The sequence below is a fragment of the Pipistrellus hanaki genome (assembly GCF_964339955.1).
Source record: "Pipistrellus hanaki genome assembly, chromosome: 4".
NCBI classification, from domain to species: domain Eukaryota; kingdom Metazoa; phylum Chordata; class Mammalia; order Chiroptera; family Vespertilionidae; genus Pipistrellus; species Pipistrellus hanaki.
Window position 1 is genome coordinate 2,573,522 of NC_140506.1, and position 122,122 is coordinate 2,695,643.

General features: G+C 51.0%; 1 protein-coding gene across 1 annotated transcript; it reads right to left on the minus strand.

Moving 5' to 3' along the window:
• Window positions 1–16,610: 16,610 nt before the first annotated feature.
• PARP8 (poly(ADP-ribose) polymerase family member 8) lies at window positions 16,611–108,442 on the minus strand. Its single transcript, XM_084881005.1, has 26 exons — window positions 108,219–108,442; window positions 107,533–107,587; window positions 65,121–65,158; window positions 59,897–59,986; window positions 59,190–59,260; window positions 57,552–57,629; window positions 56,044–56,138; window positions 48,709–48,769; window positions 48,164–48,254; window positions 44,706–44,772; window positions 43,793–43,918; window positions 42,811–43,342; window positions 41,224–41,274; window positions 41,033–41,128; window positions 38,933–39,025; window positions 37,423–37,548; window positions 35,680–35,745; window positions 32,515–32,582; window positions 30,628–30,676; window positions 29,274–29,386; window positions 28,940–29,012; window positions 28,535–28,604; window positions 25,681–25,754; window positions 23,943–24,012; window positions 23,106–23,190; window positions 16,611–21,095 (listed from the first exon to the last, which is right to left on the minus strand). Exons 1-26 carry the CDS (start codon window positions 108,307–108,309, stop codon window positions 20,993–20,995), a joined length of 2,532 nt encoding a protein of 843 aa, XP_084737131.1. The 5' UTR covers window positions 108,310–108,442; the 3' UTR covers window positions 16,611–20,992.
• Between the last annotated feature and the right edge of the window lie 13,680 nt (window positions 108,443–122,122).

The following is a 122,122-nucleotide window of genomic DNA, read 5'->3' on the forward strand; positions in this document are numbered from 1 at the left end:
TAGTTCACAACTACCTTTTGGTTCCCAACCCAACAGTCACTGAAGGGCAGTAACTCTTCAGAATAATCCGTGTTAGTGCTATCTTGAGCTCCATTGTGCTGAACTCCCAAATGTTCCTACTTACTTTTCTGCTGAGGGAGGTTTCTTGCAACTTAACAATTGGAAATTCATTACAGCAGTAATTCCTGCTAGCATTTAAAATGTCCTCATACAGCCAACACTTATAAATAGCTACCTTGTGGGCACATAAAAAGATATAAATTATTCTAGGCAATTGAAATTTAAAATTAAACCATTCTAACCTTGATTTGTTTAAAAAGTAAAGACACTCCTATAATGACAGCATAGCAAAATAAAATTAAGTTGATGCTGCAGCCCTCGGCTAAATTTATCTAATTGATTGACATGACAAAGTCACTAAAAGATAAAGAGACAAGAATGATTTTTAAGGTAATTGGGTCTGGCCACCTCACCTCCTCTTGGAGAAGCCAAACCCACAATGCCTTGCATTATTTGTTTGTTTCTTCACTGATCAAGAGATTAAAAAGGAACTGATATGATTTCTATTGACAAGATTTCTAGAAACTCACATCTCTGTGTTCCCTAGAGCGCTGAGGATAATAGCTGGAAGAACTCCTCAAAGGACGGAAATTTAAGTGGTAATGCCGATCGGCCTTGTTGGGGAGAGAAGGAGGCAGGAGAGAGGAGCCTGGTTCTCTTCAGAGACGTGGAGTGGCTAGTCAGAGGCATTCAGAGGCTCTTCCTGGGTTATAGTTGCAGAGGCAGGCGTCAGCAGAGAAGTCAGTGGACATGAGTGACAGGGGCAGGAGCGTCGGAGAAAGGGCCTCGGTGGAGGGACAGTGCGGGTGCCAAAGGCTCACAGGGACGTGGCACAGCACTAATTCTGGCGTACAGCTGTGGATGGGCGCATGGGCAATGGGTTAAGGCCGTGGTCAGCAAACTGCAGCTCTCAAGCCACATGCGGCTCTTTGGCCCCTTGAGTGTGGCTCTTCCACAAAATACCACAGCCTGGGCGAGTCTATTTTGAAGAAGTGGCATTAGAAGAAGTTTACGTTTAAAAAATGTGGCTCTCCAAAGAAATGTCAATCCCAACCACAGGGTTAAGGGAAACAACAAATAACTTTCGTTGAATTAAGAGACACAACCTGCATTTGTAGAACAAGAGCGGGAACAGGGGGCGGAGCTTCACCAGCCTATTGGTTTTGCGCTGCGTTGAGGGCTGGCCAGGTCACGCTTACCTGCAGCTGTGGTAGTGAGTGAGCAGCAGCCGCCATAGCAGCACCCAGACGTGGAGGCCGGAGGGAGCCAGTAGCAGCTCTGATTTGGAGCGAACTGATGTGATTGGACAGGGAGGCAGGAGCCCCAGGAAGTGCCTCTTCCAGGTGAGGGTGGTAAGAGCAATAGTGAGACCGAAAACTCCCAAATGAAATGGCGATGCCAGATGAGAGAATAACATTGGGGAAGCGAGCAGGAACCCCAGAATCTAAGGTGATGTGTTAGCTTCTGTAAGGCCCCTTTATTTATTTTTAATATATTTCCATTGATTTCAAAGAGGAAGGGAGAGGCAGAGAGAGGGAGAGAGGAACATCCATGATGAGAGAGAATCCTTGATAGGCTGCCTCCTGCATGCCCCACACTGGGGATCAAGCCCAAAATCTGGGTATGTGCCCTTGACTGGAATAGAACCCTGGATCCTTCGGTCCGCAGGCTGATGCTCTGTCCACTGAGCCAAACCGGCTAGGGCTGTGAGGGACCTTTAAAAGAAAGAATGATATTAAGATTCATCAATGTCCTCAAGAGAAATAGAGCATTATTAGACTGTCCAAATATGTCTGAGAGAGACAGAATGATAAGAGCATGTTGATAAGGCTTATGGGAAAGGCCACGGAAGAGAGACTCCGTGGCTGCTTTGGAAGAGAAAACCTTCCGTGTGCAGACAGAGCCCCCACAGAAGTTCCCACACCCCGCAGAGCAGCGGCTCTGGAACAATCGCACTGGAGAAGGAGGTGGACTGCACAAAGCTGCTTCTTACAATGCTTCCGGCAGAAGAAGATGGATGGCTGGTCCAGTTTCGGACAGAGGGCCATTATTCAGAAATGCATATTTGATGAAATGAAGATTAAATTGGTAATAATTAGAGACCTGCACTGGTTTTATAACAAAGAAACAGATTTGAGGTTAGGCATATTCAAAAAGAAAAAAAAATGGGGACCCATTACAGGGAGTTGTTTTTCTTGGGTTTTGGGCCTTTGGAGATGTTCAGCCAAACGCCCTAATTCAGGAGTAAACTCGTGCTTTTCTTAAAATACACTTTGCTCCAGAGTCTAGCGTCTAGCCGAACGGAAGTTTTTCTCCGGGGATTACAATGGCAAGGATAGTGGAAACAGTCCAGCGATTCCCTCTCCAGGGCAAATGCCCTGTTTTTTAAAGGTCCCTTACAGCCCTAGCTGGTTTGGCTCAGTGGACAGAATGTCAGCCTGCGGACGGAAGGGTCCCGGGTTCGATTCCAGTCAAGGGCACATGCCTGGGTTCCAGGCTCGATCCCCAGTGTGAGGCATGCGGGAGGCAGCTAATCAAGGATTTTCTCTCATCATGGATGTTTCTTTCTCTCTCTCTGCCTCTCCCTTCCTCTTTGAAATCAATGAAGATATATTACAATAAAAATAAATAACGGGACCTTACAGGAAACAGGGTGATGCCTAACACATCACACTTATTCTGGACTCCGTGAGTCTTCCCACCTCCCAGGAGAGTGCCTTGACCCATGTGTAAGTGTCTATGTTTCTATATATATGTTTGTGTGTGTGTGTGTGTGTGTGTGTGTGTGTGTGGTGTGTGTGTGTGTGTGTGTGTTGTGTGTGTGTTGTGTGTGTGTGTTGTGTGTGTATGTGTGTGTTGTGTGTTGTGTGGTGTGTGTGTGTGTGTGCATGTGTGTGTATGTGGTGTATCACCACACTGTTTGTTAAGTCAGTTCAGGTCAACCAACTCTGATTTCAACCAGAAAGCAGAGCTCATGCTAGCTGTATTCTGAGGATGCAAAGCTTGGGAATTTTCAAGAACTTTCCAATTTCTTTTAATCACTGTGATGGCCTGAGACGCAGGGGGGCGGTAGCCCTGTGGTCATTGTCATAGGTTCGTGTGTGGTGGGCGTCCCTCCTGAAGTCTGCCGTGGAGACAGCACGCCTTCGGGATAGGTTCGCGGGCGACTCCAATGGAGCTGGAAGAGGAAGCGTCACTCCAGGGCCACCCCCAGGGGACATCCTGATGTCATACGTGTAGGTCCTGGAGGATCCATGCTCCTTAGAAGGGATGTGGAGAGGGAGACACAGCGGGGGCGGGCTGTTTTCACCCTTCCAGCTTCGGCTCTGGGGTCTCTGGTCAAAACTGCAGGGCAGTCCAAGCGCTGTAGGCTCCGCGCCATAAACCTGGGCTCGCCGCCCTGGCCCGGTGACCTGGGCGAGGTGAGCAGCAGGCGCCTCCCACGTACACGGGCAGAGCCATCAGATGACGGGTGAGAAGGCGGACTCCGGGGCAGTGCACCAAAGCTCAGACACTGGGATTCTCTGGGGTCCTCCGAGGGGCCGTCCTGGTGGAGATGAGGGCATTGACACTCGGAACAAACACCAAGTTCAACCCTCAGATGCAAACCCCCATCATTCGGACTCCAACATCCACACCCTGGCCCCCGGGGCAATCCCGCCTCCTCCCCGCTCCATACGCTGTTTAAAATCTCCATTCTTCTCCCGCAGGAAGAACATTTATGTCCCAGGACACTCAGCATTCCAGGGAGTCTCAGTGATAGAAATTCAGTCACGTGTGTGAATATTCCCAGGAGAGTGCCTGGTACCGTGTTGGCATTCTACATTTTTCTTCCTTCTTCTCCTCCTTTCTCTAGCGCCCTCCCTCCTCTATCTCAGTGTTTCCCAACCTTCTCTCATGATGAGAATCACCTGGTGGAGTTGTTAAAACACAGATTCCTGAATCCCAACTAAGAAGTGCTAAACTAGAATTTTTGGGAACATATAGGTAAAATTGTATACTTAACTAGTGCTCTAAGACAGATTTTATATACAGAGCACTAAGTTAAGTATGCAATTTTACCTATATGTTCTCAAAAATTCTAGTTTAGCACTTCTTAGTTGGGATTCAGGAATCTGTGTTTTAACAACTCCACCAGGTGATTCTCATCATGAGAGAAGGTTGGGAAACACTGCATCTCCTACCTAACGCACCGGGTTCTTAAACTGCCATCACGTGTGTTTCTGTAAAACACATGAGGCTGTGGCTCCAGCCCAAAGAGTAACTCGGAACAGGCGGAGGCCCTCATCCTGCAGCCCAGGGTGCGACCGCTCAGTCATTGCTGAGCCCCATCCCTCCCCCCGGTGCTGGGGTAACGCACACACTTACACCTGGGAAAGGAGGCCTCTAGGCCCCTGGTCGGCAAACTGCAGCTCTGGAGCCACATGCGGCTCTTTGGCCCCTTGAGTGTGGCTCTTCCACAGAATACCATGGCCTGGGTGAGTCTGTGTTAAAGAAGTGGCGTTAGAAGAAATTTAAGTTTGAAAAATGTGGCTCTCCAAAGAAATGTCAATCGTTGTGCTGTTGGTACTTGGCTCTGTGGACTGAGGAGTTTGCCGACCATGGACCGAGGCTTCAGAGCACGTGGAGCTGTTCCCAAGCACACTGGGCTCTCCCAGGTCTCCCCGAGGCTGGCGCTAACACGGCCCTCACTCCACGAAGGACAGCCTTCACACCACGGCCCACTCACTTCGTTTCTCCTGGGAAATGTTTGTTCTGCATCCTTGTGTCTCCACTTGTGTGTTGTTTTTTCCTCCTGACTCCCCCGCCGAGCTCGGGTTTATGATCCCATAACCTTGCAGACAGAGCCCATTGGAGACGCAGCTGAATTCCTCCTCCCGCCTTTGTCCCGGCGCCCCACACACACCCCCTCCGGGGGCGGGGGGGGCCTCTCCCACCACGGGCAGAGCCGGAAGGCCTCCATCCTGGGCCTGGAAGTCCTCAGCAAACACACGCCGGTGCCGGCAGCCGCTGAGCCCGTCTCCCCGCGCTCGCTCCGCCGTCCCCCGGAGGCGGGTCTGACAGCCCCCGGTCCGCCGGGAGAGGGACGGAATGGGCTCCAGACGAAGACCTGCCGCCCTGAGGCTCGGCCCAACAAAGGCCCCATTGCAGGTCAGCCTGGAAGGGCGATGGGAACAAACGCTGGTTTCTAACGAGATGCACACAGACAATACATTCTGAGCTCAGGGGGAAACACAGTAAGTGCATCAGCTGCCACAAGACATTCTTCTGCCAACGCCACCGAGGAACAAGGGACAGACACTCCTGGCATCAGAAATGCGGCCGCCGGCCCGGAAGCAGCTCACGGACCGGTGTGCTCAGACAAACAGTCTTTTATTAAACAGTAAAGCAAAACTGCAACACAATTTTAAACACTTGTAAGTTAGGTAACAAAAGGGATGCAAATTTTTTTGCAGAATGATTATATACCAGTATAATCATATAGCTAAAGTCATTCATTGAATCGTACACAAATACAAACATAAGATTATTCCATGATTAAAAGTAACCCAAATCTAGTAACTATAATTTATATTAATGAATCTCTTTTCCTATATTTTAATATTTTATATTAATTTCCTTAGCAAATGGAATCTACAAACTAAATTTTAAAAAACTGTTAAGGAATGATTGAAACTCTGCATACTAAGTAGCTGGGCTTACAGAAAACTCTGGGAGAAATAGTGAGGTAAAATACTGAGAATATTATCGATTAGTTTACATGAAAACTCCCATTTTATTCATGATTCTGATACTAATACACTCAAAAGATTTGGCAAAAATTGATCTGCTAGATACTATAAATATACTTTGAGACCAAACTCTTTGTAACTATTGTAGATGCGGTTTACATAGGTGAGTCAAACTTAATCCACTTTCATATATATTCCCCAAAAGATCAAATCTGTGCCAGAGATAACATGTGGAGTTGATTACTACTATTTACTAAGTACTTTTTTCCATCCTATTTCTATTTTTTCTCAAAATTTTTGTATTTCAAACATCCGTACAACCAAAGCTCATCTTTTCAGATTCCAAATTATTTTGTGTAAAAGGAAGTTTTCAATCACAAAATTTTCCAACTTGCCAATTCAGCTTCAAGGAAAAAACCCCACTTCATTTTTATAGCTTCTGTTTTCAAATGATTAAAGAAAACCAACAATCCTACCTAAATCCCAGTATTAAATACAGTCATGCACTGCTTAATCACAGGGATACATTCTGAGAAAAGCATCACTGGGGAATTTTGTCGTGCAAGTGCCACAGGGTGCACTTACACAAAGGAGCGGGTCCCGGGTCCCTGGCATCGCCCATGCCTCCCCGGCCAGGGGCAGCGAGCACCTGTGAGGGGCACCTGCGCCTCCGCCTCTGTTCACGGGGACCATCATGAACACCGTGCTGATGTTCTCATCGCAGCTTCTATGCCATCTATGGGATCTCCCGCTGCACACGGGAGGATGTGAACGCCGGGCAGGAGCTGTCCTTTATTGGCCAGAGAGTCCACTGCAGATTTCAAATGATCTTCACAAAATACTAACCCTCCAGCTTTCTACTGACCCTAAAGCAGTGTCGGTAAAACAGAAGGCGAAGGCAGACTCAGTCAGGTGAGCTTTGCCTTTGCATTCTTCAGACTGCTTCCTGAGACCAGCGAGGAGGAAGCGGGGTGCAGGAATAAGGGGGTGGCAATACATGGAGTTTGGAGGTCACGGACAGGAAGGTCTACATTCCAGGGCAGCCGATGGGCTGTGGGGAGGAGCAGATGGGGTGGAAGGGGAGGAGAGATGAAAAGAGAACCCAGAAGTAAGACGTGAAGACAAAGCTAGAACAACTAGGCAGTAACTCGTCTCCATTCTAAGTCCAGATGCTTATTCGCGTGGGAAAGTCTTGCAGGAATTTTATTTTGTGTCAGACCAGCAGTTGAGGCCATGTTTCTTTCTTCCAAAACACAACCTTCGGTTCATTTACGGATCCTCCAACCATGCGGGCACGTGGCCGGGCGGGTTTCATTTAGTCGCGTAGGCTGTGTGCTGCAGCTTCCTGCAGGCGGATAAGTCAGAGGCACCGGGACTTCGGTCAGTGACTTACGATGAATTCCTCCTCATGGTTTCCAGGAAGGACCTTGCAAAGTGGGTTGCGCATTTGAGAACTAAAATGAATGGAACGTGTCTCTCAGTGGGGCCTGAGTTTGGTGATGAAGATCAGTCCATTATGGCGACTCCACACTGACTCAAGAATGGATGGCTGCCAGATAAGTTCCCAGAAATGGATGAATGCACCTCAGCACTGAGATAGCAGAGAGCTGCTGTTTTACTAACAAGCTGGTCCCGGGGAACCAAGGAGCTCCCCAAAGACCCCAAAACTAACAGAGCAGGCGCGTGGCTTTCACCGATGGATGCCGTTAGGGTCATTAATAATCGCAGGAAATGACTAACGGTCCCGTCTCTATGAAATAGCAGACACGGTAGAGTAGGACCTGAACTGCATGGTGTATGTCTCTTTCAAGGGTTCTTATGCTCCAAGTGAGAAATGGAGCCCTCACCACGCGAGAGGAACATACACTCGGAAATGTCACCCATTCATGGAGAACGGCAGTGGGAAACACATCTTGAAAGTGACACGGCTATGATTGATGAGAAAAGTCTCAAATTCATTGCAGGCAGTTTTTCCTTAAAGATGTTTAAGCCTCGTGGTTTTGTTTTTACAGAAGTGCTGCTGTTTTTAAAAGGTCTCAGAGAGGAGGTGTTTAAACAGCAACTTTCCAAATTCCAGAGAAGTTGGATTCAAACACCATTTTATCTGAAACTGAAGTCAGCATACAAATGTCTCATTTTTGCCTCATTCCATGGGGAACCTGAGATAGTAGCGGGATCCTGTGTTTCTTGATGTTTTAAATTATAAACATTTGCAAATACTAAAGTTTTTCAAAGTATAATAAAAACTATATAATGGAAATGAGAAAGAAAAACCTTCTTCTCCTGAAAATGGCAGCTTTAGCTTATTTGAAACGATTTTTTTAACACACATATGATGTTTATTGACAGGAAAATTGGGGAGCGGGGGATTCTTGGGGTGGGAGACAAACCAGAGCAAAAAAACAGAGGCTCTCTCTCTCTGCCTATGAGAATCGTTTCTTCAGAACACATTTCATATTGTAAATACATATTTCCAGCCCATTTCCTGGTATTGGTATAGTCATAATACAGAAGAAACCCATTCTCCAGATTGCAAAACAAAGCACGCAGGCAATGAGTCAAAATCCTGCACTACAACTCTGTCCTTATGGAGTAAACTCCCACCTCCCCGTCCTCCTCCTCCTGTGCCACATTAAGTAAGTTCTCAGTGGAGAAAATAACCGTCTCAGGATTTACTGAGCTGCGGAAAGGAAATCTGAGAGCCCCAGGCGGTGGCTTGGTTGGTTGGAGCACTGTCCAGTACACCGAAAGGTTGCGGGTTGGACCCAAGGTCAGGGCTCGTACTGGAAGGCAACAGATCCATGTTTCTCTCTCCTCTCCTCTCCTCTTTTCTCCCTCTCTCTCTCTCTCTCTCTCTCTCTCTCTCTCTCTCTCTCTCTCTCTCTCTCCCTCCCTCCCTCCCTCCCTCCCTCCCTCCCTCCCTTCCACTTTCTCTAAAAATCAATGGGAAAAAATAGCCTGTAATGAGAATTAACAACAGAAATAAAATCTCCAATGGAGATAAGAAAGTTTCCTGACAGGTTCCTGGATTTTGTCACGCTCTAGCAGAGGAAGGTAGAATTGCTCCTCTGGAGCCCTGGCCCCATTAAAGAGAGTCCCCACGGCCTGGGGAGATCTGGTTGGAGAGTGTGTTCCATGTCAAGCAGCACGGGCCCAGGAGAACAGGGGACAATGCCCACTGCAGCTACTCCGTCAGGCCTGTGCGCAGCGCCCAGCTCCAGTTCCTCCCAGTCCTCGCGCTCGGAAAGCAGAGAACAAACCACAGCCACGCCCTCTCGGTGGCGGCGGGCACACTGTCCAGTGCGGGACGCACTGCTCTTCCCCAAGTCCGGGGCCAAGGGCTCGAGGGCGCATCTAGTCCCGTGGATTCCAAGCATTTTGAGTGCAAAATCTCTTTTTCACCAAGTGACGTCTTTCCCCAGACTCTCTCTGACAGACGGTCTGGAATGGCTCTGTCTTGGTTGAGAAGGGAAGAAGTCTACCCGCCAGTCTCCCCGTTTCCCTGGGACCCTGGTCACAGGTCACACCAGGCAGGGAGCGCTGAGGGAGGGCTCGCAGAGAGCGTCGCCCCTTTCCTCCTACAGGAAGGAGTGTCCGCCTTCCTCCCCTTCTCAGAGTCCTTGCTGTTTCCTAGGACGGGCAAGCTTTCCGCAATCCCAGCAGGCAGTGCTGTGCGCACGCCATTTCACCCGGAGAAGCCGGACGCTCAGAGGCGCGGTGGTTTGTTGCAGCTTGTGATCATTTTATGGGCTCCCCGCCGAGCATGTGACATCCAATCATCAGCCTCAGCGTGATGCAGGAGGCTGTCAGAGAGGCCAGTGAACTCTGAATGCTAACCCTGCTGCCATCCGCTCTCTTTGCAAAAATGGGTGCATCCTGAGCCACTTGTCATCATCCTCTCAATGGTTCCTTTGCCTGCTCCTCCATCCCAACTGTCAAAGCCGTGCACTGACACGTGCCCATGGCAGTCTGGGGAGATATGTGCATGGCAACGGGTCATGAACAACTCAGGCCAGGAATGCCAGATTCATTCCTACACACACACACACACACACACACACAAGCACATTCATCACATACAGATATACATATATACACACAAACACACATGCACATATACACACACACAAGCACATTCATACACAGATATACATATATATACACACAAACACACACACACACACACACACACCAGACTTAGCCTCGAGAAGCTTTTGTTTTGTGTGAGTGATGCTTTCCAAAGGTTCCCTGGGTTCAAAAGTACTATCATAATGCATTTTTAAATCAGAAATATATATGTGTGTGTGTGTGTGTGTATACATTTATATTTGTATATGTATGTGTATATACAGTATATATATTGAGTGGCCAGATTATTATGATCTCTGAACGCATAATAATCTGGCCACTTAGTACATGAATTTGTGCATGGTTAGGGTCTGGCCAGCCTGGCCAGGGGGAGGGGACATGGGCAGTTGGCCGGCCCTCCTGCTGGTCAAACTCCTGGTGGAGGGGACACTTTGCATATTAGCCTTTTATTATATAGGATAGACACTGAGTGGCCAGATTATTATGCATTTAGAGATCATAATAGTCTGGCCACTCAGTGTGTGTGTGTATGTGTGTATGACATGCCACTGTATTAGAAATGCAACTTATTCATTTCTAGGAAAGAAAAAAATTAACTGTATATAAAACCAAACACATTTTTAACCTTTCTTCTTAAATGCATTGTAAATAATACATTTTAAATATACTACAAAGAATATCTTGTTATGGGAATTAAAAGAAAGACAGAAGGAAAGAAGAAGCCACGAAATAAAAGTGGGAGTGGGGAAATTGCATGGCTAAAGACTTCTCTGAATGCAAGCATTTCCTTCGCGCCTACCCTCTGTCTTGATAAGACCTGCCCCAGCCCTCAGAAAGTGAGTGCTCCAGCCGCTGGAGGTTTATGAGCTCCATCTCCATCACAGCCTTTGAGGCCGCGAGCCTTCGGTGTCTGTCTTCACGATGTGAAAGTTCCTGTGACAGGTACAGCCTCGGCATCTGCAGGCCTGACAGAAACGCCAGCCGTGGAAGGGGGCACTGCGTGCAGAACAGAAAGTCCCATTATGAGGACAGGGCCAGGCGAGCGGTGACACACACCAGGATCCCGCTGGCATTCGGGATTAGCGTAATGTGGAAAAACAGTGAGGCAAGCAGGGAAAAACAGGTTTTATCCAGCCTACATCCTCGAGAAACACGCGCCTGGGAAATGTACAGTACCTGTTTCACGTTCCCAAACCGAAAACGCCTCGTGCGGTTTTACTGCAAACGCCGTGCGCGTGTTAATGGGGCACCGGTCTGCCCGGGGGGGGCCCGTCGGGACGGAGGAAGAGCAGCAGCCACGGAGCCGGCGGCCTCGTGGAGCTGCCACAGCCCCGAGGGGAGGACACGCTGCTCCATCGCGGCCTCACTGAGCCCGGCCCCTGGACCACCTCCCGGAGCCCGCAGCAAGGTCACAGGGAGGCCTCTGAGCTCAGAGCCCGGCCTCCCATCCCAGCTCCGTGGTCCCAGCCCCAGGGCCTGGAGCCAGCCCGGGAGCCGCCTCGTCGCCTCTGGGAGCTGTGATGCTGGCCCAGGAGCAGAGGGGAGGCCCAGGATGTGTCTGTTCTGAGATGCCCGGTGCCATCTGCACCTGCTGATCATCAGTTCAGCGACGCGCTGGCTTGCACACACGATCCCAGATTCCCACAGAATCCATCAGGGTCGCAGCCCAGGCATCGCACATGGAGGGGTTTGATGACGAAAACGCTGGCTTTCCCCTTCCAGCTGCAGAGAGGACCGGCCACGTCCTCTGAGGACACGGAGGCCGGAGGAGACCTGCCCCCGTTTGCTTCCCGTAGACAAGGCTGGCCCTCCTGGCTCCCAGGGCTCTGTCTTTGCTGAATGCTTCCCACCACCTCTCCGCCCCGAGGTCTGTGTGTGGGGGTGTCTGGGCCAGCGCCTGCCATCTTCTTTATTCTCCAGGCATCCCGCATGAGGCTGCCATTTTGTCAGGAAACTCTCTACATGCATTTTTGCTCCCAGCTTGCTAACAGCGCCTGGGCTTTGCCACCCATTTCTCTCTCGTGAACACGCCCGTCAGCGCCCTGAGCTCCTCGCACAGACATGGTCCTCCGTCCGCACAGCATCACCGTCTGAGGCAATCCTGCCGGCTTCCTGGCAGCAGCAGCCTCGGGGAAAGCAGCCCAGGAAACGGGCCTGCGGTGCCAGTGTCCCTCCCAGCTCCGAGGGACCAGCCCCGTCTTTCCATCTCGCACTCCCCCTCCTGGGCCTGCGGGTAAAACAACGCTGCCATGCACCAACGGCTGTAACATTTGAGCTATTTGTAATCCACCGCTGGGCTGTGTCACCATAAAAACACAGGCAGCGATGAGGCAACGCTCCACACACGGCATTTCCCTGCCCTGGCCCAGCAATGTGAGCCTGGGTCTGAGAGGACTGACTGACTCTGCCTGCAGCTCCCGGGACCAACGCACACACTGAGGTCCCCCCTCGGACACAGCCCCCCTTTCTTACCGAGCAAAACAGTAAAAACACGACGTAGGGCCTCGCACCATGTGCCCGTGGCTTAAGGCAGAGACCAACCTCAGACCTGTGGCAGGGGAGGCACTTCTTATGTCTTGGAACGGTGGTCGGCAAACTCATTAGTCAACAGAGCGGCAAACCATGGCTCGAGAGCTGCCTGTGGCTTGCGAGCCGCAGTTTGCTGACCGCTGGCTTAAGGTGTGGAAGAAGGAGGGAGAGCTGCCACCCCCATTGTGTGTGTGTTCTCTAACACTCAGACAACGAGCACTCCATTCCTCCCGGCACCACAGGAAAACAGACCGAACCAGCGGCAGCTCCACTGTCCCATGCTCCCAGCCCCACTGTCACGTCACTGCCTGCCAGAGAAGCCCTCCCCCCACCCCCACCCCCACCCCGGTCCCTGCGGGGGGTCAGAGGGGCTCAGAGGCATCACACAGCAGCAGTTGCCAGAGCGCCTGCCTCTGCTCCCATCCCTCCTTCCCCCATTCCTCCCACTCCCACCCCTGGCACCCCTCCCACCCCTCCCGCCCCCATCCCAGCCACTCAGGAATCCCACCTGCAGCAGCAGGAGGCCGATGGCAGCAGACCCCCACCTCCCTCCCCTCCATCCGGGTGAGCGGAAACCCCCTGCCCAGGTGCCGCAGAAGCTGCGAGGGGAACTGGCCTGGAGCCCGCGGGAGAGGACAGGCCGGTGTGCTCTGAGGATCCTGCAGCCACTTACGGCCCAGCACATCTTCCAGGACAAGGTGGCCGCTGTCGCTCCCTGAAGCTGGCACAGCTCCTGAGACGCTTCTCCCCGCTGGGGTTGAGGCGGCCCGGGGAGAAGTGAGGAGTGGCCGGAACCACCACCAGGTGCAGGTCTCATCCTGTGGTGCCTGTGAAGGGTGAGATGCTGGGCGTGGGCAGCTGAGGAGCCGCTGAGCGGACCCCCGGGAAAGGGCGGCTGAAAGGACCAATTTATAATTTAACGTCAGTAACATGCATAACCAAAGGGTCATTGCTTTGCTAAATAATTACCTTAAATAATGAGCTTCCTCGGCATAGTTAAGAGTTCCTTTGCATTAACTACTTGACATACATGGCAGACGATACTTCAAGCTAAAGTACTAATATTCATTACCAATAAAAATAAATTAGTGATGGAACTAGATACACCTATAATTACAGGTCAATAGGGAAACAGATTGCCTCTGGAGAGCCTGCATCCTTCCAGCAATGCACACATTGTAACGGACCCGAATTCCCTGCACACAGTAACTCGTCTGTGACGTCTGACTTACTTTTCGCGGCTGTGTAGTTGGGAACGGTTCTATTCTTTATGCATTTCCTGGCTAACTTCTGGGCTCCGTATTTCTTCACAGTAGTAGGCTTTCAGCATAGTCAACGTTGTGGTTCTGATATATAGCAGAGGAGCAGCAGAGCTTTCTTCAATTTATGACTCGGAATCTTTCTCCTTGAGTGCCTGCCTTTCGCAAATCTATCCATACTTCAAGGCTAAGCCCATGGACCCTCAAGTACATGAATATGTTCTGGAGCACCTGGCCAGAAACGATGTTTTTTTGCTCCAGATTCCTGGTGTGCTTTGTCCTTCTCCTGCAGCACTGACTTAGTCACCACTTTTTTGGACACTCTTTTGTGTAAAAAATGACCTTCCAACCCAGGGATTGCTTGATCCAAAGCCAAGATGAATAATGGGAAGATGAAAATATGAACTTCAAGGGTGACAGGGTAGATGATACCGAGATCTAAGGGTCCCGTTCTTTCTGCAGGTGATGGAGTGGAGCTGCAGCTCACTGTGGTGATGATGACGATGATGACGATGATGATGATGATGGCTTTAGCTTGTTATATACCCCTTGCTGGACACTAGTTTAGATTGATTGTCACTTTATTTCAAGACCACCTTCATCGGGCAGACATTTATGGTTTACTTATTTGTGTATCTACTAAGCACCCAACATTTATCAGGTACCAGAAGTCGCCTGTGTCTGGTGGCATGGAGGAGGGGTGATCAGGGAAAGCAGGCAGGTCCATCAGCCTTCTCATTGTCTGCACCTCGCGGGAATGTTGCCAGCCACTGCCTTCAGTCAGTCCTCACGCCCCTGCAAACCAACTGGAACAGAGGAACCGGGACTGATCTCCAGGAAAAGCCCAGAGGGAAGTCACTCTCAATGTGCCACCTTCCCCTCTCACACACCCTGGGTCCGCTTTCCTCATTCACTGCTTCATCCTAAACCCTGTCCCTTCCACCTGCTCCTTTTCCTCAGGTCCCCATTCAGTCCCGTGTACCCTCGTCAGAATGACAAAAATCAGTCTCTGCCATTTCCTGCTTCTGCCAGCCTTGGAAATCCTCCTGAGCACAGCTGCCCCGTGCTCCCAGCCCCACTGTCACGTCACTCCCTGAAGGCTGACAATCCCCATTGGCCAGCACAGAGTGCGGACTTAGCTCCTCGCCGGCTCTGAAATAAAGCCAGGCCAGCTGTGCAATGGTAGCTACCCGTCCCCATCAGACTGTCTCCTCATTGCCTCTCCCACCAGCCTGCTGTCATGCTTGTATTCGCTGTGTGTGCTGCCACGCCGGGATGTCAGCGATAATAAACCCGGCTTATTCCACAGGACAGAGATGAGACTCAGTGTCCCTGACCCTAGTGACCCTGACCCCCTTGGCAAGCCACTGGAAGAGACAAAGACATCTGCTGACACATGTCACAGAGCTATTTTGTCGGGGAAATGAGACAATCTACAGAAAGAACCTTCTGAATTATGAAGTGCTACATAAAGCAAATCCCATCTAATCAAAATCTTGTCTTACCTGGCATTCAAGAAGACATCGTTTTTAAACTATGCACTCAGCATCTTTGACATTTCCGTCCTTCTTGGATGAAGTTACAGGTCTCTACTATGTGAGATCATTAAACAGAGGGTCCTGGGATTGGAGAGCAGACACAGACGCCAAGTGAATATCCTACAGATTCTCAGGGGCTCTCGGCGTGGGCTCCACAAAACCCGGCTCTGCAGCTGTGGGTGAGCCCAGGGCCTGGGCCCACACTCCCACCAGCACAGCCCCTGAGGAGGAGCGGAGCCGTGGCCCAGGAGTGACCGGTGTAGACGGCAGTCAGTGAGGCTGAGCCACCAAGTCAAAAAGCTGTCATCGGAAATGTGGTCGAGGAATCAAAAACTAAAACTTAAAAAAAAAAAATGAAGTGCATCATGTACAGGGCGAAGGCAGATGGACAAGTGGATTATTGAGAATTTGTTGCAAACAGATCATGCAAAGTGGTGTCAATAGAAATGCATTTGTCTTCTTTCCCCAAATACATGGACAGCTCCTTAAGGCCAAGGCGAAAGATGAATAATCTCTATGTAAGGAACAGGGTCCTTAGACTGACTAGCCCTGTGGTCGGCAAACTGCGGCTCTCGAGCCACATGCGGCTCTTTGGCCCATTGAGTGTGACTCTTCCACAAAATACCACGGCCTGGGCGAGTCTATTTTGAAGAAGTGGCATTAGAAGAAGTTTAAGTTTAAAAAATGTGGCTCTCCAAAGAAATTTCAATTGTTGTGCTGTTGATATTTGGCTCTGTGGACTGAGGAGTTTGCCGACCACTGGGCCAGACCTTTTACAAGCGTTTGTGGAGTAACCGGAATCAAGTCTTCCAAACGGCATTGGCTACCTCTGGTTTCCTAGCTGGAAATGTAACAGAAGTAAGACATTATTTGATTTATGAGAATAAACTTAGCTCCCCATAAACATTCACTATTAATGTGTTCAGAGAGTTGTGCTTATTTATAGACCAATGTCTTATTCAGTCAGTGAGATCTATGAAAAAAATCATTCCCGATTATTAACCAAGTCAGAAACGCTTAGGAGATGCAGGAGGGTTCCTTGGAAATGCTCCTTTTGGTGTCGTGCCAAGGCGTTCGTACACAGAGCACACGGACACAATACAAAAACCTTTCTTTTCCATTCTGCATTTCTGGACATAATCTAAAATTAAAGTGGTACTCACACGATCCATAAATCTATAGCAATGATTTGGAGAAAACTGGCAAAAAAAAAAAAAAAAAAAAAAAAAGATACTTTTCTTTTATTCCCTCTTATTTTAAAGGTATTTTATAAGTGAACAGGGCAACCTGGTTTTTAGAGTTTGTCGAAAACATCAAGTATCTGGTCCCCAGAAGCAAGATTCATCCTGAGGAGGCTCCGAGCCTGCGCGACTTTCCAAAGCAGTGCCCACATATACCGTGCGTGTTAGACAAATTCAGATTTATTGAAAGAAAACATTTACATCGGCTACAACGTTCGGACTATTACAAAGCTGGATAAAAGAGGCTTCGTAGCAATAGAAAGCAAGTGCAATAAAAAGTGAATAGAGAAAATATTTGGCCTTGGTGATCTCTTGGCAGTATTTACATTATGTACATATTGTTAAATATTTATAATAACTCTAAGGCACCGAAGGCTACAGAGCAGGTTGCAATACTATCTTGTGCACAAAAAAGTCAAGAAGTTTATTGTAAAGAAAGGCTATATAGTTAAAGAAACACAGGCATATCTTCGTGTTTACAGAAAGGAGTGGCTGCATATTTTAAAATCTCAAGTGATACATTAAGTATTGGGCAGATGGAAGAAATTATTTTTAGAACATTAAATTATGTGGACTATGTAAATAAGAGCTGTTTTTTTTTTACTGACCCGCTGGTAAATGTGTAATGGAATCTATTCTTCAACACAGCTTCTTCACACTCGTGGGTCTGTTTTGTCTAAAAACTACTTGAAATTTTTCTGACCTAGAAAAAATGTATCCTAATATACCATGGTGTTTACAAAATCCCCAAGAAAAATTAACTGGGTCATAATGTACATCAAATTGACATATAATGGACAAAAATTTAGCAGGCATTCAATGCCAAAAATACTTGAATGTTTCACCTGCCATTCTGGCATAGGAATTGGGTATTTTAATCCTCTCGCTATTTAGGGTGGGCACATTTGTGGCTTTGGGTGACGGATGTAAAATTGGCCCATGTAAAAAACCAATCTTAAAGAGAACTAATTATTTTCAAATGTTGCAGCTTTAAATCCCTTCTCATAACTCATTGGGTGTTAACTATATCATTCATCACCAGTGATTGAAATATCTGTATTACTGTGCTGTCATGGGGCAATCAACAATATCTTTGTCTAGTACGGTCTTGACTATTGAATAATTTGATGGCTTCTATTTGTAAAACTCCTTTTCTTTCTTATACTGGAAACTCAATTTACCTTACAGACAGTCTATCATTTGTCTTGAGGTAGTGTTATGATGAAGAATTCAGTGAGACAATAGAATAACATCATAATATTTTAAAAATGTGCTTCAGTGCCACCATGAGAGCCATCCCATTCGGACGGTAGACAGTCCTCGGTCGAGTGGCCTCTTAGACAAAATCACTGCCTGCTGACGTCACCCAGACTTAACAAGGATGACAGATTTTTGCCTTAAAACTTTTCGAAACCCCACATCCTAATTAAGGTGTGGTATTGTGGTAACAAGTCCTGCTGAAACTCTTTCAATGACAATAGACTTGCGTAGAAAGGTTTCCTGTCTTTTAAGCAAAGGGGAGCCCCACTGAGAATTTCCTTTCTAAACTCTTCCATGAGAAATATTCCGAGCTTTAACAACAGCTTGGGTTGGTTTCTTACATCACATAGTATTTGGCAGTAAGCCCTTAAGCTTACTATCTTATATTGAAAATTCGTACTCCTATTCAAAATTTTAAATTTAAAAACCACCTTCAAGGCCAACAACTGAGATTTGCTGAGCAACATAAACACAAACCATTTCAATGTCATGCAGTCTAAGGCACCACTAAAGTACCTTACCATAGTGCGTTCTATAGTAATAATATATTATTGCTTTTTCTCTTCCCCAATGTCCAACTATTTTATTTTTAACACATTGAATGATAAAAGAGGACAAATTATTCATAGTGAAATGCTTACAAAATCAGTAATGGCAGATAGAAATAGAACGAATAAATGAGGTTCTTCTTCCCTTACTCCAAGAATGAAATGACTGCGTTTGCTCAGAGGGTTTATATTAAGAAGTAATGGCTACACAATTAATAAACTATTACAAAGCAGCGGTGAACAGACTTCAAATAATCATAAACATACAATACAGTATCACGTTTGGAATCATCGAGTCAATGGATAGTATCTTAATGGGGTGGCTGAATCAAGGCAAGACAACAATAATGTTTAGACATCTACATTGTAAGGACCTGCTTCGATCTTAGAAGCATGGTATTCATTTACTCATGGTATTTATTAAAATTAAATTCTTCAGAAATTAAGGTAGGCATCAGTATCCTGTAGCATACAGATGAAAAGACAGGCTCCACTTAGAATATTTGCTTACAAAGGATCTGACAATTTTTTTGGGGGGGGAAAACTTAAAAGGTGTCATTCTGCCTGGCAATAGCATTTCATTCCATTATAATTAGAAGTCACCTCATTTTGTCATCATAAAAGGTGCCTATTGCCTATCATGGCATTAGGCATTAAAAGGATCTAATACTTTCCTTGCTCTAGAGGTGAACCTACTTTCATTCTTAACTTGGCACAAGTGTCTCTGATGCTAGCTTCTCCTCCCCTCTCTAGTCTTCCAGTCCTGAAGCTACGCTGGCAGGTCAGATTCTAAGGCTACACACCTTCCAGGCCGCCCCGCTGTGCAGTGAGCCCTGACTGGGTTAGGCCAGTGGCTTGCAACCATGCGTGGAGGCTCTGTAGAGTTTGGGGAGGTGCCTCAGTGGTCCCAGGATCTCGATTTCCAAATCCTGCTATTGCATCTTCATATTTGTGTCAGATATAAATCGTCCCATCAAAATAATTTGGGGGGAAATACTCTTGTTGCTTAAAAACCCTTTTTTAAAACACAGTCCGAGGGGCTCGGGAGGCATAAGCCAGGACTCCTCTGGCCTCCCCCAGCCCTCAGCATCGCTCAGAGGACCGCCTCTGGGCCCTCAAAGGCCAACGTTATCCCTCAGGCTCACTGTGGGTTCAGCACAGATCAAGGTCTTAAGCGGATGGTGCCACAAGGATTAATATCCCAGCCATGTCAAGTCTCTGTTGGCAGAAATCAATGAGTTACAGTAGAAGAAAACAAAAGATCCCTCCACACTTCGACAGCACCCCTGCACCCTGTGGAGGGCCTCTGCTTTCTCACCGTCTACGCCCCAGGAAATAAACACAGAAGTGGCAAACGCCGACACGCGATTATTTTTTTTCAAAGTCAATTGGAATCAGATCTGAGCCTTGATTCAGGGTTTGAATAGAGTGGCAGACATGATCGTTAAACTGCTCCCGTGAGCGGCCTGTTCCCAAGACATCGCGTGGGAAAATGAGACACAGGCAGTGACAACTTGTAACGACCAAGGACAATGTCAGGACCCAAAGGAACAAGACATGCGGTTGGCAATCACGTGACCAGTACAGGAGGACGGGTTCTCCATAACTTCCCCATAAACCTATTTTGTGTTCTTTTAATATAAAAGAAATTTCAAAGGTTATCTTCTTTCTCAATATGAAAAAAATATATATGCAGAGGTATTAGATGAAAAACTATAAAAATGCTGGTGTGGTCTAAATAAATTTTAAAAAATGTTCTGCTGTAAGAAATAAAAAATAGATGCTGTTGTAATTCTGAGACCTTTTGTTGAATACGTGTGATCATTTCTGTGGAGATTTAGTCCACCAGGGGTGGCTATGTTTCCAAATTAAGACTTTTCCATAATATCATTAAACGAGTTGAATTTTAACTGAAGGAAACACTCTTTAAACAAATAGAGAAATTGTTAGCAAATACTGCCAGTGAGTGAATAGTGGTAAATTTGGCTCAGATCTCGGTTTCTGTCCAGATTTACTGCTTATGAAATATTATTTCTCCTCACTGAACAAGAGTAGAATTGTGGAGCCACGCCACCTGTTGTCACAACACACATGTGCATACATACATACACATGTGCACAGTTATACATTCTGATGCATGGGTCTATAGATATGTATATTACAAACTTTTGGGCAAAGCATTGCATCTAAGACTAATTGTTTTCATATAAGGAAAAATTAACAGGAGAATAAAAAACATCCCTCCTCAAAATAGTCAAATGTTCATACCACTAAGTATATATACATATATATAGATAGATATAGATATAGCACGTCAGAATGTGCAAACATCATTTTACTTATTGCAAAGTATCTTAGAGATTTAGACATCATTATAAAAACGTTCTCAATGCGATTTTGATGACCTCAAGTGTCGGTATATAATACCAAACTTCCAATTGAAGAGTTTAATATAAAAATATCAGCACAAAACTGCTTTTTCAATCTGTTTATTGTGTGAGCAACCCAAACTTCAGTTTAAGTGCTGCTGTAAGTTTATTACTAGATTCCATAACCCTACAATTGGTAAATTTCATACCGTTTTAGGTATTGAATGAGATACTTAGAAATACTAAGAAAAAAATCAGTATTCAAAGGATTAATTTTGTTTATAATAACAATAAATTATTTCTTCTTCTTCTTCAGTTCAAAACCCAGCTTTGAACCCGAGGAAGGCTTGAGCGAGCCCGCGGTCCTTCAGCCGGTGGCGGTCTGGTTGCCGATGACGCGCAGGATCTCCTTGTGGATGCCTCCCTCCTGCGTGTTGATGTTGGCATCGCCCACCTGGCCGTCCTCATAGCTGCACACAAAGCAGAGACAACAAAGGGGCGCATGAACAAGGGGCAGCGGCCGGGCCTCGGCGAGCGTCTCCAGCGGCTGGAAAGGCTGTCTGCTCCGGGAAGGCAGCCCGGGAAGGACAGCGCAGACAGTGCCTCTGGGCTGTTCCCATTGCGCCTGTGCACCGGCACAGAGGAGCTGGCACCACTCCACACTCGGCTGGGCCTCACACTCGCCCTCCCCTTCCTTCCTGGGAAAGTTTAACTTCTCATCCCCACCACGTCCGCCTGAGCTGCAGGGAGCGCGCTGAGCAGGCAGGCCCATGGCGGCTCATGAAGTTCGGGTCGAGTTCACGCTCCTTAGACCCTGGCTGCTCTGCTGCGCCCACTTCTTGCAGCCACGCCTGTCCACGCCCACCTCTACTCACTGCCCGGGGACCAGCGAGCCCTCCCCTGATGCCGGCGGCTCTGCGAGTCTGAGATGACGTCTCCCTGATGCGGGTCTGAGGTAACACTCTCGTAGATGCGGGTCTAAGACAACGTTCTCATAGATGCGGGTCTGAGATAACATTATTGATGCATGTCTGAGACAACATCTCATTGATGCGCTCCTCCCGGTAAGAAGGCCTGTGTGTGTGTGTGTGTGTGTGTGTGTGTGTTTGGGGGGGGGGGGTGAGGGAGGGTGTATAGGAACACACACACCCATGCTAAGTTTAGCCAAGCCACCGCAATGACAAGGCAAGCTGAAAGACAGCAATTATTGAATCCAAAGACATAATTACATCTCAGAGGATAGTTCATCTCTTCACATAAACTTACTTAGGCAACAAAAATTTCCCAAGAATGAATTTTTAAACTTCCATGATAACATTCAGAGCAGAACAGGCAACGGATTAATTTTAGTTCCTGGGAATGACTTCAAGAAGGAAGCTTTAGAGAAGCAGTAAGTGCTTCCAAACAGATATAAGCAGGTGAGCCCGGGCTCGGAGAGTCACGTCTCTCCCTCACTGTACACACACCCTCCCGAGAGAGCCAACCAGGGAGACGAAGCAGATGGCACAGCAACAGCAACCCGGGGCCCCTAGCCCACTACTCCGCGCCCGGGGTAACCACCGGCGTCAGCTCAAACCCCACGCACTGACCAAGGGTGCCTGTCAGCACTGCTATTCTTATCCTACAAGTGGGTGCACACACGTATACACAGAGGACTGTATACATACATGTAAACACAGGACCCTCCATGCTGGAATACCACTGCAAGGGAAACAGTGGCGCACGTGGTACACAGCCAGTTACAAATACGTCCTCAGATCAAGCAGTACGCCCCCCGGGAAGAACCAGAGACCCTAAAGTGAGAAGCTTTCGCGGGGTCGGGATCCAGTCAGGTGCTTTGTGGGAGAACAGGTAAAGATGCATGTTTTACTGGCCAGAACGTTTGTCATCCTGGTTTTCTAGTAAATCCTGGCTCCCCATCGGCTGTGGGTCAGCGAAGCAGCGTACACCTGAGCCGAGGATGGGAGGTGACTTGTCAGCAGCTCAGCTTCGCTCACTGTCTAGTGGGGGAGGCGTGCGAGGGGCGGGGAATGCCTCTGTGTGCCCGCCGGGCCCTCAGGAAAAACAACAACACCGTGCCCACGTGCCAACCTGTATTCCACGGAAGGTAAGCAGCTTTCTATGGTTTCCATTCCACCTTCGAATATTTGTCAATACATAAAAACAAAGAATGCATATGTCAGTGTACGTGCCTGTATATATCTACACGTGGCACCTGTGCATATGTATATATGCCCACATATACAGACACACATGTATATACACGTACACATACATAAACACAGACAGATGGTTCAAAAGATGATATTTTCCTTCCATTCTCCCAAGTGAATAGCATTTAAATATCCGTTTTCTCGCAGTGTGTTACATGAACAGGAAAACCCGGAGTCGACAGAATGGCGTGTGTCTCACACCGGCGGAGCCGTCGGGCGGCCTCCCTCCCGGCGGAGGAAGGGACACGGTGGGGGCGGGGCACTTACACGAAGAAGAACCGGGTGCAGACGTGCTCGGTGTTGGGCACCACCCAGATCTCCCCGTGCCTGTGCAGGTCCGGCGAGGTGATCACTGCGGGCGGAAGGGCCCGTTAGCAGAGGGTTTAACCGAAGGCACCGCCTCCCGCCCTAAGGACCCCAAACGCAACAGCACACGCAGTTAACCCTGGAACCGTTCACATGGGCGGGGACGGAGACCGGTAAACAAGGGCTCCGAGGAGCCGATCAGCACTCGGGCGTGGCGCGGGGCACGTGGCCGGGCGCCTTCCGCAGGGCGCAGGGCGGGCCCTCGGGTGCGGGCAGCGGCCAGGCTCCCGGGGAACCAGCACGTGGCCCGAACCCACCGAACCGCTCCCGGCGGCCTCCAAGGCTCCCGGCACAGGAGTGCATTCTCACCCAATGCCAGACTTTCACCAAGAACAAGGAAAAGTGTATGAGCTTGCACACTGCCTGCAGTCTCTCTCCTGTCCCAAGTGCAGGACAGAAAGGCAAGTTCAGCTCAGGAACCGCAAGGCCCAGTGGGTTAGCTTCTCCGCGCTCGCTCCACCTGTACCATGTTCTATAACATCCCTCATCCTAAGGCCAACTAGAGGAGACAGGGACCTCACAGGAGCAGAGAGTCCTGGCCCAGGCGGCTGGAACCGCCATGCGGAGAGGCCTGCCGGGAGTAAAACAGCTCTGACCGGATTCCGGCCAGCCCTGCTCCTGAGCTGTGCTCCTTAGCTTTCACTGCTCAGTTACGAGCATCCTGTTAACGCACTCCAGTTCCTAAATGCAGACAACGTCAGAGGGAATGCCAGGAGGCTTGCAAGGACTACAACTTACCTTCACATAAGGCTATGCATTTCAGGTTCCGGCTTTGCAGGAACTGGGACTGCTGTCCTTTTTTCTGTGCCTACACCCCAAAAGAATGTAAAAATCAGAGTGAAAATGGGGCAGTCACTACACTTGGTCATAATTAAAAAACAAGAGTCACTAAGAAAGCTCCCATTTGTTTAAAAGGCCTCTCTAGACTAGCAGCGATGTCCTAGAACACTTCCGAACGGCAGGTACATTTGCTGTATCATCTAATACTGTACATGATCACTGGTAAAGCACTCTCCAAGCCAGTGAACAAAAAAATGCTAAATTACACTTCAACAGCCTCACAGCAGAGAATTCAAACCTGTTTCTACCAGAAGCTGGAATCTCCACTCCCCGGGAATAAAATTAAGGAAGCATCAAACATTAAACTCAGTTTTTCCCGGTCAGCTAACTATGCAGAACCCATGTTTATAGCATCTCAGCCACAGAGGTGTCAGATTTGCCTCATGTGGACAATCATGGGGGTTGTTTTTAGATATTACATCAGCTATATTCTTTCAAAAAAAAATTAGAGTCACATCATTCATCAGATGGACTTCAATTTGTCCAGAATGCTCCTTTTCTTTGAAAAAAGGAATTTGGCCTGATTGGCACAGCTCAATGGTTGAGTGTCAACCTATGAACCGAAAGATCATGGGTTCAATTCCTAGTCAGGGCACATGCTCAGATTGAGGGCTTGACCCCCAGTGGGGGTGCACAGGAGGCAGCCAGTCAATGATTCTTCCTTGTCATCGATGTTTCTATCTCCCTCTCCCTTTCTCTCTGAAATCTATAAAAGCCTAAGTGACTGGCCAGTAGCTATGATGCTAAATGACCACCAGGGGGCAGATGCTCAATGCACAGGCATGGAAACATGGAACAGACTAATGGATCTCAGAGGGAAAAGAGGAAGCAGGGAGGGCAGGAAGAGATTAACCAAAGATCTTATATGCATTCTAGAGGCCTGGGGCATGGATTCCTGCACCCATGGGGCCCCTCAGCCTGGCCTGCAGGGACTGGACCAAAACCAGCTTTCCAACACCCCCCAAGGGGTCCCGGATTGCGAGAGGGTGCAGGCCAGGCTGAGGGACTCCATGGGTGCACCAATCCATGCATCAGGCCTCTAGTAAAATTCAATTTTAAATAAAAGAAACAAGGGCTCTGTGTTTGCTCTCCTCTCTGCCTGAATGTTTCCTCCCACGGCCGAAAGCACATGCACACACTCCCCTCCCCTCCCCCCCTACCCCCCTCCCCCGCCTACAGGCCTTTAGTCAAATAGACCTCAGCACATCCCCGTGACCACCACTGGCCATGCATCCTAGCTCCATCTCCCACACCAGCACATTCGACAGCCCCTCCCCCGACTTTCTCTGCCGTATTTACCACCTGCAGGCTGCCCACCTCAGGATATAGCTAGCTTATATCTCCCCACTCCACAGAGCAGAGGCCGTGTCTATTTTTAACCCTCGCTGCAGCCTCATGCCTTGGAGAGCCTCCAGCTCGCTGGAGGAGCTGAGACACACTTGCTGAGTATTTATTGCACAAAAGGCATTTTGGTTATTGCATTGCAGGGTGAGTTTCGTTCCCTTGTGAGGAATGGCCACTTAAAATAATTCTGCAGACGTAGAGGGCCAAGCATTTCTGGGAACCCTGCCGGCTAACGGGCTGGGCGGGGGGGAGGGGCGGGGCTCATCGCGCGGCCACGCAGGGTGCTAGACACCTGTGACGCGTTGCTGCTTTTGCTGCTGGAGGCCGGCTCCTCCTTGGCTGACACCTTCTGCTTCTTGTTCATCCCTGGAAACAGCAGCAAGACCATCGTTAGGAGCAGCGCTGCCCCCGCAGCTCAGATGCACTCCGTCCACACGGCCCAGTTCCACCGCAGCAAAGGTCCGGTGGCGTGAGGCCGCTGTCCCTCAACCCCGGGGTCAGGGGGTCAGGGGGTTCAGAGGTCCCGGTGGAGGTAGGAAGCAGACAGGCACATGTTTTTCTTTGCATTGAAACAGGAATGGGAAATTCTCTTGCAGACATTGGAGACAATAAGAAAATTCTCAAATTTTTGTTTTAAAGGCATTTAGACCGTTCTTTCATTCTTACCATTTGGTTAGTAGAATGAGACGAAATGGGAACAATATAAAGAAATAGGTACCGCCCTGGATGGTTTGGCTCAGTGGATAGAGCGTCAGGCTGGGGACTGAAGGGCCCCGGGTTTGATCCCTGGTCAGGGCACATGCCCGGGTTGTGGGCTCGATCCCCAGGAGGGGGTGTGCAGGAGGGAGCCTATCAGTGATTCTCTCCCATCATTGGTATTTCTAGCTCTCTCTTCCTCTCCCTTCCTCTCTGAAATCAATTTTTTTTTAAAAAAAAAAAAAATGTGTTTCAAAAGGAAAAGGTGCCCTAACCAGTTTAGCTTGGTAGATAGAGCATCGGCCTGCGGACTGAAGGGTCCCAGGTTTGATTCCAGTCAAGGGCATGTACCTTGGTTACATCCCCAGTAGGGGGGTGTGCAGGCAGCTGAGCAATGTTTTTCTCCCATCAGTGTTTCTAACTCTCTATCCCTCTCCCTTCCTCTCTGTGAAAAATCAATAAGATATATTTTTAAAAAAGGAAAAGGCGACCCAAAGAAAAGATATATATATAACACACGTCCCAGCCCATGAAGAATTTACCGCTTCTCCCGACAAAGAAGAACTACAGGAGCCCTTTTGTCTACGATGCCCAAAGTCTCAGCTTTGACTGGACTGGGAAACACCTCGGACAAAATGGAAGCGGACTCCTGTCTGTGGGAGACGAGGAGAGAGAGCGGGAGCTCATCTGAAAGGCTCATCTGCTGCTCTACTCAAGGAGGCTGGTCGCAGCTGGTGGCTGCTCTTCCAGAAGCTTCGGGAGGAGGGCAGAGCCATGGACCAACTCCCATGGGGCACCTGCACCCCTCCCAGGAGACTGTCTGCTTCCTACCCACCCCCGACCCCCTGACGCCCAGCCTTCAAACCATCTCACCGTGGTGGTTCTGACATTTTCTTGATCAAAGACCAAGACTTTGCTGACAGCTCCGGCCCCCTGCCCGGACAAAGGAGCATCCTCACAGATTTTACCCCATTTCTACCCCCGGCCCTTCCTCTGAGCCCTCAGGGCCACACACAGTGTGAGAAGCAGGAAATGCACGTCTTGGGTGCTCTGCTGTGCCGCTCTCCTCTGTAATGAGGCGGTTTTGTGTAAAGCGGCCTCGCACGCGCTTTGATGGTGCCCTGCTTCCAGAGACAGGTTTCTGCTGATTTTAATTACTTCCTCCCCCGCGGAACTAGGTCATGGATTGCCCGTGCTGCCTTAGCCTTCCGAATGTGACATTTTCGCAACTATTTTGGCACGTTGTGCTTTCAAAACTGCTGCAACAATATTTCTCAGCCCAGGTCTCCCCCGCCCTGTGGCTCCGCCTGCCTGTCCCGGGGGGTGGGGCTGATCCCAGCCCGGAGCGGAGCGCAGAGGCCGGTGCTCTGACCAGCAGTGCCGCGGGGGGCCTGCCCGCTGCTCCCGGACACGGGCTCTGCCCACGGTGAGCGCCAGTCCCGGAGCACAGCCTCTGCCACCGACAAGGCAGGAGGCCTGGCCCGCACCCACCTGGTGACCACACCCTCCACACAGCCTTCCTCGAAGGATATCACTGTCCAGGCCCCAAGACGCACTCCTGGGGTTAATGTCATCACATAAACACACGCATGAACACACATGCACACAGACATGAATGCACACAACACACATGCACACACACGAACACAGAAGCAAAACCAACTGTATGTGCAGGTATATGAACATAAGATGAAAAACTCATGGAACACAGGTTGTAGAACAGGAGAAAATTTCATTTGTTCCTAATGACTTTATATTTAAACAAAATAAAACTTTGTTTTTGAAAATGGCACTGATCATTTAGAAATATTCCTAAATAAATAAATTAATTAATTAAAAGAAGAAGAAATTACCCCAAATGCCACCGTGGGAGGGGAGTCGTTGTTAACCATCTGCTGGCCCTCCCTCCGGTATTCTGAACTGACCACACTCCTCACAGCACGTGCTTCCCATTGGTTCTAATTGTAGTTTTCCCCCCACCATTTCATCAAAACATTACCAACAAGTTGCCAACGAGTAGGAAGATTTTAAGGGTGTTTTATTCTAACCCTACAATTTCCATACTGCTTAAAACTTCTCTACGGGATATGTAATAATCCAAAGAAGTTGGCATGCTATGGAATTACACTCAGGGATTGTGAAGTGATATGTATGACTACTTCCCAGTATTTAATTGTGGGCAGAATACATACAGAAACCACTGATCCAAAATTAAAATTGATCATGAGATTGACAAAACGTATATAGCTTCTCGGACACGTAAAGGGATTCTTATGCATTCATCTTGAAATGTGTGCTTTGCTTTGCTTCTGACGTTAATTTTTTTAAAAAGGAATACAAATACGTCAAATCAGCTCCAGTCGCCTGTTGGAAAATCACACCTGGCATGTACAGCAATGAAGACACACAGCCCAATCCGTGCTGAGGGCAGACGTGGCATACGCGCTCACCTGAGTAACCAAACGATATGCTTGACATCGGACTTAGGTAGATTCCGCTGCCGTACATGGCGCCGTGGAGCTGCCGGGAGGGGGGAGAGAAAGCTGGGTTTCCCGGGTTAATATTTCACAAAAGGAGGCCATGGGTCTGGGGGATGGGAGTGGGGAGGGAGAGGGCCGCTGGCTGTGAGGAAGTGACCAAGGGCTTGCTGCCAGGTCTAATGTGAAAACAGCCACACTGAGACCCTTGTCCTTACCATCCAAGGTAAGTGACAGGTGGAAGGGCCAGCAGCCAGAGGAAAACCCCTTCCCCCGCAGACCGAGCCGCTTCCTCTTCCCAAGTAACACCAAGCCCAGGGCCGCTCCCCAAGCGCCAGCCCTGAGGAAAGGAGGGCGCACTCGGGGGTTCAGACTCACCTGCAGCCTCGTGTTCGATGCCACGACCAGGCCGTTCCTCAGGATCGAGTGCCAGTTCTCAATGTGGGAGCCGCTGGAATGGGGGAGGGGGCGCATAACCAGAAATCAATGACCTTTTAAAAACTATAAAAAGCACAGGTCGTGGCGCCTCCTGAAAGTGTTGAGTTTCCAGGCCAGTGTGATGTGGCTGAGGGCTCAGCGCTCAGAGTGAGTGCAGCCGGCTCCCCAGAGGCGCCCTCCCCACCCGGGGGTCAGGACCCCTCTCTTCCCCCACCCATCCCCCCATCACCACCACCCCCCACCCCCCCTCCACCCCCGCTCGCCCAGCACTCACTGGAACGCGAAGGTGCTGCCGAAGAGCTTCTTGGCGGCCCTGAAGTTGGCCTCTTTGGCGGGCGGGCTGCTGAGCAGCAGGAACTGGTGGGGCGTGTGCATGAACTTCAGTTGCTGCCGGGAAAGGAGGACAAACGAACAGGCTCAGTTCAGCACTGATCAGGCTGCTGACGATTTCTAAGTTCACCGGATTCAGAACTAGCTCGCTTCAAGCCGTCGTGAATTCAGATTAATCGCATTAACAAAACCACTCATTAAGAAAATCACAGCTGAAACCAGTTTGGCTCAGTGCCTGCAGACTGAAAGGTCCCAGGTTCAATTCCGGTCAAGGGCACATATCTTGGTTGTGGGCACATCCCCAGCTGGGGGTGTGCAGGAGGCAGCTGATGGATGTTTCACTCTCTCGTCCAAGTTTCTAACTCTATCCCTCTCCTTCTCTGTAAAAAATCAATAAAGTGTGTATATATATATGAAGAAGAAAATCACAAACCCTACCCCGTATACCCAGAGAGTCATGGAACTGCCGGTTTGAAGGACAATTCTTTAGGCGAATAGAAAATGGACCAGAGACCAACACTTTACCTATATTTAGATCTGCCTTCCTAAACACATTCCTTCTTAGGAATTTCAGTATTGGATCCCCTAAGGGTCACTATTCAACTGGGGGAACGGTCCTGAGAGTTTGCGAGGCAAACAAGAAAAGTTAGCTCAAGAGGCTTAAACAGCAAAAATGACCACCATCACGCTGTGTCTGCATATTCTCATAGAACTGGAAATGGCCTCCGTTCCAATGCCGCTTCCTGCCTTGTTCAAAGAAAAGGCCAGGCAGAGCCTTCGGGGCACGCTGCCTGAGCACACCGGCTAGTGGCCGCCTCGCACCGAGGGAGAAGAGCGAGGCTCTGGCAGGTTAGGCCGAGGGCGGAGAGCCAGAGCCCGGAACCGCTGCTCTCGGGGGTGACAGGAGCCGAAAGCGGAGTCTATTAGCTCGTTCGCTCCTTTGTAAGCGGACCGGGCAGATCAGACAGGCGCCCGGAGGCATGATCTGTCCGATTCAGAGAAGCGGGGCTGTGCCAGCGGAGACCGGCAGTGAGAAGAGACACATGGCCTCTCTCCGGCCAGGCCTCGACGGCAGTCCCCCACCGCCTCTGGGATAGCGACCTCACGCTCACTCTGCTCCGTTTACAGGCCCACGTCAGCCTGCCCCGGAACGTGGCATCGGGAAAAGCTGGGAGGGGGTGCAGACACGCAGCTCCGCCAGAAGCGCTGGCCTCGGCCTGAGTCCGGTTAATTCCCTGGCGAGGCAGCCACCCACCCAGGCCGCCCCCTGCGAGGGCACGTGAGAAAAGGCAGCTTACCCTGTTGACTGGCAGCTTCACTATGTGGGACCTGTTGCTGGAGATAACCCTGAAAGCAATGAGAAGCCCATCAGCCAATAGCATTCGCGAACACACTGGACGTTTTATTCCTGCGAGGGCACGGGGCTGAAGGTGCTTTCACTGTGACGTAAAGTAAACGGGGTCATAATTTCATTGAATCGCACATTTCGCTTTGCTTCCTGAAACAATTTAAAGAGTGTATATAACACAATGGTATTTTAATCTGGGAAATAATACTCTAGTCACTTCTGCTATAAAGGGTAAGAAATCATTTTTAACAATCACAATCTCAATGGACAAAATGAACACCCCTGAATATACTTTCAAATAAAGATAATCTGAATATTACAAAGATCAGAAGTTGATCCATCATCTGCTTCCTTTGCACCTCCCAACATTACCTAACTAAAAATGCATTTTAATGAAGACCTTTTTCTTTAAGTACCTGAGAATTTCTTTAGGCTGGCATATACAATGATTTACATACACTGTTATTCAGCTAGACACTGAAGCTGAGAAAGTTAAATTCAGGTATCTGAAAGAACTGTTTCATGTTCACAAAATAATAATCAGGGGAAATGGCAAAAACATTTTGGTAATATTTTTAACCTTGAAAGAGGATTGACAAGCTGTAGGGAAGGGTCATAAATAATCAGGCTGACTTCAGAGGGAAAAGAGATGAGGCAGCTGAGATCTATCATATATGTGACTATGACCAACATGAGAATTTTAAAAATGAAAATGAAAACTATGTGTTATTTTGCTGAACTCAGGACTTTAATAACAGATCATAAAACATTCAAGGAAGGGAGATTTCTAAACCTAATCTTTGTCCCCATCTTATCAGACTAAGCTCAATGTGTCCTGTAAAATCCCGGCTAAGGGAAAGTGAAGCTATCAGAACACTAAGGTATCCAGGGTCCTTTGCCTTCTCCCATTTTCCCTTATTCTGTGAAAACTTTCTGGCTGGCTGCCAAAGCCAGTTTGGCTCAGTGGATAGGGCGTCGGCCTGTGGATTGAAAGGTCTCAGGTTCGATTCCTGTCAAGGGCATGAACCTTGGTTGCGGGTTTCTCTCTCATCGATGTTTCTAACTATCTCTCTCCCTTCCTCTCTGTAAAAAATAAATAAAATATATATATATTTTAAAACCCTTTCTGGCTGGAGCATGGAGTAAACACCATTCGCACCCACCTCTTGGAGTCTTTCCGTTTGCCTTACTGCATGATAACTGTGGGGAACCCGCAGTCTGAGTTTTCCGAGATCTCAAAGAGACACGTACGTACATACCCCTCTCCTCCCCGAGGCGGAGAGGAGATACTATGGTTCTCACTGTGACCGTGAGAAGCCGGCGGGCAAACGGTATGAATGGCGTTGTGCAAGGTGGTGCCCACCCGCCTCCCCTTGTAGCCGGGCCTCCTTCCAGGGCTCCTGACCAGGCTCCTGCCCTGCTGCCCTCCAAGGAGGCGCTGGTCACAGGTGTGCGGTCCTTGTGGGGGAGCACATTGAACCCGCACACACTCAGACGCGTGGTCCCCGTGAGGGGGTTTCCTCACGCAGCCCCCAGTTAGCTGGAAAGCTAAGTGAACCGAACACCACATCATCCAGTTCACTGCGCTTTCTCACACTGTGGACAGACTGCTGTCAACCTGGCTGTGCGTGCACTGGGCACTGGGCCCCGGCAGCCTGCTCCCCTCAGTGATGTGCGAGGTCTAATGGCAGCGAGTCAGGGAGACGCGTGGGGGCAGCCACAGCCCCAAAGGCCTGGAGAACAGAGCCCTGCAGGCTCTGGAATTCAATCTCCGTGCCCCCCGCCCCCAGCAGGTGGAGAAAGGGCGGTTTTCGGGAAGAGGATGAACATGCGGTACCATTGCAGCAGGGGGTGAGCCAGGGGGTCCTGCTTGTCCATCTGCTTCTTGATCTCCAGGTACGGGGCCTGAAAAAGTCATTGCACGTCTTGATCGTCCTTCAACACTCTCCCTCCTTCCCTCTCCGCAAAAGGAGACTCAGGGTGAACAGGCAGGGATGCTTCAATCTAGCGACGCGCGGAAGGTTGCAGGTGACATGGCCACAGCAACCATCACCCACGCCGCTCCCCTCCCCCCCGCACTTACCCGCACATCCTGCTGAGACCTGGGCCTGGCTTCCCTGCCCCCAGCCAGGCCCCTGAGCCTTCGCTCAAGGACACCCGAGGCTGCCACACCACAAGCGCTGTGTTGTACCAGCCCACCCGGCCTGACTTTTCGGTAATTCTCACTTACCCTTCCCAAACCTCCTGCCCCGCAGTCCTCTCTCTGTCTCCCCATAGCCCTGGGCCCGCCTGGCCTCTGGTAAGTGCCAGCCCTCTGTCCCCTGGAGGTGAGCTGGCTCCTGCCACAGGCCTCCAGTGACATCTGTCCTGCTCCCTGAAGTCCCTCCCAGGCCGACTCTCTGGACAGTGTCAGGGTTTTGCTAACATGGAAGCAGAACCTGCAATAGCCACAACTCTAGCTCAGATGTGAAGTGGCGACTTAGATGTAGATGTTTGCGTGGAAAAATAAAAAAGCAAAGTGTACCTCAGAAAAGCCCTTCTCTTACGAGCATTTAAGGATTTGCCTGGCCCAGAACGAAGGGCGCTCTGTCGGTGACACTGCAGGTCTATATGGAGGACGGTCCATGCTAGGAAACAGGCCAGTGTAGCGGGATGTTTGTGTGGAAAGGTTTGAAGACTGTGACCATGAAAGCTGACAGTGCCCCAATGAGTGCCCATGGGGAAGGTGCAGTTATGTTCACCGTCTTAACGGTGCAGGAGGGGAGGCATCAGACAGTGGAGCGAATGCCCAAGGTCACGGGCCACATCTCTGCAAAGCGGGCCTCGGACTGGACCTCCTGAGCTGACTCAGCCATCTCCACTACCTCCACTGACCCAGAATAAAGGATCCGCTCCTGCCAGAACTGACCTACAGCTGACCCACAGCTGACCTACAGCTGACCCACAGCTGACCCTCAGCTGACCTACAGCTGATCCTCAGCTAACCCACAGCTGACCTACCACTGACCCACAGCTGACCTACAACTGACCTACAGCTGACCTACCGCTGACCCACAGCTGACCCTCAGCTGACATACAGCTGACCCAGAGCTGACCTACAGCTGACCTACAGCTGACCTACCGCTGACCCACAGCTGACCGAGAGCTGACCCACAGCTGACCCAGAGCTGACCTACAGCTGACCTACCGCTGACCCACAGCTGACCCACAGCTGACCCTCAGCTGACATACAGCTGACCCACAGCTGACCTACAGCTGACCCTCAGCTGACATACAGTTGACCCACAGCTGACCTACCGCTGACCCACAGCTGACCCACAGCTGACCCAGAGCTGACATACAGCTGACCCATAGCTGACATACAGCTGACCGAGAGCTGACCCACAGCTGACATACAGCTGACCCACAGCTGACCTACAGCTGACCCTCAGCTGACCCACAGCTGACCTACCGCTGACCCACAGCTGACCCACAGCTGACCCAGAGCTGACATACAGCTGACCCATAGCTGACATACAGCTGACCGAGAGCTGACCCACAGCTGACCCACAGCTGACCCATAGCTGATGCACAGCTGGCCCACAGCTGGCCCACAGCTGGCCCAGAGCCGGGGGCACGGATATTTTATATCCAAGAATGACCTGGGTCCGGGTGGAGTATAAATATCCCGCACAGAGTCCCCGGTGACCAGAACTGCTCCTTAGCTGAGTGACATGCTGCAGTGGGTCCTCTTCCCCGGGGGGACATGCATTTGTTTGATTTCCTTCCACAGGTAGGTTTGTTAGGAGAGAGTCCACAGAACGGAAAGGCGGGGCAGGAGGAGCAGTGCCAAGGCACCCACTGAGCAGGCAGCGCCATGAGAGCTCAAGGCTCCGGTTTGCGGACGCCGGCCCGGACTGTGACTGAGTGGAGGCATGTTGGGCTTCATGAATAAATAAATAACTACCCAGAGAATCCACAACCAACGTTGGGAACGTAAAGGCGCACTTTGAAGCACGTGTTCGGAGAGTAGAGGCCGTGGCGGGGTGGGGGGCGGGGTGGAGCAAAGCCTGCCTGCCCCCACCACCACCCCCCCAGCCCTGGACCCCCTCCTGGAGGCAGTGACCCAGGTAACAACGCTCAGCAGCCACGGGCGTCTCTGAGTGTGCCAGCCTTCACCCTGAACCCGTCACGTGCATGGCTGCCCCCTGAGATGGTTCCTCCTATTTACAACGCTGAGTTTGAAGCCTCTCTCCTCATCGTGGTCCGGGCCCAGGTGCAGTCAGTCGCGGGCATGCGCTTCCCCAGTGCCCGGCCGCACACAGCCCTGTGAGTGACGTGTCAGCCTCTCATCTCGAACCCCGGTCCCTGCTCACCACCTTCCCCACCAAAGCCTCTCTCCTGAAGGCCAAAGTCAGAACTCAGACCCGCAGGATTCTGCTGTCTCCCAGAGACTCCGTATCACGTCTAAAACACTTACCTGCAGTTTAAGTTTGGTAAGATATTTGTTTTTAACATCAATATGATGTTTTGAAAGCATTCCCACTCGTTAAAATTGACTGTCTAGGACAGTGGACGGCAAACTGCAGCTCCTGAGCCACATGCGGCTCCTTGAGTGTGGCTATTCCACAAAATACCACGGCCTGGGTGAGTCTGCTTTGAAGAAGTGGCGTTAGAAAAAGTTTAAGTTTTAAAAAATGTGGCTCTCCAAAGAAATGTCTATCGTTGTCCTGTTGATATTTGGCTCTGTGGACTAATGAGTTTGCTGACCACTGGTCTAGGGAGAGGGTGCCAGACTTAACCCCTGATATCCCGCCACGCCTCCACTCACTCCAACAGAGGCAGCACACACCACACCGATGTGACTGAACTAAAACACCGCTCCAATGCTTTTATGGTTTTAGTCATATTCCCACGGAGCAGAAGAGTCTGCGTTGCACCGCGTGGCCAGCGCGCAGTCCTTTTTCAAATAAGATTTCACCCTGCAGAGCGGGGCTGCCCCAGCCTGAGGCGGCACACTGACCTGTGTCATTTCTCTGATGGACGTGATGCTGTCCAGCGCTTTCATCACTCGATCATAATTCTTCTTCTGTGGGATTGGAAAAAACAGTATATTTGCAATCTGCACGTTACCGGAGAAACAGAGGATTTCTGAGCGTGAATTCGCCATAAGGACCGTGCTGTGCGCGTAAAGGGAAGGCTGAGAAGCTGGTCCAAGGACGCAGGATTGATAACCGGGTTGAGAGGGAAGGAAAGAAGAAAGCAACGCCAGGCCCCATGAAGCACTTGGAACCGTGCCCAGCCTAGAGGAGAGGAGCTGTAACTACCAAAAAGATACAGGTTCTTGATTCTGCCTTTCAACTCTAAAATAATAAGGCCGGATGAATACATTAAGCATCAAATCCTCCTAAAATACAAAAACCCACTTGGAGTTTCACAATTTCATTTTGCTTTTATTCCCATTTGATCAAAGATTGTTACCCAAAGGGGATGACGGACAGGTGTGTAAACACCTCCATCCATCCATCCACTCATCATCCACCTGTGAGCACAATGCCAGTGTGTAATATACGAAGCTGATGAGGACAGAAAGCTTCCCCCAGAAATTTTATCTGGCCCGTGCTTCTAGAAAAATGCTTTTGATATAAATAGTAAGAGAAATTAAGGCAATTTTAACTGTCATGCAATTTGAAATTTTTATTTCAGGAGAGTTCTGCCTCATATCTGTTAATATGTATAAGAGTTTTCTCAAGAAATGCCAGCAATCAACAATATGAAATGAATTACCACTAACCTTCAGATAACTGAGAGGAGGGGAGGGCAAGGGGCTATACCAAAAATATAATAGGAAAAGGGACATTTGTCCTTTTTATACATGATTCTCAGAAAGAGTCATATAAGTTAGAATCTCAAAAACTCTGTGATGACATTAAAACAATCATACTGACCATTATCAATACTGACTATTAAGCATTGTTTGAGCAATATTTATTACAGCTCCTCATTGACCTTCCACGCACATTTGGATGTGTAAGGTCGAAATGTGGGAGAATTCAATGGGTTTCGTTTCATGAAGCTCTGGAAGTGATGGGAAGGGTGGAGGACAGGAAGTGATGGTGTGTGAAGGGTGGAGGACAGGAAGTGATGGTGTGTGAAGGGTGGAGGACAGGAAGTGATGGTGTGTAAAGGGTGGGAGGACAGGAAGTGATGGTGTGTAAAGGGTGGGAGGACAGGAAGTAATAATATGTGAAGGGTGAAGGACAGGAAGTGATGGTGTGTGAAGGGTGGAGGACAGGAAGTGATGGTGTGTGAAGGGTGGAGGACAGGAAGTGATGGTGTGTGAAGGGTAGAGGACAGGAAGTGATGGTATGTGAAGGGTGGAGGACAGGGAAATGATGGTGTGTGAAGGGTGGAGGACAGGAAGTGATGGTGTGTGAAGGGTGGGAGGACAGGAAGTAATAATATGTGAAGGGTGGGAGGACAGGAAGTGATGGTGTGTGAAGGGTGGAGGACAGGAAGTGATGGTGTGTGAAGGGTGGGAGGACAGGAAGTAATAATATGTGAAGGGTGGAAGGACAGGGAAGCAGCAGGACCTGGGAAAGATGGCAGCAAATCCCATCAGCAGGAAAGGGTGGGAGTTCCGAGACGGATAGAGCCCAGGCGCTCACTGCCTGCTCAGAGAGGTGGTGGTTCGACAGGAGAGGAAAGCAAGGAGCCTACGTCCTCAGCCGCTGAAGGAAGCTTGTGAGCGGCGGGGACTACTCACCCGGGGGTTGAAGGCCAGCATCTGAGGGTCGTTGGGGTCAACCACGGAGGGGTATGGCTCGAAGATGACCACTTTCCTGGGAGACTCCAGAGCAGACCGGCACATGGACACCAGCAGGTCCACCACCTGCAAACACACAGAGACGGTCACCACCCGCCAGCCTGACCCAGCACCCGGCCTGCTGCTCCCCTCACGGCGGTCGGTCAGGGAAGATGCAGGATTGCTATCGGCCCCTCAGATCCGCCTGTGAGACTAGACCAGTGGTCGGCAAACTGCAGCTCCCGAGCCACATGCGGCTCTTTGGCCCTTGAGTTTTTAGCAAAGGCCAGCTTAGAAATACCCTAATTAAAAACAATGTACCTACCTATATAGTTTAAGTTTTTAAAATGTGGCTCTCAAAAGAAATTTCAATCGTTGTACTGTTGAAATTTGGCTCTGTTGACTAATGAGTTTGCCAGCCACTGGGCTAGACCGAATTCAACCACAGCTGACCATTCATTTAAAGGGATACCTGTGGCTCCCAATTACTCACGTCCTAATACCCGCTCCAACAAGGGTTAAGTATATGTGTATAACTTTAAGATGAGGATAATCTGCCACTCTGTTCCTTGCCACTAGTGTATGCTGTTAGAATATCATAGGACCGCACAGTATGTTTTTGTATAGGGATGGTCTAGCCTTCCTTAACTAATTTTTCTTTTTCTATGACTTTCCTTTCTAGGTTTATTAGTAATTTAGCTATACTCCATAAATGAATAAAAATAAGAAGCCAATTGAAATTCCGATGGAATTGTGGGAAGTAATACATTTACCGTATTTTCAGGCGTATAAGACGACCCCCTAATTTTACAGTTAAAACATAGGTTTAGGCCTATATTCACTGTATAAGACTATCCCCCACTTCCGAGGCAACACCAGTTCTTTTTTTAATTAAATTTTTAATGAATGACATTTTTCGAACATACCGTAATATACCGTACATTGATACCATACATCGTTTCAAAAGTCGTCTTATACACCAGAAAATACGGTAGGCATCTTCATAATTCATTTTTCCTCCCAGAAACAGGGACGGCTTCTCTACCTCCGAACGACTTTCTGTCTGTTTTTCCATTTTCTTCCTCCGCCACACACCCTGGGACTGTGAAACCAAACGCTCTCTCTTGCTGACATGCTCTGCCCATTCTCTTCTCGTCTGGTTTGAGAAATCAGTAGCACCCACTTTACGGCGCTGCCAGCCCACAGGTCAGTCTCAGTAAGGCCTGTGCCGGCTCCCAGGTCAGCACCACCCGAGGGAAAGAGCCACAGGGCGGCCCAGACCCCGGGAGCGGGGCCGCGCCTCCTGGGCAGCTGCAGAACCACAGCCACGCTCGGACAGACGGCGGCGTCTGTCGTGCCTCACTGTGTCGGCGGCCGTGTGCTTTCACAGCCAGCCATCAGAAAGGTGCCCCGGAAGAGCAGAGGGCAGTGACTGGTGAGTGAGAACCAAGTTCTCAAGTCCCGGCGGTACCTGAGCCCCCGTGGCGATCTCGTCGGCCGCCTCGTTCATCACGCCCAGCGTCTGGAAGGCGAACACGCACAGCTCGCGCTCGCACACGGTGGGCTGCAAGGGAAGGAGGAGCGGTCACACCTCCCGGCCCACCTCCGACGCCTAGAGGGGTGGTGTCCCGTTGAACACGTGGGGAAGGGAAAGGCTCAGGATGCCGGAGAGAAAGGAGGCGCATCGCTTTACTTCATAAAAACGCCTGTAGGGGAGTCACAAGTGGCAAGTCACCATGCACTGATCTAGGCACGGACGGGATTCGGAAATCCGTGTCAGCGAGGCGTGGGCGCCTGCAGCGGGAAGGCTTGAGCAATAGACGAAAATATCCTTCAACTGAAAAGCCCACCTCTCCTGCTTCTTACGCCCTCACACATCCTATCTAATAAAATAGTAATATGCAAACTGACCATCACTCCAACACACAAGATGGCCGGCAGGGGAGGGCAGTTGGGGTGGGGCCTGCAGTAGGGGCAATTGGGGTGGGGAGGATCAGGCCTGCAGGGGAGGGCAGTTGGTGACGACCAGGCTGGCAAAGGAGGGCAGTTAGGGGCAATCGGGCCACCAGGGGAACAGTTAGGTGTCAATCAGGCTAGCAGGGGAGTGGTTAGGGGGTGATCAGGCTGGCAGGCAGAAGCAATTAGGGGCAATCAGGCAGGCAGGCAAGTGAGTGGTTGGAAGCCAGCAGTCCTGGATTGTGAGAGGGATGTCCGACTGCCGTTTACCAGTATTGGATCTAAATGGTTGAACATCCCTCAAGGGGTCCCAGATTGGAAAGTGTGCAGGCTGGGCTGAGGGACACCCCTCCCCCAGGCATGAATTTCGTGCACCAGGCCTCTAATAAGTTATAAAGAGAAGTAGATCCCTAAGCTGGTGGTATACTAACAAGCATGGTGCAACCCCACATCTGTGTAAAAGGAATAAGAAGGAGAAAGCTGCCTTCTCCTAAGTCACTGTCTTTGGAAGCAGCATGACTCTGCTCACTTGCTCCCCAGCTCTTGAAAGTTTGGTTTTGTCGCAACGATTTTCCACTTCCATGACCTCCCGAAGTCACAGCCCTGAGACACGCACTGGAGAGAAAGGAGTCGTGTTTCCTGTGCCATCGCTCTGAGGAGCTCTCATCTCTCAGATCGAACGCAGCGTCGCAGTGGATTTATCTTTCCTCCCGGGTCACAGCGCATTAGGCAGCCGATGAGGCCACGCGAGGCCATCTCCGGCCGCCACTCGCTCGGCAGAAGCGTGTCTGTGAGTGCCGCCGCCTCTGCCGCTCACCTCAGGGGCCCCTGGCCTCTGCTCACGGCGGGAAGCCGCCCCGCTCAGAGCATCCTTTCTGCTCGGAACGGGCTCCGGTGGTGGCTTTGTGGGCAGGGAGCGTGACCAGTCACTAAGGTTCCTGGCTCATGTTCCCCTCCGAGAATTTTTTTTAATGATGTATTTCCTTTGTCAGTCTTAAATGTGCAGTTTGATTCCATTTCAGAAACATTGATTTTAGAGAGAATAAGTATAGGAGCGGGTGGGGGAGAGAGAGAGGGAGAGAAGGAGAGAAGGAGAGAAGAAGAGAGGGAGAGAGGGAGAGACAGATTTGTTGTCCCATTTATTTATATATCCATTGGCTGATCCTTGTCTGTGCCCTGACCTGGAATCAAACCCACAAACCTTGGCATATCAGGACGAGGCTCCAACCAGCGGAGCTTCCAGCCAGGGCTTCATATTACTCCTTAGCGTTACATTGTTACAGTGCCTTCATACAATAAGGTCCCATAACCTAACCTAGGGGTGTCGAACTCAATCAGAGAAGGGGCCAAAATCTAAAATCCAGCCTAAATCGCGGGCCGAATGGTTTACTGAACAGTCATAAACTGACAATGTCATAAACTGACAGCGGAGTGCAGTGATGACAGCGCGGTGCGGGCCACATTGCAAGGCCTGGCGGGCTGGATTTGGCCCGCGGGCCTTGTGTTTGACATATGTGACCTAAACTGTCAACCACTCGACACCGTATTTGTGGTTTTCACCATGAGTTTCCCGCCCCCCCACCCCGCCAGCCCCTCCACCCGGCCGGACACTGACCCTGAGCATGGGGCCGTTGAGGAAGACGTGGCGCTCGTCACACACCACGCAGTGCTCGTTCAGCACGGGGATCCGCTGCTCCGCGAACTCGATGGTCTGCGGGGCCACGGAGAGGGCATGAGGGGGCTGCGGGGCGCGGCCCAGGGACAGCCCCGCCGAAGCCGCTCTCCCGCGGGGGTGCTCGGCCCTACCTGCACGAGGAAGCCGCGGTCTCGGACGGGGATGCATTTGGCACCATTTGGCTGTGAAGGCAAAGGAGGGGGACAGGTCAGTGTTTTAGAAGCGGGAGATGGGCCAGTCCTAGCCTCTCACTCCGTGCGGCCGCGAACGGAAGCAGCTGTGAGCTTTCTAAGAGCACCTGTCGCAGGAGCCGGCCGCTGGTCCCACACGGAGGTGGGGGGTCCCTGGGTGACAGAACACGTCCTGCCATGAACCTGGTCTGCACTGAGTGATATGCCTCCTTCCTGGTAAAAAAGACTGGCATCTTTACATCGACACACACACTGATTTCCTCCGTTCCTCAGGGCCAATGCCCCGCCTCCTCACTGAGATCATCTCCATCTCACTTTTCAGCCAGCCTGTGAGAGCTTCATACACCTGTCCCAGCGCAGACACCCATCGCCCGTTCAGACAGGCACCGAGAGGCCGGCGGCACTGACCTATCCTGTTACAGCCTCCCGCACAGGACGGCCGAGCTGCCCTCTCCTAGCGGCGGCTGACAGGCCAGTCCGGCTTCTATGGAACTGACATTACGTCCCAAACGCCCTCGTCAGTGTTGGTGAGAAATGGGCTTTAAGGGATGTCTACATAACATTACCAGTTCGCTCCAGCACATTTTCCTAACACGAATATCATCTCGTGGTAAAATGTACAGTTTAATTTCAGAAATTAATCTGTACAAGAAACGCAACCTTCTAAAAGCAAACCTTTTCTCGCTGCCATTGCATCCATGGCTAGGTGTTCCCATGTGTGTAGTTAAGAGCTACATACACCTGTCCCAATGCAGACACACTCACCAACAGCAATCCAAGCACGGACTTGGCTGCCATTCTAAGTAAATGACATACATACGGCAGGTCTGCTTCTTCACCTGACACTGACTAGAAGGCAGGTCCCTCCGGAGGTACATTCTGTGTCAGACTGGCTCCCAGTAACCACCCCCCAAAGTTAACTTTTAATACATCCGTCTCCCCCCACTCCTGCACCCCATCCCCTATCCCCTTGTCCCCCCACAATAAAGCAGCTTCAGGATTAGTGACCTCGGTTTACAGACACAAGAGCAGCTTCCGGTGAGGCACGAGCTACAGCCGTGAATGCCGCGATGGTGCTGGCGGCCCGCTGTCCTCCGGGACAGGACAGAGAGGACATCGCGCTGGAGGTCATCACTAGACGGGCCTTGTCCTCCACCACTTGGGTGAGCCAACTAGAGGTCAGCCCCGCCCTCTTCACCAAGCATCCGACTTCCAGCCTGGGTGGGGAGATGCCCTGGGTGCCCCACGGACAGGACCCCGCAGGCCCTCCCCAGTCCGGGCAAGAAGTGGGCGTGCAGGGACGTCTCCCTCAGATCACTGGCGGGTGCCAATGCATTTGCTCAGACACAGAGAGCCAACATCAGCATCCCAGCACCGGTGCCAACGCCCGTGTGCCCAGCAGTACTCACACACCTGGGGGTTTCATGAAAAGCAGCACCATCCTGCCCTCTCCTCTCCCAGCTCCCCACTAAGGCCCAGAGCCCCCCGCCGCCCCATGAACCGTGACGGAGGCCGAGCGGTACGCACAGCGGGCTGGGCGGCGGGCGCCAGGATGCCCATGAGCCCTGAGGTGAGGGACAGCCGGCGGCCCTCGGGGGGCTCCGGGCAGGGCTCGGCGCGGGCGGCCCGGGGGGCGGCGGGGGCCTTGCCGAGCAGCCGGGGCGCCTTGAGGCCGTAGAGCTCGTCCACGCGGAGGCTGCCGGCGTGGGGCCTGCCCAGCAGCCGCTGCGCCTTGGGGTGCTCGCAGCGCGGGTCCCCCGAGCAGGAGCGCGTCAAGAGCTTGTGGGGCTTGAGGGGGGCGCAGTCCTCGGGCGTGGGGGCGCCGGGGCAGGCCCGGGCCAGCAGTCTGTGCGGCTTGAGGGCGCCCACGGCCTGCTCGGCCCGGGGGTCGCTGGACAGGGAGCGGCCGAAGGGCCGGGGGGCCTTGGGGGCGCCGTCCTCGGCCTTGGCGCCGCCGCACGACCTCCGCAGCAGCTTGTGCGTCTTGGAGAGCCCGTCCTGCTCGGCCTTCAGCTTGGCCTTGCTCTTCCCGCAGCCCGGGGGAGGGTAGCTGGGCGACCTGCAAGAGGGAAGCGCGGTGAGTGCGGGGCCCGCGGGGAGATCGGATCCCGGGGGACCCTGGCCGGCCCCGTCCGCTCCCTGCGTGACACACCCCACCCTCTGTGCACACCACACAGCCCCCCACCACACAGCCCCCCAAACCCCGCCCCAGCCCCAGCTGAAACCAGGAGCGTGCGGAAGGACCGCAGGAACTGGAATGCATTTTCCCTGAAAAGCAAACACGGTTACCCGGACTTCCCTCTCCTCCTCCTCCCCACCGAGTCCCGCACGGAGCTGACGCAGGCAGAGGGAACTCAGTCTGAGTCCCTGTAAGAAGACACACTCGGACGGGTGTCTGTCTATGTGTCTGTCCATTCTCGGAAGTGTCAAGGGAGAGAACAGAAAGGGTGCCGGGAGCTGAGAGCCAGGGAGCCAGCCGGCCCCTCGCCCGGGCAGGGGCGGTACCCACCTGCGCAGGGTGGAAAACAAATGCAGGGGGGACTTCACCTTCCTCTCCAACAGCTTCTTGCCATGCAGGCAGCTGGGCCTGTCTTTGCTCTGCTTCCACTGCTGCGTGACGAAGGTCTGCATGATCCTGTCAACAAAGGGAGTCTGTTACCGCGGGCCGAGGCCCCGGCGGTGAGGCCTGGGCATTCGCTCTGCAGAGAACCATTTACCAAAGGGAAAGAGATGTGCAGTGGTGACTGGGGAGAGGCCACTTAGAATCACACAGGCTGTTTCTGTGTGCAGAAAGCAGCAGCATCCAGAAATATTTACGACTTTATGAATTATTATTAACTAGAGGCCCGGTGCCTGGGGGAGGGTCCCTCTGCCCGGCCTGCCCCTCTCACAGTCCGGGAGCCCTCAGGGGCAGGAGGCCACCTGGCGATCAGGGGAAGGCGACACCCCCATCACAGCTCTGCTGCTGCCACTGCCTGCAGCGCAAGCCTCGGCAGGCCCTGGTTACCCGAGCCTCGAGCTGGCTCTGGGTGGCTGGGGAGGTGGGGGGGGAACTTATATACTGATATGTATTGCCCATGGACACAGAAAATAGTGTGGTGACAGCCTGGGTGAGGGGGAGTCAGGGGTGGGCGGAGGAGGGCCAAAGAAAGGAATAGGGGGCATCTGTAATACCGTAAAAATAATACATTAAAAAATAAATCAATGCAATAGCATTATTAGTCATCTGGGGAGCAGCGGGGGAGCTGGCGGTACTAGCAACGCGCTCTGCCAACCTGATGCCCACTCAGCCCGGGCATCGCGGGAGCTCCTCCCCAGCTGCCACGTGGAAGAGCGCCTACTGCACACAAGGGGGCAGCGATGAGCAGAGGATAACTCGGCCCCTGAAAGCACACGGAGTTCTCATTCCACGGAAAACTCACTTTTTCAGCTGGTGTCCCAGGCCGAATCGCTCTTTGGTGGAAATCTGAAAGACATCGACAGTGGGCACTGAAAAGAAAAAAACAGTCACCAGGTGAAGGGGGAAGTCCCCAGCCAGGAAACGGGAAGTAATAGGTGTAAATCTGCATGTGCATGTACACGTACATGTAAGAAATGCTAGATACAGACATGTGTACACATTACATAACATGTAATAGACACACATTTAGAAATAGGGTACACAGTGCTATCCATTTCTTTGATGCTTTCTATACAGACATCTTGAAGATCTTTTTTGATCATTATGCTATATACTAAGGCATAATATGTGTATACATAAAATGTGCAATGTGTATAGTAATGAAGAATGATCTTTAAAAAAAACCACATTAATTGTAAATAGCAATGTGTAGGACAGTGAGCACTATTCTCCCAGTGGAAGAGAGATGTACATACATCTTTTTATTATATCCTCACCCAAGAATGTTTTTATTAATTTTTAGAGAGAGGAAGGGAGATAGAGATAAGTAGAAAGAGATCAATGTGAACGAGAAACATCAGTTCATTTCCTCTTGTAGGCACCCCTACCAGGGATTGAACCTACACGTGAGGCATGCGCCCTGACCAGGAATTGAAGGGCCACCCTTTTTGGTGTATGGATGATTGCCAACCCACAGAGCCACCTGCCAGGGCTATCAGCACACCTTTTCCTGGAATAAAATAATGGAGTGTGAGAGTAAGGCTCAGGTGACTTCTGGAGGCCCTGTCATGGGCTTCATATTTCTACCAGATACACTTACTCTGTCCGTTCATCACTGTGTGTGTGAGATTAAAAACCTTTCAGAAAGGTCACCCACCACCTGCCATTCAATGGTTTTAAGGCGTATTCCACAGAGAACACCATAAAGCATTTTCACATTTCAAAAAGGTGAAGGTATTCCATTTTTCCTTGTCTCTTATAATTTGGGTTGGGGAGGGCTGCTTACCATGCGTGGAAATTATCTTAATGGAAGAAATCAGGCCCAAATCACACTAATTTCTGAAAGAAGTGCATTTCAACACCTGCTTCCACACTGAGCACAGCCAAACCCCATCTCCGGGATAAAGTAAACAATCTTGGGGGATTCTTGATTTATGTTCCCAACAAAATTCAGAATAACGTCGCATAGATAAAATGAATGCGACTGATGGGAGAGAGGAAACAGGATCGGTGAAGATGGGAGTCAAATTAAAAACAGAAGGGGACATTCAGTCAAAGGCTGAATCCTGAGAACATTCGCTTAATGAAATAAAGTTACACGTTCTCGGAGAGAAGGATGAGGCACTAAGACAGAGGGCGAAAGCGTGGAAGGCAGAGGCGTCAGACACCATCGACGCTCATCAGGGCGAGGGATACCAGAGGAACAACTGTAACGTTTGGGTGACTTAAGACTTAAGTCGATCAATTTGAAAGCCATAAAAATAGCCCTAACCGGTGTCGCTCAGTGGATAGAGCATCGGCCTGCAGACTGAAGGGTCCCAGGTCCGATTCCGGTCAAGGGCATGTACCTTAGTTGCAGGCACATCCCCAGTAGGAGGTGTGCAGAAGGCAGCTGATCAATGTTTCTAACTCTCCATCCCTCGCCCTCTCTGTAAAAAATCAATAAAAATATACTTTGAAAATAAAAGAGAGAAAATAGTCCAGTAAGTACATATAACAAATACGAACAGAACCAAAATAGTTTTCTTACAAAGAAACAAAACTAAAGCACTTTCGGATATAAACTAGCATGGTTTTTTCTAGGGCATTTTTGCTTCTTGGGGGGAACTGTTAGGGCCCATAAGTTTACACGTGGTCAAGCTGGTCAAAGGGTTGTTCTCAGATGTGAGAAGACAAAAGACAGAAGACAAAACCCTCATGTAAGCCAACTAACAGAGATGGAAACATTGAATGATGGAGGAGTTCTAGTCCTAAGTGCGTGACACTGAGCGGTAAAACCACCTAAACATGACCTGACACATAACCGTTAAAGTATTTCTAAAACCATGCAATCGTGACAAGTCTTTGAAGAGATAACGTGAAGGGGAATCTCTGCCTAGAGTCGAAGATCATATTTAAAAATGAGCAGCGGCGGTCAGCTCCCATAAAGGCATGCCACCTTCTCGTCTCAGCGTGGAGTTGGGGAACAGGTGAACTGGCCCAGTTTTGTTTCTGACCCCGCTAACCCAGACACAAACACGCTCAGACCCCGCTAACCCAGACACAAACACGCTTAGATCCCACTAATCCAGACACAAACATGCTCTGACCCGCTAACTCAGACACAAACACGCTCTGACCCGCTAACTCAGACACAAACACGCTCTGCCAAGGGCTTCTTCTCCTCTCGCCGCCATGAGAGGGAAATTAGGGATGCACGTCCATGTTACAGAGGGCAGAGCACACAGCGGCAGCGGGAATACCGCGCAGATGCTACAGATCATCCCATTTCAGGAGATTCGGTGACTGCGGAGAGGCCCAGGACAACATACGATGTGTTACCAGCTCAATGCAGCCTGTATGAAGTCATCCACGCATGTACAGGAAACAAACTATTCACTGTTCTCTCGGTTAGTGGGATTGTGAGTAATTATTTTTCTTCTTTATTACATTTATATAAATTTGAAATAAACAAAATTTTTTTAAAAATCTATTTGTCTATGCCTACCATTCAGTCATATAACTTACTCTGTGACTCATATTGAGGATTGATTATTTAAATAGAACATGTCAGACAAATATGGAAAGGAGGTGACCAGCCCGGCCGGTGTGGCTCTGATGGAATGGAAGCCTATGAAACAAAAGGTCACGGTTCGATTCCTGGTCAGGGCACAGGCCCGGGTTGCAGGCTCGATGCCCACATGGGGGGTGTGCAGGAGGTAGCCGATCCATGATTCTCTCTCATCGCTGGTGTTTCTATCTCTCTCTTTTCCTTTCCTCTCTGAAATCAATGAAGATATATTTTCTTAAAGCAAAGAGGGGGGCAGGGGAGCACGTTCAGAATGAGAGCCGCTCCGGTGCGCTTGCTGGGCTGGGAGGACAGCTGACTTTCTTACGTGAAAAGAGTATGCTGAGGTCCTGGCCATGCCTGAGGGACATGGTGCAGAGGCCACAGCGCAGCCTGCGTGGCAGGTGAGGGATGGCAGCAACCTGGACAGGTGCCACCTCCGCCCCGGATTTGAGCTTCTACCATACGCCAAGTTCTCTGTTAGGTGTTAATGTGCTTATTTCCCAGACACTTGTCAACTTCTGAAATCTATACAACTAAATGGTACATGCTTCTCTTCCTAGTAGTCATACCGGCAGTAAACCATATATGTGTGCTTAAATATCATTATCAAGACAGCCGCAGTTACTCTCGAAATTACCAAATGCACAGTCATCTTGCTTAATGCACAATGCACAACTGAATGCTCAAAATGACAGAGAAATAAAGCCAACCTGGGCCGTTTAAATACTGTGTGAGGGAGCAGTGCAGTCGCACAATTATAGGCTCTGTTCGAATCACTTCCCAAGCCACAGCGATCTCCTCCTGCAAACAAATATATTGTAAAGATGAATTAGTCATCTTGTAGAGCCGTGATGTATTTTCCCAATTAAAAAATATTTAAATTATTTTGAAGAAATGCATAAATCATTAAGGCCTACAAATTATCGCAAAACCTACGGTTTATGAAAAGAAAACCAAAGTACTTTTAATTTTTGCCTTTTTGCGTGAAAATAAAAATGAAAACTTAAGAAATACTGAAGCACTGAATTAAGAGTATATTTAAAAATCAACACAAATATATATGTATTATATACATATATTTATATATATGTATATATATAAAATCTGTTTCTTCAGCCAATCGTAGCATTTTTTCATAAATCATTCTGAAAAAGTCAATGCATTACTAATAGCATTATAACAAAAATTAGATTTCCTCCAATAAAAATATGCGTTTTTTAAAGGTAGCCATCACATGGCATGAATTGATACTTACATCAAGAAAGCTGACATCGACATGCAGATCAATATCTACATCATCAATGGCTCCGTACTCCCTGGAAGCAGAGGTTAACGTCAATATTTTCAATTTCCTTAAAAGTCGGGGTGTCCTGGGTTACCTTAAATTAGAAATTTAATCATGATCCCTCGTCCCTGATGACCAGAGAGCTCGGAAACGCCTGTGGACCTGATTCACCGGACTCCATGTGGCTGGATGCCTCTCCTAGGACCTACTGCAATCATCTAGCCCACTGTTCGGCAAACTCATCAGTCCACAGAGCCAAATATCAACAGGACAACGATTGACATTTCTTCTGAGAGCCACATTTTTTAAACTTAAACTTCTTCTAATGCCACTTCTTCAACATAGACTCGCCCAGGCCGTGGTGTTTTGTGGAAGAGCCACACTCAAGGGGCCAGAGAGCCGCAGGTGGCTCGCGAGCCGCAGTTTGCCGACCACGGATCTAGACACCTTCCCGCCTTTGGCCTCCGGCACGTGCACATGTCAACCCCAGAGCTGTTTGGTCCCAGGTTCGAAGGCCCCTGCTCTCTGGAGCACGTCACCGTCCTCTCGCCAGCCTGTCTGGCTCACTGCGCGCCTACAGGTGCAGCGCTGCCTCCAGAGGCTGGAGGAGGTTCTGAGGGGAGGAGGGCGGGGAGAGTTTACGGCCCCAATAACCTGTCTGGGAATTTTCCTTCCATGTGAGACACCAGTGTCTGCCGCGTAGCAGGCCCTGTTTTCACAGGCAGCTCTGAAAGTCTGACACATCAAAACTAAAATAGGAATGTTCCACACTAAGACGTTACAAAGACCAACTTTCTCCAGCCGGGGAGAGACACAAACCAGAGTATTTTTTTAAGTTAACAGTGAGTATACCATTGTGGACGAAAAGAGCCACATGTAACCTGACAGCTCAGGGGAGGCCTGCGTGGCAGTCTTGCAAACTCAGACCTAAAGTAACCACAAAGGATGGTTTGGAAATTAAATATCTAACTACAAACAGGTTATAGTGGGTAGTCATGTCCTAGGCCTATATTTCCCCTGACAAAGATCAACTCAGATCTTCTTTCCTGAGCCCATTTGCCTTCCTGCCTCTAAGATAACATATCTGTGAGATGTCTGGGTAACTTGTAATTTCCTTTCCCCCTCTCCCCCCGCCCCAGACCCCTCAGGGCACAACAAATGGCACCTGGACATCCCCTCATTGTTATCAAGTTAATTGTCAACTGTTAATTAGTTAAACTTTAACTGTTAAAGTATCCTGTATCCATCTCTGTGAAAGGAGCTCATGTCCATCATTTCACCTTTTACCCTATCCCAGAGGTTTCCCCGCTTTGCTCTGTCCCCCATCCCTAATTTATCACCAATGAATTTCATGTAACCCACCTCTGTCCCTCCTTTGATTTCAGTGTATAAATAGAAATGTAACCCGCCATTCTCCAGAGCATTATCTCAATCCGTTGAGGTTCTACTTCCCGGCATATGTCGACAGTTTTGGCTCAAATAAACTCACAAAAATTCTTTACAAGTTTCAATAGTTTGGGGATTTTTTGTTTGTTTGTTTGTTTGTTTGTTTTTTGGTTAACAGCATGAAAACAATGGTGTTTAGATTCTCCATATGCTATTATCCAGATCTCTATTTTTTATATTTCTATAAAAGTCTGGTTTCAGATGCTATACCCAGCCCACTGCAGAGAGAGCAGACGTGACGGACGTTAATGGCCAATTCTTAGGGAGCCCTTGGGGCCAGAGCTGCTCTCAGGAGTTCACACACCTGATCACGTGATCACATGCGCTAATTCACAGATGCACGGACCGAGGCCCCAGGCGATAAAGTCAGCCAGCCCCCCTCACTCGGGAGGGAGCTGGGATTCGAATACATTTGTCCTATTTATTTATTTATGCGGGTGCTTCATCAGTTCAGTTTCGGAGGAACTGCCTGTTGTGTGGAAACCAGGTCGGACATTAAGGGAGGACCTCATCAGGGCCTCCCCACACCTTCCCACGAGCACACCACTGCCGCCCTCGTTCCCACATGAGACCACAGAGGTTCAGGGAGGTACCAGCTGCCCGAGGCAGGTACAAAGTCAGTGGAGACCTTGGGTGCCTCTGTGCCTAACCCATGGGCACAGACAGTGGTGTGGTAAAGGCCTAGGAGGGGCGGGAGCGAGGTGGAGGGGGCCAATGGGGAAAGGGGGGACACCTCTAATGCTTTCAACAATAAACTTTTTGAAAAGTCAGTGGGAACGCCAGGCACTGAGTTCATGCCCACCCTCAACTCTGCTGAGCACAGCAGGTGGCACACAGTTCAGTAGTTGATGAAAATGCCGGAGAAAGCACCAGGGAGGCACATGGGCATTCTTCCTTAATGGCTGCCAGCTGGACCCAAGGCGACAGGCAAAGCCAAGTCTTGGTTACCCATAGTACCAAAAAGGCAGACCTGTTCTCAGCACTGAGTCTTATCTTTGCCCAGATGTGGGGAGTGGGTTTTGATATGTAAATCCAGTCAAGCACCAGGAATGCTGGGGCCTACTCAAGAATGCAAATAATCTCCTTTGTCCTGATTTTGGTAAAACTTAGTATTTGGGATGGGAAATAAACTCACTGCATCCCCTCTGGGTCACTGTCTCTCTATAGGGGTGTCGAACTCAATCAGAGAAGGGGCCAAAATCTAAAATCCAGCCTAAATCGCGGGCCGAATGGTTTACTGAACAGTCATAAACTGACAATGTCATAAACTGACAGCGGAGTGCAGTGATGACAGCGCGGTGCGGGCCACATTGCAAGGCCTGGCGGGCTGGATTTGGCCCGCGGGCCTTGTGTTTGACACATGTGCAAAGAGGGCAGCGGTCCAACCAGTTCCAGCTTTTTCCTTCTATCTCTGTCTCTTTCTCTCTCTCTCTCTCTCTCTTTCTTTTTCAATCCCCGGCCGCCTCTACTCCAAGAACCGGATCATCTCTCTTTCCGTGCTGGACACGGAAAAGAGGGACCACCCCCCCAGACCCTCCCTACCTTGCCACAAATGCCAACGTATCTCACGTATATTCGAGTGATGCTAACACAGTACAAACTGCGGCACTTCTGCAGGATTCAGAGAAAGCGTGTTTAATGACTAAGTGGTTCATGTAATTCAATGAACAAAGGAATCCAGGCGGTCTTTTTGATGCCTAGGACAAATTGCAGCATTTCAAATACAATAACTCAGCCTCTCCGCTTCCTGCATTCTCCCCTCAAAAATATATGCAAACACTGAGCACGTTTTCATTATTAAAAAGAAAATCGTTCTTTTCATTCTTTCCTAGTAATACTTTTAAAGGTTAAAAGGCTAAAAATTATTCAGGCAGCAATTTTTTTTTAATAGCATGGGTCACAACATCTGTGTTTTTCAGAGTAAGAACCTTTATAACCTTATGCAAATTCAGATGTGAAAATATGCCAATCGAGTTATGCAATTATCCGGAGGCGAGGACAAGAATAAGGTGCAAGTGCATGAATCACGCTCCTGCGCCTTGTGTTCTGAGTCAGGAAAGGCCAGGTAGTACCTATGCTAGGCTCTCAGGCGCACAGACCGGCTGTCACGTATTCCGCCTGCTGTCTGGTGGTTTCCCCCCACAGCCCTTTAAAAAAGGGCGCACCATGTGCAGCTCAGGGGCCCTTAGGCAGGGCCAGCAGCCAGTGGCCACCATGTTCTGACCCTGACCTCTGGCACGCTATTCGTAAACACGAGAAGTGAATGTGCTGACTGTGCACAGTGAGGCGGGAGAGAGGAGGCGCCAGGCAGTGTGATGAGGGACACAGCCTGCTGACGACATTTGTGACACTCCTACGGGTGAGAGAGCCGGGACTAAACCACCCCCAGAGGACAGCATGTGCAAACTTTCACCTGGAAACCGTATGTGACAGCAGAAATTCGGGGGGGGGGGGGGGGGGGGAGAGATGAATCAAGTCTTTTTATAAGTACACTAGAGACCCAGTGCACAAAACTGGTGCATGGGTGGGGTCCCTAAGCCTGGCTAGGGATCCCCGCCTCACCATCTCTTCCCCTCTCCATCTCTTCCTCTCACCTTTCCTCGCTGCCCTCACCACCCTGGTTTCATGTCCCAGCCTGGAACCGGCTCTGACTGGGTGATTGGGACCTGCCAGCCCAGGGAGAGACTGGGAGGTTGGCCAGCAAGCCCCATCAGCAATCGGGGCCTGCGAGCTGGGGGCAGCTCCTGCATTGAGCATCTGCCCCCTGGTGGTCAGTGTGCATCATTCTGGTCATTCCGGTCATTCGGTTGTAATGGCTGCTTAGGCTTTTATATGTATAGATGGCTATGCAGTAAATTCACAGTGGAAAACACGAAACGTCCTCATTTTGTAGCACGGCTCCAGGTGAGACCTATGCAGGCTGGTCCCGGGTTAATCACGTCCGCACGGAACTACGCCCGTCCCACAGGAGGCCGAGTCAGACCGCCACCCATGCTCACGAGGGTGATTCTGCACAACCAGCTCTGCTCCGGGACACGGCTGGGTGGAACGGAAAGAACCGGCTCTCACAAATGCATCCTCAGCCGCTTTCCCTGTCTCCCCCTCACCCTTTCCCGCCGGGTCTGCCTCTGTGGAGGCGGCTGTCCCTCACAGACGACTCAGATTGGTTGGCTGCCCACCTCATCAGATGTCGCATTAAAAAAACAGACACCAAATAGCCTCGTATGCATATTGAGTTGCTTCTGCTCTTCAAACCCCATTAAGTTCTTATAAACCTCAATTAGTGAGAGAACAGCTCATTAGAACAGCCTGTGCTCGACAGAGTTAGAGCCTCGCAAGGAAGATGAGGCCCAGACCTGGTGCTTAACCCTCCCCCTCTCCCACGTCCAGCCCTCAGTGTCTGAGCCTAGTCCAGTGGTCAGCAAACTCATTAGTCCACGGAGCCAAATATCAACCAGGACAACGACTGGAATTTCTTTGGAGAGCCAAATTTAAAAAAAAAAAAACTTCTTCTAACGCCACTTCTTCAAAATAGACTCGCCCAGGCCGTGGTATTTTGTGGCAGAGCCACCCTCAAGGGGCCAAAGAGCTGCATGTGGCTCGAGAGCTGCAGTTGGCCGACCATGGACCTTCCTTCTCATTGGAGAAAATCACTCTCGTCCTGCTGAGAGTCACCTTCACGTCACCAGGCTCTGGGAGGCTGTTTATTCTGGAGACGTCCTCCGGACAGAGCTGGAGAGAATGGAGAGGAAATCTAGAGCAGGCGAGAACATAGCCTGCGTTCGTGGAGATTTGAATTGGATCAAAACGGGTAAGTGATTTAAGCAAGGGAGGGAAATGAGCACAGCCATTTGTGACGTCATTTAAACAAAGTTCCAAATACCTGTCTAATTTCCACAGTTGCTAAAGGGTCCATAATTTCACCAATAATGGGAAATAGTAGAGATTATCAGAGGTGTTTCATCAATGCCTGCTGAAGGAAAACACGAGCAATGCCATCTGTGTGTGGCAGTGTGAGAGAGGCCTCGGCAGCGTGGGAACAAGGTGTTTTTAAACGTCTGACCTCAAAGAGCAGTCAACACGGGCGCAGGCCGCCCTCCAGCCGGCCCACGTGCCTCACAGGAAGAAGCTGAGTCGGTGCTGCTGCCTCGGTGGTTAACCATCCCCCCGGCCTTTTCTCTTTAGTGGGGGAGGGGGTTACATTGCTGCAATGAGAGTTTTAAGCTTTCAAGCGGTCATTGTGAAAAAGTCATTGTTTGGGACGTTGTGGGTAGTCCTCACTGCTTCCTTCACTCGCTCACTCTGAAGCACTCCCAGAACAGCCCTGCCCCGAGGACAGGAGGGACCGCAGTGCAACGATCGCAGCTAATTTGCTAAAACCTGGAAAATGGTAAAGATGTGCTTTTCCCACATAATCACTCTCCCTCTGACACTGCTTCCTAGGCCTCAGGAGGCAGGGGGGAGGAGGTGGGTACACAGCCCCAGCTCCTCGCGGCTGCGGGAGGTCTGGGTTCCAGGCGAAGCACTCGGATTACGCATCACTTGAAGCTGCTGCGCTTCCCCACACAACGCTCTTGTTCAGTCTCACAGTCCGCTGTGTCCAGCGAAGAGACCGGAACCGGGGCACGAAGGCGGCCCCTGAGAGCCACCCAGAACCCACAGAACCCACCCAGAACCCACAGATCCCACCCGGAACCCACAGATCCCACCCGGAACCCACAGATCCCACCCGGAACCCACAGATCCCACCCAGAACCACTCACGCCGGAGTCTCAGACAGGCCCATGCTGCACGAACCACCAGGATGCAAGCAGGATTGAAATCCAACCAAAACAAAGCAAACACCAAAGAGGGGGAGAGATCAACCAAAGGACTCGTGTGCATGCCTACCCGCCTACCCAATGGACACAGACAGACACACGGTGTGAGGGCAGGAGGGGGGGCTGGGAGGATAAGGACACATATGTAATACCTTAATCAATAAAGGAATTAAATAAATAACACCTTTCAGGAGGGAGCAGGTCAGGGAGGGAGGGCAGAGCCCAGAGGACGGGAGTGCCCGAGGCTCAGGCAGAGCCGCCTGGCCGGGCCCAGGAAGGCCGCGGGGTGAGCGAGCTGCGGCCTCGGTGAGGAAAGAAGAAAGAGGCCGAGCCAGCGCCCGGGGCCAGGAGGAAGCAGGCAGGTGTGCGGCTGGACCGGCTCCGGTTTGGGGGGTAAAGGCCGGGAGGCCGGGGCCCGGGGGCTGGGACCCGGAGCCTGCAGCCGTTGAGCTCGCCCAGGGAGGGAACCCCAGGGTGTACGGGGTTCCTCACATTAAGGAGAGAAAAGAGAGGTCAAGCGGAGGACGTTTCCCAATAACGAAAACGAATAACAACGGTCTGGAAAGGCACCGCCAAAGAACACACTGAGCGGCCGCAGAGGAAGACGCACGCCGCTCAGGTACACCCTGTGCACAGCCAGGAGGGCTTCTCCCTCCTGCTTCTGAGGCAGCAGCGGCGGCCAGGGCCCTGGTGGCCGTGGGCACGCTATCTCCTCGAACTGCTCGCCCGCACGTGTGGTGACAACAGCCCGGGCCTCGCTGGCCCTGTCTGCCATCGGAACAGGGGGACACACTGAAGCCTGTTCTAGCAGCACATGCTCTCCTCGCTAACCAGCTCCCTGCCGTCGGTGGCATCTTAATCCACGCACACAGGACGCACAGCCCCCACGGCGATGCGAGGCCGTCCTGTGGAAGCAGGAGCGCACGGGAGCTCCCAAACGTTTTCCAGCGTCCTGGAGCCCAAGGAAACGTGCACTGACGTCACCCCCACCGGGCCCCCCTCACCGGACGGCTGCCGCCCCGCCGCCCCGCGGCCTTACCTGAGAGACACGGCGTGCGGCCCGTACAGCTCCCGCACCGCCGACAGGTCGGCCTCCAGCTGCGGGTGCTTGCGCAGCTCCCCGTCGAAGCTCACCTGCGGGGGAGGGGGGGGGGTGAGGATGCCGTCCACAGGGCGGGTCTGGAGAGGGCCCCTCCTCTGTCCCCCTCGTCCACACACACGGATAACCCGCAGACCAGCCTCCAGCGTGCTCGGGCTCCCCTACGTCTAGCAGAGCTGACTGTGCTCCAAAGTCAGATTAGACTGCTCTGTGCGGAGAACGTGCACTTGTGAAAGGCACGGAGAGAAGGGGCTGGCAGGTGATCTGAAAAGCTTCCGGACTGAATTTCTGGGCTGGAGAGAAGCGAGCCCGTCCCCGCAGCACGGAGCTGGATGGCCCCTGTGGGCCTGGAGGGGTGAGCCTGCCGGCGGCAGGGCCGCCCGGCCACGGAGTCGCTCTGCCGGGGAGGCAGGCCTGGGCACAGATGGCTGCTTCCTCTGCGTCCCTGTCCCCACGGCCTGGCAGGTGCTGGGAGACCAACTACCGAGTGTCCGTTCGGAATGGACAAGTCGGCCTGCATTCTTCCGTGCGATGACTACACTGGCTTCACAGCGCCTTTTTAACACGCTACCTTCTCGCTATTCTGTCCCGCTCCGCAGCCCAGCGATGGAGAGGCTGAGAGAACAGAACAAGCCGCCTTCCACAGCCATGTCCTACCCCGACCGCCCCGTGAGAAGCCCAGCTCCTCCGGGAGCAGCAGAGGAAGGCTTTTCTGTGCGCGCCCACGTGGCGAGGCCACTGCCGTGTCCGCGAAGGACGACCTTGGTTCCTAACAAGTTTTCTACAAGCACTTGGCATCCGTGTGAGAGAAAGGAAGACAGGGATGCCAATCCTGGGCATGCTCAGGCATGAGGGCCCATCGGTTTCTATAAAGGAGAACCTTCCTCTACTGAAGACGACCAGCCCATGCTTTGTGAGAGCTGGCATTGTCTCAAAACATGGACCGAGCACTGTGTACTTAAGAACTGTCTGTCAGCCAAAACCGGTGTGGCTCAGCGGATAGAGCATCGGCCTATAGACTGAAAGGTCCCAGATTCGATTCCAGTCAAGGGCATGTACCTTGGTTTCGGGCACATCCCCATGAGGAGGTGTGCAAGAGGCAGCTGATCGATGATTCTCTCTCATTGATGTTTCTAACTCTCTATCCCTCTCTTTTCCTCTCTGTAAAAAATCAATAAAATATTTTTTTTTAAAAAAAAAGAACTGTCCGTCAAAAACATGAGGAAGTGCTGTGTGTAGGGTCACCATCATGAAGTAAGACAGAGTCCATGTCAATGAACGATGACAGTCAAAGAACCGCAGGAGCCCCCGTCGCTTCTGAGAAGTGTGGGACGGGAATGTGGTGAGCGGGACGGATGCCCCGTCAGCCACAGGCCCTCACAGCCGTCCGCCCGCACGCAGAGGCGATGCTCCTCGGGGAGGGGTGCGGGAGGGCCCCGTGCGCTTACCTGTCCTCCATAATAAAACTCTTCAGAGTCGTTATCCCCTTCCGAGTCCTCTTCCACCGCACTGTTCTGTCTTGACTCCTTAAAATAATAGAGCGAGAGGACAACTTCAGTGGTCAACCGCGTTTGCTTCCCGAAGAGAAAGTAGCCAGCGGCTGTGACAGGGGGTCTCTGCATGTCCCCTGGGTTTTACGGGAGAACGTTCTGGGTGCACATGAGCCAAGAGCAGGACAGACAGGAGGCGGCCATGTGGGGCGTTCAGTGAGCTCTATGCACTTCTAACCTTCTCCTCTGCTTATCCTGGTTCATTCGGTGTGATGTTTTATGTCTACATCAGAAACCACATATCAGCAATTACAGCTTTGAGTTTGTTCCGATGGAACAGCTGACAGGCTCATGCTGATTCAATTTTGTACATTTTGCTTTTCAATTACAGTTTGCATTCCATATTATTTTGCATTGCTTTCATTTGCACCAATTCAATTTTTTTATTAAAAAGGTTCTCAGCATTATTGTCACAGATGGTCCTCACTCCCACTGCCAACTCTACACAATGGCATGAAAGAAAAGACGCCTGAATCTGATAATTAAAAAATCAAATTATGAAAATAAATATGAATCACATTATTTAAAAAAAAACTTTCAGAATACAGAGACTGCTTTCAATTTCAGACTCAAAAGGACATTTAATTAAATTTGCTTGAACTTGAAGGTTGAGTTTCTAATTAACGAAACCATATCCTTAATGCGTCTAAAGCACACACAACAGAAATCCATCTGAATGAACGCGTGGTTACCAATAGTTACTACATCCCTACTCCCTACTTATTATATGTTGAAATAATAAGGCGGGTGGCTCCCTTCAGACAGAAGAGCCTGTTGACCCCAGGTTTTATAACCATCCCTGAATCTACAGGCCAGATTTCAGACTCTTCAGGAAAACAAAAGCCTGGGAGCGAGGATCTGGGCTTGGTGAAATGCCACCGCTCCTGGTGTCAGCCCCGGCATGGCTAACGCAGCGGTGCGGGCGTGGATGGGCACCAGCAGGGTGAACCCTACAACGTGAAAGGCGTCGAACTGAGTGCATGGTTTTAAACCCAAGAACCGATGGCTCCATGGCACTCCGGTTGTTGAATGCCTGGTATTTATAGCTTCAGGTGACCTTTTCGCAGGGGAGGAGGGAAGCTTGTCCCCTGTGGTTGACATTGGCTGGGAATAACCGGAAGCATAGCCCCTCACTCTCGGCTACCTCAGCTGGAGGGTCACGTTCACCAGTGACACCTGTGAGCTGTTGGAGGAGGGCGAGTCCTCGTCTAGTCCGTCGCAGGTGCGAGTGGAATTCGTGCCGGACCCCAAGAAAAAGAGTGTTTGAGACTCAGACAGGAGAACGAGTGATTGCTATTTGCATGGAATTAAACCCCTGAGGTTCCTAAGTCCCATTTGCCGTTGTCCAGCCACAAAAGAAGTTCATTTGAGGCCACTGCCCTTCCCACACAGGAAGTCCCGAAGACACAGGGTTTGAGTTTCATTCACTATTTGCAATCTTAACCTAAACAGCAATGATGATGTTGACTGCAAATACACAGCAAATTTAAAATAGATTTTATCTTTTAAAATAAATACAAAATATAATGTACATACCTCCCCATTTTCCTTCTGTAATTTGGATTTTATGGATAAGCAACAGTTAATGTCATTTGTTTTTCTTAACTCTGAAAGGTATAAATTTAAAAAATCATGTTAGTTTTTAGTATACTATTAACACACATTCGTAAGTTTCAACATAAAAATACCTCTTAGGTGATTCCTTTTGCAAGAACATTAAGGAAGATTCTGAAATTATATTATGTTGGGGAGTTACATAATTTACAAGTTATTCTGGTTTTTCATTGCTCATAAAAAATATGGTCAAACTAGAATGCCACTATACAGACTCCTTCAGCGCTCGCGCTCTCTCTCTCTCTCTCTCTCTCTCTCTCTCTCTCTCTCTATATATATATATATATATATATATATATATCATGAGATCTACAATGCCTCATGATGCTTGTTAAATAAATATTCAGTTTGTCTAGCACTGTCATTACGTATGAAAATATTTTCAAAAAAACAAATATCAACATAATACCTTTAAATAAGACTTTTTAAAGTACAATAAATGTATGCACTTAAACAACTGTCAAAAAATAAAATAAAGCACCTGAGATAGAAAATTTGGATGGAGAACCAGATTTCTAAACGCTAAAGATTTATTACCTGTTATATGGGCTAAAGGAAACCAAAACACAAAGCTACCTAATAACCAAATAAATATTAACCTAAGACAAAAAATAGTGTATTCTTATTACCTGTTGCTAGTCGATGAAAAATTACTGGAATTGGCTCTGTAGTAACTAATACATCTTCATCATTTTCTGAACTTGACACATATGTATTATCTGCAAAGAAGTATAGACAATTAAAGGCCTAGTAACTTAAAAAGAAATACATCTTTTATAAGAAATACTTATAAAAATATAAAGTTCTATCCTTATCACCTCTAACACTCACGAAGCACACACTGTTGTTCTAGTAAGTCAGAAAACAATGAAGTAAATTGCCAACGTATGTATAAACTCGTTGTGAATGGCTCCTCCTAGGGCTGTGGTCGGCAAACTCATTAGTCAATAGAGCCAGATACCAACAGGACAAGGATTGACATTTCTTTGGAGAGCCAAATTTTTTAAACTTAAACTTCTTCTAACGCCACTTATTCAACATAGACTCGCCCAGGCCATGGTGTTTTGTGGAAGAGCCACACTCAAGGGGCCAGAGAGCCGCATGTGGCTCAAGAGCCGTAGTTTGCTGACCACTGTCCTAGGGAAATACAGCCTTTGGGACAAACACTGTCCACATACATCTAAAATGGCCCGTCTGTGGCAAGGAATCCTTTGGATGCAACAGGTTGCCCCAACTCACTGAGCAGGGGCCTTCCTGGTGTCTCTCTCCAGGCAGGAAGCAGAGTGGAGGGAGGAAGCTCACCAGGGCCCCAGGTGCCGCCAAAAGACTCCATAGCAAGTCCCTAAGGAGTCTGAGCTAAAGCTTCTGCTGTACATCCTATCCCCCGGGTCACTCTAACATACATGTTGTTTCTTTTTCTTAATTTTTATTTTCCAATTATGGTTAATTTTCATATTACTTTGTGTTGGCTTCAGGTGTACAGCATAGAGGTTAGACAATCAACCATACACTTTACAAAAATAAGGGATGTTCTTGAACTGATACGAAGTCTCCCAGTTCTTCTTCCACAAACTAACTTCATCTAAATAACACAACCCAAGTCAAACGCATGGGACACTTCATTACCCCACAGATTCTCCGCTTCTTATGCATTTTTCGTTTCCTCTGGGAAAATATTTTTTTTATAAATTTAGGACTTTTCCCTGATAAATCCTGATCTTCAAGTACATGCTAATACAACAGAATGCAGAACTGTTTATCCTACTTTGCTCACTGATGATCACAAGACATACGTGAAATAGCTGTCTACCAAACACTTTATCAATTCAGTAACAAAATGGCCCCATCCTATGCTGAATGATGTATAAAATATGTGAATTTTAAATATAAAAATAGAGATACATAATACCCCTTACACACAACAAACCAAAGCCTGGATTAATTTTTGCAAGGGGAATGACTCTTTAGATGACTGTGTAGATGCACAATCAAAGATCTCCAGTCAAGTTTTCACAATATTATGTCAGTGCAGCGAGAACATGATGTTTAGTTGACAGGTATCTAAGTCACCACTTTATTTCCAAAGAAACATCTGTGCTGTTTTCAGACCCTGAGATGTGAGGAGAGAGAGTCTCGCGTGTGCATGGCCCAGCCACACGAGGCTCAGCAGACACAGGCTGTCACGCGTGTTCAGAGAGGAGAGAGGCCACGTGCACGCGTGAGGATTAGATCTGAAACCGAGAAGGTTTGCCTCGTTACTTCGATTTGTTTTCATCAGAGATGTTGCCTTATTTCATTTTCACGCAGCATCACGTGAGAGTTTCCTGGGTCACAAGTGGGACCCCAGGTTCAGGAACAGACGTGGCACACATTGGTTTTTCTGGTCATTCTCTGGAGTCTCCTCTGCCCAGAATCTTGGCTTTCGGGAAAGGGCGCAGAAAGCCCTCCATTCAAGGCAGTTTCTAAATTTCTTAAATCCTTGTGAAGAGACCAACTGGTTCAAAGCTGCCTGCCTCTGCAGAGACGTAGTTCCTCCCTGGGCAGCGCACTCCCTGAAGCAAGCTCGTGGAGAAAGGAGAATGAGAAGGACGCATGAAGGCAACAGAAGGAGCCACTGAGCAGCGACAGGGGAGACACAGAGCAAGCTGAGAGGTGGGCACAGCCACCGGCAGTGTCTCCGAGTCCCGGAGGGAGGAGGTTTGCCTAAAGCCGTAGTCGGCAAACCGCGGCTCTCGAGCAGCATGCGGCTCTTTGGACCCTTGAGTGCGGCTCTTCCGCTAAATACCACGTGCGGGCACGCATATACAGCGTGACTGAAAATTCATGGCCCATGCCCAGAACTCGGTTTTCAGCCTGGGTGAATCTATTTTTGAAGAAGTGGCATTAAAAGAAGTTTAAGGTTAAAAAATGTGGCTCTCAAAAGAAATTTCAATCATTGTGCTGTTGATATTTGGCTACGTTGTTGAATGAGTTTGCCCACCACTGGCCTAAAACATCAAAAGGCAAGTAAATCACAATGTTTCAGAAAACGGGGCCATGAAGGAGGGAACGGCTTATGTAAAGTGTTGTCACTGGAAGCAGTCAGATTTGACCCAAGAAAGCACAGTTTGGCCTTGGCCGGTGTGGCTCAGTTGGCTGAGCCATATCCTGGGCACTGAAAGGTGGCTGGTGGATTCCCAGTCAGGGCACATGCCCGGGTTTGGGGTTGGGTACCCAGAGTGGGTGTAGATTAAAATTTAATGATTGGGAAAATATTACCATACTGATATGCGTTTGAAAGGAAGTTCCATGGAAATACGATGACTAATTCTCCAGTAGGATGGGAATCAGAGCTTAATTACAGGCTTGATTTTACCACCAAAGGGCACTGGCCTTAGGTAATACTACTGAACTTCACTTCTTCAAGTATGATATGTCCTGACAGTTCTGACCCTACAAAGACTGACATGTGAAGTCAGTTCCATTATGTGTATGAAAATACCACACATACAGTGTACTGGCTGCGTGGGCCAATTCAAACCCCACCACAGAATACACGGATCCCTCCATTCGTGGGCAATATGTATGCAGTTTTTCTTTTTATGAGTGAAATTATATTGGAAGTTCACTACAAACTGCCCCAAGAAAGGAATTCCATTTTTAAAAAGCACAAATGAAAACCAATGCTTTATTTTTCAATTCCAATTTTTCTATATTGTGTTTCCAATATTCAGTATTGGGGTTCCATTTGGCCACCAGAGGGAGCTGAACATCTGGTTCCCTTGGTTTATGGCAGGCATCTTCCGCCACCTTTCCTGTGCTCAGAAGACCTCCCTGCCTCCAAGCTGGGGTTGGATTGTGGCATCGTTTCTATCCCTTGCAGTAAAGTCCTGCACCGCTCATGGCTGCCTCAGGTGAGAAGCACAATAATTATAATATTTACCACAAGCAGGGGGGATTTTAATTTCCTAAAACGCTTAGCAAACATTTAGCACCAAAAACATTCTATATCATGATACATAAGGGCTGATTACAAAATCATCTACAAAAACACATTTTTTCTTTATAAATATATCTTCCCTTGGTCTTCCACTACAATCTTCCCAGAATACTTTTATACTGCTATTTAAAAATGGGCTTATCTTTAATAATAAGTGATTCCCCTTGTGAAATTTGTACAATAGATGAAATACTATGCTCAAAACACGGAGATCATACCAAACAAAAGGTAATACATAAAGTATCTCTTGTTTTCAGAAAGGAGTTTATGATTTACAAAATTTTTAAAGGTGACTTGGATCTTACAGGATTAAAATTCAAAATGCACAATGCTAAGAAAATAAGTTTCACAACATCCTCCTACACATTATAAACTTAAACTATTTTGTTAAAATACTCAAAGTATATATCACCAAAGTTACTTATATCAACCTGGTCCTTTTATACTGGAAAAGTATGATCCCAATCACACAGTCTGTGAATAAGATGGCTGGGTTTGGAAAGGAACTGGAATTTTGTTTCCAATGTATGGCCCTGACAGATGACACCAGTGACGTTGTTAAACATCTGACTGTGCTCGGTGAGAACGCTGGAGTGGAACAGATCCACACAGGGTGGGAAAAAGCCGGTGTACAGTGTGAGTATGTGAAGCACAGGGTGTACGCTTGTCTCCTTACGTGTCGCCTTATTTTCCATTCTCACCACTGTACGCCCACATTGGCCCCACCCTGCCTACGTGAAACACGGGCAGTTAGAATCGGCTGTTCTTTGCATTCAATTCTTACATTGTGCCCTTTTCACTAGGCCAGTGGTTGGCAAACTCATGAGTCCACCGAGCTAAATATCAACAGCACAATTGAAATTTCTTTGGAGAGCCAAATGTTTTAAACTTAAACTTCTAACACCACTTCTTCCCAATAGACTTGCCCAGGCCGTGGTATTTTGTGGAAGAGCCATACTCAAGGGGCCAAAGAGCCGCATGTGGCTCTCGAGCCACAGTTTGCAGACCACGGCCCTAGGGTAAACCAATCCAGTCATGTGCTCTATGCCACGTCAGCAGTGCTTGCTTCGGCCCCTGCTCAAGACAGCAGTCTGGGTGTCACTGGTGAGCAGCATCTTGCTGACATCCCCATGTCACCAGAGTGTCAGGGCCTGCTGGCAGGCTCTGCTGGGATGACGGGGAGCCAGAGAGCCGGCTGACCACAGGAAGGTGCTCGTTTGCTTTCTGGAAAAGGGGTCTGCGGGCTCTTACAACCTGGCTCCGGGGGCGAGCTCGTGTGGGCCTGGTCATGCGTGTCAGGACAGAGCGGGGGCAGCCGTGCCTGTATAGGAGCCTCCTGCAGGGCACCCATGGGCACTGGGTTACTGAGTCCCATCCCAGGTCCCCCTCTCACTCCCAGGCCGCCGTTCCTCTGCAAAGTGGGGGAGTACGGGGACCATGGCCCGGAGTGCTGTGAGAACTGTGTGTGTGTGTCTGCTCCGAGAGACGGGGAGGTTGTTACATTTAGCCACTACCATCACTTTGGCTGTGACACCGTTACCTCTGATTTTTAATTGTGAAAAGTCAAACTATGCTCCCAAACCAACAACTGAACCAGGTTTAAAATGTTTACGTTCATTGCAAGGAGGCGAATGCTGAGGCTGAGGCCATCCGGGGCCCAGGACCTCTTCCCAGGGGGACTGTCTGGACCCCGAACGGCATCCAGGTGAGGACAGGCCCTCACAGGCATCAGCAGACTGCTCCGGTGCCTCTCCGTGGCCCCTGCCATCACCCCCCAAACACAGTGACAGGCAGCACGTCTCCAGAAGACAGACATACGCAGAGGAACCATGACGTAAGCATTTGTGGTAAAAGTTAAAAGGAGAAAACCATACCTGGGTAATCTTCAGACACGTGCACCGAATAGGACACACTGTCAAGACAGAAGGAGAGAGAAACAAGGTCAAGTGACTGCTGTGGAGGAAACGCTTTCACAAAACAAAAGCAGCCCACACACCCACGCATCCACACCGAGACAAGTCTGCGCGACACCACGCGACCCGGCCAGAAAGCCCCAGCCGATCTCCCGGCTCTTTGAGAAGCTCTTCTTGGCCCTGGGACCAGTCACACCCGGGTGAGGGCCCAGCAGGACTCCGGGAGAAGAGCATCAGGGAAGGACTGCGGATGACCGCTTCGGGGACACAGACTGTGGGACAGGAGGACTGTGGCAGTCACAGCAGACACAGTGCCCGGATGGGAGGAGGATGGACCCAGGCCACTCCCAGGCCACGTGGGCTTCCAGAAATCCCACACACACACACACACACACACACACACACACACTCACACTCACTCACACACACACACACTCAGCATCCCCTGCCCCTCCTGGTCCCACAGCGGGAGAGACTGCGGGCGCCCACCTCCACGCCAGCTCCTGCGTCTCCTGTGTAAGGGGTCTGGGGCAGGCGGGGTGCTCAATCTGCTGCTTCACTGCCATGCGCTCCCGACATGCATCCTCCCCTCAGGAGCACTCTCACCTCCCACATTCCTTCCAAACGGCCAGGTCAGCGGACTGCAGCGCCCTCCTCCTTCACTGCCTTAGCCACCGAGATTCCGTCTGCCACGCAGAGCGGGGGGAGTTCCAGGGCCCACGGGGCCCCAGGTCTCAACCCCAGCTGCTCACAGCGCGGCTCCCTGGCCCCAGCTCCCACCCCTCGTGGGTCTTTGCTTCCCAATTGTGTTCTCACACCCTCACCCCTTCCCACACCCCACACCCTGCCCTCGTGCTGCCTGCATTCGGGTCAAGTGGATGGTCACACGGTCACTCCCCACGCACCCTCCCAGGGCCTGCTCCCACCCTCACCCACAGGCCCACACTTCCCCCCGGGCACCAGGGACAAGGAACGCCTGTCCCTTCGTGTGAGACTAACCCATCCACGTGACTCAGGGCCCAGAAGCCCACTCTGCATGTGGGGCCTCGCTGTTAATTCGATCTAACGGTTCCAAATCGGAAATTTGTAAGCAAGGAAGTCCAAAAAGATGCACCCACACTGATCTTAACGGCAGCACAATGTAAAATGAAAAAGTGTCCCAACAGCAAGAGTGCCGATAATGCAATTACAGAAGCTGTCTCTCTCTCTCTCACACACACACACACACACACACACACACACGTCACACCAGGAACGCGTGAGAAAGGGAGGGTGTGAGATCCTGTGTGATGAAAGGGAAGGGGCTTCTGACACATGGAGGTACATACAAAAATTGGACGGCTGTCACGGGTTTTCATTAAAAGTGTGTACACACATGTCTACTACCGATCTATATCGGTAGAAACATGGCTTAAAGAACAACGGCCAGTTTTAACACTTGTTATCCCTGGATCGCTGGCTGGGGGGTCTCCTGAGTCTGTGTGTCTGTGCTATTTGGATCCTTAGGAGACGTGTGTCTTGTGTAAAAAGAATTAAAAGCCAGCAATATCGTCTCCCCTCGCCCTGCAGCCTTTTCTCACGATCGCCTTCCTCTTCCTTCCTGGGAAAGGCGGGTTTGTGCGGGGAATTCTATCTGCTGCCGGAGCGGGCGCTGGCCCACCGGCTTCCCCGGCACTCAGCTACACCCGCTTCTTCCTCACCGCCGGGCCCTCTGTCCCTCCCCACGCGGCTTCTCGGCCGCAGTCAGTACAAGCGAGGACTTGGTGAACGCCTCCCTCCGTGTTCCTGAGCGCCCCTCCCCGGCCCCTGCTCCGGGGGAGCCCCGTTCCTCTCTGACCTGGGTGTGTCACACCGCAGGTTCCCGTTTCAGTGCTGCTCCCACAGTGACAGCTCCATCCGCCGGTCTGCACCCACCAGGACCTCGGAAACCCCCTCTCCGGCCCAGCAGGCAGCTGCTCTGTGTCCCGCCTTTTCCGTAGGGCACTCCACAGGCAGAAGGCACCGACACCAGAACACAGCACTCACTGCCTCCTCACACTCCTGCTCAGCCCAGCAGGTTACATACCGAGATCGGGGTAACAGGAGCTGCAGTGGGGGATCTGGGCCTGCGGACCCCTCGACCACTCACTCACTTCAGGGCTCGAGCCCTCGGCCGCCCCCTGGGCAGGGACATGGGCTCTGGCAGCTGCGAGGGGACCGGGGAACGTGCATTCCTGCGATAGAGCTCCTCAAGTGATTCTGATGAAAGCCAGCCCTGGGCCTGGTTTCCAAAAAACACAGCTGCTGACTGCAGAGTGAAACCCCAAGTCCTTAGGGGGTCCGCCGAGGTTCTTCGTGGTCAGACTCCCAACTGCCCGACCAGCCCCAACCCCGACAGACGCCGCACGAAGGAAGGGAGCAGGCGGTGTGGATCTGGGATCGGGCTCCGCACCAGCTCTGCCTCGGGGTCTCGCCTGCAGCACCAAACCTCAGGGCCGCCAGGAGGAGAGGGCACGGTAACGCATGTCCCCTCGTAAAGCCTCAGGAGAACAAACACATCGAGTACCGATAAACCCAGCTGCTCCGTGAGAACTTCCCTGCCATCCTCATCACCCCCGCACAGGCGGGCTCTCCTGCTTGCGTGCCCTCCGCCCTCAGGACTCCGGCTCAGGGCGGTCCCCTCGGAACCTTCTCCGACCACCCAGCAGACTTGGCTGTCCCGCCCCCCCCCACCCCACACACACACACACACACGTCCCACCCAGCTGGACAGAAACTGTCCTCTGCACCGAAGGTGCAGGCCCAACACTTCCACCCTCAAATGCCCCGGGGTCCACAGGGCCACGCACCCTCAGGAAACCACGTCGGAACAAATCGCAACTCTCCCCAATTACCCACGGCCATACCGTGACGGGCCTTGAACACCTACGGCTCGGACAAGTGTTTAAGAAGGTGATAAAAATCAGCAAACGCTGGTGCCCAGGGCTCTCCCTGAGGGAGCACAGCCGCCTCCTCTTCTCGCCTTTTGGGGAGGACGGGAAGGCTGGGCTCTGAATGCCCCGTCACAGATTTTCTCGGATTTCTGTTTCCTGTTCTACTCAGTGAGGGCGACACTGGCATTGTTACAATCCTGACAGGAGGAGATGACACTCAATGACACGACAGAGGGGAAGAACAGGAAGAAGCTCCAAAAATTAAATAAATCGCCCAGCTGGCGTGGCTCAGTGGTTGAACATCAACCTATGAACCAGGAGGTCACGGTTTGATTCCGTCAGGGCACAGGCCTGGGTTGCAGGCTCCATCCCCAATGTGGGGTGTGTGGGAGGCAACCAATCCATGATTCCCTCTTATCACTGATGTTTCTATCTCTCTCTCCCTCTCTCTTCCTCTCTGAAATCAATAACAAAAAATACATTTTAAAAAAAATGGAAGCACCATTTTCAATACAAAAGAGTAGAAATGTTAGCATTTCAAGCTGATCAGCAGTTTACTAGCTGACCTGTCAGGCGAGCTCTCCTCATGAAGGTCTTTATCAACCTCCTCCTATTTTAAAAGTATAAGGGAAGGTCCGTTCTCTAGACGAGGGCCGTGGTGTGGCACATGTTGGATCAGAAATTTGAGGCAGCGTCCTATGTTCCATGTAAGGAACACGCGTGTTTTACCCACGGCCTCTAATGTCTACTGTGCCCACTTCCATGGCATCTGGAAGACGGGACCCTCCACAGGAGACACGCATCCTTCCTCCACGAGATACTCCCACCCCCCTTACGGGGGTGCAGGGCGAAGACGCCAGCCCGTTACACACCACGCGTCTTCGCGGCACACACGCTCCGCTTTGCAAAGCTTGCTGGGATCGCCCTCAGAGCTACGCTTCCCGCAGTGAAGTCACAGGATCGAAGGGGATGGGATTCTTTCATTTGATTTTTCTGGAAGTGCCCACGTCAGCAAGTTCCGTGCTTACACATTATTCTGCAGATCACATGCTTGGCTTTTCCAGCAAACTCTTCCCAACAGGGATGAGCTTGAAAGGACTACGCTCACCGTGGCCAGAAGCCTAGATGCGTGCTCTGTTTGCGGTCTGAACACACCACATGGTCTGAGCACCACCTCCCTCTCTCCCACCCTGGCCAGGAGCACCCGCCAACAGTAGACCGAAATGAGTCGAGTTCTGCTTCTTTCTCCCCCTTCAGTCATAACCAAGAAGGAAAGGCGGTCACGTGCAATCCCTACGAGATGCGAGGAGGGATGGAGAGGACCAAGCCACCCCCCACCCATCACATATGGACATCTTCCACATCTCCTCCTCCCGAGTACTGCCGGGCCTCTCTGCTCTGCAGTGGGCAGCGATTCCTCACCCAGCTTTGCTCTGACACTCACTAAATGCAGTTGCCTCTGCCTCCTGCTTTCCACTGAGGCTCGGGTTGTAAACGGAGTGAACGGGTTATAAGCGGAGTGAACGGGTTATAAGCGGAGTGAAAAACGTTTACAGCTGCTGCAGAAGATGCCCGCAGCTCACCACGCTGAGGAGCTGAGCGTGATGGGATGATGTATAACGACGGCCAGGCTCTGTTGGGCCAAGAAAACACTTTTTTAGGAAACACTATAAATATTCACAGGAACTGCCATAGGTACTAAGCTAGTACCTCAGCGACTTCCTCAAATATTTAAGGTACGGAAAAACAGTTCCTCCCAAAATAGTCTCCTGTGAAATGCCAAGCACCTGCGCGTGCGTGCGTGTGTGTGTGTGTGTGTGTGTGTGTGTGAGAGAGAGAGAGAGAGAGAGTGAGAGAGAGAGAGAGAGAGAGAGAGTGAGTTAAATTTATGGTGGAAACATTGGTTAACACATTACGTAAATTGTAGGTGTCCATCAAGCGTAATTGTTAAAGCCGCTGAAGTCCGAGGACCCAACCGGTCTGCTTGTCTGGTGCCCTCAGTGCTGTCCCCCGCTCTGTCTGAGCCAACCAAACAGCAAGGCCCCTTCCCGCTCCTCGGCACCGTGTGCCCGGCCTGGATTCCTCTCCCCCTCGCTCCCACTCCTTTCTGTCCCGTTAACTCAAGTCACACATCACCTCCCGGGGAAAAGCTTTCTGGTCGCCCTCCCCAGACTTGGAGACACCTGGCTACAGAGCAGTGACACTGTTGGTAATTATACACATTAATATTTGCTGCCCTCCCAACCCTATATAATAAAAGGGTAATATGCAAATTGACTCTAACAGCAGAATGACCAGGAACGACTGGTCGCTATGACACGCACTGACCACCAGGGAGCAGATGCTTAACGCAGGAGCTCCCCCTAGTGGTCAGTGCGCTTCCACAGGGGGAATGCCGCTCAATAAGAAGCCAGGCTGATGGCTACAAGCGTAGCAGCGGTGGTAGGAGCCTCTCCCACCCCTGAGGGCTCCAGGGCTGCCAGAGAGCTGCCAGCGAGTGGGCCTAAGCCAGCAGGTGGACATCCCCCGAGGGGTCCGGACTGTGAGAGGGCGCAGGCTGGGCTGAGGGACCCCCCTGAGTGCATGAATTTCCATGCACTGGGCCTCTAGTCTATTATAAGATTACAGGGCACCTCTGCCATCTTCACTACAGTATCCCAGCAGCTACCTAGCACATGGTAGGGAGACTGGAATTATTATAAATCTGCCCTAGACAGTTTGACTCAATGGATAGAGCATTGCCTGTGGACTTAAGGGTCCCTTGTTCGTGGTAACCAAACTGTGGCTTGCGAGCCACATGCAGCTCTTTGGCCCCTTGAGTGTGGCTCTTCCACAAAATACCATGGTCTGGGCGGGTTTATGTTGTAAAAGTGGCGTTAGAAGAAGTTTAAGTTTAAAAATTTTGGCTCCCGAAAGAAATTTCAATTGTTGTACTGTTGATGAGTGGCTCTGCGGACTAATGGCTCTGCCGACCACTGGTTGGAGCGTTGTCCTGATACACCAAGGCCAGGGCACACACAAGAGCTACCCAGGATGCATACGTCAGTGGAACAATAAATTGGTGTTTGTATTTCTCTCCCCCTCTCTCCTCCCTTCATTCTCTCTCAGTCAAAATAAAATTTAAAAGGCAATTGGGCCCAAGAGTTCCATGCACGCCGTCTGTTACGCCAGAAACAAGTGTTCTGCCCACAGACAGAGAGCAGCAAGCACTATGACGTGGCCATGATTCCGTTCCACTCCCATTGCGGTCACCAAAAAGAGACACAAGCCTGCAGCGTCAAAACGGTGGGTCATGTGCCTTTGTCATTAAAAATAATTTTATTTTTACTATTTTGCTTTCTAAGCCAAGTTACTCTGCAAAATGTTCATCAGCTTTTAAGCAAATATCATTCCGCTGTTTGCATCCGTGGCCAACAGGAGACCGGTTTTGAAATGCAGAGGCTGTGTGCACGAACTTCTAGGGATAAGCACTCTTATTTGTTTCCTGTCTGCCAACATCCTCTGCCATGATACATGTAGTTTATTTTTCCAGAATCCAATTCCAGCTTTTCTCAGGAGCAAGCACCAGATTACTGTCTACTTATTGCACTGCACTTCCATGGAGAACAATAAGAAGTAAAAAACCATTATTCTTTTATATGCTAACCCTTCAGGAAAACGGGTGAGAAAGATCATCCTCGCTTTTTTTTTTTTTTTTTTTTTAATATATTTTATTGATTTTGTACAGAGAGGAAGGGAGAGAGATAGAGAGAAACATCGATGAGAGAGAGACATCGATCAGCTGCCTCTTGCACACCCCCTACTGGGGATATATGCCCGCAACCAAGGTACATGCCCTTGACCGGAATCAAACCCAGGACCCTTCAGTCCCCAAGCCGACACTCTATCCATTGAGCCAAACCGGTCTCGGCGTTCATCCTCGCTTATCTGAATCCCCAGTGGGTACATGGGCTTTGAAATTCAGGGTTTTCCATATTTTAGGAAGGTGCCAGAGTGCGTATTTCACGCCTTACCCTACAGACCAACCACTCAGCAGCCAAGAGATGCGTGAGTACTGTCTCTTCCTATCCATTCGCCACTAAATATGGGCCAGACTTTATTTTTTTAAGTTGTTTACATTTTCAGAGCTTTTGGGAGTCCTAAATTCTGGGAAAGGAACTGCATATAATCTACATGTTTCAACTTTTCCTGTCTGGAAGTATGGCTCCTGAGGTCATGCTCTCATTAAGCAAACACAGCACTGACTGTAACAAGACACAAAGGCGTACGTACCTCAGCCCGGGCCCTATCCCCTCGCTCTCCCAGAACTGCGCCCACAGAGGCCATCGGCGCCTCCGAAGGGAACAATGAACATCTCCCGCGCAGGGAGATCAGGGTGATGGCCTTCACACTGGGAAGAGCGAGAAGGTGTCTGGGGAACCTTCACTCGGGGTTCAGCAGGCCACCCGCCTTCCTCCGCTCCCAGAGGACTGTGAAGGCCCCAGGCTGGCCGGCCCCCGAGCCACTCAGCACGGCTGCGGCTCCTGCTCCCTGTCCCCACGGGCCCCGTGCGCGGCGGGAGAAGGTGCGCCTTCTTCGGGGCAGGAGACCAGAGAGAAGTCAACTGAGAAAGGAAATTCAAAGCGGAGAGACCTTTCTGATTGCCCCTCTGAGGCCCACCACGGAATAAAAGGCCTTGGAAATGGAGGGGAATTGATGCACACAGGAAACAGGACCCTGATGCCACGGTGTTCCGGTGAAAACAAGTCAGTGACCGGCGAAGCGCACCCTCCGCTGACTGGTGGGGACACTGCAGGTCCAGGATGGGAGTTCCCCGTGGGGTCCGCGGGGAGCGAGGCTCTCCTCCTCACCGGCTCCTGGTGAGTGCTCGCTGAGCAGGCCAAGAGCTTCTGACTCCTCTGTGACAAGATCTAACCTTCCTCCTCACCATGTTTCCAAACACAGAGTCGGCAGCAGCAGCCACCATCCACCCCTGCCCCCTCCACCCCTGCCCTGCCCGCAGCGACTCCTGTCTCCCAATTAAATGCCAGTCCGTGCCGTGGTCCATGCTATATTTCACCTGTGATCATCACTCACAAAAGAACTTCATATTCTAAAAGTCCAACGTGGTCCTCAAAGGAAATCACGTAAAAGATAACCAAGTATCTCTTTGATTTCCGGCACGGAATCGATATTTTTTCAGCGGAAGTGCCAGGTAATAATCGCGCAGAGGTGCAATGCTGTCACGTCACCTCTCAGGAAGTAAAAACAGGCTTGGCGTTTATAACACTACAGGGATGAACAAAGAGAAAAGTTATAAAACTAGCAGCATCCAGTTGACGCTACCCCCTTGCATGGATGACTCTACGTTTTATGTTTATCAGACACCTATTTTAATTTAGAAGAGGAAATATACCCACGTGCTTGCTCTAATGGTAGCGGCCAAGCAAAAACAGGTCCTAACACCTTAGTTAATAATCCCCATGTGCGTTCACTTTAAGAAAGCATGTGAGGTGTCTGTGTGACTACACTTGCATTCTCAAATGCATCTAGCTCTTTCCTTCGCCCACGTCACATTCTGAAGTGAACTCTGCCGAGTGCAGGGCCTTGAATAACAGACAGGAGACACCTAAGGGCCAGGCTTCGGGGTCCTCAGGAGTATGTGTCCCCCTCAACAAGCCAATGGTCTCTTCCTGTTTAAAGGTGCAAGGTGACAGGATACTGAAGCAGTCACCGGTGTCATCAGTGTCAACCTGATCTGGAACACATTGATGGAAGGAGAGACACTCATACCCAACCTCAAAGAAATCACTCAAAAAGAGTTCACTTTCTGAACTGAAGAGAGAAATAAATTCATTCGCGTAACACTCAGAACACTATGCCAGCTCTACCAGTTAACAATGCGGACTTTTTTCAATAGGTGGTATATATGTTCAATACTCATATGTTGGTATATATGCTATTTGATATGTATGCTATTTGGTTATATTGACAGCAAGCTTCAAAACTTCATATGTCAAATTTGCTGAAGGTGTTAACATCATAGATTTTTTATGCTTAAAAATGTCAAATCTCGTGGCAAAAAAAAAAAAAAGGAGCATTAACAGGAAATTTTAATTCATTGCTTTATTTTGAAGAAAAAATTATCATATACTTCGGGAAGCTTATGGTGAACATGCTCCATCTCAAGACACTGGTGAACGCTGGTTTAAACACTTTAAATGTTATGATAACTTTGATGAGAAAAGACAAAGAACGTCCAGGTCAACCAAAAATGTTTGAAGACCAACAATCACAAGCATTATTGGATGAAGATACATGTCAAACTCAAAAACAACTTGCAGAAAGATTAAACATTGCTCAGCAAACAATTTCTGATCATTTACAAGACAATGGAGATTTTAAAAGAAGGAAAATGGGTGCCACATCAACTGAACAAAAGACAAATGGAAAACCAAAAAGTCATCAGTAAAATGTTGCTTCAACAGCACGAAAGAAAGTCTTTTTTGCATTGAATGTTTCTGGTGATGAAAAGTGGCTTTATTTTGAGAATCCTAAATGCACAAAATCATGGGTTGATCCAGGTCAACCATCAACATCGACTGCAAGGCCAAATCACTTCAAAGAGAAGACAATGCTCAGCGTTTGGTGGGATCAGGAAGCTGTGGTGCATTATGAGCTTCTCAAACCAGGTTAAACTGTTAATACTGATCGCTACCAATAATAAATAATCAATTTGAACCACGCTTTAATCATGAAATGACCAGAATGTGCCAGAAGACATGGCAACATAATTTTGCTTGCTGATAACGCACCATCACACACTTCAGAACCAGTTAAAGACACATTAAAAGATCTTGCCTGGGAAGTATTAACCCATCCACCGTATTCACCAGCCCTTGCTCCTTCAGATGACCGCCTGTTCTGATCGATGGCACACGCACTTTCTGAGCAGCACTTCAAAACGTATGAAGAAGTGGAAAATTGGGTCTCTGAATGGTCTGCCTCAAAACAGGAAAAGTTCTATTGGGACAATTCCCTGAAAGATGGGGAAATGTGTAGCTAGCGATGGGCATTCCTTTGAATAAAGCACTTTTGATGTTTCTCTTGAAATTATCATGTTTTCCCTTATTACAAAATCCACATTATTAACCGGTACACCTGGTAGTCATAAAAATGGGCCAACTATCTGGCCTCTTATTTTATAGGAAGGAAACTAAGACCCTGAGAAGTGTAGTAATTTTCTCTTCACTGCACAGCACTTAGTCCACAACTTAATTCTTGTTTGGTGCAGATGCCTTTCATTAAATCTGATCATGTTCACAGTTATTTCACTGAATTTGTGTAGTGCACTTAATAACAGTATATGCAGCACAACACTAGTTCTTGATCCACTCAGCAATCAATCAATAAACCAATCAGGAAGTGTATTTAACAGCCACATGTGAAGAAAAAAATTATCTTTCCTCTGTATTTTGTTAACTTAGCAAAGCAATTTATGCTAATAGAGACACGTCTAATTCTACTTGGCATCAGTTTTGCAAATCAATATTAGTAAACAAAGGACTGCTCCTGTCATGGCCAGGTAACTGTTGAAACTGTTTTGACTTAGTCCCAGCTGCCAAAGCAATGACGGCAAAAACCTGTCTGACTTCATTCTTTAAATGAATGGGGTTTCCCTTTGAAGATGAGCAATTTTCAGCCACTACACCTCTGTGTGCGCACCATGGGACGGGGCCATACCACTGCCACATACTTTAGTGCATTTATGAGAGAGAAAAATGGTTGACATCCAGTCAGTCTGAATGTAAAGGAGCCATTGCTTACCTACGTCAACGAAGATCTCTGACTTGTCTCATCGCATTATAAAATATCTTTCAAAGTTAGCACACAGATATCTCCAATATGAAAGCATATGGGGAAATTCTAAAGGATTCCGCATGAAATTTCATTCTGAGTGATATCAAAATCATACTTTATAAATTATGCAACATTTCATGAAACTTTGTTGGAGGAGACATCCACTCACAAATATTTAAGTTCCTTTACATGACAGTATCTCAAATATCGAATATTAGTTTCACGCTCTCTTTTGGAAGCATTTCTATATCAGACATCCTTGGAATAGGAAAAGCAACTGATTCTGGGGGGACTATATGAGTCTCATAGGGGTGCCCTGCTCTCCCCCCCCCCAATAAAAAGAAAAAACTAGTCAAGATCTGAGGAAGTTGTAGGACCTCAATTTTGTAAGTGAGATTCCTATAAAAACAAAAGCCCACTGGGCTGGTGTTGTTCAGTGGTTGAGCATCAACCTATGAACCGGGTCGCAGTTTGATTACCCGTCAGTCCTGTACATGCCCAGGTTTTATCCTGATCCCCGGTGGGGGGCAGCCGATCAATGATTCTCTCTCATTGATGTTTCTAACTCTCTCTCTCTCTCTCTCTCTCTCTCTCTCTCTCTCTCCCTCTCCCTTTCTCTCTGAAATCAATTTTAAAATATTATTTTTTTAAAAGGCCCAACATAAAAACAGTTTGATCAATAGCAAAGGAAAAGCGAGCTAACCATCAGTTAAATCAGACTCAGAATACTAGACAGGAGGAAGAATGAGAATGTCAGCTCTAAAGACGGCATGCAAATATCAAAATGACAAGTTTCTCAGGACTCAAATGTTACTATCCAAAAAATGGGCTGGCTGCGCCGACCACGTGTGTCCCCGTGGGCCTCCGGCTCTGTGCAGGCAGCAGCTCAGACAGCCCCCGCCACGGGGAGGTGGTGACAACACTCCGCCTCCCACAGGGAGCTCAGCCTCCAATGATGGCCAGCCTTCGAGAAGGCCACGCAGCCACTCACAAACCCACGGTCGGGGTTGGGGGAAATCTTGCAAAGATGCAAAGAATTAGAAAAACTACCCAGGCAGCACTGCTCCCCATGGGCAAGGCCAACCTCGGCAGTGCTGTTCTGAGCACAAACACCCGCAGGAAAGAACACGTTTGATCGCATTTCTAAAAAACTGGCCCAGACCTAACAGCACTGCTGCTGCTCCAACTTCACTCAGCGGTGAGCACTGGTTTCCGCCGCAGAGTCATGCAAACCCCTGGCAAACCCAGCAGTCAATCCGTAAACCTCTCTATAATGACATTAGGTTTGGATTTTGCAGATATGCCCTGATTAAACGTGTGTTCATGATAGGGGGTCATAGTTAGCCAAAACTTTCCCAGGTTAGAGTGATGACCACGTCTAAGATCTTCGTTTGAACCTCTGCTTGAGTATCTTGGTAAAGTGTAAAGCAGTAAATAGCTCACTAACGGTTCCTTCTTACTTTAGGTGTTAGCACTGACCTCCAGCTCACACACATGCACACACATCGGGTGAAATGGTTTGTGAAAAACAACTAACTTCATTTAACAGGTGTTAAACTACTTCTGGGATTGAAAAGAGTTCAGACATTAAAACTACAATAATAATAAAAATATTAAATTAGAGTATCACACACAGCCCAATTTTTAGCATGTATTGCTTTTACCAACAATGCATAAAATAATAACTTACATACTATATTTTCCATTAATACAACAATAAATTATAGGTAGATGGGGAGAAGAGGGAAGAGTTAGCTAACATTTCACCTCCTATGATAAGCAGTCTTGTCTGATGGACACAGTGTGATTCTCATTCATCTACATGTCAATGTGTCAATCTCGATTCATGGAGCTGCAAATTCACTTCTGAATCAGTGACTGTTTTTTGTGATTTTCCCCTTTGCTGTGCTCACACACACACACACACACACACACTGTGTCAATTAAGAGGAAATAAAGTGACACACCTGATTAGCTATAATTTGTCTTAAATGAATCTACTGAAAAGTTAGCAATTTGCATGCTTACCAAGGTGGGTAAAGTAAAGAATCAATTTCCACGCGTGCTGTGTAATCTCACCGAGCTGTGTACTGTGTGTTCATCCCCGAAGCAGAGAGGAAAGGCGTGTAATTCGAACAGCGATCGCGTGCTCAGAATTTCCACAGTCGCACCCACAGAGGTGTACTGCCGGCACGGCACCGCACAGACAGACACTGGCCCAGAGAGAACCACTTCTTCCGGAGAATTACAAACCCTTCCCTTCCCACATGCATTTTAGAAAACATGACAATGTTTCCAGGACTTAAGACTGGGAAGAGACTATTTAAGAATCTCCCCCAGGTCTTAAAGCAAGATTTTTAAAACATCTAATAAGGAACAGAATTTGTTCGGGGAAATCTAAAACTATTCCTCAGGCATGCAGGTTTTTCTTATGTTTCCTTTATTTTTCTAATTCATTGTTCTCTTTTGCTGTTTTCCTACATCAAAGCTTATTCTTACCTGGTTATAGGATTGCTATCACCTGCCACGCGTGAATCATAAACTCAATGGATCACATGATCACTGAGCTAACGGGCCCCCCATCTTTCCATGTTATAGATGTGAATGAGCCAGGAAGGAAGAAGGAGTAAGAGACCTATTTGACGTCCTACAATAAGAAAATGATGGATCTAGTCTTCCTGCAAACCCAGGCTACCTGAATTAAATTCAGTACCAGCCTGCCAACAGCCAGCTACCTCTTCTTTCAGAAAAGGCCCTGGCCTTTGCTGCCCAAACACTTCATCATATTACTATGAGAGCTGTCATCGTCATCATCCTCACCTCCCTCCCCCAACGCCCTGAGAAGGCAGCCACTGATGGAGAAAGTGGGAGCAGTCTCTTCCTAGCAGAGAAAACACTGAATTAAGTACTTGGGCACAAGGAGAAGTCTAGTCGCTTCCCACTGCTTCCTAAGACAGGAAAGATGGGACTTGGAAGTAAGATGTTAAAATAAATATAACTTACTAAAATAACCATCTGAGAAACAAATGGTATTTTAAAAAAATTAATAGCCACTAAAGGCTTCTGGAAGTTGCTTCTCCTGGGAAAGGAATGTTTGGCTTATGACCAATGCTTGTCTGTAAAAGAAAAGCTATTACCGTATTAAAAATACATTTTAATATTCGTCCCATGCAAACACTGAGCAAGAATTAACAACTTATCTCTAGTCAGTCCATGGCTTCCAATGGCCTCTGATCCCTCTGACAGTGCCACACCGCACTGCAGCTCGCCCTGCGGGCTGGCCACAGCCAGAACCACGGCCAGCTCCCTGCCCAGCGACATGGGCACAGGAGCCCCAAGGCCTCTTGTGCTGGACTTCCCACGTGCCCGAGAGGACCGCGCTCAGGGCACTCTGCAGGGTCAGGAGGGCCCGGGTGACAGGAGACAGAGCCTGCTCCGAGCACACCCACACCCACGCTGGAAGGTGCCGGCCGTGACCTCTGACCCAGACACTGTCCCGTGGGCACCAGCTCCCAGCTCCGCACACAGCACAGCCGAGTCCATGGTCACAGAAATCTGAAAAGCACATGCTTTTGGTATCAATTCTTTTTTTTTCTTTTTTTTATTCTTTTTTTATATTGATTTCAGAGAGGAAGGGAGAGGGAGAGAGCTAGAAACATCAATGATGAGAGAAAATCAATGATCAGCTGCCTCCTGCATGCCCCCACTGGGGATAGAGCCTGCAGCCCTGGCCTGTGCCCTGACGGAATCGCTCTGAAAAGGGATGGCAAGCTTCGCTCCCGAGGGACAGTCTTTCTCCGAGGACGCTGGGAAATTCTCTCATTATTTCCCTTGTGAGCTTTTAAACTACGTAACCTCTGAGATGGATGAAGGACACAGATTTCAATACAATTCTTCTTACAACCCACAACCAAGGATGAAAACACTGACAATATTCTCTGCCAAAATCCCTGTTGGCACATGTCCAGAGAATATATATATGTATGTATGTATGTATGTATATATATATATATATATATATATATATATATATGCTTTCTCCGTGGTTTTAGAAGCAGTTCCTGCTTATTCCACAATAAATTTATAGTTTCTATAAAAAGACATTATACAAGATTCCTTCTTTGAGAGAAAGCAGTTATCAAAATCAAGGTACCTGTGTATCGCTTTCAAAATTTGGTATGCAGAGATATCAACATTCCTATATGGTCAAATTCCTAGCTTTTAATATGAATTTCAATTGGCCACAACTGTGTAATTCCTTGATGATTATACTCTCAATTTTTTTTACAATGATTGATAGAAAGGTTAGATTTCTTCATTCTTATTTTTATTATACATTGGGTAGCCATATTATGATGATCTCTGAACGCATAATAATCTGGCCACTTGGGTGTGTGTGTGTGTGTGTGTGTGTGTGTGTATTAGAGGCCAGGTACATGAATTCGTGCATGGGTGGGGTCCAGCCAACCTGGCCGGGGAGGGACATGGGCGGTTGGCCAGCCTGCCTGCTGATCGAACTCCTGGTGGAGGGGACAATTTGCATATTAGCCTTTTATTATATAGGATATACACTGAGTGGCCAGATTATTATGCGTTCAGAGATCATCATCATCTGGCCACTCAGAGTATGTACTTGTAGAGGGCCCCCCTGGGAAGAGACCTGGACATTCTTTAGGTTGTTGCTGACTGGGCCGGGATATTGGCAGAGTCATGTCAGTTGCACTCCCGCCCTCGAGTGCGGAGATGTGTTCTTAGTTCCTGGCTGGTGTTGGTCCCTGGAGGAAGGAGTGGGTGGGACCTGGCCCCTCCTAGGCTCCTTGTTTACCTGTGAAACCCCCTTGTGGATTGGAGAATAAATAGATGTGCTGCGTGGCTCAGGGAGTCGTCAGTCTCTGCAGCAGAGGAGGTTGGCGACCCACCTGGGAACCAGCTTAAACCTATTTCTGCATCCACTCTCTTCATTTCATTATTTCTCAATCCCTGGCTGCCTCTACGAAGAACCAATTTCATCTCTCTTCCCATGGTGGCCACGGAAAAGGGAGATCCCGCCGCATGAGGCCCCGGGTGTACTTAGTACAGTATTTGTTTCTCGTGTACCGTGGCTGCTCACAACGCTAATGCAACTGAGCAGCACTGCGCCCTGCCACCCCTCAGATGGAAAACCACTAAGTGCTGAATTTGTTTCTTTTAAAATTCCATTTGGGGAGGCATACAGTTGTCAACACCCACTCCGGCGATGTTGATTTTAAGACAATAATGCTCAAGGAGGATAAACACAATGCAAATTTGAGTTTGTAATTTATTTCAATGCTATGTCAACCACTAATTTACCCTCTATGTTTATTCATTCACGCAAAAGAATAGCATATCATTAATGATGCAAATCAGAGCGAAAAGCTAGGCCTCAGTTAGATATTGAAGTATTTTTAAAGTTTAATTTAAAAAAAAAACAAAGATAAAGAGCTGTTAATTGATAAATAACTTACTCAATGCTAGTATAATTTTAATTTTGAAATTGAATACTGACATTTAAACAAATGAAGCAAATCATACACCTTTAGAAATATTCAAGGGTGTAGTCCTTTGCTTACATATTTTCCCTTTTTTTTTTTTTTTTTTTTTTTTTTGGCTAATACAGGTGACATGCTTCTTAAATAATCTCTCTCTTCACTCTGTCTATAGAGATGAAATTTCCCTCGATATTCCTAAATTCTTTCTTCTCCAAATGAGGCCACAGCCGTACGGTAAGCAGCCACTGAGTCGGAGGAAAGAGTGGCACAAACCGTACCAGATGCACCTACTCCCCGGTGGGTAAGAACCAGCGTGCAGGACAGGGCCTGGCCTGCAGGAGAGGGACCTCTCTTCTCTGTTTCTTTTTTTAAACGTATTTTTTGTTTGGTTTGGTTTGGTTTTTCCTTACGCGTAGGGGCAGCGTTCTGATCACAGCTTCGCAGGTAAGACGCACTCACTGACGGCTGCGCTGCTTCACCGGCTGTCGGGCTCTGGCGTCTGCTCCTCAGTCTGAGGTTAACAGAGGGGCCAGGAGGTCTCTGCGGAGATGGCGACTTCCTGGCCCTTGTTTTGCATGGGTCCCAGGGGCTGTTCCTGGACACGTCCAGCTCTCCATCGGCCAGTGCAGGCAGCTGGCCTTGCCCGGCACCGGTCTCATTTTCTAAAAGCTCCAGCGCAGGGAAGGGGAAGTCTGCCCTCCCCACGGACGAGGAGGAGGAGAAGTCCCATGTCTGTGCCCCTCGGCGTGCAGGTCACACATGACGCCCTCCCTCCAGACAGCACTTCCTGCGTCAGGATCCCAGCAGCTCTGGCCTCTCGGGCTAGCCTGGGTTGACATTCTCCAGCTCTCATTTGCCGTAAACAACATTGCCGATGGGTAAAGCCTAAAATCCCACTGCGATCAGGATGTCGCTAAGTTTCTCCTGTTGGAGTAAGACTCTACAGATTTTACTCATGTAGTTACTCCATGGGGAGTATCCAAACCTGGGGTCCTGTGGGTTTCTGATCTTATTCAATGTCAATAAAATGACCAGAGAAGTAATCTTATGAAAGTTGTAATAAAAACTGAAATAAATATGCATACTACTCGGTGCTACACTACGGTATGGCTTATACCTCATCAAATGGACCCGAATACAGAGGCAATTCAAACCAGAATGGAACAGCTGTAAAAAAATAGAACTCCGAGCCAAGCAATGTTCCTTCCAGTCAGCGGGAAACATCTCGTGGTTTGTAGCAGGGTTGGGTCATTACGATGAGCCAATCGGATTACAGATTCCTACTAGTAAATTCTTTTTTAATTGATTTTGTCCGTTCCTTTTTGCTGATTTTGAAAACTCAGAGAAGGAGCCATTTCCTTCACAACCGCGGGTACTAATGAATCCAAGCTGATAATCGTGTTAAAATGAACACGACACTGCTGACACATCACACAGAACCAAAATGATTTCCTTCACATTTAATTTTAAAATCCTGTCCCGTCGTTAAGGATTCGACAGAATGGGCCCTTAGGGAGGCCGAGCAGCCTCAGCTCACCACCTCAGAGAGACAACTCGTCCCAATGATAGTAAGCATGACGGAGCATCTTTAAGAATCATCACAACGTCAGCCTTGGGGACCGTAAGGTGAGTCCAGAAGTGAACATGTTTTGCGAGCATTTCAATGGAAGTGTATTTGGTCATAAGCGTCTCACAGATCCATTTCTCACGGCGACGCCTCCACTGTCATAGAGCAGGGATGGGTCTGTTGGAGCAGAGGAGCTGGGTCTCGGCTCCTGGAATTCACTCCGGGCCAGGTGACCCTCAGGCTGCACCGACGAGCTCTCGGAAAGGAATTCCTTCCAGCCAGGTTCTGGAAAGCATTGCTCATCCGACAGAGCGTGATAAATTCCGGCTCCGGCTGCCATGCCAGCGTCACCCACTCAGGCCTACTCCGCGAGGGAAGTGGAAGAGGAGATGGACTCAGAGAAAGGCGGAACAGAGACCGTGAAGGCCTAAGGGAGTGTCCGTCTACAGAGAGGATGAGGGAAGTCTGAGTTACTGGACGTACTGGACGGGAGCACCAGAGGCAGCTCAGAGGACCTCCGTCCCCTAACGCCCTCTCAGTGTCCCGCCGGAAGGAGCACTCGCTGTACTCGTTAAAGGTAAATATGTATGTGTTACCATTTGCACACCAGGTTTTTCAAAACACGCCCTTCATTAATATTTATTTGCACCCTGTGTTAATACTGTGTGTGATGCGACCTGAATGATTGAAAATATGAGTGTGCACCCCCCTGTACATATGAGTGTGCAACCCCCATACATGAGTGTGCACACCCATGCATGACTGTACACCCCCTGTACATATGAGTATGTATAGCCCATACATATGAGTGTGCACCCCCGTACATATGAGTGTGCATCCCCACACACACGCACACATATGTGTATGTATACAAATCTATAATAATATAGAGACAGGTGTGTTATGTCATTCAAACCGCACCCACTTAGATACAATAATTTTAAATAAAATATACAGGGTGCAGACATGGGAACACACCACGTTCTTTTTAAAAAGCCAAGCACGGAGCCGCATTGCTACACCTGTCACATGTGAATATGCCGATCTGAAAGGGGAGAATGAAATCCAAGAAAATCCACCCCTGGGAAGAGTGTGTGCATGCACACATACACACGCAAGCACACATGCACACACACTCACATACACACACACTCACACACACACACGCTATGCCTCCCCTTCCTCTATGAAGTTCCCACCAGAACAAAGGATCAAACCGGGAATGGGCATCAGCAAACCTCCGTGAGGTCCCGGTGCTCCGGGAGTTGAACTCATTGGAATCCCTGGTTCTCACTTATAAAGCTTTCCCTTCAGAAAGCGTGTAAATCAGAAGCTGGAGGATGTCTCTGTTATTATGGCTGATGAAGGGCCGAGACAGCAGCAGCCACTGCCTCACAGATCACCCCAAACAGAGACGAAGAGCAGAAGGAGACAGAACCAAGCTCAGCCCCGCATTCCCCACCACCCTCCCTTCCGCAGCAGGCTGGCCCGGACACCTGAGGGGCCGTCTGTGGGGACGGAGCAGAACCACGTGGGGAGGAGTGAGCGAGACAGGTGCTCCCTCTGGCCCCTTCAGACTACAGAGCAACAACTGCCCCTCGCCCCAAGGAGAGTTCTTTCCCCGGGGATGTGGGCCCTGGGAGATGATCCTGGCTGATTATTCACGTATTTACATTAATACGGAGCGTGAGCATAGTTCTCCTCCTCAACAACTATGCCCACACGGCATATAAACAACAGTCTACTACACTGTGGCGTGGCTGACAAGTGTCTGATTTACTAAATCAATAAACGCTCTTATAAATGTGTATGAAAATGGTTTGTATCAGATTACAAAGAACATTCTGATTTAGTGAACTACATAAATATATGCAAATCTAACACTTAGACAAGACTACCCAATAAAAAAATAAAAAAAGTAGCGATAGAGATGGTTGTGTAAATTATGAAAAGCCAGAAAAGTGATTTCCTAAGCAAGACGTATGGTGCCGGTGTGTGAAACCGTAGGCGTCAGTCACTGTGCTCCTGCCATCACGTGGACGAGTAAAATATGAATTGCGAAGTGCTCGGATTAACCAGCTTTTATTCGAGTAAAAGTGCCCTGAAAGCATAAGGTATTTGGCGTAATGAAAACGGCTGGTCCTTTGTTTTCTTATTATCAGCAGCAATGCTGTCACTGCTTCCACTCACTGTGGGCACAGCGCAAGCTCTGAGTTTAACGTTAGTGCTTATAGTGAGCTATTATCCCTGTGTGCACACTGGAGGGGTTAAGTGAAGAGCCCGGATCCAAACTGAAGCTTTTAGACTCAAAACCTTCATCTTAACCCCTAACAGTATTGCTCTGCAGGCTTGTTTCTGACATTGACCGTCACAAGTTTACAATCTGAAGGCCCCAGGTTTAATCGAGTGGGACAGGAAGAGGGTTCAATTATTTTTCACTGATATCAGCCATGAGAAGTTTTGCACCCCATAAGGATTTTTTAAATCATTTTTAGATATTTAAGACCCAATAAAATATAAGCAAGAGAATGAAACCACAGAAATAAAGTCCCAAACGTTCAACACTTAAAAAATCCTCCAACTCACACACAGAGTAGATACAAATTGAAATAACAATGGGATATGATCTAATACCATAATTACTGGCAAGAATGTTGGAGATGGTAATTTTCAACATTTCTGCCCAGAATATACAACTAATTTAGGAAGCACTATTGAGCATGAGCTTATCTTAACCCAATAATTCCACTTTTAAAACATACCCAAGATCACCTCATTCAAGTACAAAGATGCCCAATAAAATTAGTACCTATACTATCTCAAAATAACCATAATAATGAAATGTGTTAATTTCACAACAAAATGGACATAAGGTAATCCAATGATTTAAAGTAGATTTATACCATGCTTTATGAAAAAGATATATTTCTGGTATGCTACACTCAAAATCTGTGTTTAAGCTGAACAATATGGGGTCTTCGTTTTAAATATAAAGTTATTCAGCCCTAGCCAATTTTGCTCAGTGGGTAGAGCATCAGCCCGGGGCCTGAAGGGTCCCAGGTTCAATTCCAGTCAAGGGCACATCCTTGGGCTGCGGACTCAATCCCCAGTGTGGGGTGTATAGGAGGCAGCCAATGAATGACTTTCTCTCATCACTGATGTTTCTCTCTCTCCCCCTCTCCTTCTCCCTTCCTCCCTGAAAGCAATAAAAATATGGGTTTTTTTTTAAATTACTCATTAATGATTTTTCTTTAAATAGCATCGTCCTCCAGCACTTTGAAATGCATCCAGTATTATTAAATAACTAGAGGCCCGGTGCAAAAAAATCCGTGCAAGAGCAGGCCTGCCTTCCTCTGGCTGCCAGCTCTGGCTTCCCTCTTCCGGTCACCCACAGGCACCCGGGACCCCAGCCAGCTCCACCCAGGTCCCGGCTTTGTCAGGAAGGACATCCGGACATCCAGAAGGTCATTCGGCTATCCAGTCTAACTACTACATTACCCTTTATTATTATAGGTTATCTTATATATATGAACAAAGACATGAGAATGTGACTAACAATCAAAAATGTATGTTTTATTAAAATAACAGAGGTCTTGAATTAAAAGATTTTAAATCTGTAAACTAAATATCAGTAGGTTAAAAATATTTTTCTAACCCAAATGTCAAGCAAGTATATCCTAAAGATTTAAAATTCAACCAATCTTAAAAATTTAAACTGTCTCTAAAAATCACTCTCACCTAAACTCCTGCCAGCTTCCTCCTGACCCTCTTTTACAGAGAACTTATCTCTTTAACAACCTCAGAATTTTCCCAGATTTCGAAAGAGCCAATCTTATTAACCAGTCACTTCGAAAATTGATTACTCGATCTGTAAACATCATTACATAATTAAAAGAAGGTCTTACACATTAAATGCCACTTAGGAAAACTATGGTGAGGAAAGTAAACTAATGTTTATAAAAAGAATTCCAATTAAAAAGCACAGTCTTTTTGTTAGAAGGATGAAAGGCTCTGTCCCCAGGTTAACCGAACTCACTCCGCTCTGAACTTCCATTAAAGCTCAGTCCCCACCCCACCCATCCAATCAACGCCAAATGCTGCAAATCCTGCCACTAAATCTCTCTTCAGTTCCTCCACCCATGCCCACCTCCTCACAGCCTCCCGGTATTGAAGATCCTTCTATAAAACACTTTCTGCTTTGTCATTCTACTGAGAAAAACGAGGGTGAGACGGGGACACCAGGCTGCCAAGTCCCCCACGTGTGTTAGGCTAACCGAACTCCAAAGGTTAAGAACCAGGTAACTTACACGTCTGTCAATCATTCACAGTGGATCCCATTGAAAGGTAGAATGAGGGCACTCAAACCATGGTAAGACTTAAAACGTGAACTCTACTGTAAGGAATTCTCTGTGGCACCATCTGGGAGACCTCCATTGTCTCACAGATCAGACGTTCCTGCGTCATCAGAAGTCTTTGAGCGAGCATCCGACGGAGGATTGTCTAGTAAATATTTCAGGGATGAGTGTGAGGATCACTGAGTGTAATGATTACCCAGGGAGAAAGGTTCCTGCCAGATTATAAAAGAAAAAAGACCCAGAAGTCCAGGGTCCAGGCGCTGACTAAGCATCACTGCATCACCTAACACTGCCTTCGGAGGGACCATCGCTTTGGGAAACGAAGCCCTGACCCAAATACGCAACTAAGCAAAAGCACGTCAGGAGTCTACACACACCATTAGAAGGAGAGGAAAACCCAAACGCATATTCCCCTTCTTATCCATTTAAATGCGTGCCTTAAACCGTTGTTTAGCAAATTGAGGCCACATGATGTTCATCTCTTTGAAACTGATCGAATTAAGTCTCCAAGCTCACTGCGTTACAGAAGCAGCAAAATGAAAATGCGTGCTCGGAGGCCACGGGCTTCACGGACGGCGGGTTTATGTGTTTCCCTGCCTCCCGACGGGGATGGAGTTATCTACAGAACCATCGAGTCAGCGGGAGTGCTCAGCGGCTCCATCCTCCCTCCCGGAATGCTAATGAGGAAGCCGGAGCAGGACGAGGCCTCTGGGGCAGCAGCGGCAGGAGGAGAAAACGCCAGCTCTCCTTTTCCTGGAGGCGGACTGGCCCGCAGGAGGAGACAGCCATAGCTTAAGGCCACTCCTTCCTTGCCTGTAAACCAGCAGCAGGATCTAGAAGCTTCTGTGTTCTCACCCCGGGCCCCGGGCTGGAGCTTGGGAAGTGAGGCATCTTCAGTCTGGTTTCAGTCACCAGTTCTCCATGGAGACAGGTGCCATGGGCAGGCTGACGGCGTGTGGATGAGCCTCTCCCTAGGACGTCACCCTGACAGGATGCACCAGCCGGATAAAGGCAATGCCAGGTCTTGGTGCGTCCAGACCGGCCATGCCCAGGTCTGGACACATGACTGGAGTGGACTCATGGGGACACTTCACAGGAAGTTCCTCATCAGCAGCTGAAGATGGTCTCGGTGAGCAGGTCTGACCTCACGGCCTCTCCTGACCCTGGTCCTCCCCGGGCCGCCAGGCTCCTGCCCAGGCTCCTGCCCTCTAGTCCCTCCGAGGACCTCGCTCCATCGGAGAGCGGAGCCCCCTCCGGCCGCGCCCCGGTGCTCTCTGCCGGGCGCTCTGCTCTCCGACCTGCAGCCCGTGCACCGCTCTGGCCTCTCCCAGGCGCGGCCGCCTGCCAGCCTGGATGCACAGCACCCGGCCGGCTGGCTAAGAGCTCCCCCAGAGCAGACAGGCCGGGCCGGGCCGCCCACCATGGCCGCCCCGTTAGGAGATGTCTGAGGACAGCCCTTTCCATCCACTCTCACTTCAGACTACAGCTCCGAGCAGCCGCCGGCCTCTCCTGTCATCGCCCAGAAAATGGCACAGGGCTCTCCGGCTTCTTCTCTCTGGAATCAGTAAGGCTTTCTCACTCACCGGAATCTTGTCTGAAGTACTGGGGTTTTTTTGCTTTCAAATACCGTTGGCCATGATGTCAAACAAAAGAGAGGGGATTTCCAGGTAAAATTCCGGTATCCTCTTCACTCCCTTTCCACAAAGAAACCCAGGGGTTTTTTTACGCAGACGGATACAAACATCATGTGTTCAGACCTGCCCTGACATTCCCCAGGGACGGCCTCCTGGCAAGCCGGCTCTCACGTCCTCAAGGAGAAGCACACCCGTGGCAGAGAATCAGCACAGCCCTGGCCGGTATGCTCAGTGGGTAGAGCGTCGGCCTGCAGACTCAAGGGTCTCAGGTTCGATTCCGGTCAAGGGCATGTACCTTGGTTTCAGGCACATCCCCAGTGGGGGGTGTGCAGGAGGCAGCTGATGGATGTTTCTCTCTCATCGATGTTTCTAACCCTCTCTCCCTCTCCCTTCCTCTCTGTAAAAAATCAATAAAAAAAAATTTTTTTTTTTTTAAAGAGAGACTCAGCCCAGGGCACGGAGACCGGAGGGCTGGCTCCCAGGGGCAGCGCTGAATGCACAGCAGCCGGAGAAGTCCAGAGGCCGGTGATTAGAAGAGGGACAGGAGTTCGGGCAGAGCAGAGTGAGACACACCGGGCGGCGTGGAGACGCCTGGAGAGCGATTCAGTGAAAAACAAAACAGGACGAGGAGCGATGTGAGGAGTCCAGGAGCAGGGACTTCAGGAGAAGATGGAGCAGAAAGCGATGGGGCGGTGAGTGAGGGCTGAGGGCAGGCATCCATGGCCAACACGTGAATGAGAAATAGCTTCATGGGGGGGGGAGGGCTGCGGAGGGCTGCAGGGACGGCCACCCAGAACCGCGGTGGCCCACAGCTCTCCCTGTTCCATGTGAGAAGCATGCACACGTTACTGTATGGGACCGTGGGAGCCCTCATTTAACTCAGAATCTGGGGCAAACGTTCAGTTACTCAGTTTAATCTTAGAAGAAAGCCTTCTGGCTTTCGCCCAGGTGACACCTGAAAGAACTGTGACTTCATTTCTTTCCTTTTTTTAATTTCCGGAAGGCAGCCCCAACAGTCCAGAGTGACCATAAACCATGGAAGTCAGAACCGCCCGCAGAGGGGCTGAGCTGCTGGCCGACTCCTCAGCCCTTGGCCGCCATGTCTCTCTGAAACCAGCTCGCGGTGAAGGCTTCCTTCTCCTCAATCAAAGCCAAATCTCAGTCCCCGCGGCCTGAGTGCCAGGCCCTGCCCTCCGAGCGCCGGGCACGGTTATATTGGTAAGATTTTCATGGTTCCGGACGCTAAAGAGCATGTGTTCCTTCCACCTAAATCACGTCTGTGTTCAAAAGCAGACAGCACAAATTAAAATATATCAAAACAATGCCATCGTGGGGAACGCGCCTGCATTCGATTTATAATCCCCATGGCAACGCTAAATCAGAGCAACAGCGCTCAGTGCACCGGCATGGACCTGCCTGTCCCACAGCCCAGGGCCCGCCTGCCTCTGGAGTGACCGGTCCAGGTCAGCCTTCAATCAGAGGAGCCAGGTCAGCCTTCAATCAGAGGAGCCTGTGACCAGGCGAGAGATGCAAATCAAAACGACACTGCGGTACCACCTCACACCTGTCAGAACGGCTAGCATCAACAAATCAGCAAGCGACAAGTGCTGGCGAGGATGAGGAGAGAAAGGAACCCTCGTGCACTGCTGGTGGGAATGCAGACTGGTGCAGCCACTGTGGAGAACAGTATGGAGTTTCCTCAAAAAACTGAAAATGGAACTCCCATTTGACCCAGTGGTCCCACTCCTAGGAATATATCCTAAGAAACTAGAAACACCAATCAGAAAGGAAATATGCACCCCTATGTTCATAGCAGTACAATTTACAATAGCTAGGATTTGGAAACAGCCTAGGTGCCCATTAGCAAATGACTGGATCAGAAAACTATGGTACATCTACACAATGGAATACTATGCTGCCATAAAAAAAGAAGGAATCCATACCATTTGCAGCAACCTGGATGGAACTGGAGAGCATTATGCTAAGCGAAATAAGCCAATCAGTGAAAGAAAAATACCACATGATCTCACTCATTTGTGGATAATAAAGAGCATTATAAACTGATGAACAAAAAGATAGGTACAGAGACAGTAAAGCATCAAACAGACTGTCAAATTCCGCGGCGAGGGGCAGGAGATGTGCCATGTCTTCTGGAACATTCTGGTCATTTCACGATCAAAGCGGGGTTCAAATTGATTATTTATTGTCAGTAGCAATTAGTATTAACGGTTTCACCTGGTTTGAGAAGCTCATAATACACCACATCTTCCTGATCCCACCAAATGCAGAACATTGTCTTCTTTCCGAAGCAATTTGGCCTTGCAGTCAATGTTGATGGTTAACTTGGATCAAACCATGATTTTGTGCATTTGGGATTCTCAAAATAAAGCCACTTTTCATCACCAGTCACAATTCAATGCAAAAAAAAAAAAAAACTTTATTTCGTGCCACTTTTCAGTTTGCCATTTATCTTTCGTTCAGTCAATGTGGCACCCATTTTTCTTCCTTTAAAATCTTTCCCATTGCCTGTAAATGATCAGAAATCGTTTGCTGAGCAACGTTTAATCTTTCTGCAAGTTGTTTTTTAGTTTGACATGCATCTTCATCCAATAATGCTTGTGATTGTTGGTCTTCCAACTTTTTCAGTTGACCTGGATGTTTCTTTCACATAGAAATCATCACTTTTAAAATGTTTAAACCAGTATTCACAAGCATCTTGAGATGGAGCATGTTCACCATAAGCTTCCCGAAGTAGACGATAACTTTCAGCAGCACTTTTCAAAATAAAGCAATGTTAAAACTTCCTGCAAATGCTCTTTTTTTGGCACGAAATTTGACATTTTTAAGCGTAAAGATATCTAGGATGTTAACACCTTCAGGAAATTTGACATATGAAGCTTTGAAGCTTGCTGTCAATGCGACCAAATAGCATACATATCAAATCACATCTATATCAACATATGTGTAACTCCATTTAGTGGGGGGGGGGGGGAATCCACATTATTAACGGGTGCCCCTGGTAGGCAGTACTCACTGAAGGTGGCCAACTTCCGGCTGGCCCAGACAATCAAAGCTCGTGACGTCTGACCAGAAAGGACCAGGAAGCCAGGTTCAAGTTTCAACCGGCCCCTCGGGTAGCTGTGGCCTGAAGGCTCTCTTCCCCGGAAGGCCAGAGTGTCAAACAGCCGGGCAGGACCCCTGGGTGACAACGGAGCCTCCCGCGAAGGACTCCACAGGAAAACTTACTCAGATCTACACAGCCCCCACAACCCCACCCGTTCCGCTCATGCAAACAGGAAGCGGCTCCAAACGGTGGTGGGTCCAAGGCCCAGTGCACCATTCGGGTCATGTTCTTGCCTGAGTGCTCCGGCCCGCAGCTCAGCCGATAACACATGGCAATGATCTTAATTTTCTCCACTGACAAGGCTACGTAATAAAAGGAATACAAGCTATGAAACCACTCTTCATCTGTAGACGCTTCTCTCCCAGCAAAGAATTTAAATGCCTCTTGAACGCTTGAAGCGTTGACCTAGAATTAGCTTCTCGGCGTTACGTAAATATGGGAAAGTTCCATAATTCGATTTAGATAGGCATGCATGAGAATTACCTGATTTTTAATTCCTATCACTATTGGTTCAAAGGATTCATGCATACTCTATGTCATATAGTGGGTTTGAGACCCCCGTCAACCATCCAAGCTCAGATGGGCCATAGCGTGTCATCCAAAGGCAGAGCATATGCCCACGGCGCACCCACCACCTGCAGTGACGTGGGTGCCTCACGTGACACACTCCCATCTCCGTCCCAAAGGCTCTGCCTCCCGGGAAGCCCCCCGCGACGCCTGCTCACTCGCCAGGGGTCTGGAGGTTCGTGGCCACGCCCAGAGATCGGGTACATTTTGGGTTTTTTTTAAATATATTTTATTGATTTTTCTCAGAGAGGAAGAGAGAGGGATAGAGAGTTAGAAACATCGATGAGAGAGAATCATCGATCAGCTGCCTCTTGCACACCCCCTACTGAGGATGTGCCCGCAACCAAGGTACATGCCCTTGACCGGAATCGAACCCGGGACCTTTCAGTCCGCAGGCCGATGCTCTATCCACTGAGCCAAACTGGTGCCGGCAGCCAAACCAGTGCCGGCTCTTTATGGGTTTTTAACCAAGACGACACGCCTGTGGTGACTCTGGTTTCCTACACCCGTCCAAGACGCCCGCATCTCTCTTCCCCATGTGGCAGTGACCAAGGCTGCTGACTCAGGCACTAGTACTGGCCTTTTCCAAAAGAAAAAAGAAAAACACAAGCCCCAGCGGAGAAATAATCGAGACGGGAACCTCTCCTTTCCGTACTGACTTAGGGAGGGGAGCCGTGACTTCCCTTCAGAGCTAGAGGACAGACGCGGCACGCGCTGTGATTCGCCTGCCGTCCCCCTCAGGCTGAGGCTGAAGGAAAGGCGAGCACCTCAGGCTGCCATCCGGGCTGTGCTCCCGTCGCTCCGTGAACTCGGGGAACCGACCAGCCCACCGTCAGCGAGGCCAGGAAACTCACAGCAGCCCCTCTGGGACCTGGTACGCATGTCTCTGCTAAAACAGCCTTTCAATGCGTACTGGAAGTGTCTAAATGCATGTCCTTGATAATTAGTATATTTTAATCCAAACTGTGGAGTAATGCCTGCTTTTCTAATGCTAACTAAGGAATATAACTATTAGAGACATCCTTTCTTAAAATTTCTCTCTGTCATAACCAATGGATACAAGACACGGGGGCGGGGGGGGTGAAGGCATATGCAGGGGGGGTAGGCATGGCTGGGCGGGGGGAGAAGGAGACATATGTACTACTCTTTGTGACCCTTCAAACAATAAATTAAATAATTAATTAATTAATTAATTAAATTTCTCTTTGGTAGTATTCCACAAATAACAGTATAAGGTTAACATTACTCTCAAGGTACCATTTACGATACGGCATTTTAATGGAAAAAGTGATGTGTGGGGCCTTTATCTTGGTTGCTATTACCATTTGCTAAGTAAGAATAACAGCTCAGATCGCACTGATGATAATACAGGAAAACAGAGTTATGTTGTGTCCCTTTTCCAGTAGAAGGTAGAGAGTACTTTTACATGGAGAGAGGAAAAACAAATTTACAAAGTACAGATACACATCAGTGATGTTAGTCAAAGATCAGCTCCCGCTGAGATTAGCAACGTTACCTGCCGGCACCGTAACCCAGGTTATAATGAGAAAGTCAAAAATAAGGTTTGAGCAAATAACATAATGAGGCCACGCATCACCCTCCTCATTCCTCTCTGATTCCCAATAAGGACACGGGACGTGGTGTCTTCATCTAACTGGTGCCCAACAAATATTTGTGAAATGAATGAGTAGGAAATGAATGACACGAGATGATAAAACAGATCCTCCATCTCCTGGGAATTCAGTGCCCTGCTCGCTTTTAAATTTAATTAATCCTCACCGTCCTTGTGAGATGGCCAGAGGGGAAATGTGTTTGCGTTGCATCTGGAAACGGAGGGACTCTGTGAGAGGGACAGACTCTCCCACAAGGAAATGGAGCTGCAGCGAGGGTCCCGGCTCTCAGACCGGGTCCTAGGGGAGCCCCCCAGCCTCAGCCAGGACCCCTCCTCCTCTGCCTCACCAGGGTCTGTCCCTGGGGCTGAGTTTGGCCAGTGGTCGGTGAGCTCATTAGCCAAGAGCCACATTTCAACAGTACAAGATTGAAATTTCTTTGGAGAGCCACATTTCTTAAACTTAAACTTCTTCTAACGCCACTTCTTCAACATAGACTCGCCCAGGCTGTGGTGTTTCGGGGAAGAGCCACACTCAAGGGGCCAAAGGGCCGCATGTGGCTCGAGAACCGCAGTTTGCTGACCACAGCTCTGGACCATCCCATGGCTCTTTACATTCCCTTCCAGTTCCTCTCCCCCCAACCCACCATGTCTTGTCTGGAGGAAGCCTCTACCTTGCCTGGCCTGAACACACACACACACACACACACACACACATCACACACACACACACACACACACACACATCACACACACACACACACATCACACACACACACACACACACACACACACACACACACACATCTCACACACACACACACACACACACACACACACACACACACGTACGTCTCCGACCACGGCTCCAGGGTGAGCTCGGGGAGCAGAAGGAAGCGGTCACACGGGCGCAGGAGAGATCACGGGAGCGCAGGCGGCTAACCCTCGGAAAGTGCCCCGTGGTCCCGCGTTCAGCTCCGCGGAGGCACAGCTCAGCGATTACGCAACCCCAGCCCGGCCCCATGGCCCAGAGGACGCTCTTTATGAGTCGGAAGTCTGACACCACATCTGTGTGACCTGGTTCTGGACGTTTAAAACAGCAGAAGGCCTCCAGGCTTCCCCGTGTGCGGGAGCGATCAGAGAGCCTCCAGCCGGCACGGCTCTCTCTGGGCTCCGGGCCGCCGGCCGCCGTGTTTGACTGAAGTCACCTGACATTTCAAACGCCGAACAGCAGCCAGGTGGGGACCACACTGCGCAGCACCCTTCCTTCCTCTCCAGGAGGTAGAATGCATGTGAATACATGAACTGAACGTGTTACGTGTCTACACATAAACCTGACGACTTCACTCAAACTTGGTAAAGCGAATCGTTTGCTTTCGTGTTCTTGGTAGAACACCTTGCCGTTCATAGTCAAACCCAACAGATGACGTGCAAGCAAAGGAAGTGGCCTTGGACGGCAGCCACCTCCCTCCCCCATCGACCCGCTGAGCTGTGCTCGGCTCCGATCTCAGGGAAGAAGATGTACCGATCGTGGGCAAAACAAGCTTCTAATGGCATCACTATGATCGAACAGCAAACATCCAACCATCCACGCTGCCACCTGCCAGGATGACTAATGGGCACCACAGGCCGCGTTCACACTCCCGGCAGCCAAGCGCCGAGTCAGAGGGTGCGGGATGACAACCATAGAGCCGAGCACAGAGGAAACAGAGCACACGAAGTAGGTTTAAACCGTAAAAAACATCGCCCAGCCAGTTGTCCTCAGTGGTTAGAGCGTCAGTCCTCGGACTAAAGGGTCTCGGGTTTGATTCCGGTCAAGGGCACGTACCTCGGCTGCAGGCTCGATCCCTGGCAGCGGTTGGGGTGTGTGCGGGAGACAACCAAAGGCTGTGGCTCTCTCACATCCATGTTTCTCTCTCTCTCTTCCCCCCACTCCCTTCCACTCTCTCTAAAAATCAATGGAAAGGTCTCCTCAGGTGAGGACAAACACACACACACATACACACACACACAACAATGCCACCAGGCCACATCCTCAGGTTCCCGGGGACAGAACAAAGTCTGCGCCACCTTACACAGGATCCCATCACGCGCGGCTATCCGGCCGCCAGTGACATCCCATTGGAAAAGGAGAACGGGTGCGGGGAGACAGACGGAAAGCGGGGCTCAGGTCAGAAGAAAGCTCCTGTTTTCTGACTCAGGTCTCCAAAATACACAGCAGTCCCCTTGTATTATATCTGTATTTTCGTTACCAGAGGCCCATCGTGGTGTGAAAACATGAAACGGAAAACCCTAGAAACAAGCAGCTCCCGGCTTCCCGCGGCGCTGTGCAGAGCGGGTGAGGACGTGGTTGTCCTCCCCGCTGTCCTCCCCGTCCAGCCCTGTGCCCGCCGCCTCTCCGCCCCCTGCCCCTCCTCACTCCCAGCCAGGCCCGTGACCAGGCCAGCGCCCGGCACCTGGCGTCTGCGCTCAGTGCCCTCGTTTGGCTTAAGAGCAGCCCAGAGCCCAGGAGGAGTGACCTCGGCCGTTCAGGCCGCCCCGGGGACCACGCCGGCTGCCTCAGTGAGAGGCGGGTAATCTCCACCTCCCGGGGAGGGAAGGGAGCGGGATGGGGAGGCTCCGGGCTCTGGGTGAGAACCAGTCTCCCGGGAGCCCAGTGCTGCCTGCTGTGGCCTCAGGAAGGCAGGCAGGGACTCCACGGCGACCTGGGCTCGGCCAGCCCCGGGCTCCGGACGGCGGCCCTGCAGACGGGGAGCCACTGCTGTCCCTCAGGGTGAACCCCGAGCCACGCACAGGAGGGCGCTGACGCTGACTCCTCTGCCCTTAAAAAAGTTTTCCAGGGCAACCCAGTTCTCAATGCTTCCCCCATCTTTCTTTCTCTCTAACACACACACACACACACACACACACAGGGCATGTGTGTGTGTGTGTGTGTGTGTGTGTTAGAAAGAAAGAAAACATTAGTTTCTTAATGTCTGCATCTATCATTTAAAATGTAATATTTGTATGTTTCAAGGAGGCGTAAAATTTATTGTTTCAATTTTTGTAGGTTTATGCATGTAAATATGTGAGCAAGAGAGAAATTTCTCCAACATGTTTATGTTTAAGCTCAGTATTCAGACACAGAAATATCTGAGGGTACCAACTCCTACTGGTTTTATTTGAAAAGAGCAATGACATTAAGCTTCATGTTTCTGGAATAGGCATAGACTTTTTGTAACAGTTCTTAGTATTTCTGGAAATATAAAATACCTTTTTAGTATCATTTTATAATCTACATTTAAATAAAACTAATAGATTCCTTATTTAAGATTGCAAACTTCTCCTATGGAATTAGCTATATTTTAAAACTATGATGTAAGTTACCAAGGTGCCTCAGTTGCAGGTTCGATCCCTGGTCCGGCCGAGGCACGTGTGGGAGGCAATCAATCCTTCCCTCTCACGTGGATGTTTCTCTCTCACTTCCCCTCTCTCTAAAGATCCATGGGGAAAATATCCTCAGGGAAGGACTGAAACAATAAATAAAAAAACTCCTGAACAATAAATAAAAAGCTCCCTCAGTAAATTCCTCATCTGGTCGCTGGGAGGAGAATGCTTTCACAAGATGGATTCTCTGAATGCACTTCGTCAGAGAAACAGAACGTTCCGGAAAGCCCAGGTTCCCTCACGGTAATCCTCTCCAGGAGGCTCTCCCCCACAGCTCCCGGGACCAGGGACAGAATCTCCGAGGACACGGTGACCACACGGATCACGATCTGTCGCTCACACTCCTCTGGAAGGCCGTCTGGGAATCATGTGCCGGGGAGGGGGGTGGGGGCGGGCCTGGTAACGGCGGGGCTTGGAGGAGGAAGCATGGCTGAGAGCCCTTATCATGAATGGATGGGCCCTAACCGGTGTGGCTCAGTGGATAGAGTGTCGGCCTGCGGACTGAAGGGTCCCAGGTTCGATTCTGGTCAAGGGCATGGACCTTGGTTGCGGGCACATCCCCAGTACCTTAGTATGCAGGAGGCAGCTGATCAATGTTTCTCTCTCATCGATGTTTCTAGCTCTCTATCCCTCTCCCTTCCTCTCTGTAAAAAAAATCAATAAAATATGTATTTTTAGAGTTCACGCTGACACAGAAAATGCAGAAAAGCCAGCCCCGACCGTGGTTTAACTAAGACTTCCCTGGACACAGCCGGTCACGTACCTATCACCTCATTAAACCTTTTAGGGAATGATATTCCATAAAGCAGGAAACACAGTCCTGCCGCTCGAGAAATACTCAGAAACATCCACTGTGTTCTAGGCATCCTCTCTTTTACTTTTTAAATATTTTTTATTGATTTCAGAGAGGAAAAGAGAGAGAGAGAAATATCAATGATGAAAAAGAATCATCGATCTGCTGCCTCCTGCACACCCCACACTGGGGATCGAGCCTGCAGCCCAGGCCTGTGCCCTGACCAGGACTCAAACAGTGACCTCTGGGTTCACATGTCCACGCCCAACCCCCGGGCCGCACCGGCCGCGCCTTATTCTCTCTCTTACACCGCTCTGGCGGGAGTCCTGTTTTTGTCTGGGTCTCCAGTTGTGTCTGAACTTTCCTTCTTGGCGGTGGACGCCTGACACAGGGACAGCAGCTGTACCGGTCTCTGGCTCGGGTCTGGAATTCAGACACTGAAACCTGCTCCCCGTGACTATTGGATAACAATCTGTACTTGTTTTTTAATCAAATGCCTACGGCCCTTCCGAGGCAGCAAAAGACCCTACGCCTCTCAGGCCACACGGAGGCGATGACACTGCCCGCTGGCGGACGGAGCCCTGCCTGGGGCCGCCAGCCAGCAGCGAGCACTCCTCTCTGCCCACTCACCACCTTCTGGCCCGGGAACGGATCGGCCCGCACAGAGGCAGCAGCCAGGCTCCCTCTTAAACTTACCACTGACGGACGCGTCACCTCCATTACGTACTCCCAGAAGGAGCCGGCCTAGGATGTCACTGGCATGCAAATCAGCGAGTCTGCAGATTTACCGTTCTTCTCTAACGGGCTGAGAATTCTCTATTTATAAGCTCCTCCCCACTCCCCCCACCCTCCTCAGATTTCACCGCCTTCTCACCTCACCTGTCCTCTTCACCCTCTCCCTCCACCCACGCCCAGAGCATCAGCCCTGATATATTTTCAGAGATGCCACCCTCCACCAAAGGCAAGTGTACATGGACTGGTCTTTGTGATCACAAACCCGGATCTTGATATCCAAGCGCACTGGCCGACAGAGATGTCACCCGTCAGTGAACCTGGAATGGCTGTGTGTGCTCACGGCACCGGATTACATACACCGGCGCTGAGTGCAGAGTGGAGGAGGTCAGTGAGCAAGGAGTGGGGAGCTGGTGTCTGGGAGCTTGAAAAACACCAGTGAGGGCGGGAAGGTGGCTCCCCGCGGCCAAGAGGAGGGTTAAATCTGATGTGGAGACAACCATGGCTGCGCCCGAAGGCTCCCGAGCAGATAAGTGCTGAGGTTAAATCCATGCGAAAAGAGCTCAGGCACAGCCGGAGCCAGTGTGGCTCAGTGGATAGAGCGTCGACCTGTGGACTGGAAGGTCCCAGGTTCGATTCCGGTCAAGGGCATGTACCTTGGTTGCAGGCACATCCCCAGTAGGGGGTGTGCAAGAGGCAGCTGATCGATGTTTCTCTCTCATCGATGTTTCTAACTCTATCCCTCTCCCTTCCTCTCTGTAAGAAATCAATAAAATATTTTTTTTTAAAAGAGCTCAGTCACAAATGCACTGACGGGAGAGAAGCTGTTTGTCAAGAACCGAAAGACGCTGAGTTACAAAGCGACTGACCGACGCCACGGGGACCTGGGGAGGGATGAGGATGCCGGGGAGGAATCCCACAGGAGCCGCGGGCTCTGGAAGAGCCGGGAACAGAGGGGCCTGAACCGAGCCCGTGACCCCCGTGCCTGCCCCAGGGGACGTGGCACTGGCCAGGGAAAGGCGGGGAGAGACGCTGCCTGTGAAGAGAGAGCGACGGTGGCTGTCATGTGGCGGCCACACGGTCCGGCATGTCAGTGAGAGGCCCGCACAGAGACCCTCCATGATGTCGCAATAAAACTGAACGACAGGCATCATCAGCAAAGGCCTTGTTTCCCCATCTTCCCCGGGTGCACGGAAGAGGGAGCTTCAGAAACTTAGAGAATAAATAAGAGAAAGAGATGCTGGCAACAACACGACTAACATGTCATACGGAGCCCGTGGCAGCTCCCCTAGAGCGAGATTTATCTCTGGCACAGGGTACCCCAAAGCAAGGCCGGGCAGAGAGCTACACAACACGGTTAGAAGAGAGGGTGTGTCTCTGTGTGTCTCTGTGTGTAAGCTCAGAGAGGAAGGCCGGGGATTTAAACAGACAGGCCCGGTACTGGCACAGGGCTGCCCGGCCCATGCACAGCACTCCGGCTACCGATGCCAGCCTGGGCTCAGGCCTCCGCCTGCCAACCGGCAGGTTCCAGTCCTGCCCAGGCGCTCATCTGCCCCTGCCATCCCAGCCACGCCGGTTCAGCCTCTGCCCCTTACCCTCTGCCCCTTACCCTCTGCCCCTTAACCTTAATGGCAGCCACTCCCCCCTGGTCCGGGTGCCTTACTGAAACTGCCCCGCCTCTGTCCCCATCTACGAGATGTACAACAGCTGGCAAATGCCTGCTCCCTCTTTCTGCAAACACAGGATGCCACGCAGGCAGAGAGGACGGCAGAGAGCATGCCCAGTGCTCAGACACGACTGGCCGTGGTCTCCTCACCCAGGAAACAAACGGGTTTCAATGTGCTGTTCACACAGGAGCCTCCGGGCCAGGCAGGAGGCAGCCAGTCTGTGATCCCTCCATCATCGCTGATTCTTTCCCCCTCCCCCTGCCTCTCTGGATTAATAAAAACGTATTTTAAAAAGCACAGAAGCCTCCAAAAGACTACACTTATGCTGCATGTGGTGGCTATTTTGGGCCAGTGGTTTTAAAACTCGTTTAACAGTGAAACGTTTTCAAAAAAAGCAGAAATAAAAAGTTTCACGCAGACCGGGAAGAGGCGGGCGGCTGCGCTGGAGAAAGGGGTTCGAGCCCCACTTGCTGCCCAGCGTCCCCGCGGCCCTCACCCCCAGCTTCCCGGGCGGGTCCCGGGCTCCTCGCTGAGTTACAACGTCACCGTTCCGGAAAGCCACCGAGGGGACCCGTCCTGATGGCAGGCCGCTGCCAGGAGGAACCGCGCCTTTTAGTGCCTCCGAGGTCGATCTCTCCGTCCTGAGCCTAAGGGCACCCATGGCTGCCAGCCAGCGGCCTCGTCCAGATTCCAGAGCGAGAGCCCTCCTTCCACAGCGGCACCCACGGCCGCCCTCCCCTGCCCCAGGGGTCTCTCCTACAAGTCAAGAGGGAACAAATGCACTTTGCAACCAAGGACGTTCTTCCCTCCAGGGCCCCCAGGAGCAAGAACTTACACGCTGGGGAGCCCAGGCGGATTAGCCCTCCCCCCAAAATCTTCTCGATCACCGGAGTGCCCACTTTTTAAACCTGAGTCCAAACTCCCCCCTGTGCCTCAGCTCCCTAACCCCCCCACCCCCGACCCTAAACGAGGCCCGTGGCCCCGAGGCAGGGCTGGTGCCCGCTGGGCGGTCTGTCACTGAGGCCCTCCCCGGGCTGGGGGGGGCTCCGCACCCCACCCCTGGCCGGGCACCCAGGCAGCTGCCCCTCCCCTGCCAGAGCCCCTCAGCAGCCAGCGGGGACCCCTTCAGCCTCTGTGCACCCGGAGGAGACACAGGCTCGCCGGGGAGGGGCTGGGGAGCTGCACGGCCCAGGGCAGGCCCCATTACCTCCCAACCCCCACCGCCCAGAGGGTCCCCAGTCCAGGCCCGGCGGCAGATCTCAGAAAGCCCTGCACGGAGCCAGGAGAGGCTCCTCCAGGAAGGTCCGGGCGGTGCAGGCGCCCAGGCCTCAGCCGGGAGGGGGCGGGCTCAGGGCGCGGATGGCTGTGCCAGGCAGCGCGGGCAGAGGCCGGAGCAGGGCGGGGGGCACTCCGTCAGTCTGCTCGTCTGAAACGTGAGGGATGGAGAGCGGTCCTTGTTCCCCAACACCTGGTGGACAGAAGCTCCTACAAGGGGGCGCTTCCAAGACGCCAGGCTGTCCCTGACCCCCGCAGGCCGTCTTTTCCCACCACCAGGGGGCGCCCTGCAGCAAGGCCCATGTGTAAAGGTCAGCCATTTCTCAGAGCAACGTGAGAAGAGACGGCTTATGCGGAGCCCCACCCCTGGGCTGGAAAAACTCCCCGTTTAATAAGCATTTCCTTATTCTCGTGGCCCGTCTGAAAAAGAGCCCTGGGCATAGTCTTGGGTGAAAAGCAGCGAGGGCTCAGAGGAACAGAACACAGTCTGCGGACACATCCATCTCCACGCACTCAGACAGACAGAGATGCTGAAAGGACAGACTCTGAGGTATTAATAGAAGGTGGAGAAATCGCCTTCTTTGCTTCTCCAGCTCCCTAAGTCTTTTCCCAGTAACAACTATGATGTGTGTGTTTACAAAACCTCCGTGCTGACCAGGCCCTCCGCGGGGTGGGGGCGGGGGGAGCGGGCCCGGGGTCCCCTGCCCTCCTGTCTGTGTGCGGCACGGCCTGAGACCCAGCCAGGCGCCCCATCCCCTCCCAGCTGTCCCCGCCCACGGGATCCCTCTGATTTCCTGCGTCACTTACTGCACGTCTGGCCACAAGTGACAGGAAGGGCAGAACCCCTGACTCTGTGGTCTCCGTGCCCATGACAAGGGACCCAGCACGGGGCAGGCGATCCCAGCGGGAGGGGTACGGGGAAGAACCTTTGTGTAAACTCACAATGGTGTGCCGCCGAGGCCCTGGGCTGGGGTCTGGCACAGCCCTTAAATCGGGAGGCGGCCCCCGGGGGTTGGGGGGGAGCCTGGGGCAGGCCCCGACCACTGGCGGCTGTGGGGTTCGTCCGAGGGGAGACCAGGAGTCAGAGCGGGTACAGGGCCAGGGCTAAAGGGGTTCGTCTGGCCGAGCACAGACAAGTTCTCAGGCAGAGGCAGACGGCACCAACAGCCAGTTCATCACACTTAACACTTCCTTCCTCACTGCTTCTCCTTCAAAAGGCCCTAGCGCCATGGTCCGCAAACCGCGGCTCGCGAGCCACATGCGGTTCTTGGGCCCCGTGAGTGTGGCTCTTCCACAAAACACCACGGCCTGGGCGAGTCTATGTGGAGGAAGTGGAGTTAGAAGTTTGAGTTTAAAAACTTTGGATCTCTGAAGAAATTTCAATCATCGTCCTGTTGATACTTGGCTGTGTCGACTGAGTTTGTCAACCATTGCCCTAGCAGGGGTCTTCAAACTACGGCCCGTGGGCCACATGCGGCCCGCAGAGGAGTCTGATCTGGCCCGCCAGGTTTTTTGGGCAGTGAGCGCAGCAGAGGTGTTACAGTAGGAATTAGTAGTTCATATAGTCCGGCCCTCCAGCTCTCTGAGGGACCGTGATCTGGCCCCCACTTTAAAAAGTTTGAGGACCCCTGCCCTAAAGTAACCCTCAGGAACTCTGGCTCAGGTAACCCTCGGCCTAGTTTCTGGGCGTTCAAGTGCTCCATGCTCTAAACCTGAGCACATGCGTGTACAGAAAGCACATGTCTGGGGCGGGACAGAGCAGGTGTACAAGGCAGCTCTGTCACTAACGCAGTCCACCTGAGCCTCAGTGTGCACACCCCAGGTGAGAAGAGTAAAACATCAGACTCCCGGTTGGAGAAACGGCCATGGACTCAGTCTTCCTGACCGTCTGCCCCGCCCACAGCCTCACCTGCAGTCAGAGTAACCGACATGAGCAGGCACTGAGTCCCTCTGCTGACCTCCAAAAGCAAGGCGGATGGACCAGGCCACCGGCCAGGCCGGACACGGTCACCTCCTGGCATTTCTCTTACCCCACAGAAACACACCAAAAAAAAAAAAAAAAAAAAAAAAAGCACGTGTGAAAAAAACGCTCAGTGGTCCTGTTTTTGAGTGGGAACATGGAATAGCAACATGGAATATCTCTTTGAACGAAGGAGAACTCACGCGGGGAGGGTGTCCGAAAGGAAATGGGATTTTAAGTTTTGTCTACATGCAACTTGAACTGGAAACTATTCCTGAGTGTGTCCTCAGTGTTTTAGATGACATGACGGTTACACATGATTAAAGACAATCATGCCCTGTCTCTCCATAACATTCCCTGAATGGTGGAGTAAGTTTAATTTACCCCAAACGACTCTATCAATTGGATGTTTCAGGTTGATAAGCACAGTCAATCACAAGACAGCAAGGCTGTCTTCACTTTAAAAGCTCCATGGACACGTCGCAACGAGAAATACCTGGTACGGATCAGGTTCTAATGTAGCCAGAACAACGTACCTTCTTATACTTTTCTTTTCAGGGGGGGGGAACAAGGTCTCCTCTGCTCCTAGCACGAACCCCCAAAGGCACTGGCACGGAAGGGGCTCCTGCGACCCCTCAGAACCAGCGGGGCGGAGGCTGCTCTGCAGAACCACGGTGAGAAGACCACGCCGCCAGCCGCGGGCCTCGCCTGAGCAGCACGCGGCCCGGGACTTACACCAGGGGCGCACGCACACCCTGTGCCGGCCGGGATTGCCCAGCCAGGAGTCCCCTGCTCCTCCCAGAGCAGCCAGGACCCGGCTCCCACGAGTGAGAAGGAGTCTGATGCCATCTCCGCTATCAATTATTCACCCCCCCGCCGGGCCGGGTGTGCTCGGCGTGTCCATCTCTTTCCTGGACACCGGGGCGGGGTTTGCTGATAAAGACTCTTTCTGCAGGACCTACGCACAGGCGGGTTTTTTTGTTTGTTTGTTTTAATATATTTTTATTGATTTAAGAGAGGAAGGGAGAGGGAGAGAGAGAAATATCAGTGATGAAAGAGAATCATGGATCGGCTGCCTCCTGCAGGCCCCCCACTGGGGATCAAGCCTGCAACCCGGGCATGTGCCCTTGACCGGAATCGAACCCGGGACCCATGAGTTCACAGTTCGACGCTCTATCCACTGAGCCACGCCGGCTAGGGCTCCTCACAGGTCTTAAAGAGATTAAGTGGATGTATCAAGTACACCCTCCTCTCATTGTACAGAGGAGTAAACTGAGGCCAAAAGAGCCCCAGGCATCTCATTGAAAATAATAAAGCAAATACTGTCAGCAATAAAAAATATATTATAAATAATAGTAGTAATAGCAATAATAATAAAGCCAGTGCGTTGGGAAGCTGACCCGAGGCTGTACCCGCAGACCGCTGGAGCTGGTTCGGACCTGCTCGCTGGGGGTGTCTCCGTGCCGGGCACCAGGCCTCCTCGGGCCACGTGCTGTGCGGACACCGTGTTACTCGGTGTGGACGGAAGGAGACCCTCAGGGCCTGAGGAGGCGCAGGCGTCCGTTATCAGTTTTCATCAATGGAGTAGCTTTTTAATTAAGGCAGGTACACCGTGTTTACAGACAATGCTATTGCACACTGACAGGCTACAGCGGAGTGTGCACACAGCCTTTGTGTAGGAAAGCCAAAACCCTCCTGCCATTCTCCTTATTGCGACATTCGCTTCATTTTTGGTGATTTGGAGCCAAACCCGCACTGTCTCAGAGGCATGCCTGTGTTTTCACCGTGAGAACAAGGCAGGGAGCCCCGGCTCAGTGGAGAGAGCGTCAAACTGCAGACTGAGGGGTCCCATTCATGTCAAGGGCAAGGGCATATGCCCGGGTTTTGGGCTAGATCCCCGGGGAGGGCGAGGGGGGGGTGTGCAGGAGGCAGCCGATCAATGATTCTCTCTCATCATTGATGTTTCTCTCTCGCTCTCCCTCCCTCTCTGAAATCAATAAAAACGTATTTTAAAAAAAATATCCAGGAAAACATTAGTCACACACCAACACCAACGTCCCCTGGGTCGTAAGGGTAGGAGCAGTGCTAATTTAGTTGAATCTCCTCTCATTTATTCCTTTCCGTCACAACTACAGAGATGATGGTGAATGAAGACCCACTATGGCTTTTATCCTCTCCCACTATGACATGCCATATTTTCAACTAGTAAATCGAATCAGTACTTGGGATGCTGAACACAATATACAGATGTTTATTACAGAAGCGCACACCTGAAACCTGTATGATTTATTAACCAATGTCACCTCAATAAATTCAATTTAAAAGTGGGGGGGAAAGGCCACACACAAAAAAATACAATAAAAAGAAAACACAATCCCGAGGCTTCGAGGAACCGCCGACGGGTGACCCCGTCACCGTGTGAACGGAAGCTCCTCTGCGACGCAGACCGCCGCACGGACCCGCGCGCCTCAGAGACCCACGCTCAGGCCGCGCCTCCGAAAACCCGGCCCAGGAGAGAGGAGCGAGCCCCTGCCGGGGTGCGCCCACACACGCTCCCGGTGGCTAGGGGACGCTGCGGGGCGTGACCAGAGGCCCTGAGTGCTACGGCTTCAGAGAGGGCGAGATCTCGGACCGCTGGGAGCCACCGTGTCCCCGCGGGGCTGGCCGCCGGGAGGAAAGCCCGGCCTCACACGTGCAGACAGCGAGGCCCGTCCCCAGCCGCCTTCGCCCTGCCTGCCTCCTCCGTCCCCAGCCGCCTTCGCCCTGCCTGCCTCCTCCGTCCCCACGCTGCCTTCCGCCCGTCCTGCCTCCTCCGCACAGAGCTGGAGGCTGGCAGGTCCACGCCCTGAACCACGGAGGGTCCCTGCGTGCACGTGCCCTCTTCCCCCTGAGAAAGCAGCGGTGCCACAACGCTCCAGCCACACGTCACCTCCAAATGCCGTCCTCCGAGCCAGTGTGGAGACCAGGCCACCCTCCTGCACACGCACACGCGCACACACACACACACACACACACACACAGACCCGGGAACATGGAGCAGCAAGCCACACGCCAGGAAAATCACGGCCGGGGCACCCAGGCCCTGGGTGCCATCTCCCTCCTGGCACCCACTTCCCCTCCCGCCCAGGACCCCGGGTCTGCACCCCGCGGGCTGCATCACCCACACATCCCCGCCGCTGCCCCGGCGCCCCCGGGGCTGTGCCCGGGCTGCGGCCTGCGCCTCCCGGGCTGGCATCTCACGTCTGCCTCCCCTTGGCCACGGGCACCGGGACCCGGGCTTGGGATGTGGCTGAAGGGCAGCAAGAGAAGGATAAGGAAGGAAAGATCCCAGCCACGGAACGGCGAGAACAAAGGACACGCGGGCATTTGAGCAGGACGGGAAGCCACGCAGACGCTCAGGTACCTTCTGGGGCCGCCGAGGTAGGTGAAGGTGAAGGTGGAGTCCGAGTACCTGAAATCTGAACACAGGCCCGTTAGGAGCCGCGGAGGGGGTGAGGGGGTGGGGATGGGGTATCCCGGGTCGGGGGTGGGTTCCCCGGCGGTGGAGCCACAGGCCCACCCCCCACCCCCGCCCCGGGGGGCTGGACGCCGCGGGGACCCGGACGCGGGAGGGATGCCCCCACCCCCCGCAACAAGTGCGGTGCCATGGCAACGCGGGCACCGGGAGCGCCGGGCCGGCGGCCGGAAGCGCCCTCGCCACCCCGGAGGCTCCGGAGCCGAAGGCGGTCCCTCCCCCGGGACCGGGCGGCTCCGCGCCGGGACCGGACCGCGCCGGGCGGACTGCGGGGCCCGGTCTCCGGCCTCGGCTCCGGGCCGCCGCTGACACCCCGAGCGGCTCGGACAATCGGGGCGCGCCCGGGGGACCCACACCCAGCGGAGACCCCCGCCCCGCCCGAGCCCCGGTCCGGCCCCGGAGCGGCGGGCTGCCCGGCCCTGGGGTGGGGGTGGGGGCGGCCGGCACCCTCCCAGCGCCCCTCCCGCCGCGGCTGCCGAGCGGGCCCGGAGCGGGGCCGGGGGCGCGGGGCGCGGGGCGGAGATCGGGGGCAGGAGCCGGGGCAGGAGCGGGGGACGGAGATCGGGGCCGCTCACCCGCGAACAGGCCGTCCCGCTCGGCCCGGGAGCGCTGCAGGACCACGTCGATGTCCTTCTGGATGCGCTCCTGCCGCGAACACATCCCCATGGATCCGCCGAGAGCGCCCCGCCCGCGCCGCCGCCGCCGCCGCCGCCGCTCAAAGCGAAAGGCCGCGGCCGGGCGGGGAGGGGCCGGCGCTCCAGCTGTGCCGCCGCCGCCTCCGGCCGCCCCTCCCTCCTCCGCCCCGGAGCGCCGGCCGGGAGCGGGAGCCAGCAGCCGGGCGGCCTGGGCGCCCCCGCCCCGCGCCCCCGTCTCCGCCCCGCGCCCGCCGCGCACACCCGCCGCCGCAGCGCCGCCCTCTCCGCGGGCACCGGCCTCCGGGCACCGGGCACCGGGCTCCGGGCTCCGGGCTGCGGGCACCGGCCTCCGGGCACCGGGCTCCGGGCTGCGGGCACCGGCCTCCGGGCACCGGGCTCCGGGCTGCGGGCACCGGGCACGGGGCTCCGGGCTGCGGGCACCGGGCTCGGCGGGGAGGGAGGGAAGGCGCCCTGGGGCTCCCCCGCCCCCCACGCTCCTGAATGCCCCTCCACTCTCAGAAGGAACAGTGAGTCAGACGGAAAACCCACACCGGAGTGGCCGGGAGGGGGCGGGGAGGTGGGAGGAATAAAGGAAAACCCTTTAAAATCGGAAATAAATAACTAGAAGGAACAAGTTCCTCCTGTGTCAGGCGCGATGGAAAAGCCCCAAGCCACTCCAGGCGCCTCGTCCTGGCCTCTCCGGCCCCAGCTTTCTGTCCCGATGGGAATACTGGGGTGCCCCCAGGAGGCGAGGGCCCCGCTGATGGACCCCCATGTCCTCCCTCCCAGCATTTGTCCATAAAGACGTGGCTGACTCAACCGCCCGGGCCAGGGCGCCCACGGGGGTCTCTCCCCGCTTGTTCTAAACGCCCCCCCCCCGTCCCCCCCCTCCCCTGCCAGTGCCAGGGCCACCCCCCACGCCTGGTCGGGTCAGGAAGGAGCGGGGCTCCCAGCCTCCCGGCTGGTGCAGGAAGTGGGGGGCCTGGTGCTGCCAGAGGCCCAGCAAGGCCCATGAACCTCCCCTTTGCCCCTGGCTCCCCTGGTTCTGCATTCCCAGGGCCCGGTGCAGGGAGCCGAGCACAGGAGGGGCCCGGGTGCTGGCCGGAGGCAGGGACAGCTGTGCCCGGCAGCCTCTGGGCTGATGGGCACCCGGTTCCCACCAGCTTCCCCACAGGCTGAGCACCGAGTGGTCCCGCAGGGCTCAGACTCGGACTGGCAGCGTGATGCTGAGGGGAATTAGGAACCACTGTCCTCCCTGACGGATTGCAGGATTCTGGGGAGACACCCGCCACGCGAGACCGTGCGCCCCAATGCCTCCATCAGAAAGGGAGACAGGACCTTACAGGCTGCACAGCCCCGGAGGCAGCCCTGCGTGGGGACGGCCCTGCAGGGGCCCGGCAGCCCTGGGCCTGCGGGCTCTGACCGGGGACCACACAGCAGCTCTCAGCCTCTGCTGCAGCGCTTCCGGCCCAGGGCAGGGCAGGGCCACGGACTGCTTCCTCCTTCCATCCTGTGCTCTGACTTCCCCAGACAGCGTCACACCTGTCCAGCCACAGGGTTTACCTTCCGCCGCCTCTCCACCAGACCTGGGCTCTCAGAGCAGAGCCTCCCGCCATGGCTCCGGGCCCTCTCACAGGGCCCGCCCGGGGCTCCTGTCGCCGAGGCCCCATGCTCCTAGGAGCCTCCTCGTGATTCGCGCTGCCTTTGATTTTCCCCAGCTTCCCGGGCTGGCCTGTTTCTGTGCCACAAAGCCAGCTCGCTCTGCGGGTGCCCCTCAGGTGTGATGTATGTAAGTATTTTTAAATGTTAAGGGAGAAGATAAAAAAATAAATAAATAAATAAATAAAAAGAAAAGAAAAGGAAACCCATCCTCCCCTCTGGTATCTATTTCTGCAAGATAAGCTTCTCCACAAAAACTGCACCAGGTTCTCGTGCTCCGTGCTGGGGCCCTGATGGCGTGATTCTCTCTCTCCGATTCCGCCCAGGCCCGGGGTCCCCTGGCCGGTCACAGCTCAGACTCCGGTGAAGCACTGAGATTATCTGTGCTCTTACGGAAGGCTGCAGGCACCTTTGAGAGGAGGAGGTTACCTCCTTGACTCTAGAGTTATGGGCATGCATGCACGCATGCGCGCACACACGGACACAGACAGTAGGGGTTAGGCCCTGGGTATGGCTGCTGAAGCATAAAGCCCATGGCTCCCAGGGAGAGCTCTGTGGCGTGTATGAGGACAGCTGGTCTGTGCAGGACAGCTGAGCGCAGTGAAAGGCCTCCAGTTTGGAGAACGGGACCCCACGCCAACCGGGAGGACTGGCAGAGGACAGCTGGAACCCCTCACCTGCGCTGGCGGCCTCTGCAGACAGACAGGGACTGGCGATGGGCCTGGAGCGCGGGTGGGGGTCCACCCGCACGTCCCACACTGCGGAGAGCTGTCCGACACACCCCCAGTGCCCAAACCCGGTGGTCGGCAAACTCATCAGTCCACAGAGCCAAGTATCAACAGGACAACGATGGGAATTTCTTTGGAGAGCCACATTTCTTAAACTTAAACTTTTTCTAACGCCGCTTCTTCAACACAGACTCGCCCAGGCCGTGGTGTTTTGTGGAAGAGCCACACTCAAGGGGCCAAAGAGCCGCATGTGGCTCTCGAGCCGCAGTTTGCCGACCACAGCCCTAACCCATGGCCACTCCTGTCACGGGCTCGGCGCCCTGTAGGCTGGCTGCTCTGGCTCTCCACAGCGCACACAGAGGGAACTGAGCACGGAGGGATCCACAGCGCACATAGAGGGAACTGAGCACGGAGGGATCCACAGCGCACACAGAGGGAACTGAGCACGAGGGATCCATGAGCTCGTCTCGGTCTCCCCTCTCCGGACTGCCGGCAGGTGCACGGGCCGGGCCGGGCCGGGCAGTAACTGTCCCGCAGCCTCAGCGCGGAGGGGAGGGGTGGCCAGTGCAGCCGCCGGAGCGCAGGCAGGGAGGAGGGGAGAGGGCCCCAGGGGCCCGCCCGTGCCCTCCCCTGGGCCGGCCTGCTGTCCCACACACGTCCCCGGGGACGGAGAGAAGGGATGGGAAGCAGGAAGCGGGGTGAGCAAAGGGAACGGCCCCCTGTCCCGGACGCCCGGGTGCGATCGGCAGCAAAAGGCTGTGGGAGGGCCCAGCGGCCTCGGGGGCTGCGGAGCCAGCACGGGGCAGCTGGCCTCCCTGGCAGCTCGGAGTGAAAGGGGGGGCGGCCGGCCTGGGAAGAGCTCACCGGGTGAGGAAGCGGGGTTTGAGCGAGCGGACGGAAGCCGCGGGAGGAAGGGGCTGGAGAGCTTTTTCCCATCACCAGGTGAAGAGAGCGTCCTGCAGGGCTGCTCCGACAGACGGAGCCGGGAGCCGGGCAACTGAGACGCCCGCTGAGCCCAGAGGAGCCCGTGCCGCTGAGACGCCCGCCAAGCCCAGCGGAGCCCGCAAACGGCTGAGCCTGAGCGGCCCCCTCCGTGCGGAGCTGCTGGCACTCCTGCTTCCGGAGCAGCGAGTCCTGCAGGAGGGCCTGACCTCCTCGGTGGGTCCAGCAGCCAAGGTGTGAGCAAACCAGAGTCCGCCCGGACAACCTCGGCAAAACGGAGGGGACCTTCAGGTGGTCTGGTGTGAATGTGTTCCGATTTGGTCCCACCCTGAGGCCGTGGTGAGATTGCACGGCCTTTCCCAGCCTCACGGCCTGCCCTGAGACGAAAGCCGCGGTGTGAAACCGGAGCGGCTGTCTCCGCCCAGGCCTCTTCCGTCCAGCCCCGGTCTCCCCTTACACCCTAATCCCACCCGCCTCCGCCCCGCTGGCGGAGATGCCCCCCTTCCCAGGCAGGCACACATCCCTCCCGCAAGCTCTCACAGTAAGTCTGCTTCGTGTTGGATAGCTCTGGTTTCCTTTCTTCCTAAAAGCGCATAAATACCACGAGAATATATTCCCTGGGAAAACTGTTTAAAACATACGTAAGTACAGAGAGAAAAACGTCCAGCCATCCTCATCCCTAACCCACTCCTCACCCCACAGGTAACGAGCATTTATCATTAGGAGAGAATTCTTTCATGCTTGCATTCATATAGTCACACAAATGTACTTACGGGGTGTCCCAAAGATGTATGCACTCAGATAGAATAATTATAAAGGCGGTGTTTACCAAAATACTAGAGGCCTGGGGCACAAATTCGTGCACCTGTGGGGTCCCTTGGCCTGGCCTGCAGGGATCGGGCCAAAACCAGTTCTCCAACATCTCCTGAGGGTCTCAGGCTGTGAGAGGGCAGTTCTCAGGTGACACACCCTGAAATCAGGCTCCCTTCTCCCTGGTTCTGGGTGTTCCCCAAGAATCACAGCTGCCAAGTCACCGCAGCTCCTGCATTGAGTGTCTGTCCCCTGCTGGTCAGTGCATGTCATAGCTACCGGTTGGCCGGTTGCTTAGGCTTTATATGTATACATATGTCATTTTTTCAATTGAGCTATCAGCTGCCAACGTGTCTATACATTTTTTTCGGAGATGCCCTCTATGTTCATAGATTTATACACACACAAACAGTTCAAAGGAAACCACATGATACATGTTGTTTTGCACCTTGATTTTTTTAAAAATATATTTTATTGATTTTTTTTTTTTTACAGAGAGAAAGAGAGAGGGATAGAGAGTTAGAAAGATCAATGAGAGAGAATCATCGATCAGCTGCCTCTTGCACACCCCCTACTGGAGATGTGCCCGCAACCAAGGTACATGCCCTTGACCGGAATCGAACCCAGGACCTTTCAGTCAGCAGGCCAACGCTCTATCCATTGAGCCAAACTGGTTTCGGCTTGATTTTTTTTTTTTTTCATTGTCTTGTAGAACTTTCTCTGGCAAAATCATCCAGCTCAGACCTTTTTGCCATGGAGGAGAATTTTACTGAATAGATAAACCATCGCATATTTTACGCATATCTCTATAGTCATGATGGGTTTTTCAAATGCTTTGTGATTCAAGCAATTTTCAACAAACGCACATCTTTCTACACAGTTCCCACAGTCTCTTTGGGGTAGACTGTTCAGGGGTGGGGTAACGATCTCCACGGGCTGGCAATTGAAACATTTCATCGGTACAAGCAAGCTGCTCTCAAAATGACCTCATCATTTCCACGTGGCCACTGCAGACCCTGCTTCATCTTGCAACTAGGAGCCAAGCCCAGTGTAGCCCAGCCTAGATCAGGCACGGACACCTGGAGGAGAATAAAAGATCGATGGTTTAACCCACATGTGTCAAACACAAGGCCCGCGGGCCAAATCCAGCCCACCAGGCCTTGCAATGTGGCCCGCACCGCGCTGTCATCACTGCACTCCGCTGTCAGTTTATGACATTGTCAGTTTATGACTGTTCAGTAAACCATTCGGCCTGCGATTTAGGCTGGAGTTTAGATTTTGGCCCCTTCTCTGATTGAGTTCGACACCCCTAGTTTAACCCGTGGAGTCTGGAGGGAATTTGTTACGCAGCACTACCGTGTTCTTTGGTGACTGATACAAACAGTAAAGACAATAGGAATCAACGAAAATGCTGCACACGGCTCACCAGGCCATTGCCGGTACAAACTAGAGAAATACGAGCTTCTGGACAACAAAACCTATACAACCAGCTTTATCCCCACAAAGATACCGTCACACCTTCCTGGTGGCTCCCCGTTTGTCAGGCTCAGCCTCGCCTTCTAAGCTGGACGAACATCCCAATGTTACACTTGCTGTGAGGTTGAATCACTTATCTCCAACGTTATGTGAGGCAGTGTGCTGGAATCCACAGCACAAGGCTGAGCGTGTTTATCCCTGGCCCGGGGTGTCTTACAGACATTTTAATTTATTTCTCCCTATTTCAAATTTTCGATAATCACGTGGGTTATTGGCATAATTTTAAAAACAGTTCGGTTTATTTTGAGAAGAACAAATTTAGCCTGGTTTTTCAAAATGACAGATTTTGCAGTGGTCATCTGTTCCCGGGGGAATTTCAGAGCAGCAATAAAGAAGGACAAGCTAACGCCGCTGCCCTTGGGTACATCTGGCATTTATTTTGCTGTGACTGCCTTTCTCCACTCCAACGGCCTTTTCAATGCGCTTCTGTAAGACCCTGTTCCGAGGCGGGTGTTTCGTGTTCCAGGAGTGTCTGCGGAGGCTCTGGAATGGGCTCTGTCTTCCCAGGACTTTCTCTTCCCTGTCAGCTCCGCCCTCCCCCCAGCCCTTCCACTGCCGGCTCTTCGGGGATGGCACTACCTCCCCTCTGGGCACTGACAGGGGTCACGTGACCTCAGGCACGCACGTGGAGGTGGAGCGCGCATGGGTCATGGGGTGTTCAGCGAGCACCGCCCTGTGGTTAGCGGTTAGTGGTGAGGCAAGAGGCTGCTTACACAAGTGACGCTGCATCAGCTCCTCTGGGGTCAGCATTCTGGCCCCAACAGCACACCTCACTCCTGGGACTCTTTAGCAGGATCTCTCTCTCTCTCTCTCTCTCTCTCTCTCTCTCTCTCTCTCTGTCTTACACTTCTTTCCATTTTCCTTATCTTCCCTTCTCTCTTTTCCATTTGAACGCAACTTCCTTGTTGGGGCTAGAGAGCAACCTCGCCCTCTCCCTGAGGCTCAGGACCTCAGCAACCAAAGCCAGAAAGACAGGTCTCTGCTCTGTGTTTTCACATCCCTGAGCACGCTCACATCCTGAGCAGAGGCAACAGGCCCGGGGGCCTAACCAGCTCCTGAGAGGGTTGGGTGGGAAGGAGACAGAAAAGGGAAAATAAGTGAGGCACAGGGGGATGTTTCTGTACTGGCTTTAAAAGAAGCATCCCACTTCCTTCATGCAGAGAGGCCTACCTTCCCCCCACCCCCACCCCCAGCTGCTGCTTCTTCAGCTGGAGGAGCCCGGCAGCGGCTGGAATGGGCTGTGGGCTGTGGTGGGAACAGGAAGGCAGCACACTCCCACGCCCCGCACAGAGCACCTGCCCCCTGCACCCGCCTCTCCTCCGCACTCGGAGCTCTCCCGCCCAGGCCCTTCCCCTCACAGCTCACTGTGGGAAACGCTCTCCTGTGGCCCCTCCCCCCTCCCCCTCCCGCCACCCTCCCCCTAAGAAGCAGCCCCTCTGTTTCCGGTGTCTCTCTGAGAGCCTTTCTGCCCTGTCTGACACAACACGCAATGTCCTGAGGTGGCCTCACAAGGCTTCCCTGCAGCATCTGAACCCCCGCCCTGACTCCCAGCCCCGAGCCTCCCCGTCCCCTATCGCTCTCAGAGTCACATGGCTCATCCTCCACCTCCACGCTCAGTTGCTCTGACTTGTTCTGTCTCTTTGTTGTTGTTATTATTATTGATTTCAGGGAGAGAAGGAGAGGGAGAAAGAGAGACAGAATCGTCCATCCACTGCCTCCTTCATGCCCCCCACTAAGGATCAGAGGCCTCTCCCTGCGCACGTGCTCTGACCGGAATCAAACTGTGACCTCCTGGTTCGTAGGTCGACACTCAACCACTGAGCAAACCGGCCAGGTGTGTTCTATCTTTGTACATGAGGCAGCTTCTACTGTTACTTAATGATGTACCGCAGCGGAGTCAAGCACTTTGAGGAGGAGTATCTTCCGACACCCTCCCCATCCTCCAATTGGGATTCTTGGCGTGGATTTTAGTGCAGGATATTAGTGTAGGCTCATGCTTAGCTCACATACCTTTTTCCACTTCACACATCGCTTTCTCAGCACCAATTTTTAAGAAATAGTCGGGGGGGAAGGGGGGATTCCTGAATATTATTTGCCCGTCATGGGCTACCTCATATACCATCTGGAAGCATGATCAAAATAACCCTATTTGTGAATACTTTTATTTGGGCTTGTTGGTTTGATGAAGGAGACGTTAATAGAAAAGTCTCTAAGTGTCAGGAAACTGCCAAGGAAAATGTTGCCTGAGCTGAACTTATCCAGAGTTCTCCATTGAAGCATAAAATATTTTATAAAGAAACTAGAGGCCTGGTGCATGAAAATTCATGCACTGGAGTGGGGGTCCCTCAGCCCAGCCTGCCCCCTTTCACAGTCTGGGAGCCCTCAAGGGCTGGAGGCAATCAGGGGAGGGCGACGCCCCATCACAGCTCTGCTGCTGCCACTGCCAGCAGCGCAAGCCTCTGCTGGCCTGGTTACCTGAGCCTCGGGTGGCCTGGTTACCTGAGCCTCGGGCGGCCTGGGCAGCTACCATCTGAGGCTTGCCTGTGCCTCAGGCCCACTCTCAACAGCTGGGGGGCTGAGGGAGGGTCCGGCCGTAATGTGCAGCTGCCGCCCTCCCCCCAGCTGGGCTGAAAGAACTGGGGGACTCCAGTGGGGCTGAGGGGACTGTGCACTGCCATCTTGTGGTTGTGGGCGCCGCCATCTTTGAGGGCATGGAAGTCAATTACCATATTCCCTCCTTATTGGCTGTGGGTGCCACCATCTTTGTGAGGGTGTGATGGTCAATTAGCACATTCCATCTTTATTAGATAATGAGGGAATGTGCTACAGCCCAGCCATTTCTAAGAACCAGGAGGTCGCAGTTCAATTCTTGATCAGGGTACATGCCCAGGCTGTAGGCTCCATTCCCAGTGTGGGGCATGAAGGAGGCAGCCGATTATGATTTTATTTCATCATTGATGTTTCTCTCTCTCTCTCTCTCTCTCTCTCTCTCTCTCTCTCTCTCTCTCTCTCTCTTCCTCTCTGAAATCAACAAAAAATATATTTTTTTAAATGTGCAAACCAAATAACTGCTAACCAAGGTGCCTTAGCCAGCTCGGTATGCTGGTGTGGATACCATGGGCTTGGAAAGAGATGGTTTCTGGAATGCAATGACTAAAGGAGAAGCCCTGTATTGTGCACATTCGTAGATGCTGAAGCAGGAGGAGCCAGATTAGCACAAAGGAGAGGTTCCGCCCTTGGGGTGGTGACACTGCAGCAAAGGCCCTTTGATTTCTTTGCAGCAAAGGCCCTTCCAACATCAAGTGCGAAGATCCATGTGCTCAGTGAGGCCGCGAGGCCTGAGCTTTGAAGAGCATGGCACTAATTCCCAGGAAGCTTGTACAGAGTCCATTCGCCCATCCCAACGATCACATTTGCGGGGACTCTGTGAGCTAAATCTCTCCATGTTCACCTGGTGATATCTTCAATCCTGTCTTTTTATAAAGTCAATTTGAGACATTTTTTTAAAAAATGGGTAAGACACGGGGATAAATGTTGAAAAACTTAACTGGCAAGGCAAACTAAAACCCACTCACTCATTCGGTCCCTCAGTTGTGTATGAACAAACATGATTTGCTTCACTTCAAATACAGCCTCTTGGGGACAATTCTTTGATCAATATTCCTGTCTTTCCTGAGCATGTATCTAGTTTACCCTCCCCAGGAAGCTCTGGTTCCCAGAGGAAAGGTCTGTAAGTCCTGCTTCTTTTGACCCCTTTATAATGTTGGTGGCCATGCACAATTAGATGGACGTTATAACTATCACAGAAACATGAATCTTTCAGAAAACACTCTCCATCACGTTCTCATTTCCGGCCTACGTTATGCCCCAGGGAGCGAGGAGAGGGGTATGCTGAGGGCCCTGCAGCAGGCTTCTGGGGGAGCCATGGAAATCTGTGCGCCGGGAAGGCCGCAGACACGGCCACATAAATCTCCCCGGAAAGAGCTATTTGCGGAGGCAATGTTCTCGGGCCCAGGCTCCGTCACCGAGACTCAGCTCTGGCCTCAGCACTGGCTTCTTTCGGGCTCTGGGAAAATCACTCCGGCTCCCCAAGCCCCGTCTCCTCGTCCTTAAAATAGAAATGATTAATAGTCCTTATCTCACAGGATTGGCATGAGCGCTCAAAGGGATTAGGCGTTGATTAAGTTTCCCCGCTGCTTTGCATTGCCCATGTCAGTCTTTGCTCAAGAAATCAGATGGGGAGACAGCAGTTTATGTCTGAAGAAAACTTCCCATCGGTGGTCTCCAAGGAGGTCTGGAACATTCCAAGCCTAGACTTATGAAAGGCAAAGAGCAGACTTTTTTTTTTTTTTTTTTTACGTACAATTTCTTAAAAATCTTTCTAAATAGCAAGAAGTTCCACAGTCATTGCCAACAGATAAACAAATTGAGAAAAAATTATTAGATTTGTATGTAGGTAGAAAGGTCATTCTTAAACTTACAAATTATCGAGAAAACAGTGAGGAACGCGATATACAAAGGGCAGGAGATATGGACAGCATCACATAGAAAGAGAGAAAGAGAAACGGATTAACAATGAATGGGTGAAAAGGCGCTCAATCTCATTGACAGCTCCCGGCACTGGACTGCCATTTTTCAACTAATAGAAAGGCAGCATTCCATTGATACAGCCTCGTCTTGGCAGCCGGAGAACAGGGCTTTGCTCGAGCACCCTTAAGGCCAGTGCACAGTAACCAAACTTTTGGTGAACCAGTTGGTGGCCTCGGTGAAAGCCAGCAGTGTCTCCTCTCTGAGACAGGGAAACCCGGTGATACGTTTGTGAAAATCAGTGGAGAGGTGTCCGCTGCCGTGCTGCTTGCTGCTGGCGAGGGCCAATTGGAAACAAGGTAGGTGCCCGGGAACAGGGGACTGGGCGGATACACAACAGCACGTTTGTGCGATGCGCTGGGCAGGAGCTACAGGCATGGGCTAGAGACATTGCTGCTCCGAAATTGTCCGTGTAACCCCCAAGAGGCTGTATTCATATGGAAGCAAATCATGTTTGTTCATACACAACTGACGGACCGAATGAGTGGATGGGTTTTAGTTTGCCTTACCAATTAATTTTTCACACATTCATGCCCAAACCGGTGTGGCCCAGTGAATAGAGCGTCAGCCTGCGGACTGAAGGGTCCCAGGTTTGATTCTGGTCAAGGGCATGTACCTTGGTTGCGGGCACATCCCCAGTGGGAGGTGTGCAGGAGGCAACTGATCAATGTTTCTCTTCATCAATGTTTCTAACTCTCTATTCCTCTCCCTTCCTCTCTAAAAAAAAAAAAAAAAAAAAAAAATCAATAAAATATATATATTTTTTAAAAGACACATTCGTAAGAGATGACATCACGGTTCATGAAAAAAAAGTGCATACACTAGCACGGTACACGGCTACGTTTCTTTTCAATTTAAAACTTTCCCATCACCATTTATCCCCCTCTCTGCCCTTTCTCCCTCCACCTATCCCCTCCACCTACACTGCTTTTTAAAAAGGGAATCTATAATAATAGAAGCGTGATATGCTAATTAGACCAGACGTCCTTCCGGAAGAAGTGGGGCTGCCCGGGTCCGGTGCCGGAGGGAAGCCTGTGCCGGCAGCGGGGGAAGGAAGGCTGCTCCCGCACGGACTCCGTGCACCGGCCTCGAGCGTCACAGGAAAAGGTGAACATGAAATCGTTAGCAGCGCCTCCCTCTGGGTAATAAAACTACAGGTTGGGGAAAAGAAGATACTTATTTTTCATTTTAAACCCAATGAGCCATTCAAATTGAAGGCCGTGGAATCCATTGTTTTCATAATAAAGTTAATAATTCGGTAAACACCGGCACACATTGTAAGTCCCTGGGGTATAAATTAAACGTTAACACAGTACACCCCTAACGGGTCGGCAATGCCTGGGTTGAGACTGCCACAGCGTTTAGCCAACCTGGCCCATTGTCATCGGTTCTTTCTGAGAACCTTCACAGCCGCCTCACCTAGACCAGAGGTCGGCAAACTGCGGCTCTTGAGCCACAAGCGGCTCTTTGGCCCCTTGAGTGGGGCTCTTACACCACGTGCGGGCTCGCGTGTCCAGTGCAATTGAAACCTCGTGGCCCGTGCGCAGAAGTCGGTTTTCGGCTCTCCAAAGAAATGTCAATCTTGTGCTGTCGATAGTTGGCTCTGTTGGCGAATGAGTTTGCCGACCCCCGGCCTCGGCTTTCAGGAACTTCGGTGTTTTATTTGGTTCCTTCCCGCGGGAGTGGCTGTTCCAGCCTCAGACTGCTGCTCTCCTCTCTGGCCGGGTAAACCCCTCCCTCAGGAACAATCCTTTTCTGCCCGGAGCCTTCCGGAGGGTCCGCCTCAGCCTGGCTCTTCCCGCCGGGCTGGCCCTTTCCTCTCAGAAGGGCTGGCCCGGGAGGCCCTTCCTCACCGCCCTCCCTCTGCGGTGTCTGCTCCGGCTCCTCCTGGGAGAGGAGCCTCCGGCCGGTCTGTCCCGGGAGGAGCCCGTGAAGGCGGGAGGAGACGCCCTGGGCATAGAAGCCTGCGGACACCCGACGTGGAGGCTCCCAGGCTGACCCGGCCCCGCGGGGGCCGCTCCTCCCCACGCCCAGCATCGCCCCGGGAGCAGCAGCCTTTCCCGCTGCGAACGCGGGCCACTGCCCGGGCACACCTGGGAGCATGTCCGCCCGGGCACACCTGGGAGCATCTCCGCCCGGGCACACCTGGGAGCATCTCACTCTCTGCCCTGAGGCTCCTGGGGGGCCTGCAGCATGAGTCCCGGGATCGAGGCCTGGTGGGGGCGGGGGTCACGCTGGCCCTCCCGGGAGGGAATGGGTCTTTAATTATTGGCAGGTTCACGCAGACCCTGGCAGGTCTGAGAACCAGCCCGGCAGCTCACTGGCGGGAGCATAAGGCGGTCCCGGCGGGGAAGGCCGGGAGGCGGTGCCCACCGAGGGCGTCTCTGCGGCGCCTCCGGCTGATGCCGGGGACGGGACCGCGGGCCGGGCCACCCGGGAATGGGGCCGTGACCTTCCTCCCTGGAGCTGAGCATCGGGTGCAGCTGGGATATCCCGGGACATCTCCCAGCTGAGAGCCACAGGGGGTGCAGGGAACCATCCCCGCATTTCAGAGTTTAAGTTATGGAAACATAATAGCCCCGTCGTGTAAAATAGATGCACACACTGCAGATGGAAACAAGGAAGAAGGCTTTCCTTCCACTCCTGCGTCCGTGTTTCCTTCAGTCTCTAAGGGAAATAGTTTGGCGTGAAGGCCTGCAACAGTATGTAGTGGTGTGTATGTGTGTGTACATGTGTGTGTTTATATGTATGCATGTGTTTGTGTACGTGTGTGTATTTATGTAGGCATGTATGTGTGCATATGTTTGTGTACGTGTGTGCATGTGTGTGTTTGTGTGTTTGTGTATATTTGTATATCTCTGTGTATATCTGTGCATGTGTGTGTGCACCCATATGTGTGTGTCCGTGAGTACATGTGTGTGTGTTTGTATGTGTGTGTGCATATGTTAAATATTTATATATAACATATATACTGGTATCACATAAAATATACAGTACATACATGTATACACAAACAAATGGAATTTCCTAAACATATGGGTCTGGAAATGGCTCCAAACGAATCTGGACCGGGACATCCGGGCACGTGTGAGACTCATTTGTCAGGTCAACACAGCCTGGAGCTCCGATTCCGTCCCTGGCTTTGCTCTAGAGCAGTGTTTCCCAGAGTGTGGTGCGCCTGCCCCCAGGGATACGGGAAGAGTTTGGGGGGGTACTCGTTGCACCGGAGTTTGGTGGGGAGATGCACTGCACCGAGCTTAGCTGTGCCGAATTCTACATTCTCATGAGTACGAGGGGTCCTCAGTGTTAGGAAAATTATAGAAGGGGTGCACATATGTCAGAAGTTTGGGAAACACTGCTCTCGAGGAACCCCGCGGCAGCAGGAACGGGATGGAATGCACGCGGGGTCACGGGAAGTGCGTGGAGCGGCCCCCACCACCGCTCCGCAAGGGCCATGACCCCCGGCCTCGGCGGCTGGAGGGGGAGGACCAGTGCCGGCCGGTGATGGTCGCTGGAGTGGGAAGGAGCTGATCCCAGAAGAAGCACAGCCTTTCCCCCGGTGCCGGGAGGGAGACCTCCCGG

Excerpts from the sequence above, each read along its gene's own strand:
- PARP8 (XM_084881005.1), bottom strand. The coding sequence starts at position 108,309 with ATGGGGATGTGTTCGCGGCAGGAGCGCATCCAGAAGGACATCGACGTG. Across the intron at positions 48,770-56,043 it reads CCGCACGCCGTGTCTCTCAG|GGAGTACGGAGCCATTGATG; the intron begins GTAAGGCCGCGG and ends CTCTGCTTCCAG. Across the intron at positions 41,275-42,810 it reads CGCCCGCCGCCCAGCCCGCT|CCAAATGGTGCCAAATGCAT; the intron begins GTGCGTACCGCT and ends TTGCCTTCACAG.